At 51.2% G+C, this 143,455-nt stretch overlaps 1 protein-coding gene across 2 annotated transcripts; it reads right to left on the reverse strand.

Moving 5' to 3' along the window:
- Positions 1 to 5,018: 5,018 nt before the first annotated feature.
- Positions 5,019 to 106,018, reverse strand: IGF2BP2 (insulin like growth factor 2 mRNA binding protein 2). Of its 2 annotated transcripts, XM_074964120.1 has the most exons (16): positions 105,744 to 106,018; positions 104,530 to 104,590; positions 47,002 to 47,050; positions 45,892 to 45,943; positions 42,291 to 42,354; positions 38,525 to 38,797; positions 35,274 to 35,408; positions 34,277 to 34,399; positions 33,666 to 33,801; positions 33,249 to 33,374; positions 25,343 to 25,411; positions 20,340 to 20,456; positions 10,922 to 10,996; positions 9,349 to 9,480; positions 8,129 to 8,242; positions 5,019 to 5,732 (listed from the first exon to the last, which is right to left on the reverse strand). In XM_074964120.1, exons 1-16 carry the CDS (start codon positions 105,919 to 105,921, stop codon positions 5,637 to 5,639), a joined length of 1,800 nt encoding a protein of 599 aa, XP_074820221.1. In that variant the 5' UTR covers positions 105,922 to 106,018; the 3' UTR covers positions 5,019 to 5,636. The 2 variants fall into 2 exon arrangements, with proteins under 2 accessions (XP_074820221.1, XP_074820222.1); XM_074964121.1 differs by lacking the exon at positions 25,343 to 25,411 and having other exon boundaries at positions 105,744 to 106,017.
- Positions 106,019 to 143,455: the final 37,437 nt, after the last annotated feature.

The following is a 143,455-nucleotide window of genomic DNA, read 5'->3' on the forward strand; positions in this document are numbered from 1 at the left end:
GCAGCAGAGGTTGTGGGAACTGAGGGATAGCTACCCACAGTGCACCGCTTTGTAAGTCGATGCTAGCCATGGTAGTGAGGATGCACTCCACCGACTTAATGCGCTTAATGGGGACACACAGAATCGACTGTATAAAATTGATTTCTAAAAATCGACTTCTATAAAATTAACCTAATTTCATAGTGTAGACATGCCCTTAATTAAATTGGCTCACTAAGTACCTAAGAACTATATACAAATGGAATAATGATGGACTGTTAAGAGCTGCTAACACTTTTGGGATGCAAGACAAGGTGCTCTGACCAACTGTCATGGTGGTAAGAAGGAAGCGAGAGGGTGTAGGACCAGCAGCGCCTAATGGACCACTGCATGAGCGCATCACTTCAGAGGGCACCACAGCTGAGTCTGCTAGGCAAAAATCTCTGAGTGGACGGGGGCATGCACACACCTAGAATGGAAGTGACATGAGCAATCACTTGAAGAAAAATGAGGGGTTCAGGGTGCAGAGGGGGCTCTGGGCTGGGCAGGGAGTTGGGGTGGGGCCAGGGATGAGAGGTTTGAGGTGCAGGAGGGAGCTCAGGGCAGGAGCAGAGGGGTTTGGAGTACAGGAGGGGACTCAGAATGCAGGAGGGGATTAAGAACTGGAGCAGGGGGTTGAGGCTTGGGCTCTGGGGCCAGGGATGCAGGAGGCAGCTCAGGGCTGGAGCCAAGCAGTTTGGCATGTGGGAGGGGGCTCAGGGCTGGGGTGCGGGAGGGAGGGGATGGGGGTGCAGGCTCTGGTGTGGGGATGAGGGTTTTGGGGTGTATGAGGGGGGCTCAGGGCTGGGATGGGGGGGGTTCAGAGTGCAGGGTGTGGGAGGGAGTTTGGGTGCCAGAGGGGGCTGGGGCAGGGCGTTGGGTAGCAGGCGAGGGTGCGGGCTCCAGCTGGGCAGCACTTACTGTCGGCAGCTCCCGGAAGCGGCCAGCATGTCTGGCTCCTAGGTGGAGGGAGCAGGGGGCTCTGTGTGCTGCCCATGCTCGTAGGCACTGCCCCCTGCAGCTCCCATTGGCTGTGATTCCTGGCCAGTGGGAGCAGCACGTGGAACCCCTGCACCTAGGAGCCAGACGTGCGAGCTGCTTCTGGGAGCCACACAGCGCCAGGGCAGGCAGGCAGCCTGCCTTGCTGCCGCTGCACCAACGGGTGGGCTTTTAGTAGCCCGGGCAGCAGGGCTGACCGTAGCCACCAGTGTCCCTTTTTGACTGGGTGGTCTGGTCGAAAAACTGGATGCCTGGCAACCCTATCTGCACCCCAGTTGGCTTTGGTGTAATTGAACTGGGCAGGCCCCTGCATAGTCATGCTTAGCTCTTGTTAAGCGAGGCTTAATTAAACCTGTTCCTAAGCGACATTCACCAAGTCTCAATTGAAACCGTGCCTTACATTAGCACAGCACAGCTCAGTGTGTCATCCCTCCACCCCAGGGTCTGACCTGCCCGACTGCGGACTAGCCTGTGGGTTGGGCTGGCCTTAGGAGGTGGGCCACATGGATGACTGCCCGGGGGTGGGAGTGGTGCCATGTGGCAGTGCAGAGGTGCGTGCTGCTGGTGTAGTGTTAGAAACTGCTCCCGGCTGGCAGGGAAGCATCTTGGGGGCAGATTTCTCCCTGCTTCCTCCTGGCAGAGGAATGGAGGGGGCAAGCAGCACCGTACAGGTACTGCTGTTCCCCCCATGCCCTCATAGGAGCTGCAAGGAGCACCATCAAGTGCCCTGTGCCTCCAGAATACTTTCCCCACTTGGGATGTGCTGCAGCGCTCTGCCCTCCCCTTATGGGCCCAGGGAAAGTGACCTTGATGCAGGGAACCCTGACGTTGCTCCTCGTTCACCCCTCCCCACACCTTAGGGGGTGCGCAGAGCAGTGGTAGGGAGGGGGGGATTGAGCAGCAATGCCAGCTGCTCCCTGCATCCAGGTCAGTTTCCCCACATGGGTGGCGGGGAGAGGCTGAGGGGTTAGGGGATGTGGGGCGGGGGCAGGGCTTAGGACACAGGAGAGGTGTGCAGGGGTACAATGCAAGGGTTGGGGGAAAAGGGGGTAGGGACCCCACAGGGGCCAGGGGCAATGTGGAGAGTGCACCCACAGGGACCAGGGGGCATCAAAATACAAGTTCACCCGGGGTGCTATTTTCCCTAAGGCCAGCCCTCCCTGTCACGCCCACCCTATGGTCTGCCCAGCATGACCTGCCCCAGTGCTGACTAGCAGCACGGAAGCACCAGGGTAGGGGCACAAATGTGATGGCTAAAGAGTGATGCTAGCGCTTGGCCTTGGGCAGCCAATGCTCACAGCTGCACCATGACACAGGGCAACACCTCACCTGTTTGTCTTGCTCTTATACGCACACTGAACACGGCTTTGTCCCAGCAGCATTTCACTCGTCACTAGCGCTGGTAACTGTAAACCCAGCAAAACCGTGAGTGAAGTGTCTTAAAAAGCCATTGAACTAAGCTCATTGGCTTTAGAAATCAGTATTTGGTTACACCTACTTGATGTTTTTTGGTGCTAGCCTGTTCCTTGGGCAGCCATTGGGGAGGCGTAGTCGAGTAGGAAACCTGCTTTCTATTCCCACGTCAGTCACTCCATCTCTGCAACAGTGTCCCCAGCCACAAAATGGGGCTGCTTCTTACCAGCCAGTGTAAAGTACTTTGTACTCGCTGTGTCTATGCCACCTATTGCTCTGGCCGCATGCGTCTTTCCATAGACTGTGGCTGCACTGGAGCTGGGGATGTATGGAGCTAGCTCAGGTAGACATACCCACACCAGCAGTGTCGCAGCTGTGGCATAGGCAGGGCTAGCCACGCCCTACGCAGGGTTCTGCATGGCGAGGGGGCGTACTTGAGTTGTGGTGGCTAACCCGGCCTGCTGCTCATGCGGCTGTGGTTACACTGCTATTCTAGGTGCCCTCCCTCGAACAGAGTATGGGTGCCCAAGCTGGACTTTACACCCCAGCTCCACCATAGCCATCCCAAGGAGAGCCACAGCCGAGAGGTTTGGGGCCCTAGATCTTGGGCCCTGCATTGGTTGGGCCTGAAAGCAGCATGCTCAGCCCGTCAGGAGGAGAAACTGCCTCACATCACTAAACAGCATCTCACCTAGCCACCTCAGGGGCCCCAATAGCCTCCAAAGAGTCTGAGCCAGCTGTCAGCCCCAGTGTGGTGGCTGCAGCACAGGGCCTCCACAGTGTGGGGATGGAGAGGGTAGAGAGGATGCCCCTGGGATCCAGCTGCAGAGCGGAAAGTAGGGAGGTGGCTTAGGGTCCATGCTACCCCTGGGAAATGGACCATTATCTCCTGGTCCCATGGATAGCAGCAAAGGCACGGGAATGACCCTGAGACATCCGATCTGTAGCGAGGTATGTGCCGGGGCATTGCTCCATTGCCTATTCTGGCAGGATTTAAATAGAGCTGGGACTGGGACAGAAGGTGGAGCGAGAAATGGCACAGCACAGCCTTGGAGAGGTGCCCATAACCAGCCTGGCCGCAGCAGCGTAGCAAGGAAACGGCTGGTCTAGTGCAAGTGGCCTGGTGTTTGCACCTGCCTGCTGAAGGACACGTTCATGTCCATGCCGCTGGCCTGAATCACACATGCATGATCCCCCAAGGATTGGCCCGATGGCCTTTACTGCTTGTTGCTAGTTTTGCTCTTGATTTGAAGCCTCCCCGATGATCAAATTGCTTTGGGACAGCTGCCAATTTCTCCCACTCTTATATGTCCTCCGAGTAATGTTGCCATGTCCCCTCTTTTAGGGCTATTCACTGCTTTACACAGCTCCCAGTGGACCCAATGGTGGTCTGGCTGTGGCTCTAGGGCGCGACTAGGGCCTTTTATAGCCCACCCACTGCCCACCCTTCAGCCAGGCTGCAGCCAAGGCTTCTCAGCCCTTACAGCCCTAGTCAATTCTGTGACACTAAATGAAAATAAATACCAAGGTGAGGCTCTTGTTAGCTGGATATATTTCTTTTTTTCACAGAACACTGTTTGCAGTAGAGGAAACTGGCATTGCAGTCTGTTGGTACAATGGTATGTTCACGTAAACCAGTACATGGTCATCCTTTAGCGTAGAAAACTCTAATAGCGTGTGCCCTATCAAAACTCAGTTCTTCTTCTTCAATCCTTTCTCTCTCGGGTTGTCTTTTTGTCAAGTTTGTTTCTAAGAACATTTTCAAGGTTTCTCCAAAGGAAAGGCCATCGGCTCTCAGCTAGCAGAAAGATAATACAGAGCTGTCGTTGCACACGCGGGCCGGCACCTTCTCCAGCTGGGCAGCTGACTTGGTCTAGATTTTTTTCCAACTCATTTTTATTAAAAAAATAAAAAAATGCTCCAACTATCAGTTTTACAAGGCATACAAAATCTCTAAAAGGGAAACACGAGGGCAAGGTGCTGAGGTACGAAAACACCTGAGGTAGTTTTTTTTTTTTTTTCTCTTCTTTAAAAAGAAAAAAAAATTGCAATTTCCATGCCCTGGGCCAACAACATCTTGTAAGTTATTTTTGCTTCCCCTCCCCCCATTTAAAAAATAAGAAAGAAAGAAAGAAGCCCTTCCTCCAATCCTGATGCAGTATCCTCCCCCCACAGGGGCTGAAGCTTCTGCGAGGCTGGGGGCGCTGAAGTTTCTTGTTTTTCTTTCTTTCTTTTTTTGCAAAAATGCTCGTATAAGTACCATGGTGGTTGGGTTGGGTGATAACCAAAGTGGAAGTTGTGGCTGGGTGTTTCTTGTGTTTGTTTTCGGTGGTGTGTTACTTAGAGCACGGCTGATGTGGTGGTGGAGAGAGAGAGAGAGAGAGAGAAAGTGAGAGGGAGGGAATAGGACAGGATGCAAAAACCAGTGTGGAATCTGTGAAGCAAAAGAGAAACTGGTATGTGAGCTGGACAGAGATATATAGAGAGATTCCTCTTCTAAGAGACGGTATCCCTTGTGTTGGCACAGACAGAGAATCCAAACGCTGCTCTTCCTAAAGCCTTTACGGAAATTGCCACTTTTTACCCTCTTTTAATTTTGCTGCTGGCAGTATCTTCAGTCTATTGTATATTAGATATCCAAGTGGACTCGTTTCTTTCTTTAGATGTCTTAAAAAGCCTGCTTTTTCGTAAAACAAAAAGCCTCAAAAAACAAGTAAAAAATAAAAAAATTACCTTTTTAAAAAAAAAAAGAAAAGAAATCGGTTAGTTTAGTTACTGATATATTAATTCTAAAATATATTAATGCTGCGAGTACCACCTCATGCACTGCAGCCCATGCACTGTAAAAATCTTCTCATCTAGTGTGTGCACACATGCACAAAGAGTGGGTCCTAAAGAGCTGTCAGTGGGATGTTTGCCCCATCTCCGCCTATGTTAGTCCAACTAAAGGGATAGCGTCGCGCTAGTAAATAGAGGAACATGGAGGCTGTGGCCTGGAAGAGTCTGCAGAGCCCCTGCTGTGTGGCATCGTCAGTGTGAGTGGGTTGGAACCCTCCCCCTCCCCACTGTGAGTCCTCTGCACAGCCCAGCCGTGGGCAGACGTTTATGCCTCAGGAGGGTCTTTGGTTGGCTCCCCGATCTGGTGCTCTGGCAGGTGTTGGAAGGGCTACATTCAATCGGTTGTTGTTGGCTGGCGTGTCGGAGCCTCACTTGCTGCGCTGTAGGGAAGGGGCTCCCTGAACATGTTTCTGCTCCTGCTGCTTCACCTGCTGTACGATTTCCCTGATCTTGCGCTGTGCAGTCTGCGGGCAAAGCGAGAGAGAGAAAAACAGCTGCAGAGATGGGCCAGGCAGGGTGGGACCCAGTGGCCCAGTGCAGCGCCCCCACCTGGTGCAGAGAGGCCTGTGTCTCTTGGGGCAGGAGAGAGTCAGGCCTGGGGTTGTGTTGGGGTATGCACCGCGAGTTTGCAAACCACCTTGGCCTGCAATGCTGCCCAGGGCATGGGGTTTTCAAATGCGCTCAGTGCTGGGCTGGCTGGGGCTGAATTTCCCTCCCTCGGTGCCCTGGCTCAGCTGTACGAAGCAAACCCTTGTGTGCCGGCCGTGCCGTCACTTCCGCGCTGTGACTGTGCTGCCTGCCCCTCATGCGGCCTACCCATGCCCTGTATGTCACGGCTCTTGCAGTGATAAAGCCTGGCACGGCAGCGCCTACAGCCGAGCAGGGTTCTACTGGGCCTAGCATGTCTGCCACCAAATGGCTGCTAAATCCTGACTCCCTGTGACCCCATAATTTGAAATTCCAGTCTGTAACCCCAGAACTTGACAGTACTGCAGTCAGCCACCTTGTGTGTCCAGCCACCACTAGCTGAAAACCAAATGCCCCAGAGCTAGGAATAATCTTAGGGCCTGAAGGGCAAGGCTGTGCAGCTGCATGTTTGTGGCTTTCTAATCAGAATAGGAGGAAGGGGCAGAGAGTCAATGCACCATGAGAACGGGAGGCATGTTTAGAGAATCGACCTTGGTTCAGTGCCCCTGACACGTACGTTTTATTGTTATGACTGGAAATACTAGAAATGTTTTGATGATGAGAAATAATGAATAGTTTGCTGAAATTAGGGGTTACTATGGTGACCCACCAGGAGTCACTATGAGTAATGTGCTTTGTTTAAGTTAGCTATAAAAGATTAGGCAAAAGGATACACTTTGGAGCAGCCCGAGGAAGCTTTCCTTTGGGCAAGGAGATGGCACCTAAATTCCCCAGCAGCTGGGCGGAAGGAGGGCACCCGAAAGGCTGGTAGCCGATTCCTCAAAACCAGTCCACACTTTGGGTAAATACAGATGTTTGGGATGCGCTAACCCTGCTGCTACACTACAGCATGTGTGTGTGTGTGTGCGCGTGTGTGCGCTTAAGAGCTAATAAAAAGTAGTTTTAGGTAAAAGTTCTTTTGTTTGTACCAATCATTTTTCAGACAGAGGAGCTGTGTCCCCCCTGATGAATTCCTGACACCACCTAGAGAGAAGCAGTTAAGTCAGCACTGCACTGAGTTCTGAAACCCTGGGTAATAAATACCCCCACTCTTCTATCGCAGGGTGTGCTGTGATGTATGGCCAGGTGAGCAGGACTCAGGGGATGCTCTTTCTATTTAGCCTTTAGGGAAGACTCTAGTGGCTGCCATTAGCATAGAGACAGTCAGTAGAGGCTGGATGCTGCCCGTTGCGATGACCGGGTAGATTCTCTCCCCCTTTGCTCTTGCAGCATGAATAGTCCACAAACTGGGCATCGGCAGGCGCTTGTGGGTGCTCATGAGGCCCCTTATGTTTGAAAATCTCGGTTTTAGTCCCTAGTTTATAACCAACAAAATCATACACTAGCACGTTCCACCCTTATCAGCTCGGGCGCGCTCACTGTGGTGCTACGGGACAGTTCCTCGCCAGCCACGGGGCTGGAACATTCTAGAAGGATCAGGGAAATAGCCACCCGTAGCCCTGAGCTTTCCAGGGAGACAGATACAGACACAGGTCTGTATCAACCTAACACCGACAGAATGGCTCCAGTCAGCGGTTGGACCTGCAAGACCCCAGCTATCACCTGGGGATGGTGTGAGGGGTAGACTTTTGGGGGGGGCAGGGGGAGGGGAATTAAATGCAAAATCCTACCCCGATGCAATGTGACTGAGGCAAATTTAAACAAACTAATGGTCGGCAACGGAAAGGTTCAGGTGATTACAACTCTGACCTCTTTGCTCACGGGTTAGATTGTGAAATGTGTGTACCCTGATATCCACAGTGGGACTGATCCAGTTTGCCTTGACATCAATGCCCAAGTCCCTACTGACTCCAGTGTGAACAGGATGAGAGCCGATGTGTGCAATGTGGGAAAGTTAACAATATTAGAATGGTAACAATCATTTACAAATGAACTGCTTCCATATCACATTAATAGACCTGCTTACACGTACAGGAAATGAACTGTCTCTGATGTGTGGTATATACACTTTAAATCTAGGGACAACACACCCGAATGCACGTACTGAAATGGTTTTGTATTTATGGGACATCAGGCCTCACCCCCTTGCATCGGAACCAAGGCGGCAGGATTTGTATAGATAATACAGATTTTGTCCCTGATGTGAAGGGGCGGACGGATTTCCCTTCTGCCACAAAAGACTTTGGAAATGAAAAATATTCATGCCCTGTACCTGACTGGCAAAAAAATGCCCGATGATTTTAACGACAACTTCCTCATTCTCATCAGGAGTTTGGTCACGGGGGACAATGACTTCTGCACTGGTTAAGTTCTGCAGTTCGTTCACCTGCAGGGAGAGAAGTTTTAACAACAGTCTGTGTGCATTGTTAACTGCTCCAGCTACTGTACCTACCCCCAAGCTGTTACTGGGTCTTCTCAAAGCCCAGACAGCAGCAGGACAGCCAGCAGGGGTGTTCTGCTCCTCCTGTGTGTCTGCTCCAGCAGGCTGCTCGGGGTGTGGAAAAGATGGTCTAGGGCTGTGGTCAGTGGATCCAGGACTCTATGGATCCTGGACGGGCTGCACGAGGACAAACTGGGAGCTCTCTTAGTGTCTCCCTCCTTAGCACCTCCAGGCAAAGCATGTTTACTGGGGCTTTGCTCACTGGAGACGACTCTAGACTGTCACCCATAGGCAGAGTCCAACCAGCCGACTGGAGGGATTTCTCTCCTCTTCCCACATGCCTTTGTACCTTCCTGGGCTTCTCAGATCTGCAGTGGTATGAGCTGAGCTCTGCTTATCCAGCTGTGCCAGTGCCCAGCAATTCCAATAGCCTCCCCTTAAGGAGTCAGGCCATCCCCCAAAGTGGCTGAAGGATGGGTAACTAATGGTTCTGCAGTGCCTCCAGCTGGCCAATAAGTATAGGGAAGGACTCAGTGAGACACAGTTTTGGCTCAGGCATCAGCAGGACTGGTGCCAGAGTGGGTGATGCCAGTTGAACCCAGCAGAGACTTTCCTGCCAGGCTGTTGGTGCAGTTCACTGGGAAAGACTCAACAGCACAGGACCGTGGGCCGTGTCTGCTGCAGGATCAGAGCTGTTTGTATAGCTGAACTTCAATAGCTCAGATATAGGGTAGAGGTTTGTTACAGGAGTGGGTGGATGAGAGTCTGTGGCCTGCATTGTGCAGGAGGTCAGACTAGACGATCATAATGGTCCCTTCTGACCTTAAAGTCTATGATTCTATTACTGAAGGCCCTGAAGTGACCCCAGCTACTTTGCTAGGTGTGTGCGCAGGGGGGTCCTGTCCCATGTGGTTTTCTCTCCATGCTGGGTGGCTATAAGAGCTACAGAACCATCGGCAAACAAAGCCAAAGGAATTTCAGCTCCGCAGCTCCCCGCTCCCCACTCCCCTGGGTCTGGCTGCGGCAGACTGCCGTGCTGCTGGCTGACGTACCGTTTTGCCACCTTTGCCTATCACGCGTCCAGCTGCAGAGGAAGGCACCTTAATGTGGGCTTCAAGCTTCACTTCTTCTTTGGGGTTAAAGAAGTTTTCTTCCTTTAGTTTGCCAAATATCCGGCCCTGGGCCTGGGGAGGAAGAAGATCCCATGTTGAATTCCAGGCTCAAGCTCTGTATTTCTGTGCACATGGGGCAGGGAAGGGAGAACTGGACTGGGCCGCAGCAAGGGAGAAGAGTGGTCTATGGGCTAAACCACTGGACTGGGAGGCAAGGTGACTTCTCTGCTCCATCAGACCCCTTAGGGGCCAAGGCCAGGGTTCAGAGATGCCTTGCACGCAGCAGCTCCCAGTTAGGCACCTTGCTGAAGTGGCCAGATTTTCAAATGCTCTTAGCATACAGTGACTCTGGATCAGGCCCCTATCCTGGGTACTGAGCACGCTGGGATATCTGGCCTTTCACCTCTCAGCTCCTTGCCTGCACAGTGGGAATAACACCACTCCCTGGGGCTGCCTTGTCTGTGTGGCACCTTGTGCGCCGGGGCCCCGACCGTGAGTCCCGGCGGCACTTCGCGCACCAGGGCCCTACGCTCCTGAAATTCTACGTGGCCATTTCTGTACCATGGGCCCAGAGGGCATCGTGAGGGCCAGAGGAGGACTCTGGGATCCCGAGGCAGGACTGTGGGCAGTCTCCTTCCGGTAAGTGCAGAGTGGAAGCGGAGTGATCGAGGCTGTGCTGCCCCCGGCTCACAGCCCCACTGCCTTCTGCCAGAATGCAAATGTTACTAGCCACGTAGCTCCATAGCCCTTGTGAGTGCAGAGGACACGGCTCTGAGGTGTGCTCTGCCCCTGTTCCTTTCAAGGAGGTGTTGACACGGAAGCATAATGATGACACGACACCCATGAACACTGTTAACTATCTGAGGGCTGATTGCTTTTGCAGTGACGCCCAGCTGCTCTGGAATTGCAGGGGGAGCCCGAGACTGCAGGCTGAACGGGAGCTGAGCTCTGCCAATCTGTCCTTATCATGCTGAGCTTTGGCTGCCTGCTGGGCAGCAGCGCCCTTTCCTGGCTATAAAAGGGTCGTGCAGCCCCACCTTCTGGGTGGCCATCTGCAGGCAGGGGGCCTTCACCCCAGGCTGGGAGCACAGCTGGGCAGTTAGCTCTCTTCACGCATGGAGCCTGCATGGATGGGACAGAGCAGGCTACCTCATTAGCAAAGCCAGGCAAGGCATTGTGCCTGTGGCTCCCTGCCAGCCCTCCCCACACTCCTCTGGGGCACAGACATCCCCTCGGATAGGCCTGAGGGCGCGCAGCAGCAGGGCCCCCAAGCAGCACGGCCCTCCTGCTGGCAGGGGGGGAAAGAGATGCTTCTGCTGAGCCTCAGCTCCCTTCGCACAGGATCGGGCCCATCAGACCGCTCTCTCCCCTCCCCCCCAACCCAGAGTTCTCACAGCTACCCTTTAAAGCATGTGTTTGCTCTGGCTTCTCCAGGGCCGAGCACTGGGGTGTTCGAATCTGTACGGTGTCACAGAGCCCCTGCTTTGCTCCACCCTGCCCACTCCCCACTCACCTTAAACTGGGCTTCCGGGGGCCCGGTGATGATGACCATCCTTTCGCTGGCATCTGGACCCTCTGCTGGTGCGATCTACGAGCCACAGAGAGGCAAGTGATTAGCAGCAACATGAGCCTGGAGCTCTCTCCCCAGGCCCCCGCATCGGAGCACTCGAACTCAGTGTGTTGTGTGGGGCTCAGCCAGATCTCTTGCAGGTGTCAGCGTGTTTAGGGTATTTCATGTTCTTTAATGGATACAGAGTGGAATTTGCTCTGTCTACAAAGAGCCTGATTTCACACTAGAGTAGTTCAGAACTGGAGCTGGTTGGGATACAAGGATTTTCCCCAGGAAAAGTTTAGACAAAAATGAATTCCCTCTCCTTTTCATCGGCATTTCCCTTTGAATTTCTGAGGGTTTTCAGCAAAAGGGGATGTTGCTTGCAAACATTTCTATTGTGCTGAAAGGCCCAGGTGGCCTGACAAACTCTGCCGAGACCTGAGCATTTGGATGCCGTGCAGAAGGGCTTGCAGACTTGCACAGCTCGCTAGATCTCTGCCTGCATGTTGCTGAAAAAATAACGCAGCTCTGAACATGCAATTGGCTGCACTGGACTGGGCCCAGCCTGTGCCAAGTCCAGCACAAACAGGGAAGTGTGCGGTCACAGTGCCCATGGTGGCAGAGGCACCTGGAGGCTTGAGGGGGTCAGTTACAAGGTGTGATAGCAGATGCTAGCGGGCAGCATGCCTTTATTTAGCCCCCACCGACTTCAGGGGAGTGGCACTGGGGGGGTCTGCTCTGTGGAAATGGGATCAGACAGGCCCTCTGTCTCGAGACAAGCTCAACACAAGAGTCCAGCAGCATTTGCCATGACACTCACACTGCCTCCACATGGGAAGAGTTAACCACTGATTCATGCCTGGAGATGGGCGTTAAGTTCACCCTGACTCAGGAATGACACGCTGGATGACCCATGCTGCGGTGGCCTGGAACCCAGCCCTGAAGTGGTTGTGTGTCTGTCTGCATCACTGAGTCACTGCCCATGAGTATCAGCTGCTCCCTATGGCAAGCTGCCTTCCCGGGACCCAGCCACATTCCCCTGAGGGGTTGGGCTGTGTGGGGAGGGGGCACTGTTGTGGGGAGGTATTCGGTCTTTGCATGTCAAAAGCCATGTGAGCAGACATGGCTCAGCAGCTGGGGGCTCAGCCTGCCCCTCGCTATGGGCTCCCCCGGACTCAAGGGGAGGAGCTGTGTCCCTGGTTACAGTGGAATGGGAGCTGCTGACGGTGTCTGTATTCAGTATACTCTGGCTCAGCCCACAAGAGGGAGAGTTCATTTCTCCTAGGGCAATGAACGAAGAGTGGCAGGTCATGGCTGTCTTCACTGCACAGGTCAGCCTGGTGATTGGCACCTGGGTCTGAGCACCTGGGTAAGCCCAGCCCGGGTGTGGGCAGCCCCACGGCAAAGCCCTGCCCCCAGCACTCTGTCTCCCTCCTCCTGTATTCCCCGCAGCAGCCAGGAGTGATGCTGGAGGCAGGTAAGCTGAACAAATGGAACTGTATTAAATCCTATGCACTGCTCTGTCCACGTGGCTGCATTGCGTCCAGCCCAGCTCCCTGCACTGCCTGGCCTGCTAGTGTCCCCTCAGTGACAGTCCCTCCAGGGAGCATGGGCCCAATGACTCCAGTCCCACTGGCCATGGTCCATCTTCCCAGTTTTACAGACATTGTGATACAGCCTGACACTCAGTTCCCACCCCAGGACCCTCGGCCAGAGCAGAGCTGGGCTTGTCTTTACCCAGACTCAACTGGTCACAGGCTCTGGGACACACTTTGGTCTCCTCAGCAGGCGACTGCACCAGGAGTGACCTAGCTCCATCTTCCCATCACCTCCCTCCAAGCCCAGCAAACTGTCTCTGGAGTCTCCTCCGTCCCTGAAAGGTTGGCCTCTACATGGTTCTGTCCCTCCGGGCTCTCTCTAGATTCTGTGTCTGCTGGCTCCCAACTGTCTCCTCGTCCTTCTGGTCATTTGTCCCTCCTGTGCAGTCACCTTGTGTGATCTGTGCGCCACTGCACCCCACACCTATTCTTTCTAGTACCTCCTTTCTCTGCTTCTTGGCCATCTCCTTCACAGCATCTCCATTCTTCTGGCTGCAACAGATCTCCCCTTACTGGTAGAAGGTTTTGGTCCTTCACCCCACTATTTCCTTGGTATGGACTGTTTGGCTCCCCTGTGTGCCAAAAACACTAACAAAGAAGAAGAGGAGGAGGAGGAGGAAAAGGAAACAGCCTTGTGTAACAGTCTCTTAGCTGTTTTCATGGCTGATTCCATCTTTCTATTATCTGGGGGTATGCTGGGGAAGAAACGGGCTGGTCAAACTCCCGGTAGCATGCAAACTCCTGGAATTCTTCTGAGGCAAGCTGGGGTTTGTTGTTGCTGAACACAGTGCCTGCAAGGACATAACTTGCAGAGTGGGCCTTCAGCTTGCCCATAACTGACTTGCTTCTTGTATCAGGCAGGGAATCAATCTCCCAAAATATGAATAGCACTGCTTTTCCTTGAAGGTAAATATGTCTGCTCACACCTTTTCCCACGGGTGGGCGGGCAGCTCATGTGGTAAGAGTGTCTCCTTCTGCTGGCGGCTATCACATGACAGGCAAGTGTCATAGAATCACAGGGTTGGAAGGGACCTCAGGAAGTCATCTAGTCCAACCCCCTGCTCAAAGCAGGACCAATCCCCCATTTTTGCCCCAGATCCCTAAATGGCCCCCTCAAGGATTGAACTCACAACCCTGGGTTTAGCAGGCCAATGCTCAAACCACTGAGTTATCCCTCCCTTCTATCCATGGGCAGAGTTGTGTATCCATTCACAGCTAGTAAATACACTCTCAAGCTAGGCTCAGACAGCTGTCAATTGCCTGACATCCTTTCTTACTGTGGCAAGGACGACAGTTCTCTGTCCTCAAAATAGGTCTCCGACCTACACTCTCAGTTCATCTTTCATTTGAAAATATGGTTCTGCTCCTACCAGAAGTTGGTTTTTGTCTTCTGGCCTCCGTGGTTGGATGTCTTTTTCTGCAGCCTCTTTGGGAGACAGCTCTCCTGCCTGGTAGTACTTCAGGGTGGGGGCATCCATTATAATTTGTTTCAGTGCGTCCAATGCTTGCTGTTGGGAACTTGCCCAGCCTCACTCAATATCCAGCCTCAGGAGCTGTTGTATGGGTTCCGCTACTGCAGCCAGGTGTGGACAGACCTTGGACAGAACATTTTGCCATTCCTACAAACCGCTGTACCCCTTTCACACCCACTGGAGCTTGTCTTGAGCTTGTTGGGATCTGCTTTCAGTCCCCTTGCTGTGAGCTGGTGTCCAGTGTACAGCACCTCATGCTGTTTGAGTTGCTTTTTTCCCCCCCGAGTTGAGTTTTATGTTTTTGCCCCAGCATCATTGTAGAAAAGTCTGTTGTTTTCTGTCATTGTCTTGTTCAGCTTCTGTATCGTTGCTCTCTTCACCTACAATGAGGATATCTGCAATTATTTTCACCCCAGGCAGTCCTTCCAGCACTTGGGTGAATCTTCTTTGGAACACATCTGGTGCTGGGCTTATGTCCATCAGCATGCACAGCCTAGAGTGACCACACAGCGAGTGTGAAAAAATCGGGATAGAGGGTGGTGGTGGTGGTAATAGGAGCCTATATGAGAAAAAGCCCCAAATATTGGGACTGTCCCTATAAAATCAGGACATCTGGTCACCCTAGCACAGCCACCTGTAGTGACCAAATGATGTTGCAAAGGTTGTCAGCCAGCTTATTTGCCAAAACCGATTCCTTACATCAGACACCATAAAGATTCACCTTTGGAGAGTTCTTGCAAGATGGCATCAATGGTGGTCAGTGGATAGGGTCATCTTTTCAGCCTCTGGTTCAGTGCCTTTGGGTCTATGCAGATGTGTAACTGGCTTCTATACACCTCCACGCCACTTACTGAGGCTATACTGGCCTCTGAGTGTGCTATGATACCCCCACTCTGCAGACTATTGAGTTCCTTGTGCCCTGGATTACACAGTGCTACCAGAGCTGTCCTTTGTGGTAAGTGCACAGGTTTCATTGTGGGGTCTATTTCCAGGCACAGCTTTCCTGCTAGGACCCTGTTGCCTTGGAAAACATCCCCATATGCTTTTGCCATTGCCTCCATCGACCATGGGACGCCTCAGGGATCAGTTTTGGCACCAATCTTATTTAATCTTTTTATTACTGACCTCGGCACAAAAAGTGGGAGTGTGCTAACAAAGTTTGCGGATGATACAAAGCTGGGAGGTATTGCCAATTTAGAGAAGGACCAGGATATCATACAAGAGGATCTGGATGACCGTGTAAACTGGAGTAATAGTAATAGTGAAGTGTACGGTTATGCATTTACAGATTAATAACAAGAATTTTAGTTATAAGCTGGGGACGCATCAATTAGAAGTAACAGAGGAGGAGAAGGACCTTGGAGTATTGGTTGATCATAGGAGGACTATGAGCTGCCAATGCGATATGGCTGTGAAAAAAGCTAATGCGGCCTTGGGATGCATCAGGAGAGGTATTTCCAGTAGGGATAAGGAGGTTTTAGTACAAGGCACTGGTGAGACCTCACCTGGAATACTGTGTGCAGTTCTGGTCTCCCATGTTTAAGAAGGATGAATTCAAACTGGAACAGGTACAGAGAAAGACTACTAGGATGATCCGAGGAATGGAAAACTTGTCTTATGAAAGGAGACTCAAGGAGCTTGGCTTGTTTAGCCTAACTAAAAGAAGGTTGAGGGGAGATATGATTGCTCTCTATAAATATATCAGAGGAATAAATACCAGAGAGGGAGAGGAATTAATTAAGCTCAGTACCAATGTGGACACAAGAACAAATGGATATAAACTGGCCACGAGGAAGTTTAGACTTGAAATTAGATGAAGGTTTCTAACCATCAGAAGAGTGAAGTTTTGGAATAGCCTTCCAAGGGAAGCAGTGGGGGCAAAAGATCTATCTGGCTTTAAGATTAAACTCGATAAGTTTATGGAGGAGATGGTATGATGGGATAACATGATTTTGGTAATTAAATATTCATGGTAAATAGGCCTAATGGCCTGTGATGGGATGTTAGATGCGGTGGGATCTGAGTTACCCAGGAAAGAATTTTCTGTAGTATTTGGCAGGTGAATCTTGCCCATATGCTCAGGGTTTAGCTGATCGCCATATTTGGGGTCGGGAAGGAATTTTCCTCCAGGGCAGATTGGAAGAGGCCCTGGAGGTTTTTTGTCTTCCTCTGTAGTATAGGGCACGGGTCACTTGCTGGAGGATTCTCTGCTCCTTGAAGTCTTTAAACCACGATTTGAGGACTTCAGTAGCTCAGACATAGGTGAGAGGTTTTTCGCAGGAGTGGGTGGGTGAAATTCTGTGGCCTGCGTTGTGCAGGAGGTCAGACTAGATGATCATAATGGTCCCTTCTGACTTTAGTATCTATGAATCTTCTTGCTCTGCAGCTGTGAAATTCTGATGCTGCCCTCGGTCACATCCAGGGCTTGTACGGCTGTATGCCCCAAGATGGGTCTGTGGTGCTTACCATCGGCCAACACAAACTTCAGCTGGCACCGGCTGTTTTTTTCCAGGCTAGTTTCTATGAGGTGACATTTTTTTCTATGGGCTGCATTGTGCTCTCATTATTATTACGTTATTAGATTGCACCTGCTCTTTGTAACGGGTGTGAGAGTCCAATTCACCCCGAGGAATCACATTTGAGGAGACCCCGCTCTCCAGCTTAAATTGCACCGGGTGTTTCCTTGTTAACATTGCTGCATGAACGAAGGTTGGTACTGTCTCCTCCTGCTTTCCTGTCCCAACAGCCTGAGCCCGATATGCCCATCTTGCACAAGTCTGACAATCTCTGGGTATCTTTGTCTGCTTTGCCCACACTGGTTCAGCTGGTCTTGTTCCTTGCAATGCTATCCTACCTAGCACAGGGCCCATCTCTACCTACTCTTGCTGTCTCCCTAGGTAAATTCATCTCATGGAGCCCTGGCCACCTTCTCGCCGTTACTGTTTTCTCAGTGCACGTACTTCTGGGGCTGTTGCGCCTCCTAGGGCTGTCACCCTTTCTCTTGAAACTTTCGCTGCATGTCCCATATCTAAGCATCTGTCTAGTCTGAGATCACCTTCCCAGAGTAGCTGCTCCTGCAGGCAGGATCCCAAGTGCTGCAGAGTGTCCTGTCCTGAATCAGGGAGTCTGACAAGTCCCCAGAATCGCATGTGAAAGCCAGGGTGCGTAAGGCAGTAGCACAGGGGTCCATCCCCTTCCCTTAGGATGGGTCTCTAGTCACTCTGCACTTTTGTTCTGCTTTGGGAAGCAATAGGTCACTGCTGTGAGGCTTGAGGCCATGGTGAGCTTCAGAGTGGTGCCGACTGCTCTGCTCTGTTCCTTAGTATGGTAAAGTAGCAATTTCACTTTCCTGTTGTCGTCCTCCTACATGGCCAGGTCTCTACAAAGCTCAGCTCCTCCTCCTCCTCCTCCTCCCCCCGGGTCCATCGCTGGGCTAGGTTTGCGCCTGCACAATCCAGGGCTGGGGTGTGTCAGACCGAGTGCCACGGCTCACGCCGCCAGCTGCTGTCCTGCAGAGAACTCACCGCCTCGGTGCTGCCAACGCGTTTCATTTGCAAAGAGTGAGGCTGGAGGCAGGTAAGCTGAACAAGTGGAACTTTATTAAACCCTGCGCACGGCTCTGTCCATGCGGCCGCCTTGCGTCCAGCCCAGCTGCCCGCACTGCCTGTTCTGCTGGTGTCCCGTCACTAACAGTCCCTCCAGGGAGCAGGGGCGCTCTGACTCCAGTGTGTCTGGAGGCACACCCCATGGGTCTCTGTGCCGAGACCCTCGGATTCATTCTCAGGCAGTTGAGTTGAATGCAGACAAACTTTTCTGTTCCTTTTTTTTGGGGGGGGGGGGGGAGGGGGGAGAGGAGTAGAGAGGTGGGATTGTGGGAAGGGATTGGAGGCCTATCAGCACTTGAGTGATTTAGCCTGTCCTCACTTCAAAGGGAAGGTTCCAGCCTGAGCTCAAGTGGAGATTGGGCTCTACCTACCCCCTGGGTCAGATAGTCACGGCTTAAAGCACCTCCAGACCCAGGTCAGAGATTATTCTGTGTGGTAGGGAGGTTTGGGCTAAAACCTGAATCACACCTGGATTAACTGTGCAGTGAAGACAGACCCTCAGGTAGTAAACTGGTGCTCAGCACCTTCTAGATAGCTGCCATGTGTATTCCATGCCACCCCAAGCAGCACTGCATAGTGGGCAGAGAACACTGCTCTGAGAGCACGGATGGGGGCGCTCCACAGGTCACTCCCCCAACATCGGGTTCAGTGGGAGCATGGGAAGTGGATGAGAAGTAACTAAGAACATAAGAATGGCCATACTGGGTCAGACCAAAGGTCCATCTAGCCCAGTATCCTGTCTTCTGACAGTGGCCTATGCCCGGTGCCCCAGAGGGAATGAACAGAACAGGTAATCATGAAGTGATCCATCCCCTGTCGCCCATTCCCAGCTTCTGGCAAACAGAGGCTAGGGACACCATCCCTGCCCATCCTGGCTAATAGCCACTGATGGACCTATCCTCATGAACTTACCTAGTTCTTTTTTTAACTCTGTCATCCTCTTGGCCTTCACAACATCCTCTGGCAAGGAGTTCCACAGGCTGACTGTGCTTTGTGTGAAGAAATACTTCTTGTTTTAAACCTGCTGCCTATTAATTTTGTTTGGTGACCTCTAGTTTGTGTGTTATGAGAAGGAGTAAATAACGCTTCCTTATTTACTTTCTCCACATCAGTCATGATTTTTGACCTCTATCATATCCCCCCTTAGTTGTCTCTTTTCTAAGCTGGAAAAGTCCCATTCTTATTAATCGCTCCTCATACGGAAGCCATTCCATACCCCTAATAATTTTTGTTGCCCTTTTTTCTACCTTTTTCAATTCCAATATATCTTTTCTGAGATAAGAAAAACTAAGAAAAAAAAGAGATGGAGAGATGTCCTCCAAATGTAGGGAGTAAGGGTGCTGTGCTGCCCCCCATTTTATTTGTGGGAGTGTCCTGCCAGCTCTTCCACAGGTGCACTTTCACCATGAAAAATGTACTGGGTTGTACCCTATCCTTCTGCTGCTGCCTTGTGATGGGCAAAAATAAACTGTTCCTGGTGAGAGAGTGGAGTGAGTCCTTCATACCAGGAAAGGGGACTCCCTGTCTCTTGTTACAGTGATTCAACCACAGCAAACTATTTTATCTACCAAGTGACCATACTTTTTCTAAAGGATCTTAGGGGGACTTGACCTGTGAGAGGTCTTGGTCTGTGTCCAGCATTAAATATCCCCGTCCAATCAGCTTCCCTGATGGTTTGATAATTGTGCACTAGAAAGCACATGGGGGCTATTCCATTAAAGAAGTATTTGTGTTTGCAGCCTTCTTGTTCAACCAGAAACACACCCTGCACACAGGACGCAGCTCTGAGGGTTTCACACTGGCATGCTTTTCTCCAAAGCTCCTTAGCACCCCGACACTGGTCAGATTGAACTCGGATTTCTCCCCAAGTGGCTCCAGTAAAACAAGAACTGGGTCGATGGGGAAGGAAGCCGCACCGAAGAGACAGGCATCACTGGTAGCAGGTGTGTGTCACCTCTGGTGTGGGTTAGTAGTCTAGTGGTTAGAGTAGGACTGGGAGGTAGGAGATTCTAGCCCCGCCACCACCGCCTTACTCAAATCACTTCAAACTTATGGCCAACAATTTCAAACAGGGGGGAATCAAATTAGGCGGGTAGGTCCATATTGAGGCACCTGCCTGTCAGAGCGGCTCAGCACCTGCCGCTCCCGTCACTTTCAGTGCGGACCGGCTGAAAATGGAGCCATTCCGACAAATGTCTCATTTTGAAGCGGTCAGGTTTGAATACTGCATTTCTGCCCCTCCATTTCCCTAGCGGTGTGGTGGGGACCATCCCATTCACCCACCTGGAGGCCAGCAGCACTGGTACAATGCCTCCCTCTGAGGAGTCAGCTAATCACCATTGCTGCGGTATTCCCCATATCAGAAGAGCTGTACAGGTTTCAGCAGCACCCGCTTTAACTCACGGAAGCTGAGAGATTTGGGGATGGCAGACGCTCTGGAGTGACATCCCCTCGCTGGCTCACGAGAGGATGTCGCCATCAACAGACATGATGCGTGAGGGGAGAGATCAGAGCCCACAGGGGGACAGAGATGAAGAAAAGAAGCATTTGGCACCAGAGCCTGGTTAGGTGCAGCTGGGGTTCTGAGCCCTGGTGTCTCAAGGTACCGATTCTTTTCTCCAGGTCGGCTGGGCAGTTGGCTGACAGACACCCGAGAGGAGGACAACGGTGGGGATGAAGGCAGCCAGCAAGGCTCTTTGCTTACCTTGATAGAGGCGCCAGCGAATCTCGCCAGCTGTTTAATGTGTTGGCCTTTCTTCCCAATGATGGCACCCACTGCCTGCGTCGGGATGAATAAATTCACAACCTCCTGTGCCGGCAACTGAGAGGAGAGAGAGACAAATATAGAGATCTCAGATGGAACCCGGCCTGCCTGCTGCTTTCCCAGCTGCTCGGCAGGCAGGGCAGGGCATCATTTTGTGGCTCTCAGACACATGCAATCGGGGTACAGCTGATTTGCCCTCTGCGGGAGAAATGAAATCTGCAAAGCTGAGCATTTCTAAAATGCCCATGAAATCATGCTCTTCTCCTACGACGGGGGTGGGCAGGTTTCTCTTATTACTATGCATTTCACTGCTTATGAAGACCTAGATATTTGAAATGTCACACCCCAGGAAGGCATCTAAATATCTGAATGGGCATTTGAGTTTTCAGATGATGCGTAAACAAGCGGGCACACAGGGTAGCATGCAAGGGATGCGATCTGCATGTGGCACAGTGCAGCGAGAGACAGGGAAGGAGAGAGAAGCGCGGAGGCAACTGCGACGCAAACGAAATCTTCACGCACACGTATGTGGACAGCTTCTGTGTGCTCTGACCCCCACAGCCCAGGAAAATGAGATTCCTGGCCTGGAAGGGCCCAGCGTGAGGGCCTACACAGAACAGACCGGAGACTTCAACTGAAGATCCTTATCCGTCTTGCAGGTGAGTGAAGCTTGCTCAGTGATCGTTGGCAAAGGGCTCCGAGCCCTTTCCAAGGCGACAGGGGCTGTAACGCTAACACGACAGGTCCACCGCTTGCCACGTAGGCGCACACAGCACAGTCTCCAAAGAGCGGGTCTCCACACAGGCTCTCAGGCTGACACACAGTCAGCGAGGCGAGATCTGGGGGAGACAGAGGGCCCAGCCCACTCCTCTTCCAACTCCCCGAGAACTGCAACTGGAGCAGGCCCAGGTCATAACCACAGTGGCAGACAGAAGTCACCCAGATAATGTGGCTCAGACACAAAATGATACACAGGTCAAGAGCCTGCATAAAAAGAATCTTCCCTTACCACCGTCAGGCCTGCTCTTGCAGCTTGTACCCAGGCAATCGCACCAGTCACAATGGGTCTACTCAGCCCAGCTGCTGGCTCGGGCCCCATGGGAGAATGTGACAGGAAGTGCTGGTGGTAGGTCTAGGAGAGCAATTTCCCTAAGAAATCATCTGAAGTTCTGCTGAGCCTGACGGCAGAACTAGCTGATGGCAGCCAAGCATATTCTGAGCATCGCTTAAACGAACCCCCTTCCTTACTTTTCAGATAGGCTGACCGAAGCAGGGCCTGTTTGGGAGGCTGAGGCTGACTGCCCTGAGCACACCTCCGAGCAATGCGAATGGCTCCAGAACGCAGTGCGATGGCTAGAAACCTAGGCCGACTCCCGGACACGGTCGTGCAGGAAATGCTGCGGTGCTGCTACGACTGGTCATGGAAACGTGCGTCTCCGGACGCGCGGCCCTTCCCCCTTCTGAAAGCTCCGTGAGACACCTGCCTTCTCAGACTAGCTGACCCAAGCGACATGAATACAGAGACCGTGGGGACTTCCCCCGCCCCCAACTCCATGTCACACCACACTCATTCCCAAGGCAGCCGGGGGCCGCACTCACACACAGCAGGTGAGCACGGATGCACACTCCACAGACCTGCTCTCCTGCTGCTCGCCTGCCGGGTCTGGAGGGGGACACACCACCTTGCTCAGCAGGCTTTACCAGCGCCCCCTCTGCCATTCTGGCTTAGAAGACCCTCAAAGATGCAGGGTCCTCAAGTAGATGTGCACCCCGGCACTCAGAGAAGGACAGGCTGGAGGAAGGGCTGAGGAAAGGCAGTGTTACCGACTCCTGTGATTTTGGCATGGTGGTGAGGGAAATCTTAGCCTACCACAACCACAGCAACCCCTGCCCGGGTGATGAAGGGCGTTGATCTCCAGAGCTGGCAATTTCTATGTTTCAAAAAGCAAAAGTCACTTCTCTGAAGCAGAAGCCACACCCACAGCTTTGGCTGTGGTTCCTATGCACACATAGCAATGTGGCCTCCACCTCTGACTGCAGCTCCTACCAGCCAATGGTTTTATGACCTTATTCGGGTGCCACTCCACATCCACCAAGGCCAGGCAACTGGCCCCTTTTCGGAAGTCCCTAGTTAGTGCTGACACACCATGTTCAGCACAGAATCTGGAGCACACCTAACAGAGCTGCCAGTTCTTAATCCAAACTTCCCTAGGATCCTCGAGATCCATCTAGTACTACGTGGCCACCCCGGGCCTGTGAACATTCTCTCCTGGTGGCTTCTTGGCTTTTACCACCTGCATTTCTCATCTCGGCTGCTTCGTGCAATGTTTTGATTTGGTAAAACCAACAATCCAATTGTGCCACGTTTAAAAGGTTCAACAATCCAACCCACCGCTGAGCGTTTCTCAAAGCCTCCTCCCCTGAGCGCTAGAAAGAAGAGCATATGCCACTGTGTGTGCCTCTGACTGGCTAAAAGACCATAATTCTCACTAAACACTGCCAGTGTGGTGAAAGGGAGAGGGAAAAGAAGGCCCCCAGGTAGGGCTTACAGAAGATTTAAAGGCCATTTCTGGGAGCTCAGAGGCTCCTGGTAAAAGCAAGTACTATTTGAGGTTGCTCTACACCCAGTTTTGATTCTGATTTAGCTATTTTGGGTAGGGCTGCGAGTTTATACCAGTCTAGTGAAAGCGCCAGGACACCTAATACAGACGCAGTTGTACTGGCACAGAATCGGCATGCAGAGCAGCCATTGGTGGGTGCTACAGGAAGGCACTGAGTAGGTGCCAGTCCCGGTCTCCTCATCCAAGGGGCTGCACCCACCATTCATTCCAAGGCCCACTCCAAACCCAGCAGCAATGGACACTGGCCCTTTGTCAGAGGGCCGAGTGGGGCTGTAGGAGTGAAGCGTCAGGCTCCACTCTGGGGAAATGCTGGCTCTTGCTCTTTTACCGCCTCTGCCAGGGCTCAGCACAGGACCCCAGGTCACACTCCTTTCCTCCCAGGATCTGCACGTGGCTCTGCCCCCAATGGGCACAAACACCCACAACTTCTCCCTCAGGTGAACAGCCTAGCCCAGAGGGGTGTGTCCATTATCTAACACCTCACCTGGGGCAGCTCCCAGCCTGGGGTTCTGCCCCCCGAAAAGGGCACAGGCACAAAGATGGCAGCAGCAACAAGCTGCCCAGGAAAGCTGCCGTAGCAGCTCCCATGTGCAGCGGAGGAATGGAGAAACAATCTGTGGCCACAGCCATGTGCAAATGCCTGCTCGGAGCCATGTGCAAATGAGACAGCTTTACAACCTCCCCAGGCATCAGCTGGCTCAGGAGACGGAGGTACCTAGCCTGCTCTCTCAGGGCCATGCCTGATTCCAGCCCAGGCTGGTAGCATTAGGGGCCTACATAAACGGAGTGGGTGGGATTCTGTCCGCCTCTCACTGTGGGGCGTGTGGCTCAGTGTCCCAGCCTGGAGCCAAGCAGCGAAAGGGCCAGTGCTAGCAGGTGGAGTTGAGGTGTTCAGGGCGCTGTGTGGAGAGGCTGGCACTGTGCCAGGGCAGTAGATGAAGGGGCAGTGGCATCTCTAGGCTGACAGTCCAACCAGGGTAAATCGTGAGGCAATGGCAGGTGTGGTGGCAGCAGGGCATTTTCGGGGAGTCACTCATCTCTGGCTCTTGTCTGTAAAGGCTGCAAGGCCTTCATGGAGCATGGAGCCCTAGGCCAGTGGTTCCCATGAGAAGAACACACGCTGCCTTAGCCTATGGCTGAGGCTCTTCCCGGGGATCTCTCGGCTTGAGGCAGATGGTGCTTCCTCCTGAGGCTTTGTCCTGCAGCCTGATAAGCAGGCAGAGGTGGTTTCAGCCCCCAGTCTGAGTTAGAGCCCTGGCCAACCAGATCTCTAAACTGCTAGCTCCGTACTCATCCCGGGACCGGGCTAGCACTGGGGGAAGGGGCTCAGGGTCAGAGAGAGTCTGGCGATGAACCACTCTCAGGGACAAAGCCCAGGAGCGTAAGCACAAAGCCATGCTCCCCGCTGGGGCCGACTCTCGAGGAGGCCAGCACTACAGACCCTGCTCTGGAGGGGACCCCAGGGCTGCACAGTGGGGTGGTGGGGAGGGGCCGCCAGGCTCCCCACCCATGAGCCTCCTGTGGAGGAGCTGGGCTGGAATTGCCTTGCTGCCCACACATGCAGAGCAGCAACACAAGGGACCCACTGCTCTTCTTGTGGCTCTCTGCATGCTCATCAGGAGCACCTGGCGCCGCACTGCATCGGCCATCCCTCCCTCACAGCAGCCGTACCGGTGTGCCCCTTGCAGGGGAAAGGCCCCCACCACTCTGCACCCCGGTACAAGGAAGGTGCTGCCAAGTGTCCTAGACCTGCCCTTTAAAAGGCTCAGTTCATCACCCCCCTTCCTCACTGAGCACACATGGGGAGACAGGTAAATGCACCATGGGCCACCTGGTGGAAGTGGGACAGAGGGGAATTCTCGGGGGCTAAAGGAAAACCACAGTCCCTGCTGCTTCCTCCTGACGGTTGGGTTTAAATCCTGGGGGCTCGGCTTTGTCACGTCATGTGCAGTGAGAGTGCGCTGCCAAGCCTCTGGGTGCTGGGGACTGGAACAGCTCTGGCACCAAGGCCTGCGGAGACACAGGAGAGTTGCCCAGGCCATGCCGTGCTGTGGGGGGAGCCCTGCACGGGCGCCGATGTGCTGGCTTTTGCAGAGGAAAGTGGGAACGGACTCGGAAAAGGACTCAACGTTTCCCTGCAGGCGTCTGGATTCCACAGCCTCATTTCCAGCGACCGCATCACTGCCGCCGGCTGCCAGGAGGGCACTGACCTGGCACGCTCACTGCAATGGCAGAGCAGCACCGGACAGAATCACAGCCAAGAGAGGAACGCGGGGGCCAAGCAGGGCGAGCGGTGCCAGCACGGGCAGAGCGGGCACTTACAGAGTGCTGCTGTGGGAAGGCGCCAATGGGGGAGGCTCCATACAGACCCGAGAGGTATGCCGAGGGGCTCTATGGCAGGAAAGAAAACACAGTCAGTGCGGGTTCCCAGACAGCACGGTCCGTACACACCACGCCTGTGCTACGTCTGGGGGCTGGCTGCTGGGGATCTACCCCCAGCACCTCAGTGTGCACATACACCGGCTTCCCTGCGTCCCCTGCCATTGCGCCTGCCGTACTTTCTAATAAGGGGGTCCCAAGAAGACCGAGAACCAGGCCTGAGGAACAACCAAAAACCCTGCTGAGGCCCCAGGAGAAATGTTGGCCCCCTCCTGCAGGCAAATCACAACTCCAGCGCTGATGTAAATGAGCCCAGCTCCACTGAAACTGATGGAGGAGCATGCAGGCCATGCAAATCTGGAGCGTATCCTGACAACCTCCTGGACGACCCCCATTCAGAGCACGGCTGTGTCTGGTTTCTGCAGCTTTTTAGCCTCAGTGGCTCACCCAGTGGTACGCTGGGGAGGGTTTTCCCCAGTGACGCTCGAATCTCTGGACATTGCTCTACAGGGAGCTCTCTCGCTTTCCTGCTAGCACAATATTTCCACGGAAATACACTAGTCACCCACACCTGGCATATGACAGCGTCCCCCTGGGGAGAGCCAGGCACCACAGGAGGGGTCCCAAGGCTGGAGCCTTGTGGCGAAGTGGAGAACGAGACAAGAGACAAGGAGAGAGAACAGCCAGGGTTGTGCAGGGGCTGGCACCCAGAGTCTGCAAGGTGCTGCCCCATGAACACACCATGACAGCACTCTCTGAACGAGGGATGTACGTGGGGGTAACTGACAAGGGCCTGACCCTGCTCCCACTCAGCTCAGTGGCATGGGACAGCTCAAGCTCAGACCTTGCAGCTGACCTGGAGTGCACAGCTGAGCCATGAGGTGGAGTTATGGCCTGGCTGCTGATGGGATCAGGACTGTAATAAAACGTGTCACCAACTGGTCCAAAGGAGGCAGCAAAAGGCAGGAGGAACCTTAGACTTCGACAAATGGCCCTGAGGAGGGAGCAGGCTGCACTAGCCACCCGGTGCTGCAGAGAGGAGGAAGTTGGGCATGACTGCAACTAGGACAGGGTGAAAACAGCGTGATCTCCAGCACCTGCAGCAATCCCTCCCAGGAGGAAGAGAGTCATGCAGGTAGGTCTAACCCTAGGCACAGTTACACCTTGGGTGACATGAGGAAAGGCCGTGGAACCAGAGAAGGGACCAGGGTTACGGTGTGTGAGAAACTAAGGCCTGCGCTACACTACAGCTGCCTTACATCAACCCAGTCAGTGTCTACACCACAGCCTTGCTCCCGCCCAAGTAAGTGCCCTACCACACCGACATGATAACTCCACCTCCACGAGGGGCGCAGGGTTTATGTGGTGTAGTTAGGGCGGCACAGTGTCTCTGTAGATGTTGCCTTACTTACATCAGCTGTTGTTTGTCAATGTCACAGGTCCACAAGGAAGCTGTGAAACTGACAAGAAAGGCTGGTAGGTTCCCTGTTGCAAACCCCGTGCTGGGCTCACAGCTGGGGCTGTCGCCCCAGGGTGCGTGGGGGCTCCAGCTGTGAACCTGCTACCACCCGGGCTCTCAGCTCCCCGCAGAGCTAACCAGCTGGAACCTGGCCCGGGCTCCTAGTTACCCGCTAGCCACCCATGCTCTGGGCGCAGAGCTCCCCACTGGGAGCCCAGCTGACCCCTGGGGCTCCTGGCTCCCCACTCCCTGCTGGGAGCCAGGCAGACACCTGGGCTCCAGGCACGGAGCTCTGCGCTTGGATCCTGGGCAGCTGCTGGACTCCTGGCGGGGAGCTGAGAGCCGCGGGTGGGGGGAAGCTGGGTCTCGGCAAGGAGCTCCGTGTGGAGCTGTGAGCTCAGGCTCTGAGCCCCCATGCTACCCCTCTTAAGTTGGTGGAAGCCTGCCCGGTCAGGACACGCACCACTGACAGCAGGGTAGCATGGATATGAAAAACAGCAGTAATCACTGTGCGGGCTGTAAATTGAACTAACATAGGTCGACTTAATTTTGTAGTGTAGACAAGTTCTGAGTGTGAATCTCCAATTGATGCAGCAGAGCTGGGGCGTAGCAGGATGGCTGGGATTACAGAGCTTTGTGTGTGAAGGCAGCAAGGCAACCATGCTGTGCTCAGCACTGGCTCCTATCCTCTCTGTTCCTGTCACACTCAGCTCCCCTGGGCCTCAGGCCCAGCCCTCAGCTCCGCGTGGGCCTCCTGTGCGGGCTGGGTGTTGGGTGTGCACTCATGGGGGGTCAGTCTGGTCCCTCGGCTAGTACGTTTCACCCCTGCCCCTACCCGGTCTGGTCTGTGTAGACTGCAGCCTTTTCTGGAGAGGGACTGTCCATCCAGTGCCAGGTACAAAGGGCCTGGGACCATGAGGCACTACTGCAAGCCACAGAACATGCTCTACAGAGGGGAAACTGAGGTACAGAGGTGAAGCGACTTGCCTACGGTCACCAAGCAGGTGAGTGGCAGAGCCAGGACCAGAACCAGGTCTCCTGATTTCCAAGCCACTGTCCTACCCACCAGGCCACATGGCCGGCCGCCACACCATCCTCCGCACTCACACCTGTAAACACACACACAGAACAAAAATAGCAGAGGGGCCTGCTGTCCACCAAGGGTCTGTCTCCAAACATTCAACAGACAAACAGTATCCGAACAAAGCCCGTAGCCATTCTCAGTGCATTCACCTTCCCGGGGGAAGCCGTTAGAGCTTGAATAGTTTGGAGGCACAAGAAACTGACGACTTGATGTGTGCACGTATTGATGAATACAAGACGTGTATCCCCACCGAACAGTGCTTTTGTGGGAGACCCGCACAGCTCTGCTAAGACATCCTCGCGTTATGTATTTCATTAAGTCCATTTTTGCAATACCCTCAACAGAAACATTGCACAGCTCGGTGGGGCTTTTGCTGATCTGCAGCAGCCTCAGATAGCATCACCTGATATTACTGTGTGCGACTGACACAGGTGTCTGCGCTGCCTGCCGTACCAATGGCTAGTGCAAGAAGTCTCTGCTGGAACACCAGGAGTGCCTGGGCCTCCAGGAGCAAAGACTGCAAACAAAAATGGCTTCTCCATGTCCTGGCTTATTAGAAGGGATTTAAAGCCACCAAGTGAAACATCTAAACCTTGATTCCATGAGCATTAATTCCCTTCAACTTTTCAGTCACCCAAGCATCTCCAAGCAGGCATATTTGATATCAAAGTGCACATGGATGTATTATTTGGCCTTAATTTGCAATAGGATTTCCACAGAGGACCGTCTCCCTTTCGGTTGACTGAACTTTATACAACAGATGTTTGCAAATCACCTTACAAAGGTTTTGATAAAAAAAAAACCAAACAGAGCCCAGTTCGTTGGGCAGCAGGGTGAATTTTGCATGTTTTAGCCCTTTTTCTAAAACAGCGTGCATCAGATCTTCGGGGGGCTGATCACGAGCAGCTGTCACCTCGCTCATCGCAGGAGATCTGCGGGATACAGCCAGGCGTTTGTAGCTCTTTCACGTCTGCTATGACTGTACAGAGCGACACAAGTGACAGACTCAAAATGCACAGCGACTAACGACGCTAGCTGCTTGTAGGGCAATGGGCCCATTTCTCTGGGCGGATGGAGGCAGAACTGTACCCCTCAGATGGGAATGCACATGTATAGCACTAACATACAAGTCTGCATCTCCCCATCCCCCCCGCACACACCACCCATGCACACACATGCACCCTCTGCTTCCCAGGAGAGCTCTCCTGAGTGGTACATTCTTTCAATACTATGCCCTGTCTCTAATTTCACTCCATTCCCCACCTGTTGTGCATATACATCTATAGGTCGTGTAACCTATAGGTATCAGAATGGGAACAGGGCTATCTACCCTTCCTCCCCCCTTTGCCCAAGAAACAGAAGGGAAGGAAGTAGCTTAGTGTGAGACCTCTCCACTCGTGGTTAGGCTGACAAGGAGAGGGCAGGGAGCCAACACTTGGCCTGGAGCACTTTTTATATTTGGCATAATAAATTATTTAATTTTTCCTCTAAAAATAAACTGCCAAGTAGCCTTGCTGGGGCTTTGGGGGGTCACAGGAGTTTGCTGGGAATGTACGCTCCTCCCTTATATAATGTGCACGTTCCCGAAGTAATGCACCAGACCTAAGAACATGTGAACATCGACATGCAGTGTTCATGAGGAAAACACACACTCACAAATACACCACGCAGAAAAGCATGGACAGATATACACACGCTGTTTTTGCAGTTAACATTTTGTGTCTTTTCTGCACCATCACCTAAATATTTCAACTCTGAATGGTGTAAAACTCACCATCCCTCTCCGATCACTCGGCTACTACAGTTTTTAGAAAAACTAAAGAAGTAAATAGACTTGTTCTCAGCTCCAAATAGTTACAGCAGCTGAACTGAAATGGTGACATGGAGTGTTAGATATGCTGTCAATCAGGGGTTTATCTGCAGGAGTTAAAAGCCAGCTCTGTGATTTCCTGTGGTGCTATCCAAAAATCAAGAAGGTATGAAATAATCACTCCATATCAGCAAATCAAGCTGATCGTACAATCCTCTCAACATGTTCTATCTATGCATCTCTGTCCACCTACTGTGCAGGCAGACTAGGAAGAACACAGCTCAGAACACACAGTCACATAACATATACGGCTCTGAGCTCTCTATCCACTTTCACAAATGGACGCCAAGGTAGTTGTCCCAACTCTGGACACACAGGCGCAGAGAGTGAAGTGTCCACTCCAAGGCGTGGCTGGCACCTGTCTGCCTGGGCCCAGGCAGTCCCAGCAGTGGCACAGCCAGGGGCTGGTTTTGAAAACTGGTCCGATTGGGTTGGTTTTGCCTCGCGCCTCCAGAGAGTGCAGCGGTGGTGCGTGCCGTCACAATCCCACCTCTGAAAGGCACTGCTGCACCGTTAATGGGGCAACGCCAGCATGGCTGGTTAAAAAATGATCCCACTCGTTTTGAAACGATCAAGTAATAAATACGGTTCCCATGAACTGACATCAAAGTTGTCTGACACCCGACAAACGCACAGCCCTCCTCCAGGATGAAACTATTACTCAGCATTACTCACACTAGCTATGTCTGTTTTATGACATTTCATCCACTTCCAAGCCAAGGGCTGCTCTGCATGCCTGCAGGAGCCTTTCCCAGGTCTCTCTCGCTGCCCCCTCAAAGAGCCTCGCCCTGCTTTCTGAGAATCACCCTGCATGGGCTCTATTGGGGTACTCAGATCCCTGCTTAGCCAGAGCTAGGATGGGCACGGCCAGGCGGGCTGTGTCTGAGGTAACCCACCCCAAGTAATTCAGGCTTTTACAGAGGACAGCGCACTTGGAGTTGCACCAGAAATGGGTTGGGAGGCAGTGCAGAGTGAACAGCGCAGAAGTCCTGTGTCTGTCAGCCCAGCCCACTTGAGAGCTGGCCGCAGCACATGAAGCTTCTGACTGACCTTCAGCTGTAGAGTGTGTTACACCAGGAGAGCATGGAAGAGCCAAAGTCACAGCTGAAGCCTGCCCCTAACAGGCCATCCCAGATAAAGGACCCCACCCCCAACCCCTGGGGTAGCGTGCCCAGTGGGAGTTCCGGAGCAGCGATGGACACACACCGACAAAGACTGTGAACACCCCTCACAAAGAGGAGGAAAGATTCACAATCTTCTTCATAGAACCACCGAAATGCAGGGCTGGAAGGGACCTCGAGAGGTCATTAATTCCAGCCCCCTGCGCTGAGACGGGACCAAGTAAACCTAGATCATCCCTGACAGATGTTTGTGCAACCGGTTCTTAAACACCTCCAGTGATGGGGATTCCACAACCTCCCTTGGAAGCCTGTTCCGGAGCTCAACTACCCTTATAGGTAGAAAGTTTTTCTTCATATCTAACCTAAATCTCCATTGCTGCAGATGAACTTCTTGTCCTACCTTCAGTGGACACGGAGATCAACTGATCGCTTTATAACAGCCCTTAACGTATTTGAAGACTATCAGGTCCCCCCTCAGTCTTCTTTTCTCAAGACTAAATATGCCCAGTGTTTTTAACCTTTCCTCATAGGTCAGGTTTTCTAAATCTTTGATCATTTTTGTTGCTCCCCTCTGGACTTTCTCCAATTTGTCCATGTCTTTCCTGAAGCGTAGCGTCCAGAATTGGATACGCTACTGCAGCTGGGGCCTCACCAGTGCCAAGAAGAGCAGTACTATCTCGTCCTATGTCTTACACAGGAGATGCCTGTCAATACACCTCAGATTGATAGTAGCTTCTTTCGCAGCTGCATCACACTGTTGACTAGAACCCCAGATCCTTTTCAGCAGCACTGACATCTAGCCAGTTAGTCCCCATTTTGTACTTGTGCGTTTGATTTTTCCCTCCTAAGTGTCATACTCTGTACTTGTCTTTATTGAATTCCATCTGTTTGAATTCAGACCAATTCTCCAATTTGGCAAAGTCGTTTTGAATTCTAATCCTGTCCTCCAAAGTGCTGGCAGCCCCTGCCTCCGTGGTGTCACCCCCAAATTTTATAAGCACTCTCTCCACTTCATTATCCAAGTCATTAATGAAAATATTGAATAGCACTAGACCCAGGACTGAGCCGTACGTGTCTCACTAAATACGCCCTCCCAGTCTGACAGCACACCATTAATAACTACTCTTTGAGTAGGTCTTTCAACCAGCTGTGCACCCACCTTTATAGGAATTCCATCTAGACCCCATTTCCCTAGTTGGCTTATAGGAACGTTATGTGGGACTGTGTCAAAGCCTTACTAAAAATCAAGCTCTCTCATGGCTACTGCTCCTGCCTATGCACTCAGCCAGTAAACCTGCTCTGCTCCTACCCAGCTGCACCATCTCTGTCTGGGATGAGCTTTCACCCAGGAACCTTGCTCACTCAGGCACTAGGAAAGCAAGCTGGCCCCAGAACCTGGCTTCACACGGAGCTGAGAATCACCAGCTGGCCAGGTCTCAGTCTACAGTGAGATGGGTAGAGATGAGGGAATCCAGAGGGTGCTGGATTTGGCTCATCACTACCTCCTTTAACTGTTCCATAGCCCAAATCCTGGCCTTGTTACGGTTTTTAATTCCCACTGACTTCTGCCTAAGCAGCTGCTGAGTATGGACACCAGGTCTGGGCATTATGTAAAAGTGTCTGATGTGAACGCAAAGTGTGCTTATTCCAGGGTTTGCAGGGGTGTGTGCGGAGCCTGGGACCACCCACCAACAATACATGCTGTTCTACAAGCTTGTCACCCGCACACATGCAGGTGTGCAGACCCCAGCCCCGCCCCATTCCATGGGCCAGCTGGGCAGGGGAGCATGCTCTGCACCCCTGAAGTGGGGAAGCACAAGGTGCATTGCTCCTGCTGGCGCAGTGCAGAGATTTAAAACCACAGCAAGCCCTTAAAGGAAAAAAATACTTACAAAAGTACTGACCTAGGCCTAACTGGGAGTGATTATACACAAGTCTATACAGTGCTGGGGCGCTGCTTCTCCTTTCTGCATACCCAGCCCCAAAAATAGCACGTGAGGCCCCATCCTGATGGGAGCACCAAATCTCCACAGGCTGAGGAAAGGTGCAGGCGCCTGAAGAGCTCAAACTCCAGCAAGACGCAGGATCTCCCTGGTGCTGGGGTATAAACAAATCCCCCCAAAACCATCAAGAAAAAGCAGTGCTCTTATACAAGAGTGTATACGGGACACCTCCTGCCAAAGCCACGTCTGTCCTCAATAGAGGGTTAGCATGAGAGTGTTTCCTCCTAACCCCACTGAGCTGGGGGCCACACCCAGCACGTGCGCGCACACACATGCACACACACACAGAGGCTTGGCCTGCCAGGTACTCACCGCAAAGGGGTTGTAGGAGGCAGCTGCAGCTCCGCGGGCCCCTGCTGCAGAGGGCAGCATGGACAGCCCAGTGGAGAAGATCCCCAGTGCGCTGAGGTTCAGCCCTGGGATCAAGTTGGCTTGTTGCTAGAAATGCAAAACACAGAGAGGTGGGAAACATGGAACAAACGCGGGGGGGGGGGGGGGACGGACGGGGGGACGACCACATGTGCCCAAGTGCCCAATGACTCCTACACGTCCGCCCAGAGAGCTCGATCCAGTGGGTCCCATTCCACATCAGCCCCCATGACGGGCAGAACGACCTGCAAACACCCCAGAGCCAACTTCGCCTGCTCCCACTGGGCTAACTCTGGCTCTGGCCCTGACACTTTGAGGTCTCTACTGGGAGAGTGGGAGCAGCAGGAAGGGGGCGCTTACGTTGACAGCGACAATGTCATTCTCATAGGCCTCTCGCAACTTCTTCATGATCTCCACTTCGGCATTGGAGCAGGCCTCGATGTTGCCCTTCACCGTGATGGTCCGTTCAGGGTTATAAATGGTTAAATCCTGTAAACTAAGCAGTTACGGACAGGTGAACTTGCTGTCATCAAGGCAACAGAAAAGCAAGCCGCCATCACCCTCCAGCTGAGAGCAGGGAACCTTCTCCTTGGAGCAGCCAGGAAAACCCAGGGCTGCAGATTATCCCCCACCAGCCAGCCACTTCCACTGGCCATTGTGCAGGGGAGCATAGCCTGAATGTCCTGTTTCCATTCCAGACCTTCCGAACACGGCTCGCTTTACTGGCACCCATGCCTTCACCAGTGCCGGGCTGGGTGGAGCACCCCTGCCTGTGTCTGTGCACCTTTGGAGGAGTCCTACGCTGGCTCCACATGGTCACGTTCACAGCACGTACCCTGAGGGCTGGCCTCAGCAGCTCCCCTGACGCTCACCTCCCACAGCCAGAGAGCAAGGAGCCCGGGTTTGGGCCATGCAGTAGCTCTCCGGGCTGGAGGTGGGTCGTCCTCCTCTGCCAGGATATCACAACTTACGGAGAGATGGTGATCTTGGTCCCTGTGTCTTGCTCAATTTTCTTCAGGTTTCGTCCTTCTTTGCCAATCAGTCTCCCAACTAGACTGTTGTGTGCTAAGATTTTCAAGGGAACTTCTTCGGCGCTAAAAGAAACAAAAGGCGTTTTGGTGGTTTTTCTAAGTTCCTTTTTCCTGTTCTCCTATCACCAGTATGCTCCAAACCGTGGAGTTCTCCTGGCCAGGAACACACACAAAAAGAAAAGAAAAGTAGGACAAAAACATCACATAGACTTTTTTTCATTGCAAAACCCATAGGTTTGTAGAGTCCTTGTCATGTAAAGAATCTGAAATGAGTCCTCTCTGCACTTACAGAAAATCCAGACAAATAGCTCCTCCTGCAGCTAACCGTTTGGGGCAGGAGGGGAATCAAAATAACCCTGCTCAAGAAAAACTGATTGCAACTGGGGCTGGTCGAAAATGGGTTGGTATTTTCCCATGAAAAAATTCAAACTAAACAAAAACAATTTTTCATTTGGTTCAAACTTTAGGCGACTTTTAAATTTTTTCAATGAAACAAGCTGAATTGCTAATATTTGTTTCAAATTGCTGTTTGGAAAAAAGGAAATATCGACTCAAATCTCCAGAACACAGGAAATGGACTCCCATTCCAGCAGGGAGAAGGGGGGAGAAAAAGCAAAGCATTGAAAGCATGGGTCCTAAGGCATTACTTAAAGCCTGAGGCTTTACAGGTGGGCTGGTTTCCTTTACTGTCAGACCAGGCGTGTTCTACTAACCAAAACTGTACCTCAATTAGTTGTGCTGACTAAGCCTTTTAAACACACGAACATATTAAACCAAATCCCCATTCTTTTACATGGGCAACTACCACATTTTCTCTGGACCTCTGGGGATTTATTCTTCAAATCAGCTCGTTACTCTCCATCACTGTCTCCCCCTGCCTGGTGCGTATGGCTGCAGGAATCCTCCTCCTGCGGAGTGCTCTGCGCGGAACACTTACGATTTAGTCTCATCAGCTTCTTTCTGCATGATATCGAGGATCATGCGGCACGCTTCGGAGCACCCTTCGGGGCTGGCGTGGATGGTGATTGGCTTCTCAGCAGCACCGGCATTCTCCTTCCGATGGATGTCTACCCTGCACCAAGAGAATCAGCACAGAGAAACCCCTGAGATCAGACTGACGTCATAACAAGGCACTTCAGTGAAGCATCAAAGAAAGTGCATCTACACTGCTGTCTACAGACAGTACCTCTGAACCAGGAGTCACGCTCACGCTGCTGAAACCAGCTCTGAACCAACTGTCCTGAAGGGACCAAAATTCAGCAAGTGGCTGCAGAACCGTGGAAAACTCACTAGATACACTCACCATTCAGGACAGGTTTGTTTCAAGGTCTGTTAAACTTTTTGCAGGAATCCAGGCCTAAGTTTTGAATGACTGACGGCCCAGATTTGCGTGAACCCAGACTGACTTCTACTAAACATGGGGTTTCAAACAATGTTGGCACTAAACCAGGTTCAACTCAGATTTTGACTTTGTTTGGTTGTACGATTTGGGGTTCATTTGCAAGTGAAAATCAAGGAGAATGAGTGGGTGGGGGGAGCTGAGCCAACACAGATCAGAAAAAAGCCGGTCCCTCAGACGCAGGGCAGAGTTTCCCCGGTTCCAGGAGCTGCCAGTACTGCTACACATTCTTCTCCTCAGCTTCTTCGGGATCCACCAGAACATGGCAGGGCAATGGAGCTCTGCTGCGGCACTATGGGCCTGAGGGCAGGGAGAGACGTCACAGCCGCTGCACAGCACAAGTGGCATGTTAAAAACCAGAAGAGTAAAAGTGAGTGCGTTTCTCTGCACGTGTGCGCGTGTGTCCATCCCAGCTGGAGAGGATGACCCTGCTCTGTGTGCATGGTGGTCTCTTTGTTAGGAAAGGTCTTGTATATTACAGAGGAACAGTCACACTTCGGCAGCATCACACAAGAAAACAATTACATGAAGAGAGGGATTTGGCCTGCACTTTCCAATCAGTTTTGGTACTCTTGAAGATAGCTGTATCTTAATTAGGGCTTTCACCTTCCCACAGCTGATTGTGACATGACAGGAACAGACCGGGGTCCATTTAGCCCAGCTATCCTTCCCCAACAGCAGCTTGTACTGGATGCTTTCGAAGGAGACCAGATATCCCCCTAATGCACCTGGCCATATGTGCAACTCTTGTTCTCTTGGACCCTGGCTGGAGATCAGCTCACACCAGCAGACTGGACTGGGGCTTCACTCCACAGCCTGCATTTTGGGGCTCTAGGAGTGGACCAGGGAGGGCTGTGCTGCAGGGGGAGCCTGGGAAGCATCTGGGCTGCTAGCCAGGGTGCAGCATGCATTGCCCCCACTCCCCACCCCCATGTTGGCTCTGCTCTGCAGGCCAGTGCATGGCTATAGACTGGTCCTCATGCTGTCCTCTCTGGTGTGGATGCTGCTGTTGAGAACACTAGCCTGGAGCAGCTCTTGCGCTGCACTCGGGGGGGGGCAGGAGAGCTGCAGCTGAGTCCTGCTCAGGGGGCGGGATGGGGAAAGTGCCACGCACCCTCTCCACCCACACAGGGCTGATCACAATTTATGACAGACGCTACAAGACGTTCAGTTACTCTGTATAACCCAGGACATTAGTCTCCCTCAAAACACGTCTAATCCTGTTCTGGCTCTTGAGAAGACCAATAATGTAATGATACCCATCATCAGTGAGTCCCAAAGGTTAACCAGATAATTGTATTTCACATTTATGCTGAGTATCGTGATGGATCTGGTCGCAGCATCTTCTCTTATGACTGCCAGGATGAAGCTACAAAGGTTAGCAATCCTCAATGTGTTTCAGAGTGAGCTGAATACCAGCTGGGGTCAAGACATTGGTTTGCCCAAGTAGGTGTATTGTCAGGATTTGCACATTTTCCTCTGATGCTGCTGTCAGAAGTAGGACACCTAGAGGAACTAAATGGATTGTGGATCAGTTCTGGGATGATAATTCCTGTGTCCTGCTATGTCTTCGTGTACAGGGACAGGCGGCAGATGCTGACTGATGAACTTTGTGTTAAACACAAATAGCTTGGGGCAATAACAAACTGGAGAGGGAAAACTGTGAAGAAAATCAGAATGTTACATACATGTTCAGCGTTAGGGAGGCAGATCTGAAAACCCTCACCAGCAGCAGACTCCTTCTTTAAACAACACAAGATTAGAGCAGGGGGAAGGGTTAAAGTCGGATGCACAACATGGGTGCAGCAATCTACTAGCAATTCTCCTATTTCCAGGTAACGTACCCCTGACACAGAGCTCTCCTCTGAAGCCTCTACTTCTCACATCAGGGATTTTATAAAGCACCCTAAAGGCACTGCTCATGAGGGCCTTGCTCACGAGTCCTGGGATCAGCCTCATGCCACTCGGATTTTCTTCCTGATTTGTGTGTTCCTTGCTAGAGCACTGGGCTGAGATGACCTGACTCTTGGCCTGTCTATGCCTGTGGGCCCTGCTCTTGTGCTGTGATGTGTGCCAGCATCGCACTGCAGCAGCAGGGCGTGGTCTTTGAATGCGCACAGCCTGGGAAGAGCCGGCTTCTGGTTCCGGCTGCCGGCAGCGCTCAGGTGTCTGGCCGTTACTATCTTTTCAGATACAACACACGCTCTGATCAGAAGTAGGAGGCCCTGTTACTGACCTCATCCGACAAGAGACTCCCCCTCTCATGGCCCAGTGTGAATGGTTTGGGAACTGTGACCCCAGGCAGGAGACGATCTTGTGACCAGACGCCAATTTAGTTCAAACTAGGGTGTTTAGCCACTGGCTAGCACTGCCTGCGGTACCGAGCTGGCCTGCCCCAGAGGGAGCATGGGAATGGACAGCGTAGCAGAGAGGCACGGCCCCTCCCCTAGCAGCAGGGTGAATGCATGAGGCACCAGCTCCGAGAACTGGGCCACTTATTCCGGTGCCTAATTTCAGGCTCCTGGGTTGGACCGTTCTGGCCAACATACTATAATGGCGTGATGGCCAGTACTGCCGTGCTGTGAGCGCCCTGCTGCCCTGATTGCTACCATCTACTAACCCCTCCTAGACAAGAGACTGAGGCAAGACAGCATTGCATTAATGGCACGGGCAATGACACATTCCTGGCATACAGGCGAGAGCGCTCTAGTGCGCCTAATCTGATCTGGGCAGCTACAGGCCACCCACGGAGTCCTGGGGAAGGAAACACGACCGTTCGCGGTACTTACTTGGACTGGGTTTGCTTAGTGAGGTTCTTTATGGTCAAGCCCTCCTTTCCTATGATCGCACCAACAAACTGCGTGGGGACCAGGATCCGCAGTGGGAAATCGAGCTGTTTGGGCTGTGAGGAGCCCCCCGGGGAGGGGCCCCGCTCCCTGGAGGCACGGCCCCCCCGGCGGGACCGCTGAGGGGGCGGAGGGGAGCTCACCTCTTCATCCGGGATGTAGGAAATCTTGAAGGAATAGTTCTCAAACTGGTGGCCGCTGAGCTTCTCAATTGCTCTGAAAGGCAGAGAAAAGAAGCCGCTGGTTAGGCCTTGCACCAGCTGTGGGTGCCAGGCCTGAGGCACCTTTGCCAGGAGGCGAGCCACCGACCCGACCGGGTGCAGGAGACTGTCCCTGTCCCTGTCCCTATGGACTGGGTAAGTGTCCACGCTGTCTGGACATGGTCCAAGGTCCCTCCTAGAAGCATGGGCATCCCTAGAGCAGAGATCTCATGGCTCCCCAAGCCTGGGTCTTCGCCCCTGTCAGAGACATCCAAATGCCTAACACAATCACAATGTGTCCAAAGGGGTGTGTGTAACCCACTGCCACTTGGCAGGGCTCTGTGCCCCTCGAGGTCATGTCCTCTGCACAGCGCTCTATCCGCCCACCCCTGCTCTGTGCACCTTGAGGGCACGTCCCCCGCCCCTGCGGCGCTCTGAGCCCCCGGAACACTGCGGGGGGGATGAGCCTACTGCACCGTTGGCTAACTGATGGCTGGTGTGATCCCAGCACAGCTGATGGAGCTGCACCGCAGAGGCATTAGTGTGACATTGACTCAGTAGCTCTCTCCCAGTCCCTGCCAGGGCTGCCTGAGTCCCACCCCAGAGTAGAGACGCAGCCTCCCCTTCTCCACTCCTCAGCAAGGGCCCACTCCAGCTCCATCCCAGCCTGGCAGGAGACAGGCAGGCCAGATGGAACTCACACAAGTAGGAATCCTGGCCCAATTCTCCCTCTCCGCGGCTACAGGCGCGCCCTCCACTCCAGCTCTGTAACCCCCAAACACCTCTGGAGACTCCCTAGGCAACAGCCACCTGGCAACTGCGCTTTCCTAAGCCCACCATCTAGCTAGCTGTGCTCTGCCAGCATGCACCTTCCCTGTGGAGCCCTGCCGGACTGCGGAGACGGGACACTGGGAGCCTAGCAGCAAATCAAGTGTCGCCAGTGGCTGGAGCCACCCTGAGCACAACAGCCCTCAGCATACATGGAGGGCACTGGGTTTAATCTTCCTTTTACATACTAAAGCCAGCCCGGCCAGAGGAGCTGATCGGCTCTGCATTCCTGGCCCTCTGCACAGAGGGGGCATAGCCTGTGGGACAGCGTCCAGGACAGGGGCTGCTCTCCCTAACCAGCACAGGCAGGGCCCAGAGCCATGGGGCTGGAAAGGTGCCCAAGCTCCACTTCGCACGTACGCCATAAGGCACTGTATAGAACAGTCCACATCCCAAACCAGACCCCGGTTCAAGGGACAGGTGGGATTTTATGGGGTGCTCCACTCAGACCGCTCTCTGGGGCCAGCCCCCACCCCGCTGACTGCAGTGAGGCAGAGCGAGACCAATGCTGAGCCCCTCTGAAAATCCAGTCCCCACCCAGCTCTTTGTGGGCTGCCTGCAGTTCCTGCTCCTGGAGCTGCGGCAGGTTCTGTGACCAGCGGCACAGAAGTAGGAGAGTGCCGGGGGTGAGGGTGTCTCAGACTAGCTGATGGGGACATGGATCTCTGGGCCAAAGAACTCTCTATCCCACTCTGACCCACTGACAATAACGCTGGCAATTCCCCCAGGCCCAGGGCAAATGGATGGGGGGTTTCCCAGTCGGTTACTGAACTCTGACCCAGAAACAGCTCACTCTTTCGTGCCAGAGAAAACCCGGGGGGGGGGGGGGGAGGAGGGGTTTCCGGTCCTCTTACAATAGCAAGGCTGAAGCAACTGCTCAGGTGCAATGCCAATGCCGGGAAGCACTGGGGGATGCTTGTTGAAAGCAGACAAGCAAACAGAACCGCATTGCATTTGCAGAGCAATAGGAGGTGCTGGGGGCTTGTCCACAGCGATGCCAATAGGAATGGAGTTGGGAGCTATTTATTGCCCCCACTGTGCACCGAGAGCTTGCTACCAGGGAGGAGCTGAATGATTCGCTCCGGGAACGCTAGGTAACAGACCAGCGTGAGCTGCAACAGAGCAGCCTGCTCAGGGGGAGTGCAAGCCGGATGGGAGATGTCTGACCCTTCCAGAAAGTCCTTGTTCTTCAGGACACAATGAGTTTCTGGGATCTCCAGCATGTGATGGCTTCGGAGTCTCAGCTCATTAAGGGTCCGGCCCTGCTCCCTTTCCCACAATGAGCAGATCACAATGCCACAGATCATCCTGTGGGTTTCATGGAGTGGTGGGAAGGGGGCTGAATCAGGCCCTGGCCTGCAGTGACCACTTGTGTGTGACTGAACTTATAAGCCAATGTGATCTCACCAGCAGGGTGGCTCCCGGATGGGGCCAGCTGAACCATTCGCCCAGGGCAAGTGAAAAACAATGCCAGTGCCGAGGGACTGGCCACCAAGCAACCAGGCACGCAGCCACTGGGTGGGCACAGTGCCCCATGCAGCATAGCACAGGAGGGAACCAGTTAGGGCCAGATTCTGCATGCTGAGCAGTACTTTCCTGGGGGGGGAGGGAGCCCATTGATTTCAGTGACCCCCAGAGCTCCTAGATACGGAGGGACATTTCGAAACACTGCCAGCACCTCCTGCCGGGCTCCCTTCCAAACTGAGCCAATCAGGTGGCTTAGTTTGCTGTATATTTGGCCAAAGTTCTGGCCCTACAGAAGCCAAAGGGAGTTTTGTCATGTTTTGTCAGTTTTGGCGGGGCCAGGATTTCACCCCTGGATGACCCCAACCTTGCAACTGACAACCCCCTTGCTGAGCAAGGGGCAGTGCTAGCTGTTCTGCACCAGGAGCCCTGGGATGGACTCAGGGCTTGTCCACACAGAGACTTCGTGTGTGGCCAGCCAGGGCGTGAATGAACAGCATGCCAGCCTGCTGCACATTAACTGATCATGTGTATCCTGCTAGCGTGCGCGAAAAGATCTGCACACTGCCATACGGCTGATTTATAAAGCATCTGATACGGGGCCCAACAAAAATCACCCTCTCCGATTCATTCAAATCACCTTGGACTGTCAGCAGGAATGAAAACTAGTGAAAGCGTCCTAAAGAAAACTGGGTTTTAGCCGACAGCTTCATTAATGATCTAGAGGAAGGAGCAAACTCAGTTTATATGAAATTATGAGAATAGAAAAATAAAATCAGGAGGCCTAACGAGACAGGACGAATTGACAGAGCGGGAACAGCATGAACAGAATCTGGAAAAATGCAAATCTGAACATCTAGGAGAAATAATTTGGGAAAAATGAGGCTGAATTTCAAGGAAAATCTTCCTGAGAGCAAGATCAGTAACCACTACGGGATCAGCGACACCCTCCTCACGGGGCACATCCCAAACAGGACCTTCAAGACCTAAGTCTTGCCCCTCCCCCGAGGTGAGGGGCAGCTCACCGCTGGCATGTCAGAACACTAGGTCAGTCGCAGGCAAACCCACTATTCGTTACAGGGAAATAAATGAGCCCCGCCGCAGTGAGATGGAGCAACGAAAGGTGCATGCAAGGAAAGGCAGCTGACTCACTGCCTGGAGGGATGAAGAAAGAGAGAGGGTGAAAGGAAGGATGAAAGAGAGCAAGAGTCACTTACACTTTTGCTTCTTCTTTTGTTGCATACGTTACGTTGACAACGGCCGTTTCTGTGTCTGTGTTGACTAAGGGAAAAGCAACACACGCTGGCGTTAGCTTGTGGACGGAGAAGGTCCTCATCACCTTTTCCTGGGTGACAGTTGCTAAGCCTGTCACCTGTTCCTGGCCAGGGGTGGGCTTGATTGCTCTTTACAGTGAGAGGCTGGGAGGGATGCTATTCCCCTGGGCTGGATGCCTGTGATGGTGGGCTTGGCTAATCTTTGCTCATGGCTGACCTGTGGATACTAAGTTCAGGAGTAGCTGGGTGTGGGCCTGGCCTGCGTACCAGCCAGGTCACACTGGGGTGCGTGTCGCTCTGTCTGGCTGTGGGCAGAGGTGAATGAGTGCCCACTGTTAACTGTGATGAGAGCTCCAAACTCATTTTCTTTGTGACCTGGTCAGCAGTTTTTAACCATCATCTCTAGGTGCCACACCAATGATTTAATGTCCTCAGCCCGTTACGCTGGTAAATACTTCTGCTCTTTGATGGGGCTGAAGAACACCTGCGTCCAGGGGAGGATGAGCATCCATGCATGGTTAATGCAGGGCTCTGCCTACTGCTGCAGGCTAACAGAAGGGACTGCCTCTCTCCAGGAGTTCTTGGAGACATCTCTCTAGCCCAGCTTCGCCCCATGGCCAGGACGTTTTGTATAGACACTAAATTGCTAAAGGGACCTTTTTTATTTCCTACCATGGGTGAGCCAGGCAGTCCAGCCCTTTGATCACTGCTATCCAGGCCGGCAGGTGCTGGCTCTGTGCTGCGTGACACAGCTGAGAAGAGCTGAGCATAGCTAAGTGAAGTGGCCCAGAGAACAACAGAAAAACAAGATGCCCCTGGTTGGTGTCCGGTGGCATTACCAGGAGCCCAAGTGCCCCCCATGCTGGCTCTGAGCAACTAGCGAATGGCTGCTTAAGGCTCTCTCTCATGCGCCCAGGGGAAGATTCACATTCTTGGTAGTGCGGGGGCTCAGCCTGGGATTCCTAGTGGACTGCAGTAATGCTAGAGGGCCATCTCTACCCTTTGGGAGAGAAGCGAAGCTCTTATCTGAATCAACAGCAGTTGCTGGGAGCTAGGAAGGGCCTCTCCTGGGCGCTGCCTGGCATGGACCTGCTGGGGTGCTGGGGAGGGTGCTTGGCCAAGCTTCTCTGCTGTGTGGCTGCCTGTGCCCCTTCCCTTCATGTCCTGTGCTGTCTGGGGACCTGACCCTCTGCCCCCACACCTCAAGAAACATCCCAGGGCTTTCCCCAGCCCTCTCCCCTGTCCGGGCGGGATCAATCAGGAAGGTCAGTCTGTGCTAGCCTAGTCACTGCCATCACCCTTTACCCTATGCTTTACCCTACGGTTTCACAGCCTCGTGGGAGCAGCACCCTGCAACGGCTGGAGAGATGGGAGTCTTGGGTTCTAATCCAGCCTAGGCCACTGATTTGCTGTGGGATCTTAGGCAAGTCACTTAGATGATCCATGCCTGGGTTTCTCCGCCTGAGCATCAGACTTCCCTAATTCGCAGAACTATTGCAATGGCTAACAGAGGCTCAATGTATCTCAGAGAAAAGGCAGTAGACAAAGGCCAAGCACTGTTACTGTTACACAGTTACAGCACCCCCTGGTGGCAGGGGTGGGCAAACTTTTTGTCTCGAGGGCCACATCTGGGAATAGAAATTGTTTGGCTGGCCATGAATGCTCACAAAATTGGGGTTGCGGCGCGGGCTCGGGTTGGGGGCGCGGGCTCTGGGGTGTGGCCAGAAATGAGGACTTCGGGGTGCGGGAGGGGGTTCTGGGTTGCGGCAGGGGTGCAGGCTCTGGGGTGGGGCTGGAGATGAGAGGTTTGGGGGGCAGGAGGCTGGGATCGAGCGGTTTGAAGAGTGGGAGGGGGAATCAGGGCTGGGGCAGAGGGTTGGGTTGTGGGGAAAGGCTCAGGGGTGCAGGTTCCAAGCAGCGCTTACCTCAAGTGGCTGCTGGAAGCAGCGGCATGTCCCCGCTCTGGCTCCTATGCGGAGATGCGGCTCTGCATGCTGCCCCATCCGCAAGCACCGCCTGTGCAGCTCCCATTGGAGTGCCCAAGGGGGCCGTTGGGAATGTGTAGGGGCCGGAGCAGGGCCACGTTGCGGCTTCCGGCAGCCACGTGGTGCGGCCCCCGACCCTGTGCCCCGCCTGGAGCGGGGCCACGTTGCAGCTTCCGGGAGCTGTGTGGTGCGGCCCCTGACCTTACACCCTGGCTGGAGCATGGAAGCAGGGCAAGCACAAGACCCTGCTCCCCAGCGGGAGCTCGCGGGCCGGCTTAAAAAGGCTCGCGGGCCCTAATTTGCCCATCCCTGCTTTAAAGGGTGGTTTATACTCAGAGGCTGATTCCCAAAGCTGCCCAGGGGACCTAGATGCCCTTGAGTGGTTTGAGATACTCAGCCAGAGTGCCCAGTCCTGAAATCCTCTCTCAGGCAAAAATCCCACTGACTTAATTGGGCCATTTATCCTGTGGCATGAATCTGATCCTGTTCTAGGCTCATCTCAACAGGGAGCCTGGGGGATTTCTCCTGCACAGATCTCTCAGGCGCTGCCAAGAGCTCACACCCGATGCATCACTGATGACACAGAGAGGGGCTCCAGGAAAGCTCTGGTAAACACCTTGTACTCTGAGTACAGAGTACAGAAAAGTCTCATTAAAAATCAGCCATAAAAATACTGCTCCTGTCCACCGTGTGCAACTGCCCCAGGAACGGCCTAGGAGAAAGCTAAGGCACCCTTTTAGTATGCTAACGGGGCTTTTGGGACATGCTCTGGGTAGCTGCTAAGCCCTGCATCCCTGTGGTGCAGTCTTGCAAGATCATGTATGCTTGTGCGCACACGCGTGCGTACTGCCTTGGAGAACGCTTTGCAAATCTCCATCACTTGCTTGAGCACAATGGGGCGCAGCTCTGATGAGTGCAGGACTTTGTTGTGCCCCCAGGACCAGATTCTGGCAGCCTCATGCAGGGGGGAGTAGGACTTTATTCCGCAAACAGACCCAGCAGGACTGCCAGAGAAATGAGGCACTCCTACTCAACAGCAGCTAGTGCTGATGGCAGGATCAGGCCCCAAGCAACCAGTGGACATGGCTTTATCAGATGAGCCCAAGCGTTATCAGCAAAAGCCGAACCACTGCCTGGTCTCAGGCGGGCCTGGGGCCTGCCCTGTGTTGGCAGCCCCGTGCCTGGCAATGTGGATGCACGGAAAGAGGGGCTGGCCGGGTGAGGATAGGTTTGGGGGATCCCTTGGCACTCCAGGTGCTGTCTAGATGGCTTCTGGATTCCAATGGCCTCTTTACTGTGACCTGCACTGCTCCCGAGTCAAAGGGCTGCTGGCCAGTCAGCTCTGGTCTGCATGACAGCCAGAATCCCAGATAACGGGCCTGCAAGGCGGTGTGCCACCATCCCAGCCCCACCCTGCGTGTCCTCCTAAGCGTGTGTGTGTGTGTGTGTGTGTGTGTGTGTGTGTGTGTGTGTGTGTGTGTGTGTGTGTGTGTGTGTGTGTGTGTGTGTGTGTGTGTGTGTGTGTGTGTAACGGACGATGCCACCTACCCATTTCTTACCTTGTTCCACATTCTCTACAGTCCCATACTGAGCTAAAAGTCCATCTAGCACCTGAAAGAGAAAGCATCAAGCAATGCAGGGTGAGTCAGTCTGGAAGGGCTCCCAGGGTTAAAGACTTAGCGATAGGGACCTTCCCCTGTGCATCTGGCTGACCTGGGGAGCAGAGCAGAGCTCCAGCTCTACTGACACAAGACAAGTATCAGAGGGGTAGCCATGTTAGTCTGTATCCATGCATCTGAAGAAGTGGGTTTTTTACCCACAAAAGCTTATGCCCAAATAAATCTGTTAGTCTTTAAGTTGCCACTGGACTCCTCATTGTTTTTACACAAGACAAGTGACTGGCTGCGGACTGTGTCTCCTCAGCCCTTGTCGCCTGAGGTTCAGCACGCCCGGCTGCTGGGCTGGATGGATCAAACCACTTTCTTGGAGGAAGTGCTGACAATGGCTGGGCCTGGCCTTCTGAGTGGGAAAAGACGTCCTTTTCCTAGTGTCAATATACACTGAAGCCCAAATGAACCTGCAGTTGAGTCTCTCGAGCACACTGCCCCTATGGCAGCTATTGCTGGCATCAGAATTTGACTCGGCCACCTCCAGACCTTCTGGGTCACCCTAGCGACCATCGCCACGGCAGGAACAGAGGGGAAACACCACCTCCAAAGAAACCCCGGAAGATGCTGGAGGTGCTTCCCCAAAGCCCATCATGTCAGCTCCATGTGGGGTCTGGCTTTGGCAAGGTGATGGCAAGGAACCCAGGGTGCTCCCCAACATGAGGCACTCCCCAGCCTGGCACCTGGTACCAGGCAGAAGCAGCAGGTGGATTATTTCCACAGGGCAGCTCCTCTCCCGGGACTGCAATGCTGTCACCACCTTGAGGAGATGGGCCATCTTGAGCTATAGCCAAGCCACACCCACACCGTGCACCTCGGGCTAGGAAACACAGTGTCACCGGAATAGCCTTCTGCAAAGGCTGCTTTCTGCTTCCCTCCTCAAGACCCTGGGAAGATGCCACAGGACAAAGGTCAGACTATGCTTGCAGCTCCTGCCCAGCCTCCAACGTTTGTTCAGATGCAACGACAGGGGGACTTTGTAGGAAGAGGGAACCTACTTACCTCCCACTGTAGGTGAGGGGGGATGTTCCGGATCTGAATCTTCCTGCTCCTGTAAAGAAACCAGCACAGATTAGCCCAGACACCACTCCAGCTCCTGGGCTGCCCAGCCAAGTAGCTATGGGGTGCGCGGTACCTCGTGCCTGGGGGGAGACTTTTAGGAAACGCTGCTGAAGCGTTCGGGGGAAAAGAATCACTCCACACCCACTCTGGCCCTGCTCACTGCCCTCTGGCCACAGCGGCTGGGCCCCAACCTGCCTCTCAGAGGAGTCACTTCCTTTGCTGCTGCTGCACAGGGCTTCCCAGACAGCTCTACAGATGAGCCAGAATACCCAGTAGAGCAAACTGCCTCCAGCCAATGGGAGCGCAGAACCGGTGCTCGGGGCGGGGGCAGCGCGCTGAGTCCCAGAGACCCCCCTGCCTAGGAGCTGGATCTGCAGGCTGCTTCCGGGGTGCAGCGCGGAGCCAGGACAGGTAGGGAGCCTGCCTTAGCTTCACAGCACCGCCAAGGTCCCTTTTTGACCAGGAGTTCCGGTCGAAAACTGGACACCTGGTCACCCAGCACGGGTCCAGTGGCAGATACATCCACTCATTCTCACCAGAGGCCCCAGACACAGCTGGAAGAGGCACGGCCCTGGTGTGACCACAAGGGAATATTCCATGATGCTCTGATACAGTCCTAACCTCCATCCCCAGCAGGCCCAGGCAACTGCAGCCGTACCCCCCCAGCCCTGCAGCCGTTCCTCCCCACCACCCCAGCCCCTGCAGCCGGACTCCCTGCCCCGCCAGGCAGTCCCAGGCCCTGCAGTGATGAGAATCGTTTCACTCACACATCCTGTTTTCCCATCTTGCATGCGGCTAGGACAATTTGAAGGGACAGTCCAGTAATTTAGGCGTCTGATATGACCTGCTTTGAAATGGGGTATTTGCACCCATTCCTATTCTGAAGGCTCAGCTCCTGCTAGGTCGGGTCGGGTCGGGTCGGCGCATGATACTGCTTTTCACATCAATATGTATTTCTAGCAAGTTCCCATCCTGGAGAATCTTTGGCTGCAGCCACATGAACCACGGCTCTGGGGCCTACCCTTAACGTGGCTAAGAAAAACAACCCCAGACTTCCAACCACACCTTGAGCGAAGGGCTGAGCCTTGCCCTGCGGTATGAGGTCTAAGAGCCATGGGGACCAGCAAAGGGAGCCCCTGAGAACCCTGGGGTACGGAGGTACAAGGCCACACAGGGCGTGGCAGCTCAAAGCCAAGTGTCTCCACAGTATTCTTGCCAGCAAGTTAAAAAAGTATCGATTGGATGAATGGACTATAAGGTGGATAGAAAGCTGGCTAGATCTTCAGGCTCAACGGGTAGAGATCAATGGCTTGATGTCTAGTTGGCAGCCGGTAATAAGCAGAGCGCCCCAGGGGTCGGTCTTGGGGCTGGTTTTGTTCAACATCTTCATTAATAATCTGGATGATGGGATGGATTGCACCCTCAGCAAGTTCGCGGATGACACTAAGCTGGGGAGAGAGGTAGATAGGCTGGAGGGTAGGGATAGGGTCCAGAGTGATCTAGACAAATTGGAGGATTGGGCCAAAAGAAATCTGATGAGGTTCAACAAGGACAAGAGCAGAGTCCTGCACTTCGGACAGAAGAATCCCATGCAGGCTGGGGACCAACTGGCTAAGTGGAAGTTCTGCAGAAAAGGACCTGGGGATTACAGTGAATGAGAAACTGGATATGAGTCAGCAGTGTGCCCTTGTTGCCAAGAAGGCTAACGGCATATTGAACTGCATTAGTAGGAGCGTTGCCAGCAGATCGAGGGAAGTGATTATTCCCCTCTATTCGGTACTGGTGAGGCTACATCTGGAGTATTACATCCAGTTTTGGGCCCCCCCACTACAGAAAGGATGTGGACAAATTGGAAAGAGTCCAGCGGAGGGCAACGAAAATGATCAGGGGGCTGGGGCACATGTCTTATGAGGAGAGGCTGAGGGAACTGGGCTTATTTAGTCTACAGAAGAGAAGAGTGAGGGGGGATTTGATAGCAGCCTTCAACTACCTGAAGGGGGATTCCAAAGAGGATGGAGCTCGGCTGTTCTCAATGGTGGCAGATGACAGAACAAGAAGCAATGGTTTCAAGTTGCAGTGGGAGAGGTCTAGGTTGGATATTAGGAAACACCCTTTCACTAGGAGGGTGGTGAAGCACTGGAATGGGTTACCTAGGGAGGTGGTGGAATCTCCATCCTTAGAGGTTTTTAAGACCCAGCTTGACAAAGCCCTGGCTGGGATGATTTAGTTGGGATTGGTCCTGCTTTGAGCAGGGGGTTGGACTAGATGACCTCCTGAAGTCTCTTCCAACCCTAACCTTCTATGATTCTATGAAGCGTGGGAGGAGAGGGGGAGGCAGGACAGGCCGCGGAGCACAGGGTGCTGAGCTAGCCAAGCGAGCTGTTGCTTTCTGAACTGCTGGCTATGTGGTCCCAAGCATGGCAGCAGTGCAGCCTGGAGGTATCACAGTCACTGAGCGTGCCAGGGACTCTCTCGGGGGAAAGTGCACAACCTCCATCAACCTCCACACGCAGAATCCTCTGACCCGAGTTTAGTGGTGCTCGGCCATCGCTGCTTTCTGGGAATGCAGAGCCTGCAGTGGACCCAGCCCCCAAATTGGGAATCTCTTAGACACCTGCTCCTGGGTAGGCAGCCCAGGTCAACTCCTCCAGACGCTCCCAGCTCCGCCTTGTTTGGACAGAACTGCCTACAGCTACGGAACGGCCTACTCACCCACGCCCCCCACTGGTGAGGCACAGGCACAGCAGAGAGAGAAGCCAAGGTGACTGTCGCCTGCGCACTGCCAGCATGGCAACCTCATGGCATGGAGCCCTGGGGGATCCCCCAGAGAGACCCTGTGGGGTGCTGGACCACTGAGCCCAAGGCCAGGGAGAAATAGAGCCACCAAACAGCAGCCCTGTCAGCCCTGGCTGCTCCCTGCTGCTCAGTGCTACTGCAGGCAGCTGGGAGATCTCAGAGCGCAAAGCACTGATTGCTTCCTACTGCCAGACGGAAACCATCGACTGTCTCAGACCCAGACGGACAGGGGACAAGGAAATCAGTGGTGCTACCTGAGCCATTTCACCACACCCTCCCGGGTCTCATTCCCCGGCACGAGGGCTTGCAAGAGGGCAGTCTAAGGAGGAGGGTAGAGATCTCCATCGATAGCAGACACGGCTCCCGTTGCTGGCTTTCGCCAGCCAGGATGGGTAGGTCCACACTGCAGATTGTTGCCTGCAGCTCCCCCAAGGCTCCTTCCTGCAGTCTCCTTTCGTGTGCGGATGGGATCTGGGGTTCCCATGCTCTGGGAACCACCACCGAGGGTGGGCCTCTTTGTCCCATGAAGGGTGTGTCTAGATGAGACTTGGGGGCCCTGTGTCCAGACTAGCATCTAGAGTCATGCTGGTCATCAACTGGCTCAAGTTCAAACAGGACCAGCCCGGCCCTTCCTCTCTGCTCTCTGTAGCCCCAGCGGCCGAGTACAACAACCCTGGGCCTTTGCAGGCCAGGCTGAGCACCCTGCTAGCCTGGGAACTCCGGCATGTCTGTCCCTCAGCCCCTGTGTCGATGTCTCCCTGCAGAGTCAGCTGGCTTTTACCCAGATGTTGCTCCTAACCCCACTCCCATCCACACGCAGAACCCTCTGACCCGAGTTTAGTGGTGCTAGCTGCCCCGGCTGGGATATTGGCTAGAACCTGGGTGCTGGGTTCACTCAGGCTGGTAACCAACCCGCTTTGCTGTCAAACGCAGGCTAAATCACCAGCATGCTGCCAGTCCAACAGCACCTTCCCACAATCCCTGCTGCATGCCCAGAAGGGCAGACACGTTCTCCCACAATGCACTGGGAAAGACTCAGAGTGACTCAACTTAATGGAACACAAAGAACTGTGGGATATGCCCCCTGAAACTCTAGCAACACACCTGGGGGAAACGCAGCACAAGTGAGGACAGTAATGGGCTTACAACCAGGTGCTCAGAGCCGGAGGCCAATTCCCCTCACTAACTCTCCAGTCAGGATGTACCCTGTGAAATGCACCACCCCCATGATTCCCCTCACCTACTCACTTGTCTCACAATTAACACGGAGGAAAAAATCCCAACCCTGCCCCTCCCCCAGCTGCACAGCAGTAACCCCCGTGTGCTAAGGGGACAGGTATGATTCCATTTTACAGAGCACAAAGCAAACCCAGTGGCAGGGTAAAACGCTGCCTGGGTGTTGTGAAGGAGTAAAAAGAGAGCTCCAGTGCTCCCAGACAGTTGTCTGAGAGCAGGAGCCTTGTCTGTTTCAATCTCCTGCGTTCTCCCGAAACCCAGGAAAGCCGATGGAAGGCTGGCAAGGAAACACAGGCATGTATCTGCATTTACACACGCACCTGTGCTCTGGGGTTTGGTGAGGAGGTTGCTCCCTGGAGGAGTCAAAATTTTACCAACAATTTTCCCCTTCCTTTGGAGCCAGGTGAGAGTCTTTTGCATTGGAACCAACAATGTGGGGCACAGCAAAGGGGAGGACACCCAGGAGGCAGTAAGAACGCTGGGCCAGGAAAACCATGGCAGCATTTCCTTAGACACAACTGCAGTGAGAGCAAATCCGGCCGAGACAAAGCCCACGGTGCTGCGGCTGCACCCAGGCCAAGGAGGCAGAGGCCTCTACCTCCTGGAGCCACTGGCAGGCGTGATTTGGGAACAACACATTGTTAGAGGAGACAGGCTGCAGTTGAAGGAAAGGGGACTGGCTAATTTAATGCCAGCCAGCGCAGGGCAGTCATCAGGCACTTAGCAGAGGGTGTGTCTACACTGGACCTGGAGGTATAATTTGCAGCTCAGACAGACATACCCATGTTAGCGCTGATCCAGCAGTGTGGACGGCAGGAGGGGCTGGCTGCCCCACATACACAGGGATTCACACAGGATCATGCTCTCGGGGCGACCAAGCCATGCCGCTGTTTTTAGCACACTGTGGTGGGCACATCTGCCTGACCTGGGAATTACGTCGCCAGCTCCCGTGCAGCTGTACCCAGAGAGACCGGGGGGGGGGGGGCAGCAAACATTGTCCAGACTGCCATGGGCATTAGCAAGCCCACTGCGAGACCCCGGCAGAGACCAGACATGGGAGTGTTTACCGCGATGTGGCTAGGCGAGGTCATATCCTGGTGGGCAGGGGGTATAATGTTGACCTCTTGGTAAAACCTACCAGTGCCTTGCCACCACGGTGGGACTGCTCATGCACATTGGTTATCCTGCTGTAAACCCCACCTCCACCGACGATGTAGCTGGAGACAACGCCACGGCAGTGCCTCGGGTGCAGCTCTCACACGACAGAGATAAGGCATTCTCCACTGAGGGGACCCGACCTCTGCACGGCCCGTTGGAGGAACCGTGACTGGATCGGAGCTGAACCAGTTTCAAAAAACGCTGCAGGGTTCACCTCTGTGCAACAACCAAACCAGGGAAGGATGACCCCTCCAGACCTTCCCAGGCAGGACAAGCTGCTGCATTGCAACAGGCACAGAGCAGTGTTCACTGAAGTCCACTGTAGACAACACTGCAAATCTGACTTCCCAGACACACTATTCATATACCATGGCGATGGAAGAGGGCAGCTAGGAAACCCCAAGATGTCAGAGCCAGCCATGAATTCCAGGGTGTCTCCACCAGCACCTCTCCCTGGGCTTTCTGTCCTGGGCGAGAGCCCCACTGTCATCGAAGTTCAGATTCCAGCCATGAAAGGCCAGTGCTGATGGCAGACATGCAGTGACACCATCATTACTAATCAGCCCTCCGGAACAAGCTCATTGGGTGCATCATGACATTAGGACAACACACTGCCTGGAAACGTCGTCGTGGGAGAGAAGCCGGGATGACACAGGTGCCTGGGATCACTCAGGGGCATTGCAGGATGGAATGAAAAGCAGATGATCTCAGTCGGTGGCAGTAGGAAGCCTGGTGGTGTTTGCATTTTATAAAGTGTATCTGCCGTGCCCTGGATGCTTAGTAGGTGTTTGCTACGGCCTGACTGCGCCCAGCCCTGCACGGGTGTGCCGGGGTAAGCAGAGCCCTCCTCTCCGCTGCGCATCAGTGCAGAGGCCGAGCAAGATGGTAGCGCGCCAGGTGAGCGCCTCCAGCAATGCCAGCTGTCCCAGAGGGCACGCAGCCATGGCCCATCCCCACTACTCCATTGGCCAGCACAGCTACACCCAGACGGGGGCAGAGGACACTTCCCCCTCTCGGTTCCTGCAATCCTATGGAGTCTGGGGGGCCCTAAGCCACCTGTGCTAGGTGCAACGGGCCAGATTTAAGAAGGGATTTCGGTGCCTAATGGGATTTACATAAGCACCTAAGCAGGTTAGGTGCCTAACTCCCTCTGTCAATCTGGCGCAGTGCCCCAGAAGTGCCTGCTTTAGGCATAGGGCCACCACACCACTGGCCACCTGGAAGCCTTCTCCAGGTACTCATCTCCCCTGCTCTGAAAGGGGAACTAGCATCACCGCAGCTTCTGAAAGCACCTCCGGTCTCTGCAGCAAGGCTGCTGGTTCCTGCTGCTAGCTGAGAGAACCAGCATCGCCTACACCTCCTCCAGGAGCAGGGCACTTAGGGCAACTCCTCTGTCCTCCTCCAGCAGTGGGGGGCAGCAACTGTTCAGTCAGAGCATGGAGATCGCAGCACACTAAGGAAACATGGCCTGGCTTTGCCAGTGCCCCGCCATCCCAGGGCACACAACAGGGAGCTGGAAAACTGCCTTGGAAGTGATTCAAACGCCCCTGCCAGCCAAGCCAATGGAAATGCACACCTCCTGCCGGTTAGTGGGCTGTGGGGGAAGGGAGAAGCATTTTCTGTTCTCCCCTCAACTATTTTCCCAACCCCCAAAGCGTTGCTCAGAGGTGGGAAATCAGTTGTGCTGCAAGGAAAACTGGCTGCTTTGCACACCTCCCCTGGCTGGGGGACTCACGCCTGGGGCTTGGAGAGCGGCATTTATCCCTCACTCCCCTTCCCAAGGCACAAGGACGACCAAGAGATCCACCGCTAAGCAGAGGTGCCACATGTGATCAGACCCGCTCTACTGCAGAACAGATACCAGGCACGGAAAAGACTCGGCCTTGGGAGGTGCTATAATAGTTTTACCAGCAGCAGTTTGGGAGAGGCACGGTACTCCTGAGCAGCAGCACCACACAGACCTCACATCTGAGAGACACAATTGGCATTGACTGCCCCACATCTGCTCCTGGGGGGTATCCCAGTTCAGGGACCTGCACTTCCCCTCAGAGGTCCACTAAGGGCCCCCAATCTCAGGCTTCCAGCTCCTGAGCTATTGCCTTTCCTGGGTGGAGTCCAGTGCCTCTCTCCCTTCTGACTGGGGTATTCCCAGGCTGCAAAGTTGCCTACCTTCAAAGTGTTATCCCCAGCACAGACAGCCATGCTTGCTTTCTCCTCAGAGACTTGTAACCATGATTTCTCCAGGTATGTTACCACCCAGCTCTTTCTAAGCCAGCCCACTCTATTCTTCAGGTAAAACACCTTACAGAGAAGAGGTATCCAAAACAATACAAAAACCTGCACCCCTGCTAACAGCTCACCAGGCACCAGCTCCTCCCATCCCCCGGGGACATCTTTGTGGTCACTAGTTCATCAGAGCTTCAGCTCAGAACAAGGAGCCAGTTCATTACGAGTTCATTCACGAGTTCATTAGCATCCCCCTCCCTACTTCAGAAGGTATGTCAGATCCAGTCTGGCAAGTTGTATGTTCACATCCCCTGCCCTTAAAACCAAGGTCCCAGGGTCCCTTCCATCTGCTCCCAGGTGCTTTCAGGATTTCTTCTCCCATCTCGAGCCCTAGAACAGTTCCGCTCACTCCTGCAGCCAGCGCAGTCAGAGGGGAGCAGCTAGCGGTTCCAACCTGCCAAGGATTCCCCATAAGCACATTTCCCTGAGGCCAGAGGCTAGCGGTGCTTCTGGACTGGCCCTGGTACTGCTGGTCAACGTCTCCTGGACCACACTGGCAATGCAGAGAAGAGCAGAGAACAGGCTGATTTGTCTAGAAATCCTTGGTTCCGGGGAATCCGTTCGTTCACGCTGACAGAACTGTCCAGCAAAGTGGCTGGAGCACAGTGCTCCACAGACTGAACTTCATTTGCCCTTTTGCCTTCACAGGCACAATTCCTGGGCTCGTCGGGGCTCCACCCACTTTGACTTACTAGCGTCCTGACATGCTCTCACAATGTGAGATGAGCCGCATTAGCATCCAAAGGCTGCAGTGCCCCCAGGAGCCTGAGGTGGGTGAGATGCGCAGGCAGAGGAATAACTGCAGCTATTCTGCGCTGGAAGAGTTTAGTGTCAACTCTGGGGAGCCAGGTTTGACACCGTTGCAAAGGAGCTGAATGCCTACCCACTCAGACCTGCTCATACCACTACCCAGCCTGCACTGGTTAGCTCAGACCTCCACTAGAGTGTCAATGCTGCTTTGCATATACGCTCAACGTTCTAATTAATATCACTCCATTCACTGAGCATTAAGCTGTGTGATTATCCACCACACACCACTCTCCAAGTCAAGAAAAATTACCTTCGGACTCCTGAGGTGAGGCAGCAGTACCTGCCTAGCACCCTCTACCCATGGTGTGGCATTAAAGGGGGGCCAGACCTTTCCCACAGGTTATTGTCAGTAAGGAGCACAAGGAAAGGAGTGAGAGGGATAAGGGACCAACGGGTTACAAGATCAGGCTTACAAAAGGATGGGAAAGGCCAGTTTAGAACCATGGGCCCAAGAGTGCAAGAAGAAACCTAGCAGCTCCAGCACGCATAGTAATTATTCGTAAGCCCTGAAACATCCCATCTGGGCTGTTTAAATGAAACCCTAATTTCAGCTTTCCAGGCAGCATCCCGCCTTAGATGCCATCCAGTGGGGCTCTATTTGTAATGTACAACCCCGGACGGTCATTCCTCGCTCATCCATGAGCTGGAACTGTCGGGACCTCTCTATGCATTAAGCTACCAGGCAAATTAAGTACATGCTTAGCCTAAAATGAATCCACATGCAGTCAGTTGGATTGCACTCCACAGTGCAACATCAGCTGTCAGTTCTCTGCATGCTACAGGCACTGGCTGAAACCCGGCAGCTGGTACCAGTCTGCTTAGGAACGGTTCAGTCGTAGAAATGAGAGCAGTTGGGCTGGTATCTGAGGAGCTGGGAATCCCAAGGCTGCACTCTTCCTGCATTCCCACGGAGTTTCCTGGACAGCAGGATTTCCCCTCTCCATTGAGTTTGTACCTGCATTGAGTAAAACCAGCCTGGCACCAGAAGAATCCAAACACTGGTTATTAAAGAGGGCCAGATCCTGCAGTCCGTACTCCAAGGCATTCCACTGATGTAGGCTTTGAGGATCTGGGCCAGCGTCCCTTTCTCTGGATTCCAGCCAGAGAGCGCAGGGGTAGGAGAATGGGGGCAGCCATTCTGCACATCAGACCCCTGTCTCTGGGTGCTGTGCATGGGGCATAGTACAGGTCGTCTACCCAGGGAACTGACCAGGAGTGACTTGTGAAGTGACCCCACCCTGAGATGCGCACCAGCTTTGTGCCCCTCCTCTCCCACAGCACGGATGCCAATGTGCATGACGCACAGCGCAGCAAAGGGGGGCTGAGAGACAGGCAGGGCCAGGAGCAGGGAAGTTCCCTGATGTCTCCTAGCCAGAGGCAGATGGGAAGGCTCCCTGGTCAGTGCCCTGGCAGAAATCCCAGGGTCTCCTAGTGCCCAGCAGCTAGTGATATGGGGGTTGGGCTGAGCCTCTTACTGGGGCATTGTCTCTGGCCCTCGCTGGTGGGACTTTCCACCCCATCTCTCTCTGGCTAGCTAGTCATGGGTGAAGCCAATGAGTTACTGGGGGGCAGGTCGCTGTTCCCGGGGGCACAGGCAGCCCCTTTCCTGCATTCCAGACTGGCATGAGCCTTCTGCCTATTCCACTAACTCTGCCAGGCGAGTCTTTTCCTTGTTACTGATCCGACCCACACTGGACTCACAGGCTCCCTCCTCTTCATCTGCCCTTCTGGCAACCTTCATCTAGGTCCCTTCGTCCCACCCCTCCCTCCCTCAATGGCGGCATCACAAAAACCAGCGTGGGGAACGTTAGGAGACAGCTAGAGGAACAGAGAACGTGCCAGGCACTTGAGCGGCGAGACGGGAGCGTGTTCCCGAGAGCAGTGGAGTCTCTGGAATTGAGTTACCAAGGTGACAAGTTTCTACCTAACCTTGACCATGAGAATCCTGAGAGCGTTACAGATGGAGCAGCAGGTCTGGTCTCTGGTTCCCCCAGCCCCCTCCCAGCACCAGAGCCCTTGGCAGGCCACGTTGTTCAGAGCCAGTATTTTATTTTACTAAGAATTACCCCAAGCCAGCTAGGCCACTCCCCATGGGAGCAATAGCCGACTAGATCTGCCCAGATCACTCATGAGCGTCTCCATCTCTGCCTTCACACACACAGGGGCAAGGGGAGCAGGCCACCCCACATGAAGCCATCTCTCCTGCCCCACACTCTTCTCAGCGCTGCTGCCAAAAGAGGGCAGGGGCTGCAGTCCCAGCGTGTACACAGATGTGGCCTGGTGGGGTGCTGAGTTCTGGCGCTGGCCTGCCAGCATCACTCTACAGGCTCCAAAGGACATGGCCTGAGACGAGCCTGGAGATGCTGGTTATAACAAATCAGAACTGGGCTCTTAATCTGCTGAAATCCCTCAGAGGAACCAGCCACGTGGCCTCAGGCAGCAACACAAGGAGGGGAAGGGCAAGGAAAAGAAACCAGAGCGGAAAGAGCTTATAGTGGCAGCTTGAGCGATGCTTTGGCGTGGAGGGATGGCACAGCTCGAGGTCAGGCCTTCCCACCCCTTGGGAACAGGGTAAATTCTTCCCCCTACCTAATTCTTGGAAAAGCCCCTTGAACCTCTCAACTTTTGCACGTGAACTGCGAGCTGAGGAGAATGTCAGATGGCCTTTGGGGGGAATCAGAGGTGGCTCCGGAGAGATGAGGCTTAGAAAACAAAGCTGCTCACTCTGGAGAGGTGACCAAAAGAGTTGGGCAACTTTCATCGCTGGGAAGAACCCTGGCCTACAAACTTCCCATCAGTTTCCTTCAGGAGCCTTTTGCTAGATTGAACATACAGGGCTAGTTCTGAAAGCCAGGGCCCTTATTCTGAGAGCTGTTCACTTCCAAAACCAGCCCACATGAATTCTCTGTCAGCCTTTGGTGAACTTTAGACCATTTGCCCAAGGTCCGACAGGCTTTCCCCATGTAGATATGTCCCCCATAAAGATATGTCCCCCTTTGCATGCTCTGCAAAGCTGGAAGGCCCACAAGGACTCCTGCAGAGATTATAACGCCTGCAAAACTGTGGCCACAGAGATTACAGGCTGTGTCTGAACTCCTGCTCTTCATGAAGAGCTAAACTCTGCCACCTTTACTCACGGCCAGCCGAATCTTAATCTGCATGTGGCCCAGTCTACTCACAATGTAAGGTACTGCTCAGAGTGAGTGGCAAAGGGTAGCTCATAGCTACAGTTGTCTCCAAGTTTCCTCCCAAGCCCAACCTGAAAACGCACAGCTGGAAGATACAGGAATTCTCCATCAATTTCCAGCAAACCGGTGGCAGAGGTCCGAGTTCACACAGACTGCCCCTGTTACGCACACCCGGTAGTGTTTTACACTCTTCGGTAGGACCACTCACCGAGTAACGTGCTACTCATTATGCAGCTTCCGACTGACATATACAAGTTTGCCGTTGGGATGGCGAACCCATCGAAATGTCACAAAATGACAGACTTGAATAGGTCAGAAAAGTTGTCCCAGTGCAAGTTCAGGACTTGTCTATGCCTGCAAGCATGCATGTGCGGGAGAGAGAATGAACTTGCAAGCTCTGCCCAATTCACCAACCTAGCTCAATTTTTTTCCTCGTCATACTCAGGAAGGTTTATTTTTCTCAAGGAAATTCTATTAGACCTCTCCATACAGGCTAAGCAACGAATGCGTAGCACAGCAGATGCCGTTCGGATTCGGCAACAGAGGAGAGCTGTATTGAAGCCCTGTTGAAGTTTGCGTCCATTAAATTTCTATCAAAAATTCTCTCAGCACAACTGAGGATTCATTCCTATAACTCCTTTAAAGAACAACAGTCTCTGATCTAAAACCTCCTGCAAGTAAAACATGCTAAGTCTGAACAAAAACACTTCCGCCATAGAAAGTTGTGACTAGTATAAAAACAGACACCATAGAAAATGGTTAGTCAGAGCAGCCCTCTCCAGTTCGTATAGCACTATAGTCAAGCAACTGGAAATTAAACCTGTCTGCTTCTGCCACTCTGAGGCCTGGTCTACGCTTAAAAGTTAGGCTGATGTAGCTATCTCACTCAGGGCTGTGAAAAATTTCACGCCCTGAGAACCGTAGTTAGGTCAACCTAACCTCTAGCGTAGATGCAGTCAGGAGAGATGGATTAACTACAATGAACAGAAAAACCCCTTCCATCATCCTAGGAAGTGTCAACATAGTAGCTTGGCCACTGTGGCGGTGGCAGCGTAGCTGCGCTGAGCTAAAAGACAGGCAGAGTCTTGGCAAATTCAAACTGTGGTATCAGTCAGGAAAGAGGCTGGGGACTGTGCATAGGTGACGCGTAAGGGGGGCACGCAGGGCCAAGTGTGCCCCCTCCCCCTGGATTTCTGCTTGGCCTGCCGTGGGAGGAGGGAGAGGGGCTCTTTCCTTCTCCTGCTGCACCTGCCCCCCTGCACGCTTGGCCCCTGTCCCTGGCAGCTGGGCCCAGGCGGGAAGCAGAAGGGGCAGGACCAGCCACTTTTCATGCCAGGCGCCCCGGGTCACTGCTCTGTGCAGTGCGATGGCTGCCTGAGAGAGCCTAGTTGGGGTGGCGGCGGTGGCAGCAGGTTGCCCCCCACCCACCCAGTCTCAGGGACCAGGGTCGAGTGAGTCGGAGTCCCCTCACCCCCCTGGCACGTTTCCGGCTCACTTGGCCCCTGTCCCCAGCAACTGGCCCGTGTCGGGGGTGACCTGCTGCCGTTGCCTCCCCAGCCGGGCTCTCTCAGGCAGCTGCTGGCTGCACAGAGCAGCCACCCTGAGTGGCCAGTCCTGGGAGAAGTGGCTCCCTCCAGCTCCCTGTCCAGGCGCCAGGGAGAGCAGACGAACATGCTGGGGTGGAGGTGCAATGGGAGAAGGACAGAGCCCCCCCCTGCAGGTAACGTGGGGCAGGGAGAGCACGGCGGCCCCAGGCTGGATGCAGGCGTCACCGGGCAGAGGAGACACATGGGGTGGTCACGTGTCTTCCCCTTTGATGGTACCCCTCCAGTATCGGGAGACATGAGCCGCCTGCGTGACATGCACGCAACTGGGAAAGGACAGCAATGTGCTAGAGAAACGGAAAGCATTGGAGAGAAAAACGCAGGGGCTTCCCTGGAGCAGAAATCCACAATCACCTGATGGGGGACAAACCAAGAGTAACAAAAATAGAGAAACAGACTGAAGGACAAATGCCACAGCTAACTCCAGAGACAGAGGGGTACACCTGGGGCCAAGGTCTGCTCTTGCCCACTGATCTCAATGGGAGGCAGAGGCAGGTAAAGTGAGAGCAGAACCTGCCTCTGAAAGTCAACACAAAAGAGGAATGGAAGCCAGACAAGAACGAGGAAGGACTGCTGAAATAACAGGGGTGGCGGGGAAGAGAAGGCAACGGGGGGAACCAACATGGAACATACAGAAGAGAGGAACAAGTGAGGGGGGTGGAGAGCAAAAAGTTGGGGCTGGTTCTGTCCCGCTGGGGTCAATGGGAGCTGTACTGCCAACTGGATTGGGAGCAAGACAAGGGAAAGGAGACCGGAGAATGGGAGAAAGCCCAAAGCAACCCGGCCCAGGCAGTCAGTGCAGTGTGAGAAAGGCCTATTTACACACAGTGAATGATCTGTTATAAGTGCCAGCAATATTACCTCTTTCTAGGGAAGGTTTCTAGAGACAAGAGGAACCCAGGTGTGTGAGCTCCAGCAGTTTGCGTCTCCATCACCAGCATCCTGACATCTCTCCATTTGGCCACAAGAGGGCACATGCTCCACAACATCAGCGCAGGAGAGTGTGGACCTGTGGGCAAACCTCTATGGTGCATGTGTATTTTCCCTGGAGCAGTGTGTGTGTGAGTGCTGGATGCACACACTTCTTGGGTGGCTGCAGACACTTTGGTCCCAGGTGAACACACTGGGGACACTTGGGAATCTGGTACAAGCACCAACTTGTCATGTATCACCCCTGGCACATCAATACCACTTTCCAAGGAGGATCTCAGAGCTGCTTCTTTGATTCCAGCAGGAGATGCAGGCTGGGAAATCAGCGAGGCCAGCACTGGTCTCATTTTAAATCAACTGCAATTCGCACATTTTAGCAGCTGAGTATTGAACTCCCCATCCACAACCACAGGGTGTATTCACGGCCCCTCGCTACAGGGGGGCTGCCTTCCCACGCCCTCCTGAAACATTCTCCGGCATCATCCAGCACTCTATGCAACCAGCTGCGGTGCAAGCCAGAAGCGTGGTGTCTGCCCAGTGCAGCTGCCTCCAGAGGCTGGGCGGGACAGGTACGAGCTCTAACACTTAGGGCAAGTCTACACCTGAAATGCTGCACTGGCTGTAGTGCTTTAATGGAGATGCTTTAAGCTGACCAGAGAGAGCTCTCCCATCAGCGTGGTTAATCCACCTCTGCGAGAGGCAGTAGCTGTGTCAACAGGGGCAGCTCTCCTGTTGACATAGCGCTGTCTATGCGGGGGGTAAGGTCAGTGTAACTGTCTCTAACGGTGTGGATTTTTCACATCCTAGCGTGACACAGTTACACTGATCTAGGCCAGACCTCGTTCAGCTCCTGGCAGGAATCCACAGGCTAAACACCACCCTTCTCTTTACTAATCACAAGTGTATTTTACCTGCAAAAGATCGGCCAGAATCAGCACAAGAAAGCGTGTAACAGGCCCTGCCTTGTCCCAGCACCAGGATCGTGCAACATGCCAGAGCCATTTGGCCAGACATTCCTAAATTGCAAACCAGGCCTGATATAAAGAAATTCCACCAAAAACAGAAGTTGAAGATGTTAAGCAATGGCTTTTGGATTTATGCTCATGCCCACTGGGAACCACCACCTTGCTAATCTCAGCTCAAAAGTCATGGCCATGGCCGGCAGCACCCAGTACGGCAAGAGACGCTTCTGCATGGACATGCTGGTGAAAAAAGGCTGATGGAAAGCACAGGTGAGCTCCTGGCTGGAAACAACGCTCCTGAATGGACCCGCTTCTCCTAGTCCTAGTCCACCACTGGTCTGCACTGCCTGGGATGTCAACCTCAGCTGGGGCTGAAAGCGGAAACTGGGGGTTGGGCAATTTAAAAACAATCCAGCCGTTTTTATATTGAGAGGAAGCAAGAGAGAAAAACGAACAGCTACGGAGTTTGGACTTGGATTTTTTAAGACTAATTTTTCAGATGTTCACCTGAAATTTCTCAGCCCACGGTGTTTCAAAGACAAGAAATAAACAGCAGCTTAGATCTTCAGGGGTGTTTCATATTTCAGTTTATTTATAGAATTGTATCACTCAAATGCACTCTGCCGATTAACCCTTGCTCGCAGGGATTAGGATTCCCGCAGCTCAGCAGCTACGCCTGATAGGAAATGTGCCAAACCCACCACATGGTAACACGTTTTTAACAGGGAGGGTAATTAACCACTGGAAGATTTCACCCAGGGTCTTGGGGGCTCCTCCATCATCGACAATGTTTAAATCAGGATCGGATGTTTTGCTAAAAGCTCGGCTGAAGTTCTAACAGGCTTTAATTCAGGGCAGTCCTAGGGCCTGTGTTGTGCAAGGGGTCAGATTAGATGTTCATGGTCTGGGAATCTATGACTCTGTGAGAAGCCAGGAAGGTCCCATGACTTCAGGGAACACACGGGTGCCTATTCACTCAGAGCCCCTCAAAGTACCCAGGAAGCCAATTCAACCTTAGCCCCATTTGGAGGAGCTGATGTTCCCCAGAGCATCTGAGCCTAGCAACAGGATTGAGCTCACATCAGCCAGCCTGACACTGCTAATGGAAAAACTCCCTCCTGGTGAAGCCATGCAGACCGGCTCTGCGCCCCAGGTTGGGATGCAGTGGGAGCGCACAGAGCCAGGACAGTTCTGGAGGCAACCTCATCTCCAGGGTCCTGATCGAGTGGGAACAAAAGAGCCACTGGCCACTCACGGTTCAGTGAGGAAGAGACTTCAACGCTGGGTGGCTGGCAACACCAGGCCTGGCTCAGCACCCAGAGCAGCACCGGGCCTGGCTCAGCACCACAGCAGACAGGAGCCATCATTCCCAGGGAAACTGCTTCCCAACTCCTGCTGGTGGCAGGAAGGTAACCCTGGGGTCACCGCAAGGAGGTGTCAGCCTGGGGGTGCCAACGGGGCAGGTTCTCTCCACAAGTCCCAGTAGCCCAGCACCCAGCTGGCTGGGGAATCCCATCTCCGCAAGGACACTCACTGCCTGGGGCTGGCCGAGAAGACGGGGACACAGGCTAGGACCCGAGCGCACTGTGCCAGCCACGCTGGGTGGGAGCACAGCAACTCAGGGGAACTATGCCAGGACTAGGACCCTGTCCCCAGCCACTAACAGGTTTGGTTCTGGCCACCTGACTGAAGGCCCATTGTAAAGGAGCTGGGGGTTCCTCCTTCCCCAGCAGGATGGAGCAGAAGGGGAGCAGGGAAATGGGACTCACTGCAAACAAATAGAATGACTTTCCACAGCCTGGGGCTGGCCCCTCCAGGGCCGAGGGGTAGAGGGTCCACTTGGACTGGCTGGCGGCCGTTCCTGGGGCAGCACAGCAGGGCTTAAGCTGTGACTGCCCAGCTGACCTGGCCTGTGAAGAAAAGCCCCCTCATCTCCCTGTGGACTTGATGGAAAGGCTGCTGCAAAACAGAAGCTCTGCCTGGGAGCTCGACAGCATAGAGCAAGGGGTGACCTCCGCTCCAGGCCTAGCGGGTGGGAAGCACAGCCAAGCTGAGATGCAACCACCAGTCAGCAGCAATGTCGAGGACAGTGCAGGAAATGAGTCAACCAACCTTCATTCCCTCCCCTAGGGCAGGAAACCATCAGCCAGAAACGCTCACAAACAAAACCAGGTCACCAAGGGGAGAGGCCAGCAGAGCCTGAGCAAATCGGCCAGGGGTGGGGCACAGGGCCACACAAGCCAGTGTCCTTCACAGCCTGCCTCTGACTGCCCCCAGCCTGTGCTGTCTGCTGGTGGTTTGCTCCCGTGACATGGGTGTGTGCCCCACGCCAGCCAAGATGTGTCTTCTCCCAGCTTCCCCCCTCACTGGCAGTTAAGGACAGCCATCAGCAGGGCGTACACAGTCAGTCTGCCTTGCTCCAGATGTCCCAATCCCTGCCTGCTGGAACATGGGAGCAGGGCTCCGGGTGGGTCAGTGCTGAGGGGAGATGAGCTGCTTCTACATTTCATGTCCTGCTAGGATCGCTAGGGCAGCAGCCAGGTTGTGCGCAGAGGAGGGGAGGTGTCTGCGGGGGAGCAAGGCTCCGGTGGTCACTCTGTCCCTGTACTGAACATCCCAGCGTGGACTGGCTCTGCATGTCAGCTAGGAGCTTCTGATGTGGGACCCTTGGCCAGGCACAGCGTGAGAAAAGTGGCTGGGAGCTGGCAGCGCCTCACAGGTAGCAGCAGAAGCGGCCTCCCCCTGCCATGGAGCAGTAGCTAGGGTGACCAGATCGCAAGTGTGAAAAATCAGGACGGGGGGCAATAGGTGCCTATATAACACAAAGCCCCGAATATCGGGACTGTCTCCATAAAATCAGGACATATGGTCACCCTAGAAGTAGCATAGCCATGACAGTGCTTGTGTCCCATGCAGGGGGTGGCCGGTGCATCCAGAGTGGCGGGGATGTGCAGGGTAGGGTGACCACCCGTCCTAAACTGGGCAGGACAGTCCTGAAATGCAGAGTTCAAGTCCTGGTCTGGATGACTCCGGGACAGCATTTGTCCCAAATTCCCTGGGGTGTGATTTTCTACCAAACAGTTCAACCCCCCATGTGGCTGCACTTATCCCAGTATAGCTTATTCCCCTGTCCTGTCCAGGAGCAACTATCCTGATACAAAGCACCTTTACACTGGTAACTGGATCTCCACGGCTTGAACTAGGCCAGGGTAGCGAAAGGCGTGCACACAGATGATGAAACATTCTCCTAAACAATTAACCCTGCGCTACACTGGTCAAATACATAAGTCAAGTCAATTCTGGGCTGCGTGTGGCTGTGAGCTCCCCACTGCTCTGTTTGCAGACCAGCCTCTATCTAATACTTGCTGGCAAAGTCACGGCTACAACGGCTCACGCAGCGCTCCGAATGTCGGAACCGTACTGGCTTCGGAAGCGTTTTCGTCTCTTCCATTCCCTTTGAGCTCCGTTCTGAAAGCACCACGACAACTGGCTTCACACCCCATTAAAGGGACAGGGCGGGAAGCCGCTCGCAGTGAATGCAGATGCACTGAAACCTGGCGTGGCGAGATGAACCCGCAAGCCCCTGTTCAGCAAAATGGCTGCCGATGCCATCAGGGGCTTGCCTGCTTATACACCGAGCAGGGCCTTGGAGCCTGGTCATGGGAGTGGCTCCGGATTTGCACCCATGCAACAGAACAGAAGCTGACTGCAGGACTGTAGGAAGAAGTTTTGTGCCAACGTCCACTGAGGGGCTTCTTCACCCCCACCCCAGCTTACGGCAGGAAACCAAAAGAGGAGGCTGATATTGCTCCCCAATCCCGGGGGAAATGCCGAGAGGTGGCTGGTGCAGCTCCCTCATCCCTGGGCAGTGACGAGAGGCAGCACTTACTATGGAGTGTGAACATGCTGGAGCACCAGCATCGGCCTGGGCACCCTAGAGCAAGCTGTGTTATACATACCTTGCCCCACTCAGCTGGCCAGGACACTGCTGCTGATCAAATGCAGCTCAAGGGACAGCGATAACTGATAATGGACACAAAAACCAGCTTGTGATAAACAGACAGCTTGGTAGAGAGACTGCCACCACGTTTTGGCTTAACTCCAGTGAAAGCAATCACTCTAAACCAACAAACCGTCCCACCCCTGTGTCTAAAACCCCAATCACTGCAGCACTGAGCACCTGAGAGCGAAACCAACTCCAAGAGAAAGTGACTTCCTGCTGGGAGAAAGGCAAGCACCTTTGCAGGGAAAACACGCAAGCTGGATGTTAAAAGCTCTTCCACTTCTCACGCTCTACAGCGTTATTAGTAAGATAGGTATCAAAACGTGCCATGTTTAGGATGTGCCTTGATCAGCAGTGAAATAGTTAACAGTGTTGACATTTAAGTCATCATCATTAGGCTTCTGAGTTAACACATCAACAAGATAAATGGGACATTTTGTAACTCTCTGGGCTTTTCTTTCTAGCTGTCTGCAGACTCGGGCGTCAGTGACACTCTGGTTCACATTTTGAAGATTTATTCATAACCATGAAGGTGAGAGGCTAATTTAAAAAAAAAAAAAAAAAAACAACAACAACAAAAAAACCCCAAAACCCCAAACACAGATTCTGGAGCCATAGAGAGCTGCCTCCAGGAGAAAGCATGGGCTCACCAAGCCACTGTGACATGGGCCTGATAAAACCAGGGGGCAAACTCAGACCTAAGAAGGTGGAGATTTTTATGCCCCTTTCTAAATACTGATAGAATGTCGTCGCTGGAAACTAATCATGCAGTGTCATTTCTCGCATCTCCCCATGGTCAGGAGAGGTTTTTAACGTGCAAGCACAACATTGCAAGCCCCTATGTACCCACAAAATTACCTCTCTAGACAGAAAACTGCCTGATTTGTGACTGCAGTCCAGAAGCGAGGCTCAGTTATAGCTGCAACTGCAGAGGCAGATAGCCACCCACATTTCACACCTGCATTTCATTTCAGGCAGAAAACAGTCTGCAATATCAGAGGCTATACATTACCCTAAATACCCATGCTTGCTGTTTTAAAACCCATCACCTTGTCACCAGAAAAATCAAATCAATGTTGTGTACGTAGGACCTACAACGTGTCTCATGGAGGACTTAAAATACTGCTGCAAAGCCCCCAAAGGGCATCCCTCCAGAGCTGTACTGCTGCCATCCTTGATGATGCTCAGACAAGAAGGGAGCAGCGTTTACTCCACCTGGATGACTCTGGTTCTGACCCCTAGACCTGCGCATGAATGAGTTCAGCAATACTGATCACTGAGTAGAAACAAGACTCTCAACAGAGTCTGATTACTCTGAAGATGATCAAATGGTATCTAAGATTCATTAAAAAAAACTCCACACCCCCAAATAAAAACACCCATCTGTACACACTCTTTCACTGGAGTTTTGCTACTCCCTGCTTTGCAAGTGTGGTTACATTTAGGGTGACCCCCTCAATTAGGCCATATTAAGTGCAATTCTGCTGCCCTTTATACATACAATAAAGATAACAATGTTTTATTACCTGTGCATTCCAAGACTAAAGTGAATTTTAACCCAAACAGCCAAAATTGAATGCTTTGGCAAGGCAGATCTGTCAGCTGATCAACTAGGCACAGTAGGTGTGTCTATGCAAATACAGTCTGCTCCTGAAGCCTTTCCCCCCAGTTTCTCACTAGAGGGCAGGGGAGAACTTATTCAGACACTGGCCTAAAGGGACAAACACCTGCCAGGACCTAGGCTGACACCACCTAATGCATCTCCCTTTGTGACCTTTGTTTCCCCTAAGAGATGTCCCTAGAGGTAGCCCCTGTTTCACTTCCAGGAAGGTTAGCAATTACAACGACAGAGGGAAGCTTCTTCTCCGCTGCTGTACAGGTTTTTTGTGCCCCATTGTGATCATCTCCACCATGTCGATATGTTGTTGTTATTGCTCTGATCCGATTGCATCTTACAATCCGGTTCTCAGCCCAGCTACCACAGCAATGGGGGGAATGCTACCAATAGTTTTAGCTCAGCACCTCACGCAACAACCATGCCAGAGCAGAGGCAAATCATCACCCACAGCCACGTTTGGGGCACAGAGAGCCTGTTTGCCACTCTCGCAGAGCGTTGGATGGAGGGTGTTCCTGGAGCTGGGACGCTTCAGTACCCTGGCTCCAAATACCGACAGAAATGAGGACGAGGGATATAAACCTGTGTGCATTAGGGCACCCTCTATCACGCTGTCAGGGAGCCACCCCCCAGCAGGTCATTCCATCCTCAGCCACTGGGGGGCTCCTTGGGCCTTCCTCTGCAGCAGTGGGGCAGCAGGCTGGGCGAGATGGAGCAGAGCTGGATTTGGTCTGGCAATGTCCTGGCTTGGGGGCTGTCTTCTCCTCTCCCTGTTGGCATAGAAAGCTCACGGGCTCACCTGTGGCACCTGAATACTCAGCAGGGCTGAAATTCATCCTGACAGCATGGCACCTGGCACAGGGCCCTCCCCACCAATCAGGCCAACCTGGGGGGGGGGGGGGGCTGGTCCATGGTGTGCCGGGCCTGGAGACTCCCCTCTGCACTAAGAGCAATTTCCAACTGGTGGATTTTTAAATTCCACCTGGGCACTGTGGGCGGGATGCAACGGCAGGCAGCACAGAGCTGCCTAGGGCATCTCCTCTGGCAGAATCTAAGAACATACACCCCTACCTTCGCCTGACCTCTGTAATGGGCAGTTTTGTCATCCCATTTCCTGGAAATGCAGACGATGGCACTTGAGTGAGTGGCACTGGTAGAGGGCAGAGTGAGGCCAGGTTAGGCAGGGAGATCTCTATTCTTGGATGCTCTCCAAGTTGGCTTAATTACCTTAAATACACATTCCCTACTCAAGGCAAGAGGGCATGAGCAACTTTTTAGCACAAGCCACCAGGGGTTTGTTTGGGGAGCTCAAGGTTATGAGTTTTTTCCCCAAGCGGGTGGTTTCATTGACAACAGAGGTGGCTATCTGGATTATATTTAGAGAGAGTAAAATGCTTTCCAAAAGCAACATGACACGGTAAAACTCTACAAGCCAACTTCCCAGAAGGAGCATACTGACATTGTGTATCTACACACTTCACTCACTATTATTGTGCCTTCAGTAGCACCCAGGCAGATGTCTAACTGCCTTCCTTGCAGTTGCTTTTCACCAGGGTTAAAAATTGGGGAAAAAACACCTATCTATGAAAAGCACGGAGCTAGGCTGAGGTTATGGAGTGAGGATCACGCTTCACCCCCACTCTGGGGACCAGGCATTCTTTATCCACCCCGCCCCTCTCCTGCTCTCCCACCACATCAAACATCACGAGTCAGATCCCCAAAAATCACAAGATTAAAAACAAACAAAACATCATGATTTTGGGGCCAAAGATTTAATGTTTTTTTGGGGACTTTGACAAACGCGTGCGCGCGTGTGTGTGCGCCCCCACCCATGGCGCGCAGCAGCCAGCTTCTCCCCAAACCCTGACATTCTAACTCATTAATTCTGTGTCCCGCCCCCCAGACCACATCTGCCCCCCAGCCCAATAACTAACTATACACCCCCTGCCCTCACATCAGTGCTGACCCTGCCCATCTGCCCTTTCGCCCAGCTCCGCAGCTGTTCTTCTCCCAGCCCCACAATTCACTCTGAGCTCCACATCTGTCCCTTGCCCCATCAGCACAAGGTTGAAATTGGCAAGAGGGCTGGAGCTTCTCAATCACTGTGAGACTGGCTCCAGCCTGGCTGAGTCACACTCCTAGAGAGGACATCGTGAGAGCTGGCCACACTGCAACCCCGGTACCTCAGGCAAAGGGCCCCTGCTCTGTGGGGCCACTGACACATGAGCATCTTATACAGTATGCAGGTCAGAGCCTACAAACCTTATTACTGGGGTAATTTATCAGCATGCACAGTGCAGGGGCTCTAGAAAACTATAGGGATAGTTACAATCTAGGACACAGAAACCGCATGATCGCAGGCTCTGTGGGAGAGGGACTGTCACCTTGTCCTGGGTCTGCACAGCACCTAGCGCGATAGGGGCCTGGTCTTTACACTAACACCAGTAATAAATACAACAACAATTGCACACACACATACACACACACTGCAGTAGTGCCTAGACCCGTCAGGATCTGGATCCATCATGCTGGGTGCGGCATATACATGTAAGAAGCCAGTCCCTGTGGTCATCAGACATGCTTGTTTCAAGGCTTCACATTCGTGTACTCACCAGGTCAAATGCTGTTGAGCTTAGAGGGGCTGACAAAAATCCCAGCTGCACATTGTGAGCTATAGATCGCAGACAGATACAAACCCTAGAACGGCAGAACTTCGAGACTGTCCTCCAGCGAAGAAGTGACATGGGGTAAACATGCTTCAGCTCTGAAAATCTGAGCAGATCAAAGGGTCCGATCCTCACCTGGTGTGAGCAGTTACAGGGCCAGTAATGCCAGCAACAATCCACATCAGCTGAGGGTCTGCCCTACGCCTTTGATCTGGTTTGATGTATGCAGCTGCTGTTGGAAATATATGTTATGATTAGGGCCCCAACAAATTAATGGCCATGAAAAACACGTCAGAGACCATGAAATCAGACCTCTGCCGGGAAATCTAGCTATTGGAGAGGAGAGTCAGGACTGGGGGCACCCCAGCCCGGGACTCCTACCGTGCCCACGGCTTCAGCTGCTAGTCCCCTCCAGGCTGGGGCGGGACAGGGCTTGCTCTTCCCCTGCACAGCCGCTCTCAGAGGGAGATCAGACCCACCTCCGGGTACCCCTCCTGGCTGCAGGAAGATTCTGGGATGGGCAGCCGCAAGAGGCTGCCAGAGGTGGAGGTGGGTTTGATCTCCCCCTGAAAGTGGCTGGGCGGGGGAAGAGCAAGTCCTGTCCCTCCCCAGGCCTGTCAGGACTAGCAACTAAGAGCCCCAGGCTGGGGCGCTCCCAGCAGCATGGGGGAGATCAGACCCACCACTACCTGGGAGATGGGACCCACAGCAGCCCCGAAGTAAGGGTGGAAATCCCGTGACCCCCCCTACAACAGGGTTGCTATCCCCCCCACAACCCCGTTTTGGGTCGGGATCTCCACCATTACAACACCCTGAAATTTCAGATGTAAACATCTGAAAACGTGAAACTGACTAATTTTCAAATCCGATGGCTAAAAAAAATTTGACCAGAATGGACCATGCATCTGGTAGGGCCCTAGTTATGACGACACCTTCCATTTCCTTGCCCCAAGACGCACTCACTTATCTGCGCTCTAGGAGGTGCTGCTGAACAGCGCTCACCCTAGGTAAGTCTAATATTGATACAATATTGCTGCATGATACCTTCATAATTCTGCAGGCTGGCTAGTTAAAATTATCCTCTTCCTTCGGAGGTGAAAACCCACTAACAGAGCGTGCCTGGATTACAACAGAGCTGATACTTTCAAATGTGCGCACTGAAAGTTTGCCCTCTAAATCCCTACTACTTGGGCACTGAAATAGGTGTCCTGGTTTTCAGAGCTCGCACTGAAATCAAAGCGGAGTCAGTGTTTTAAACTGACCTGTCCCTGGCGAGCAGCTGCAAACGCAGCACAAGAGGTCACTCAAAGATCCTGCCGTTTGTGTTCAAATTAAGAGACTGGCAAAGCTCCAAATGTTCTGCCTGGAACAGCATCTCAGAGCTGGATCCTTATTCGCATAGATATGCTCTGGAATCTCCCAAGCATTGGCTGCTAGCATCTAATACTTCCTGCTGTCCCCCGGACAGACACACCAATGAGCAGTGTCTCGTTACATCTCTTTCAGAGCCCAGACGAAACACGCATTTGTTCAGGGTTCTGAGCTGCAGAATCCAGATTTGGGCTGTAGCGCACCTCATCTGTGTGAACAGGGCTCACCAGCGTCCTCCCTCCTGGGCTGGGAGCACAGGCCCCAAGTGGCTCTACCGACTCTTGCTCCTTCTACATAGGCCCACTTGCATTCCGGCTGGAGGCCAATGGGAGGCAAGATGTAATAAGGCACTCGTGGGATGAATTCTTCCTTTTTGAGTTGCGCCGTCAGGATGTGTCCTGGGGTAACAGCTGAGCCAAAGGGCCCTGCTTTGAGCTGGCGAACCCCCACACAGAAAGCACAGCAGCAGGGAGGGCTGATGGCAGAGTACACCTGACGGCACAGAAGTGAAGCCCCAGCTGGCTACAATCAGAGCCTCCCAACCAACCAAATCCAATAGCTCAGCTGAGCCCTGCCTCAGGCACTGTAAAATATCCCATTGTTTTCTACAGGCAGAGACAACCAAGAGAGGCCCCTGGTCCTGCTGCTGGAGGAGATGCCGAAAGAGGGAACACGAAAGAACATTCCAATCAGATGACAGAAACAGCGCCAGGGCTGGAAGTCTGATCATTACTGGTACAAAACCAGATTTTGCTTGGGGGCAAAGAGGCTCACAAGTCAGTGGACCCAGCTAGCCTGGTTCCCATCAGCCCGGAAGGACAGGTGAATGGGATCCCAGCAGGCACATAATCATGTGGGCCCATTTCCCATCAGACACCACGTCCCTTGCTTTCCCGGTCCTCCAGATGAGTCTCCCGTCTCCCAGGGATGGGTGGGTCTGTGCCATGGAACAGTGGGACAGACTGCTGCAGGAAAATGGCATATTTCACAGGGTAACATGAACATCTCCCAAACCCATTTGAAGGGCCAGAAGCAACCACGGTAATGCTTTGGGACGTGCTCAAACACCTGCAGAGACAGACACAGAACTCCTATTCATTTGTTAGCTTGTTGGGGCTTTTCTCTGAAAAACAACCAGAACCAGCCAGTCAGTAACGGGTGGGTGATTAGTTCAAAAACGTAATGAAGGTCAACAAGATCAACATGCTGGACCTTCTACTGCAAGAAGGCTTGTATGTGAGTGGTGAGCACGCTAAACCACAAGCAAAATCCAAGACAGTGTGTGCCTAGATTTATCAGTTAGCAGTGCAATACAAAGGGGAAATGCTCTTTCATCACTTGCACTATGGACAACTCACTGCAGCATCTGTCCCAGCTCAGGGATCTTGTTCTGCTTGTTCCCTCCATCTAGGCTGGTTTCTTGGATTTCCCCCAAATTGGCAGCTTCAGACATCTCAGCTTAAGAGATTTGGATACCTGGTTCCCAGGACACTTAAGGGAATTGTGTCTCCAAACCCCTTAGGCAGCATTGGAAACCTCAGCCACAGATCCTGACTAGTTCTTTGCTAGGTGTACGGTCCTCCTCAGAAGCTGGTGTGCTGGAACACAGCTGATTGATCACCTGTGCCAGCCAGGGCAGCAGCCTTGAAGGGTGAAAACTCAACCTGCCTTAAAGAACCGTTCAGCTAGCTGACCACCGCCCCCACCCCCATCCTGATCCCATTCTGTACCTCTCTCTCACATACCCTGCAGTTGTGCTCTGGGGAGTTGTCACACCGGGTCTGGGTTCAAGCAGCCCTGATGTGCTTTGCAGCTCTGCATTCGGCCATTCCCTGGTGACTGTAGGAAAACGTCAGAACTAGGAAAGCAGCAGGCAAAGGACAGAAGCTAGAAAGCAGCAAATAGCCACCCTCTCCTAAGAGGGCACAGCGCTCCCTCCTGCTGCTCACAGGCCTGGCTGGCAGCTTGGCCCCAGACCCCAAGAGCAAGGCAGCTGGCTCCAGGCAAGGCCCCAGCTGCCAGTTCTCTCATGCCTACGTCAGTGGATTGCAGGATCACTCACACCGCTCCCACGATGAACAGGGCATAGTCTGGAGCTCAGCCTTTGCTAAGGACGGCTAAAGTTTTCATGGGAAAGATTCAGTTTCACACGTTTTGGACTATCTGATCCCCCTAACTCGCGACACTGGATGGCTGGTGTCTGGGTGCTAGCCCAGCTCCGGCAGGGGGGTGCCCTGCCCAAGGCAGTTCCTCCAGGCATCAGCTCAGGTGGATGATACGGAGCTTGAAGTAGGCACTAAGAGTGCCTGGAGTGGAAATGTGCTTGGGGGCAGGTGAGCAGAGAGATATCTGAAAACTGCCCTCCACAGAGCTTCAGCAGCTGGTGTGGACAGTGCTCAGACCATGGCATCAGACCCTCCTCAGCACAATAGACTTGACTCAACCCCAGCTGTCCTACCATGGAGAGTGGACTTGTAGATCAGGTGCTGGGCTCAATCCCTGCTCTCCCAGCCTCCCTCGGTGACCTGTGGGGCTTTCAAAGCTGCTTTGGCCACTTGGGAATTCATGGAAATTGGGCACTTGGTACAATGGGGTTACAGCCCCCCCCCAACCTTGCAGGGGGAGTGAGGCTGAATTTACCCAGCCCATCCAATGCTCTGGCCTTGCTGAAGAAAGCTGCATTAGACAGAGAATTGCAAAGGCTTATGTGGTCCCTGAACTAGCAGCCACGTGGCTATTTTCAGGCCGCCAGGAGCTGATTGCTCTGCAGTTACCGTCATGACAACTTCATTGCAAGGAAATCATTGTCCTTCCTGACCTTTAGGGAGTATAAATACAACCCATCTCACTCCATCTTCAGAAAAGGGTCCCCTGCTTTCTTTGTGCCAAGCGTCATCTCTGACAGTGCCGCTCAACAGTGGGTCAGCTTCTGACACAGAGCCCAGTTCCTCCCGCGGCTCTCCACAAAGCTCAAGAGGGAAAACCCAAAAGACAAGCAAGGTCATGGGCACAAGACAGCTAAATAGCTTGAGTCAGTGAGATCGAAACACCAGTAACTTGTTTTTTCAACAGAGTTGATCACCTCCAGCTCCTATGGACGTTAGCGGGAGATGGAAGTGCTCAGCCAGTTTGAAAATCTGGCCATCAAAGCATATGTCAGCAGTGGAAACAATTCATCCAGTACCTACAGAGCCTGCAAAAACAAACTACCCACGCCCCCAACACACACGCACATGCACACAGGCATGTAGAGAGGCACAGGTTGTACCATCCTTGTTAATTTCATGCAGCAGATGTCACTGGTAAATATCTCTTTGCAATGGACACTTTCTTTTTCTCTGCAGCTGCTGCACTGAACCTAAAGAAAGAACAAGGAGAGGATGAAAAGAGTAGAAAGATTAACACAGAAAGAGGAGATAAAAGGGAGCAGAGATATTAACCTGGCACGTGGTGAACTGCAGTGATGCTCAGGGGAACAGCTGACACCCACAAACCTGTAATAGCTCTGCACAGGGCATTTTACCGGGGGCGGGGGTTCATTGTAGCTCTTCGGCAGTGTGCAGGTGGAAGACGAAACTTGGACCTGCTCTCCCTTCACTGGCGTATAACAGGAGTAACGCCACGGAAGGAAACAGTTTCTATTCCAACCCGGGCTTGTCCAGGGTGTCGCATCGTTGCCATACAATCGTTATCATCTTAACTTATCCTGGGGTTGGTTGCGTACTAGGCTCACTTGGCCCACCAATCCCCGGCTCAGTCCAGACTAGTGACCTCTGTCTATTATTAAATTCACAAGCGATTGGTAACTGAAATCCCCAGTGTAATTTACAATATTTGGACAGAAAGGGTGTGGAAGCTGGAGGAAGACAACAGATTTGAGTTTACCAGGTCTGATCCTGACTCCTCTGACTTGAAGTCACCAGGAATTTTGCCATTGCCAAGGAGAGCTGGATCGGACCCAAAGAGGAAGTACTTAAAGTGCTAAGACGGCAGGTCGAAGCAGTCAGCGTGGGTGGGAAGGGGTTGAATCCACTGTCTTTCCCCTTTGCAACCCCTCACTCACAATGAAAGATCAAAGAACGGGTTTTAGTGAATTTTGCCCTGTCCTTGTTGTCAGTCTGCAGACTATGTGAAACAGCAGCTTGGGGCTGTGGTGCTGGAAAGATTAATGGCTGCCATCAAGCATGCGTTCGATAGGTAGTCACAGATCCTGTTAAAGCTGATGAGCATATGCTGGCCACCCTTCCTTCCAGCCAAACAGAAGCAGCAATTGAGCTCCTTGATGTAGTCAGATCACTGGGGACAGTGGAAGTCAACGCCCAAGGCACTAGGCTGCAAGTGGCCCGAGCTGCTCTTCCCGACCCTGGGGTACATAGGATAGGGATGCAGCTGCCCATCACCTTTCTTGGTATAACGCCACCACTTCCAGTTCTTCCTGCTCTCTCAGCAGGCCTTGAGATGGGGTATTCAGGGTCTGAATGCCGATGTCAGAAGGCACTACACGGAAGGGAAATGATGAACCCATGGCCATCTGCAGTGGGTCAGCACCAGAGCTGGCTGGGTTCTGTTGCAAAATGCAATTTCAGCGAAGTAACATTTTTGTGTGATGGGCTGTGGATATTGACGAAACTTCCTATGGAACTAAACATTGGAAGAAACATTTTTTTCATTTTGGAAAAAATTTAAACGTTTCATCTCCATATGATATTTTATTCAAAAGTGATTTTATGTTTTCATTTTAAAAAAACTGTATTTGGTTTAATTAATTTGAATAATCATTTAATTGCCTATTATTTTATTTAATTTTAGTAGAGTGAAGTATCTTATTTTCTAGAATATCCTTGGAAAATGCTTCCAGACTAACACAAAGATATTGAAAACAGCTGCTTCTCTAATTAGTACATGGTCTTCTTTTTTGTGTGTGTTCAAAACATCAAAGTGCCAAACTGTTTCATTACCATGCAAACAGGAGACAGTTTGATCTAGAAAATAAGATGTCTTCATTGGTATTAAGTAGCACTGCCCTTAATGATTTAAAAAAAACAAAACAAAACAGAATACTTTTACTGTATGATGTTGTAGGAGAACATGTCACGTCATATTATGCACTATTAGTACTGACAGCATAAAATAATGCAAACATGATAAAATCATATAAAAGTGGGGAAAATAATTTTCTAAATAAACATTTTGCAATTTTTTCAGAATGCAATTTGCTAAACAAAATTGTGGGGGGTGGGGGGGGGGAGGGGAGTTCTGCTTTGAGGCACATGGCAGCAACAGGGATTTCATTCCAGTTCCAAATGAAAAGAAATTTTTAAATGTAAAAATTTCCGGCCAAATAGAAATGGTGAGTTTTGACCATCCCTGATCAGCACCCCAGGCTCTCCCTGGTGACTCTTGGGGCGGTCACAACAGCCTCCCCTTGCCTGGGAAGCGGGGCTTGGCTGTCTGCTGAGACCCTGTGACCAGGGTGGCCTGTGGCCCTCCTGCATTGCAAGGTAACTTATTATACTAAACTTCCTGCCCTAAGAGACACAAGAGGAGGCTCCCAGTGTGCAGCCTTGCTCTCAGTTCTGCAGCTGCCAAGAAAAAGGGCCAGAGCTACCCACAGCCACAGCCAAATCCATTCATTACAGCTGCTTCTCAGCACAGGGGTGTGATTGGGGAGTAGGAATGGCGGAGTATTTCCAGGGTGTACTGCGCTCTCGATAGCCCTCAATAAGAACATGGTGATTTTCTTCCATTCCCAGCAATGACTTTCCAAGTCTCCAGCTGTGGGCACAGAGTAATCAAACCGCCAGGGTTACTGCAGTAAATGATCAGTCAATAATCAATAAAGGAATGAGGAGTGATGGGCCAGGATTAGTTTGCAAGCGGATGTCACAGAGTCTCAGAGGGGAGAGAGAGAGAGAGAGAGAGCGCGCGCCCAAAGCTGATGAAGAAGGGAAAACGTCAGTCAATGGCTGAACAGAAACAAGTGACGCTGCCTCTTTCCAATTCGCTCCAACCTTTCCCTGCCCCCACACCTTGGTTGGAGCAGAGTTTCGGGTGAAGCCCTGATCCCGTGCCTGGCATGCAGCTGGCACACACACTGCCTCTACTGGCACAGCGGCAACAGCTGGCAGCTCCCACCGCTGCCTGGGCCTCGGGATTCCTGCGTCACTCAGAAGGGAAGGAACGAGGTGGGAATGAGCATTACCGGTCTGCTACTGTCACTGGAACAGGCTGCGTGCCAGGGGAGCGGTCAGTGTGAGTGACAACCTGGCAGCAATAACGGAAAGGGCAGCATCCACCTACCCAATGAAATAACCTGGCTAAGACCCACCCAGGCCCCAGAGCTGTGTACCCGGAGCTGCACATCATCGGGCCACGCACTCGCTCTGACGACATGAACGGCGCGGAGGCCCGTGCTTGTGCTGGAAGCTGTGCACAGGGGCTGGGACACAGAAGCCCATTGCGGGTGGCAGGAAGAGGGAAAAGACAATCTCGTCGGCCTGGATCCTGCACTCAGCACTTCGGGCTCGCTCTCTCTCTCTCTCAGTGCAAGCTCCCTCCTCGAGCCCAGGGGCGTGGGGGTGCGAGGAACTGGGGCAGCACGCGAGCCACCGCAGCACAGTCCTCAGGTTTATTTAAGGTGCCACCAGACTCTCGTTGTTTTTGATGGAGAAACCCAATAGTTGAACATTTATGGTGCCTCCTGCCTGGTCATGGGCAGCAGCATCCTGGCTCGCGTTCCGTCAACATTGGTACCCACAAGCAGATCAGATCTTGTGGTCCCTTCTGGCCTCAAAGTGTATGACTAACTTAGGGGTGGGCAAACTACGGCCTACGGGCCAGATCCAACCCATCAGGGATTTGGATCCAGCCCCGGGATTGCCACCCCCGTGGTGTCGCAGACCCCACACCGCTCCGGGAAGCGGCCAGCACCAGGTCCCTGCGGCCCCTGGAGGAGGGGGGGAGAGGGCTCTGCGCACTGCCCTCGCCTGCAGGCACCACCCGCTGCAGCTCCCGTTGGCCACGGTTCTCCATTCCTGGCCAATGGGAGCTTCGGGGGAGGCACCCGCAGGCGAGGGCAGCGCATGGAGCCCTCTGTCCCTCCCTCCCCCAGAGGCCGCAGAGACATGGTGCCAGCTGCTTCCAGGAGCAGCGCAGGACGAGGGCAGGCAGGGAGCCCGCCTTAGCCCCGCTGCGTGCTGCTGCCACCCCGGAGCCGCTCCAGGTAAGCGGTGCCAGGGTGGAGCTCACAACCCGAACCCCTCCAGCACTCCAAACCCCTGTCACACCCCAAATCCCTCCTGCACCTCAAACCCCAACCCCCTGCTCCACCCCTCCTGCACCCCAACCCTCTGCCCTGAGCCCCTTCTTGCACACTGCACACCCTCACACATCCCACACTCCCTCCCACACCCCAACCCCCTGCCCCAGCCCTACATTCATGGCCCTGCATGCAATTTCCCCACCCAGATGTGGCCCTTGGGCCAAAAAGTTTGCCCACCCCTCCTCTAACTCCAGGTTAGGTAGTGTCGCACACACTCAGTCCCAACTGTCTGCACCTGGCCGCTTCCCCATCCCAGCCCCCAATGCTGCCCTACCCATGCATCTACCTGCACTCCAGGGGTCACAGCAGGGCTGGCCCAGTGCACCTGTGTGTGAAAGAGGAAGGCCACAGCCCGCCCTACACGGGGAGCCCTAACCTGGGGGGAACCCACAGTGGAGACTGAGTCCCTGTGAACAGAGCTGCGCTGACGGGAGCGTTGTGTGCACCCTTCCGAGAGCACAGCACGTCCCCTGGCCCAGTGCGCCCCCCAGTGCAGGGGGCAGCACTCCATGCAGAGGCATGAATGCTAGCAGGGGGCTTAGACTGGAAGATCTCTGGGGCAGGGACCATCTCTTTGTTCTGCCTTTGTCCATGGTCCTGATCTGTGACTAGGACTTGTTGGCGCTCCAGTAACACAAATCACAAATACCGGTGCCCATCCTCCCCACCCCCAAGCACAAAGGGCTCTTCCTCTGCTCTGAGCAGAGGAGGCAAGTCCAAAAGCTGTTGGTACCCAGTGCCAGCCGTCAGGGCCGAGGGGTACACGCAGCAAGGGGAAACACAGCTAGTGCTGCAGTGTCACTCCACAGGCAGGTTGGATCACACCCTGGCCCAGGGTGCTTGTGGAGGGCTACCGTGACTGAAAAAACAAGCCAGCTCCAGAAGGATCAGTTCCTAGGAAGAGACTAAGAAAACCCAGCAGAATGCAAGTCCCCTCACCCCCCGATCCCAGCGGTTCGTTGGTGTCTGAAGGATGGCGCTAGGCCACTGAAACCAGAACCTGTCTGGGAAGGAGCATTGGGATGCATGTTATGATTTCCACTCCCCCAAATCCCCATGATGTTGTTTGCAGGCATGTGCCACAGGCTAGCCGAGAACAACAGGCTGCTCGTCGACAAACACTGCATTTCAGCTAGACATGGTTCCACTTTCCTCCACTAAAATATGCTGGGTTTCATCCCAGCCTTTAAAAGTCCTTCCTCGAAATCTACACAATGCCTGCAAGCTTCCATGCTTGTTCCATGAAGCCATGGATTCCCCAGGCCAGAAGGGACCATTGGATCATCTTGCCTGACACCTCCTGCATAGCCCAGGCCAGAAAACCTCACCCAGGAACTTCTGTATCACGCCCAGGACTTGCGAGTGAACCAGCGCAGTTCTTCTAGAAAGACCCGAAGCCTTTACATCAAGACCGGGTGTGACAGTGAATCCACCACATCCCTCGGTCAGTTGTTCCAATGGTTAATTCCCCTCAGTGTTAAAAATTTGCACCGTATTTCTGGTCTGAATGTGTCTAGCTTCAGCTTCCAGCCATGGGATCTTTCTCTGCTAGAGTGAGGAGCTCTCTGCTAACAGAAATCACTCCCCCATGTAGGTCCTGAGAGCAAGTAAGTGAACTTGGGTAAAATGTTCAAAAATGCTTCAGTGTACGTCTACCTGGTGTGCAGAGCACATATACGTCACACCCTCTTGTACTGGTACAGACAGCAGTGTGGACAGCGAGGCCTGAATCCTGTGGGTAGGTACCCAGGTGCACCCTACAGGGCCCAAGCAGTGCTATTCTTGGCAACGGAACGTCACAGGGAAAGGCTTCAGCAGTACAGAAAGCTCTGGCAGAGGCCAGACAGCAGGGAAAGGCCCAGCTCCCCCCTGCCAGAGCCTTGCACTGACTCGTGTAGCTACACACCGCAGTGTGGACTCAGCCTGCTTTTCACTGTGGCATGTAGGGACACACTTTAAACATGCTGCCGCAAGAGGTGTGCACTGTAGATGTTGGCTATGTCCACGCTTCAGATGCTGCAACTTCAGCGGAGACACCTACGCCAGCGATAGGCATTCTCCTGGTGCTGTAGTCAGCCCATCCATCTCCCCGAGAGGCAGTAGCTAAGTTGATGGAAAGACTCTTCCGTCGCCCCGTGCTGTCTACCACGCAGATGTATATTTCCAGTGCAGACCAGCCTGTAGCTTAAGTCCCATTTTCAGAAGGGAGACAGCCCTGAGCAGCCCATGTCCCACTGAAAGGCAACTGGACTCGGGCTTTAACAGGCCAGAGTTACAAGGACATCGCATAGGATTGACAACAGCACCGAAGCAGGTCAGGTGCCCAACGCCCAGTGGGGAGATCCACCCCACTCTGTTCCCGATGGGAGTTTGACAAAAGCACCGAAGCAGGTTAGGTGCCTAACTCCCATCGGGAACAGAGTGGGGTGGATCTCCCCACTGGGAGTTGGGCACCTGACCTGCTTCGGTGCTGTTGTCAATCCTCCAAGGCACCCATCTGCATCCTTAAGAGCCTAAATCCCTACATCACTTCTGAAAATGGGGTTTGGGCTCCTGGGTCCCTTAAGGCTGTTGACAGAGTTACCCCCCTTAACCTTTGCTTGGACAAACTCGGTGTGCAGGGGTCAAGCAAGTCTATCCTAATGCCCTTCCTGGCCCCCAAACTATGACTGTCTAATGTCCAGGGCCCTGGCTATGCAGATCTCATCTCTCTGAGCAGCATGAAGGCCCTGCAGTGATACAACGGGCTCTGCAGAAACCCTCAGAGGGATCATTTGCCTTTAAGTGTTGGACATAAGATGTCCATTGTGGGCCAGATGCCTCTCTTGCTGGGGACCCCGTCAGCAGCTGGACGCAGGCGATACGTGCTCCTGGCGATCAGCCGAATGCTGGTGGGGTTAAAAGTTAAGGGCAAAGTCTGAGGCCAGCTCCTCAAAATGTAGAATTCCTGTGATTTCCAGAGTGCGACAGTGAGGACTGTGGAGCAGAAAAGGAACTTATATTCCTCGTCTCTTCTTCTCCTCTTTCCCTCTCCGCCCAGTCTTTCTCCAAGCCATGCCAACAGCGAACGTTACATAGAGCCCCCAGCTAGGAGTGCATCAGCTGTCTAATTTTAGTATTCAGAGAAAGCCAAACGCAAAATCAAAGAATAACCATAATGATAAACCAACAGTCGCATTACATCTGACCTGTTTTGTAGCAGAATAAAACCAGTAACTACAGGCATACAGCAGGAGGCTACAGTTTACGGAAAAATACTTAAATATACGTTGCAATTAGCACGGCAATAGTTAGCCAACCTCAGTGTAGGAACACAAACAGTGTAGGAACAGAAATTGTGGGGTTCAACATTTTTCCATTTATTCTATCCATTCACTTTCTCTCCTTCCATCCCCAAGTTTCTTCCTTACTTTTATTTCCAACCTCTTTTTATTTCGCTGCCTTCCCTTATCCCTCTTTGCTTCTGCCCCATCGCACCCTGCCTCCATTCCAGAATCACAGGATATTGTGGTTCTCCCCTGCTGCCCCAGCCCCAGGGTGATCTCACAGAGCATCTTTGGCTCCATGTCCTGCAGACTGCCAGTTGTGAGTTTCTGAAATAGCCCCCAGGAGCCCCTGCAGTGCACAGCTACTGTGGAGTCACCTGAATTTCTTGGACCCTCCATCTGTACACCCTACATTGGATCTCTGGGAAAGGGCAATTGGCAATTGTGAAAGGGCAAATTGTTTTCCCCCTTTCTACGCACCTTTTAACCCCTTCTGAGCCGGGGCAGAGTGACTGACCCGCTATAGTGCCTTGGAGTTTCCTGTCCGCTAATCAGGTAGGGCCCCTGCCATTTTTCTGGATCTGCCTTTAGCTCCTGATACACTTTTAACAGATTATTGGCTTTTTCAGCTCCCAGCCTATTATGAAACTTTGAGCCAACTAATGCAAATTTCCTAACAACATTCTAGGAAATTAGGTTTACCTCCCGTCAAGTATGTATCAGCCTCTTTTTACTGTTCTAGGCTTAGTCTGTGGCCTCTGTATTAGAGTTCCACCATGCTGGCTTCAGCATGGAAAGATTTCATACCTTCTCTGAATTCTTTTCTGATTTGGTCTTTGTGTGGTTCGGTTCTTTGTTGTTAATTAGATCAAACGAGACATCTGCTGAAACCGTGACACTGTACACCTGCAGCCATTCAGAGGATGGTCCAGATACACGACCTGTACACCCACCCCTACTCAGGGCACCGCCCAGACTCCCACCCCCATTCACAGAATGACAGCAACATATTTCCTAGGCAGTGCCCAGGGAGATCACTTGGACTACAAATAACACATTGCACAGTCACCTGCTAATCCAAACAGGTGACACCATGGAACAGAGAGCAAGATCTTCATCTCCACAAATGTAGGCCAGGACTACGAGCAAAGGAGATCACTGGGCAGCTCATGGAGGCTGAGGGCCTATGCCAAGAGGCAGGTGGCAGGTCTGTCCAGCAGAGGACAGTGCAGAGAAGCACATGGCAGCTGATCTTATTCCAAGCAGCCAAACACGGCAGTTTACCAACATGAGGCCGGCATGGTAGCTTCGAGTTAGGTGATCCCCGCTCAGGGCCCCAGGGGACACTCTGGGGGACATGCGAAGCTACAGGACCAGGCCGAAGCTCTGGGGTTCTATCAGGAACAGACTAAAGCCAATGCCAGTGGCCCCATTGGGGAAGAGGAGATGCAGACTCTTCCCTAATGGAAACACAGGAGGAATGCTGCCTCACCGACAGGCCCTTGGCAGGGGTTAATCCTCAGCCCTACCCCGTGGGGGCTCCAGAGAGGATCTGAGCAGGGTGGGGCTCTTGCGGGCAGTATGAGCCTCTGCCCCTTGTGTATGCAGGGCCCACAGCTGACCGCAGCCCCAGGAGTACCCACAGCAGATCAGATGCTGTACCCAGGCACTCAGGGGCTTAGGCAGGAGCCCCCGTTTGCTCTCCATGCATCTGGCAGCCCTGCTCTTGGGCGAGGTCCTGCTGACACAGAGGCCGGGCAGAAGAGGGGTTAAGCTCAGACCAGTGAATCTACAACTCCTCTGAGGCTCTGCTTACACTGGCAATGCTACCCTGCAAGGTGGGAGGGTCCCAGAGCAGGGGCTCTGGCCTGAGCCTGAACTTCCACACTGCAATTAAGCAGCTCCTTAGCCCAAGCCCGAGTCAGCTGACATGGGCCAGCCACAGGTGTCTAATTGCAGGGCAGACATACTCACTCAGTGCTTTTACTTCCGTCCCCTGGAACAGGGTGTGGGGCAGGCCTAGGGGATGACACTTGCCCTTACTTATTCTGCAATGCAATATCTTGCCCTGTTGCAACCTAGTGCATGTCATGTACTGACAGCTCAAGGTTATTACTTGGGATTGAAAGATCCTAGGGTGTTTTGTGTTAAACTGCACTCTGGGGCATTTTCCTTCCCCAGACCTGCTCAGCGACCCTCCTGGCCTCTTCTCTCCATTAGCCTCCCTTGCTCAATCCCTGCTGCTCCCTCACTTTTCTGTGCGATCAACAGGACAATTCTGCTTCAGGGGGGAGAGAGAGGCTGTGCCAGACTGTCTCAGGCCCAGTCTACATATCAAAGGTTTGCTGGCAACATTTTGTGACTGTTTGCTGACCTGGCTGTGCCGGCACAAGCCCTAGTGTAGACACAGCTATGCCAGCAACACACTCCTGTGCTGGTATAGCTGATATGCTCAGGGAATTGGAATAACTCACACCAGACAAAGCATTTATTGCTAGTAGATCATCATCTGTGCTGGGAGGGTTTGCTGGTAGAAGTACACCTTTGAAGTAAAGACAAGGCCTAACGTTTTGAGCAATCAAATCAACAATGGAGCTGAAATAGTTGAAGCAATGAAAGCCGCATTCTCTTACTGCTGTGCTCCCAGGGCTAATTTAGCTGAGATCAGATAAATTTTCTGTCATCTTAAAACTGTGCGTGCGCACACACACACACTCTCTCTCTCTCTCTCTCTCTCTCAGAGAATTGCTGCAAAGTCAAGGCTTGGTCTTCTTTTTCAGTGGTAGAATGCTGAACCCAATGGACCCTTTCACATTGTATTTGACCGTAAAAGGAATCTGGCCACCAGTACAGAACAGTAGGTGGCACCTTTCATGGAAAATCTGTGATTTAAAAAAAAAAAAAAAAAAAAGATAGATACATACATTTTCCACAACAGAGCAGAACTGGATGGCAAAACAACTCTGGCAGCAGGTAGAGGAATTTTGTGTGTAAAGTCTTAATCTTCATTAGAGGGAAGGGAGCGATCTTTGGTTATTGGGCAAACAAAAATATAAAACAAGCAGAGATAATCTCCATGCACCTGACATATGATAACTGGCTAGACCTGCAGACAATAAAAACAAATGAAGTAACCACAAGCTGGCCAGTGCAAAGGCAGTTCGATGTACTCTGGAACAGAAACAAGCCACTTCTCTGTGGAAAAACCACAAATGCTATCAGAACATCCAGGGACCGCAAACAGGTACAAACAATAGAGTCACCTAAATGTCTGTACTCACCAACCATCTTATTGATTTCATCTAACATGTGAGGTTGGTTTTTTTTTTAAAGATTTGTATGGATTTTTAAAACAGTATGAAAATAAGGTTATTTACATACAGAATTTATTAAAATTAGGACTAGATGCTATCATGGCATCTCTCCTGCTACACCTTCCTTTCATTCAAGTGCAACTATCAGGAAGAATTTTGTAACATTTCTTTCATAAACCTTTATTTAGAGGTATTAATTTGACTGTAAAAATTAGGCTGAAATATAGCAGTGGAAGTGTCAAACTGAGCTACGGATAAATACAATGCACATACACAGATGTGCTCGGTACTGATTCCCTTCACACTCTAGACGCCCACTGATGTTTGCAATCAAGGAATTTGAAGAGCAGCCAGGAAGGGCAGATTGGACCCAGATAGACCCCGATACACATTTATCAGAAAAGCTGTTTTTCTATCAGATAAATTTAACAAAGAAACATCACAGTAAGAACGGTGGTTATGTGCCTCACAGAAAGCGTCTGTCAATTCTACTAGTCTTATTCCTACGGCTCCATAATCCAGAAAGGAAGGAGTACATTGCACAGCACTCTTCAGGTACAGCCCTGATGTAAGAAATAGATTCATAGATATTTAGGTCAGAAGGGACCATTATGATCATCTAGTCTGACCTCCTGCACAATGCAGGCCACAGAATTTCACCCACCATTCCTACAAAAAAAACCCTCACACCTATATCTGTGCTATTGAAGTCCTCAAATCGTAGTTTAAAGACTTCAAGGAGCAGAGAATCCTCCGGCAAGTGACCCGTGCCCCATGCTACAGAGGAAGGTGAAAAACCTCCAGGGCCTCTTCCAATCTGCCCTGGAGGAAAATTCCTTCCTGACCCCAAATATGGCGATCAGCTAAACCCTGAGCATATGGGCAAGATTCATCAGCCAGATACTACAGAAAATTCTTTCCTGGGTAACTCGGATCTCACCCCATCTAATAGCCCATCACGGGCCATTGGGCCTATTTACCATGAATATTTAATTACCAAAACCATGTTATCCCATCATACCATCTCCTCCATAAACTTATCGAGTTTAATCTTAAAGCCAGATAGATCTTTTGCCCCCACTGCTTCCCTTGGAAGGCTATTCCAAAACTTCACTCCTCTGAGGGTTAAAAACCTTTGTCTAATTTCTAGTCTAAATATCCTAGTGGCCAGTTTATATCCATTTGTTCTTGTGTCCACATTGGTACTGAGCTTAAATAATTCTTCTCCCTCTCTGGTATTTATCCCTCTGATATATTTATAGAGAGCAATCATATCTCCCCTCAACCTTCTTTTAGTTAGGCTAAACAAGCCAAGCTCCCTGAGTCTCCTTTCATAAGACAAGTTTTCCATTCCTCGGATCATCTTAGTAGCCCTTCTCTGTACCTGTTCCAGTTTGAATTCATCCTTCTTAAACATGGGAGACCAGAACTGCACACAGTATTCCAGGTGAGGTCTCACCAGTGCCTTGTATAACGGTACTAAAACCTCCTTATCCCTACTGGAAATACCTCTCCTGATGCATCCCAAGGCCGCCTTAGCTTTTTTCACAGCCATATCACATTGGCGGCTCATAGTCATCCTATGATCAACCAATACTCCAAGGTCCTTTTCCTCCTCCATTACTTCTAATTGATGCGTCCCTAGCTTATAACTAAAATTCTTGTTATTAATCCCTAAATGCATGACCTTACACTTCTCACTATTAAATTTCATCCTATTACTAATACTCCAGTTTACAAGGTTATCCAGATCCTCCTGTAGGGTATCCCTGTCCTTCTCTAAATTGCCAATACCGCCCAGCTTTGTATCATCCACAAACTTTATTAGCGCACACCCACTTTTTGTGCCAAGGTCAGTAATAAAAAGATTAAATAAGATTGGTCCCACAACCGATCCTTGAGGAATTCCACTGGTAACCTCCCTCCAGCCTGACAGTTCACCTTTCAGTAGGACCCGTTGTAGTCTCCCCTTTAACCAATTCCTTATCCACCTTTCAATTTTCCTATTGATCCCCATCTTATCCAATTTAACTAATAATTCCCCATGTGGCACGGTATCAAATGCCTTACTAAAATCTAGGTAAATTAGATCCACTGCGTTTCCTTTGTCTAAAAAATCTGTTACTTTCTCAAAGAAGGAGATCAGATTGGTTTGGCACGATCAACCTTTTGTAAAACCATGTTGTATTTTGTCCCATTTACCACTGACTTCAATGTCCTTAACTACCTTCTCCTTCAAAATTTTTTCCAAGACCTTGCATACTACAGATGTCAAACTAACAGGCCTATAACTACCCGGATCACTTTTTTCCCCTTTCTTAAAAATAGGAACTATGTTAGCAATTCTCCAATCATACGGTACAACCCCTGAGTTTACAGATTCATTAAAAATTCTTGCTAATGGGCTTGCAATTTCTTGTGCCAATTCCTTTAATATTCTTGGATGAAGATTATCTGGGCCCCCTGATTTAGTCCCATTAAGCTGTTTGAGTTTCGCTTCTACCTCAGATGTGGTAATATCTACCTCCATATCCTCATTCCCATTTGTCATGCTACCATTATCCCTAAGATCCTCTTTAGTCTTATTAAAGACTGAGGCAAAGTATTTGTTTAGATATTGGGCCATGCCTAGATTATCCTTGACCTCCACTCCATCCTCAGTGTTTAGCGGTCCCACTTCTTTCTTTGTTTTCTTCTTATTTATATGACTATAGAACCTTTTATTATTGGTTTTAATTCCCTTTGCAAGGTCCAACTCTACTTGACTTTTAGCCTGTCTCACTTTATCTCTATATGTTCTGACCTCAATAAGGTAGCTTTCCTTGCTGATCCCTCCCATCTTCCACTCCCTGTATGCTTTCTGCTTTTTCTTAATCACCTCTCTGAGATGCTTGCTCATCCAGCTTGGTCTACAACTCCTGCCTATGAATTTTTTCCCCTTACTTGGGATGCAGGCTTCCGATAGCTTCTGCAGCTTTGATTTAAAATAATCCCAGGCCTCCTCTACCTTTACATCCATAAATTCTTCAGTCCAATCCACTTCCCTAACTAATTTCCTTAATTTTTGAAAGTCAGCCCTTTTGAAATCAAAAACGCTAGCTGCAGATTTATTTTTATTAATCCTTCCGTTCAGTTTGAACTGAATTAGCTCATGATCACTTGAGCCAAGATTATCCCCTAAAACCATTTCTTCTATGAGGTCCTCACTACTCACCAAAACCAAATCTAAAATGGCATCCCCTCTAGTCGGTTCAGCAACTACTTGATGAAAGAATCCATCAGCTATCGCATCTAGGAAAATCTGAGCCCTATTATTATTACTAGCACTCGTCCTCCAGTCTATATCTGGGAAGTTAAAGTCTCCCATGATCACGCAGTTTCCATTAGTATTTACTTTATTAAAAACATTAAAAAGGGCTCTATCCATATCCAAATTAGATCCCGGCAGTCTATAGCACACCCCAAGCACTATCCCAGGAGAGGCTCTAATAGTTTTCTTCCCCAATTTAATTTTTGCCCAGACGGACTCAGTCATATCCATTTCATTGCTTCTTATTTCTTTACGTTCTATCTCATCATTGATATACAGTGCTACTCCACCACCTTTACCTTTATTTCGGTCTTTCCTAAACAGCACATATGCTTCAATACCTGTAGTCCAGTCATGACTACTATTCCACCATGTTTCTGTTATCCCTATAATATCTGGTTTCACTTCCTGCACCAGTAGCTCTAGTTCCTCCATTTTGTTACCTAGGCTCCTCGCATTAGTGTACAAACATCTTAATTTTTGCTGTTTGGCCCCACTCACATTCTGTACCCGATTAGGCACGGTCATTTTACTACCAGTATAACCTATTAGACTTGTATCTACACTGCCCTTCCTCCTACTCACGGCTGTATCCACTCTTACTCCATTTTCTTTCCTCTCAATGCTAAATTCTGGCATGGAGATTACCTGGACATCTCCCAACCATCTCCCCCTAATTCCTAGTTTAAAGCTCTCTTAATCAGTTGTGCCAGCCTCCATCCTAGAAGTCTATTTCCTTCCCTACTCAGATGAAGTCCATCCCGAGAGAACTGTTGTCTATCAATGAATGCCTCCCAGTGGCCATACATCCCAAAGCCCTCCTTATAGCACCACTGCCTAAGCCATCTGTTGATAGTCATAATCTTGTCACACCTTTGTTGCCCTTCTTTAGGAACAGGCAGAATCCCACTAAAGATCACTTGAGCCTCAATTTCCTTAAGCGTCCTCCCCAGCCTAGCATAGTCTCCCTTAATACTTTCCAGCGAGAATCTAGCCGTATCATTTGTTCCCACATGAAGGATAATTAGGGGATTCTTTCCCGCTCCCTTTAGAATCCTTTTCAACCTCAGGTCTACATCCCTTATCTTAGCACCTGGAAGACAGCACACCCTTCTATTCTCTGGATCAGCTCTGGTTACAGGCCTATCTGTTCTTCTCAGTAAAGAGTCCCCAATCACATAGACCTATCTTTTCCTAGTGACGGTGCTATTCTCCAGTCTATCCCCTGTTCCCTCTGGCTGCACGTTCTTTCCATTCCTATTCTCCCTTGTAATCCTCTTTAACCCATCCTGTATCCTCCTGGGGCTCATATTTGGTGTAATCTCCATTAACTCTTCCCCTTTTCCTATAGGACTAGCCGCTCTTCTCTTCTTCCTTGCCCTTCCACCTTCAGTGACTACCTGCTGAGCCCCTTCTTCTTTTTCCAACTCTGCATACCTATTCTTAAGCTCTATTTCTCCTTCACTAGCCCGTCTTTTCCTCTGCCTGGTTCTTTTAGTCACAGGCTTCCACTGACCACTTTCCTCACCCAGTCTCCCCTCAGAATTCCCCAGTCCTGCTTCCATCTGCAAGTCTGAGCTTTTCCCTTCAGATACCTCATATCTTTGCTCCATAATCTGCTCAAACCCCTTCCTAAACTCTACCAGATTTTCCACCTGCATCTCCAAACCTCGGATCTTTTCCTCCATCAGCTCTATCAAACGGCACTTCATACAGACAAAACTCTTACCAGGTGCCTCCTCCAGGATCATGTACATACCACAGCTTCCACATCCAGTCATCTTCATTGTGCCTTCCGCTACATGGGTCACTCCCACTGCTATCTCTGTATCTGTCATTGCCTTCCCACCTAAATCCTGTTAATCTGGGAAACACAAACCACACCAAAACACCACCACCCACAGCAAAAAACAAACACCACAAGACAAACTCCCCTAGACTCCAAGGCCAGAAGGGACCACTGTGATCATCTAGTCTGCTCTCCTGTGTAACACAGGCTAGAGAACTTCCCCAGAATCATTCCTAGACCAGAGCTTTTAGAAAAAACAGCCAGCCACTCTTCATTTCAAAGTTGTCAGTGATGGAGAATCCACCACGACCTTTGGTAAATTGTTCCAATGGTTAATTACTCGCACTCTTAAAAATTTGCATCTTATTTCCAGTCTGAATTTGTCTCGCTTCAACTTCCAGCCACTGGATTGTGTTAGACCTTTCTCTGCTAGACTGAAGAGCCCATTAGTAAATATTTGTTCCACAGATAGGTACTTGTTGACTGTGATCAAGTCAACCCTTAACATTCTCTTTGTTAAACTAAATAGACTAAGCTCCTTGAGTCTATCACTATACGATATCTTCTAATCCTTTAATCATCTTCTAATCCTTTAATCGTGCTCGTGGCTCTTCTCTGACCCTCTCCAATTTATCAAAATCCTTCTTGAATTGTAGACACCAGAACTGGACATAGGATTCCTGCAGTGGTCGCACCAGTGCCAAATACAGAGATAAAATAACCTCTCTACTCCTACTTGAGATTCCCCTGTTTATGCATCCCAGGATCGCATTAGCCCTTTTGGCCACAGCATCGCACTGGGAGCTCATGTTCAGCTGAATATCTACCACAACCCCAAATCTTTTTCAGAGTCACTGCTTCCCAGGATAGAGTCCCCCATCCTGTAAGTATGGCCTACATGCTTTGTTCCTAGATGTATACATTTACATTTAGCCCTATTAAAATGCACATTGTTTGCCTGTGCCCAGTTTGCCAAGCAATTCAGATTGCTCTGTACCAGTGACCTGCCCTCTTCATTATTTACCACTCCCCCAATTGGTGTGTTGTCCGCAAACTTTATCAGTGATGATTTTATGTTTTCTTACCGGTTTTTAATAAAAATGCAAAAAGAGCATAGGACCAAGAACTGATCCTTGCAGGACCCCACTGGAAACATACCTGTTCAATCCAATTCCCCGTTTACAGTTACATTTTTGAGAGTCATCAGCCTGCTTTTAATCCATTTAATGTGGGCCATGCGAATTTGATATCTTTCTAGTTTTTTTAATCAAATGTAATGCAATACTAGTCAAACACATTACAGAAGTCTATTCATCAACACGATTACCTTTATCAACAAACTTGTAATTTCATCAAAAAAGATATCAAGTTAGTTTGACTGGATCTATTGCCATAAACTCACACTGACAGTTATATTATCCTCCTTTAATGCTTTATTAATCACATCCTTTATCTTGCCCGGGATTAATGCCAAACTAATAGGCCTATAATTTCATGGGTGATCATATTAACCCTTTTAAAATAGTGACACAACATAAGCTTTCTTCCAGTCTTCTGGAAGTTCCAAGACTTATTGAAAATCAACATTAATGATCCAGCAAGCTCCTCAGGCAGCTCTTTTAAAACTCTTGGATGCAAGTGTTTTTGGACCTGCTTATTTAAAAATGTCTAATTTTAGTAGCTGATGTTTAACATCCTCCAAAGAGACTAGTGGAATAGAAAGTGTTATCACTATCATATGATGAGATTCCATCATCTGTTTTTTCTCCAGATACAGAACAGATATTTATCGAACACTTCTGCCTTTTCTGCATTATTATTGATAATTCTATCATTTCCATCTAATAACAGACCAGTACCATCGTCAGGATTCTTTTTGTTCTGAATATACTTTAAAATCTCCTTATTGTTCTTAACACTGTTGGCCATGGCTTTCTCCTTGTCTCCCTTTGGTTCCCTTATCAAATTTCTACAATTCCTAGCTTCTGATTTATACTTATTACTGTCAACTTCCCCTTTCTTCCATTTGTATATGTGCACACATACACATACACACAGAGTTTTGTACAGCTGCCTTCACTTCCCCTCTAAACCAGGTCATTTTTAAACCAATATGACCTTCTTCCTTGCTTGTGGCTTTTGGGGCATCTAATAAGTGTTCTTAAACAATTCCCACCTATCATACACATTTTTCTGATTAAATTCTTCCTCCCAGCTGATTTGGATCATAATTGTATTCAGCTTTGTGAAACTGGTACTTTTAAAGCACCACGTGTGTGCGCATATAGATATATAAAAACTGATTTGGACTTTGTAACTGACTTGTGACAACTCCCATTGTTACAAAATTTTGAGATTGCTGCACATGTGAATAATGGTGTTTCTGATTTACTCTTTAACAGTTCATTAATGGTGAATATATACTAAAGTATATACTCTGTTTTCACTTAGGCATCTTCCCTGTATCTTACACCAGATTTAAGATTTTCAGTGGTATCAGAAAACACTACATGCTGCAACACCAATTATGTGCTGTACTTTGAGCTGCTTGGATGTAAAAGCACTGTAGTGGTCAGTCCCACGGACACTGAAGAGTCCAGAGACAGAAGCAGGACTCCTTCAGTAATCTGCTACATGTCAATACACAGAGAAGTCTGCACTTTCAGGAAGCACGTGGTTAGAGTCCCTCTTTGTACATTCCACTTGGAAAACAGGGAATGTATCTTCTAGTGTCATCAGGAATTCAATATTCTCTGCTCACGTGAGATTCCTGCCAAAATTTTGTGTCAAGTATTTCAGTGTAAGAATAGCTCTGGAGTAACCCGGACGTCCTTGTCATTCACTTGGGATTCAGGATGCCAATTTCCCTTCTCAAACTGTTTTCTCTTTTCTTTCTTTTTTTGGGGGGTGGGGCAAGAGGTTAATTTGGTAATATGTATTTTCTTGATCATATCCACATCAAACCATCCAGCTGAGTTTGTTCTTTGCCTGACTTTCACAGGCCTTGCTAATGTCAAGCCTTTGAGGAAACAGAATTTTTGAACTCCGCTGTTTGCATAACAATGCCAGCTCCTCTCTGCCCCCCCAACACACATTCATTCAGTAGCTTACAATGGCACAAAGGCCACATGGCACTATTTCATTCTCAAGATAAGTCCATTCATAAAATTACACTCATAGAATGTACAGCTGGGAATTCAGGATTCCATAATTAAGGGCTGACGAATAGATATTAATCGACAAGTACCTTGCAGGATTCCTCATGTTACACAATAAAGGGCCACTGCTCTGGAGACTATAGACACAGGCTCACAAACAAGATTTAGTTCCTGCCCCAGGGAGCTTGCAATCTAGGAGCCGGCTTGTGCCATTAAGGCATAGCCCTGAGTAGGCAGTGATACAGGAGGCCGTGTTTCGCCTGGAATTCCTAGGGGGCAGTGATTTATGGCATCATGCACTGCATGATCTCCCCCACTCCCAGCTGTGCTAACGGGTGCAAAGCCACCTCAACCCTCCCTGACCCTTTCAGGTGGCTGAGCTACAGCGGTGCCCACAGTCTGGGGTGGCCTCTCTGCTTGCTGACCCCTGGCACCAACATCTTGGGGGGAAACGTGCTTCCTCCACTCCCTGTCCTCCCTCACCCCCACACACCCATCTGGGGGCCAGCCAAAGAGAACCAGGAAAAACCACGTGGAGACACCATGCCCAGGAAGGCCGGCAGGCGAGGGCTCTATCCCTCAAAGGAGCCAGTCTCAGACGACGAGGGGCATGGCAGTGCCTTACCGTGGTAGGCAATTACTGGCGTCAGAGGAGTGAGTTAAGGGGGATTCTGAATGCAGGGGGCTCACCTGGTGCCACGGAGATGGGAGGGAGCTGCAGGCACAAGGGGCCCCAGTCTCTGCTCCACTATAGCCCGTTAGAGTGGCTCTGCCGGCACACAGGGGACAGGAACCCTGCGCTTCTGGCCAGCTGGGAACTGCTCCTGTATAGGGGGAAACCCCAGGTGGCACAGAGCTAGCATGATGGCTCCCCCAAGCAGGGCACGTGGCCAGAACCTGACTCACCCACTGGCAAGTCATTTGGGAAGGGTAACAGGGCAGAGAGGCCCAAAAGGAAATGAGAGGGGAGAAGGTCAAGGCTGGGGCTGTAGATGGCCCATTTGGGGACAACAGGGGAGGAGGGAAATGGGATGATGTTTGGAGAGGGAGGTGGAAACAAGCGTCAGTGTTTTTTAAGGCACAGGAGCACATCCAGGAATGTGGAAGGAAGGTAGTTGGAAGAGAAGGGGGAAGCAGTGAACGGGGGAGCAAGAAGAGCCTGCAGGTGGAGGAGATAGGGTCCGGGGGTCAGAGAGAAACCTCAATGTCAGGAAGCAGAATGAAGGAGGAGAGGGTGGAGAAGGGCGGCAGGAAGTGACTGGATCTGGTGCGAGCTACTTCTCTCCACAGATGCTGGTGAGGTTATGAACAAAGCAGAGGGGCAGGGAGAACAAAAGGGGTTGGGGCTGGGCATGCAGGACTTGCTGGGGGTGACAGAGCTGGCTCAAGGGGGGTGGTTGTTCTAAAAAAGGGGAACAAGCTGACAGAAGAGGACGTGAGCGAGGACCCTATGTTTTCTCCAGCATGCTCGAGTGGGGGTACAGGAGGCAGCCATGCCAGGACTGGAGGGCAGTGGGAGCAGGGCAGTTAGGGAGGAGTTCCCAGTGGCGACTGGAGGAAGGAGGAGAGGGCTGGTGCTCACAGGGGCTGAGCACACAGACTATCCCTGCCATGGCAGTCCCGGGAGAAGGGGGAAAGAGCAGAGCAAAGAGAAGAAAGATGAGGCCAGGAAGAGGGAACTCAGAGCAGCAGCTGGTAAAGCCAGGTCTAAAGAGCAAGCAGGGCAATGAGTGGCTGAAGCCAGGCCTCGGAGGCCAATAAGAAAGCCAGGGAGAGGCAGGAAGAACCAGCTAAATCTGGAGGGTGGGAGCTGACCTTGCCCAGGTTAAGGGCAGATTACTGGGATGGAGGCAGAGAGATTTGAGGCTGGGGGTGGGAGGGGGAAGAAGACAGACAGGAGCGAAAGGCTTGTGCAGACAGAGAGGCTGGAAGGCGTGTGAGCAGCCTGGCCATAGAAGGCACAGGAGAGGCCCCCAGGGGCCAGTGTGGGAGCGAGGAGGCAGCAGGAGAATGGGATCCTGACACTGTGAGTGGGGGTTAATTTGCTGGAGCCAGAGCAGGCATCCCGAGGCAGGAGAGGCGAAGGAAGGAGGAGAGGAGGACAGGTGCCAAGTGTGCTGTGGATCTGGAGAAGAGGCATTGCAAGGGCACAAGTCATTCCAGGCTAAACAGCTTCTACTCTAATCAGAGCAGGAGCTCATCAAGCAAGGATTCCCATAACAGTACTCCTCTGACCAGGGCAGTGAGCAGCCTCCGCAACCCACCCTACAGGCACAGCCGGCAGCAGAGAGCCCGGCTGCGTGCCACCTTGTAAAAACCATAGCAGAGGTTCCTCTAGCAGCCTGCTAGCTACCTGCTGGTCACCCTGCCACCGTCTCCACACCGTAACCCGGACCTAGAGAATCGGACAGCAGTGACAAGCATCTCTGTGGGAGACCAGCTGTGTCCTCAATCCTGGCCATCCACTTCAGCATTAAACTGCTGCTGTCATTGCCTCGCTGGCCCCTGAGAATTTGGGTGGGGAAACGGGTATGCCAGCTGCATGCAACAGTTCCCTCAATGTGGAATTAAAATATTTGCGTCGTACTTGGGCATTTCTCATCTGAGCAAACCTTGCATGTCTGCAGACTTCACTGCAGCAAGCGGCACGTCTCCCCAAAAGGATGTCGCTGGCTGTACCCCTCTCCAGCAATACACCCCCCAAACATCAGGCTTACAGCCACTGGGACTAGGTATTCCGATTGTCTGACAGTAGTGCCAAGCACTGTGCTTGGTGCTGTACACATACAAAATAAGAGAGAGTCCCTCCCTAAACAGCTCTCAGGCTGAACAAACAGGACAGATTGGGGAGGGGGAGAGAGAGAGAAAATAATATTGTTATCCCTATTGTACAGCTGCGGAAGTATATGAAATAGAGATCAATCTATATCAAATGAATTGCATCAGTGACATAGCTATAACATATCAGAGAGATTCCTTCAAGGAAGGAATCAAGTTCCTCCAAATTACAGATGCCACCTTTTGCTGGCTTGGGCAAAGGTTCTCTGTAATGTTAGTTTTTAACCATTACTAAATATAGGTGCTTTACCCCTCCTCCCCCCCACCTATGGAAAAGCTTGCCATGTCAGAGCGATAGTACCACAGAATCACTGCATGCGACCAACCAAAGCAGGTCACTTTGTACACTGACAGCTGGTTTGGGATCATTTAAACTAGATATCGGAGATAGGAACTAAGGTGGCCTGGGTGGATGTTTCCTTGTAGCTCTCTAATCTGTATTTTGCATCCAGAGTAGATCAATATGATGTATGAAATTTCTAGCAACCCTGTGCTTAAGTGACTTAATGAACTTCATCCAGCTGCTCTTCTTAATTTAGGATTGGCATTAACCACAGCTTCTTGAACAAACTATTCACTACTGACTTTATAAAAATAAGTGATCTTCTTCTTATGCTATCTGAAGGCAAAGGGATGAGGAGATGGATGTGAGTACAATATAAATGGCTTGTTCTCTCAATTTTACTTCCAATTCTCACACCTCAACAGCAACACAAAGAGGAAAATGGGGGAAAAAAAACAGGCTAATGGAGAAGTGACATGTGAAAACATGTCACCACTATCAGTATCTTTCACTGACCTGAAGAAGAGCTCTGGGTAAGCTGGTCTCTTTCCCCAACAGAAGCTGGTCCAATAAAATACATGTTCTCACCCACCTTGTCTTTCTGTTGCCACCACAGACAATTTACTTTGCTGAAATCTCCCCCGTCACACTTCACAGACCCTTCAGCCCCAGACACCCCCAAGCAAGGCATTTGGAAAAAAACATGTGTTGCGCTTTAGGAATTGTACTACTCTACTCCTATTCCCAGTAGACACCTTTCCTGATCATGACAGGATAATACAGCCATTCGCACAAATCAGAGCCCTATCAAGACATAACCTTCCACATGCTAGTGACAGGAAGACAGGAGGAACACATATACACAACAGATGAGCTACAATATTTGTAAAGATTTATTTCTGAGAGATTCTTCAAGAGTTTACTTTTTGCTTTAAACAAGCAGCGAGAGAACTCTAAACTACAGATTCAGGTGGTGTATTTACAATATTCTGTCTGTGCAAATAGGTGTTCATGGGTTTTCCAGCAAGCTGATAAATATAAAGATTGGTATGGTTTACACAGAGGTCTAATCTCCTCTCCATAAACGTGTACCTGACACTCAGAGAAGTTACACACACACACAGAGTAGAAGGAGAATAGCTGCCTATACACAGTGACATGGAGGCTTGTAACTTAATTCCATTCTAGACATTTAGCCTTCTTCAGCAGCATGTGGAATGCTTATAAAAAAAGAGAACATCTTGTCATCAAGAAACAAACCCCAGCACATTAGAGTATGACACTGATAAGCATCATGTAAAGCACAATTTGAAATGAAGAAAATCTCTTGAAAAAGTACATTTCACTAGTTTAAAATGGACTATTCTGCCTGATGAAATGGCATTTACTACAAGCCAGGTCTGAAGCAAGATAATGGAGCAAACACTCAAGCTTTTTTCCTCCAGTTGGGAATCCCATGTAATAGGCTCTGCAGTTCTCTCCCACAGCATTGTACACAAAAATTGCAACTATTCCCTCTCACTGGTACAATATGTGGAAAACCAGAATGAAGTTCACGATCAGAAGAGGAAAAACAAAACCTTAAAAATAATGCTGAAAGAACATTGCAATTTGGCTGCCCAAAATAGAACACATACATGCCACCAAATGCAAATTATAAGTTTGCAAAAGCAACCAGTGGAATTATAAAGTAAAAGAGCTTTTAAAAAGTGTTTTAATGACAGTGAGCTTGGGGGGGCAATGAATATTTTCAGTGCTGGGTTCCGCTAAGTGTCATTCTGTTTTGCTAAACTAAGAATACTCGGCACATGTAGCAATTCACATATTCAAAACACAGTTCAAATGCCAACTAATTACAATTCCCTACACTGCTATAGGGGAGGTAAGTATTATTTTTAAAATGCATTCAATGTCATCATTCTTCAATAAACCAGTTAACTCAGGTCTACCTGTGACTAAATCATGGCTGTTTAAGAAGATATAAATGATACTCCATACACAGTTAGCTGTGCTCTGGAGACAGACCGCACATTGGTTTGAGACTCAGTTCACACAGCAGCCAGAAGATCCTCTCAGCGTCTATGAGAATCCTTTGATTCCATTTTGTAAAATTCGCGGGTACATTTTTTAAACACTAAATGACTCAGAACCATCTTGCCCCTTTCTAGAAATCCAGAAGGGCAGCTGACATTTAAATCTTTTAGTAATATTTGAAAAATGTGACATGAATAGGCTTTGGAAAAAGTCAAACATTCCCGGATCAGCAAAGTCATGTTTCTTTCATTGCATCCCACATAGAATTACTTGTGTGTGTATACGTGCAAGGAGGCGGCAAGCAGGAGAAACTAAAGATGTAAAAGTGTCAGACTTCTCTTGATCAAGGGTGAGGTTCCTTAGCTAAAGCACTAAACAGGATCATTTTACATGTAAATAATTTCTGTCACAATTACGCAGGTCAGGGACAAACAAAACAACCACCGGATGGTCATGATATTAGCCCTCTGGCAGTCCACACTTTGTGCCATGTGAACCTCCCCCTTGATATGGAAGTACAGCGGACCGTCACTAGAGCGTGCATCGCTAGAGCGCAGATTCGCATATAGTGCGGTTGCGGCGATGGATCCCAAATTTAAATATTTAAATTGGGATCCATGGTAACGTGGCCCGTGATACTGTGAATGGATCCTGAACCCCGCGTTCTAGCGAGGGTCCGGTGTACTAAAACATTTAGCAACCACTGCCATCCCAACACTCTGCCCTTCTCTGTTGGTTTTTTTTTTTTTTGGTAAAAAAAATATATATTGCTTTATTTCAAACAACTACCACCAAAATGAATCATGAAAATTACATATAAAGCTCAGACCAGAGTCTCTAACCACTTGGGACAGTTGTGAACATTCAGTTTCAGACTGGAATGGTGATTCACACTTAAACATCAAATAGTTTGGTTTCAAAAATAAAATCTACCCCTAAAATGAACATTTTTCTTTGTAAAAACCTCTGTGTTTTGATAAATTATTTCAACAACTAAAGCAAATACCTAGATATATTTAAACCATTTGCACAGTTTTCCATTTCAGAATTCATCTGTACACCCTATTAATGCTGCTCCTCTTTTTAAGAGGAAAAGGAAACCGTTTAATGGGGGATTCCAGCACTACAGAGACACACTAGCTTTCAGCCTTGAATTTTCTAATTTGATATTTTAAAAGTAGCTAAGATCTAGGATTTCCTTTTGAAAACTGAGAAAGATCACTGTTCCCCTAGTCATTCTAAGATTAGATCCACAAGTGTAATTCTGGCAGATGTTCCTTGCCCCTATCTCTTGAACAACTGCTCCATATTCACAGAAAACACTAAAAGAGGATCAGGACATGCCATGGGCAAAGAAGGATTTTAAATGAAGAAAAGTTTCATAAAAGTGCAGCAGGTTTCCAGATTATTAGAAACAGGGTCTTTTTTTTTTTTTTTTTTTAAATTGCATTGCTTTGATTCAATTACAAACATCTAGGTCTGCATATATTAGACATTTGTATTTGTTAAAGTAAATCAGAAAAGTAATATACTACTGAAGTTTTGCCATTAAGTAGAATAGTAAAATATTCTTTAAATGTTCTACTAAATTAGATTTGAAGACTTCTCTAATTAGCTCACCCAGTGCATTGTTCTAGATTATATTAATGTTATACATTTAGATTTTTAAAAATAGCATTGAAAACACAAAAGACGATTTTTCAAATAAAGGAATTGGAAATTTAAAACATTGCAAACATTCAATTGACTTATTAAAACTAATCTGTTTTATTTCTGCCAAATACACATTACATGAAAGTTAACATGAACAGATTTTTGTTTTGTCCGTATTTCACAATTTACAGTTTTCTAATGTTTATTATTATTAACTATGTATTCAGGATCTGCAGTTAAGAATCAAAGTTTTCAATGTATTGCATGTTTGCATAAAAAGCATAATTACAGGACTTTTTTTTTTTTAAACACTAAGCTTCTCATTCAGCAAATTCTTGAAACAATATGATTTTAAGCAAATGAAGCATTCTCTGTTACCAGAGAATTTAAAGTTTACAGGACAAAAAGCGGGTTTTTTTTAAATTAGTTTGTCTATACACAATGTAGTACATACAAACAAAAAACAATTGGGATACTGTTTTCTTTAACATTCTTATAGGAGACAAAAATCATTTGCATTAGAGAGAACACAATTATGGATTTTTAACTCATGAAAGACAAATTCACTACTTCATGCTATTTTTCACTACCTCCAGCCCTTCTACATTACCATGAGGAGGTGTATAGAAAGTGGAGTTTGCAGTGCTACTTCTGACTATTTTACACTATTTCTTAGCTACATAAAGACATACAGATGAGAATGGGGGTTATTTTTGTTTGTGTTTTTGAAATCTAATTCCTGAAAAGGTTCAAGGAAATTTTAACTAAACTCAGCAGCAAGAACAGAACTTACTATTTACACATCAAGAGAGATTTCAGATACATTTCAATAACAGGCATAACAGAGGTTTTCCCTCTTCATTAAATACAAACACTACAATGCTACACTTTCAGTCCAAACATATCACAACACAAAAAGTACCAAACAAAACCATAAAACACAAAACAAACTTGGATCAAAAGATTTAAAAATAATATATATAATTAACCTGGGACAAAGCTAGCGTTTAGGGGAAGTTCTCTGCAGTTTTATTCCATAGTTTTTACATTCACACAGCATCAGAACTGTAGGACAGTAACAGCTTGTGTGTAACATGGAAAGTTTTCAGATCCTACACAGCTAACTCAGACAAAACTCCCTACAAAGTCATTGGCAATTTTGCCAGAGCAAGGGGTGTTGGGCAGTGTCCTGTGTGTGCAGGTTAAGGGTCCCCAAATATTGGTGCCATTGACTTCAATGGAAGTTTTGCCTCACTGCACAAATTCTAATTCTTACAAGCATTAGAATAGTTTGTGGGTTTTCTACAAAGAAAAACTAAATGTAAGCCCGTGTAAGCCTTTATTCCATGATAAAACCATGTTATAAAAAAACAGGATTAAATGTCCAAGCTAACTAATATTAGGCCAAAGACACCTTTATATTAACTGTATGTCTAAAACAAAGCCACAGCTTTTTCAGAGATCAAAAAATGACATGATCAAATCCAAACATTGGAGCTCAGCAATCTGAGGAAACCAAGTAATCAAACTGAAATAGAACCCTCAGGGACAGCTGTACAGATAGCAGAAAAGGGCAAAAGAAATATTAGATACTCTCGACGGCTCAATTTTTTTTCCCCAGAGATCCCCAAGCTTTTACTGCAGGTAAAGAGGAATTCACTGTTCACATCTTTTTGCTTTATGTAACAGACCTGGAAGCTAATACGTCCCCAGAGAACTGCCCTTCTAACTAACTGGGTTCTAGCTCGATCATTCTTAAAGAAGTCCTAAGAGTGCAAGAACACTAAGAAAAAGTTACTGCAAAGATTTAACTGCTTTGAAATATTAGAGAGTTATTCTTTTTTATTTCCAGGTAAAACTCTGCATGCTCATTGCATAGGAAACCAGAACACTGTCACATCTTTCACATACGTGCATTAGCAACAACCAACAATATCATACCCCGTGCCAGACATTAGCCATTTCTCACCAAACTTCACCAAGCTGCCTCAGTTAATTTTCCATGTACTGTGTTTTAAAAATAATACTTGACAATCCATCACACCCAGCATGAAGCTAAAGAAGCAGCATCAGCAAATTAACACATTCAAGAAGAGCCTTTGCATACAATTTGTATAGTGAGCCTGCGGTTCCACTGAGTTCCACTTCAGACATTTCACAGGAGTACATGTTCAAAGAACACTCTGACTGCTGAGCTATAGAATAAATTCTAAACTTTTTTTTTTTTTTAAATTACACATTTTACACACCTGGTTAAAAGATTTCAAAGACACTTCAAATCAACAACACAAATAGATTTCGTGTTTATTATTCTAAAAGAGAACAAGGAAGGAGAAACTTCAGCTTGCAGAAACAAAAGCCTGAATTATTTTTCTTTTGCTAAGACCTCTTTACAAAGCTGGCATTTAATGCAAGCCGCATTTTGCAGCCTACTGTGTTCTCCGTTAGGCAACCAAACCATTTTCAACGTGAAATTTGCTTTAAAGCTTTCCCTTTACCCACAGCTGGGGGAGGGGACTCAGAGCAGGAACAGAACCAACAAGCTGCACATTAAAAGATGCCCTGCCCCACGCTCTCTGAGCATTGTGAAGTTCATATCTTGTGGAACTTTTAAAAATAAAATACACCAGATAATATTGCAAATCCTCCACTGCTCAAAAGGTTTTGCATTTTGAATATCAACACGAGAAGCAGCACTGTATATAACGAACTCTCTAAAACACCTTTTCCCCTTATAATAACAGTTCAACTGTACCATCCCTGCAACAGCTAAAGGAAGAAGGCAGGCCTCTCAGAAAAATCACTACTGCCTTTCTATACCACTGCAGATTTGTGTCAGTGCTTGCAATTATATTTCTCAAGGTAAAAAAAAAAATGCCCGCCACTATGTTAGAAATTTAGAAAGAGACTGCAGCAGACTTGTACATTTATGAAAGTTTGTGTTAAACAGCTGCCCTAGTAAAATACTACAAGTTGTTTACCTGGCATTATAACAAATTAGACAGTACATCGGATTTATCTGGATCAAGGGCTTCACACTTATAACCGAAATGACCACAAAGATTTTTTTGAATATGCTGCGTCCTGGGGGAACAACAGTGACCAAGCGAAGAAGTGTCATGCGGCGCAATCAGAATAAAAACTAATTCAAGGAAAATGCAAATAGTAAGTCAGTAACAGAAGAGACCCCATCTGCCCACGCACAAACAGACCACTCTGCAGCATCTAAATGACATGCATCAGATTCTATGCCATCCCCAGAAAGTTCTGTTTACACACGTCCCACACTAGTGCGTTTTGGTTACAAACATTTCAGAACTTTGGCTCATAAGCAGCTGCCACGCCAAAAAGGGTTTTTAACTTCTTTAACTCTCAAAACAAATCAAGATGTTGCTCCAAAGCCTTGCGAGATATTGACTAACTTATCCAAAGGACATTTTGTTACCCTCAGCAGAAAGCACTTTAGAGGCAAGAAACGCAAAAACTAACGAATTGTAATTTTAGCTAGGGAATTTCAGCTGACACAGTAAATATTTACTACTTACTTGCCACAGGAAGTCTTCCACAAAGCCTTTGTTACCATTGTGATCTTTTAAAGGGGGGGGGGGGGACTTTTTGCATTTGGTAAACAAGTTACTGCACTGGGAAGAAATGCTTTCCATCCCAACCCGCATGGAGAGAGGAAAGCCCATCAGACTTCAAAAAGTAAATCAATGACTAGGGCACGCAGCTAGCCATAATGAAAGTAAAAATGCAACTATCGCAACTACTTTCAGCACCCTTGCAAACAACCCCGCTGCCAAGGAGCCAGAGCCGTCCTGGGACTCGCCACCCCTCACACGGACTCGAGACAGAGAACACACGGACAGGGATTTACCTTAGCTTTTTAGGGACCGAGTAATCGACCTCCATGACTTTGCCATGCAGCTCCACTTTACCTTTAAAACACAACAACAACAGAGACTCAGCATCGTCCGAAGCACGGTCTGGGAGCTAGGGCAGGAAATCTACCCAAAAGTCGGCGACTGCCCTGCAGCCCGAACTGCGTGGAGAACCCTGGGGCAGGGGGCCAGCCTGCTGGGGGGGGGGGCAGGGGGTGCTGCCCGGGGGCGGGAGGGCGCCCGGGGTCCCCGCCCGGGACAACAGCACAGTCATTTTCCCAAGCAGCACCAAATGGAGAGGCTGGAGTCCGTAGCCCTCAAAATGAAGGACTGGGGCAGCCATGCTTCCACTCCCAGGGCTCCTGCCGCCCACTCCGCTAACCAGAGCTAGCAGGACTTCGCGGGGCTGCGCTCGCTTGCTCGCCGAACACCATGGCAATCTCCCGGCAGCCCAGCCCCACGGGCCTCCTCTCCTGCTCTCCTCCTGCCTCTCCTTTTCCCCTACCCGGCACTGGGCGCCAGCTCGGCCGGAGGGGCCCGCCGGGGCTGCCAGAGGGTCCCCTGTGTTTGGGGCTGCGTTGGCCTGGCGCTGCCGTGTGGCTCCTACTCCCTGGCTGGGCTGCAGTTCGCTCGGGGCCCCCCAGCTGCCTCTCGGCCGCTCTTTGCTCCGCGCCCCCGGCGAGTTGGGGCAGGGCACCTCGTAAAAAGGTGCCCGAGGCCGGGAGGGTGGTGAGGGGGCGGCCGGGCGGTGGACCCCGGGCCCCGGCTCCTCTCAATAAAATCGGAGAAAAAAATCAGGGAAAAATAGCCCGGCTGGAGGGAAGCGAGGGAGCGGGGCGGGAGCGGCTCGTCCCGCAGGGCCGGGGCGAGGGGGGGAACCCGGGTGCCGCGGGCGGGGCGAGGGAGAGGACCCCCGAGGGGCTGGGGGCCAGCAGGGCGGGGGGCACCGAGTGGATTCCTGCGGCGGACCCCCGGGGGTCGCGGAGGGGGGCCAGAGAGGGATCCCGGGAGGGGCGGGGAGGGTCCCTGGGGAGGGGGCGCTGGAGCCGGGGGGCGAGCGGGAGAGGGGCGCGCCGGGGCTCCCCGGGGAGAGGGGGTGCCCCGGGGCAGGGCTGGGAGGGTCCGGGCAGGGCTCGGGGGCGCTCCCCAGCGAGGCGCGGGGGAGCGGGGCGCCGCGGGTCCCCTGGCCTCGGTGCGCCCGGGCGCTTACCCGAGAGGGTCTCGATGGCCCGGATGGCCCAGTTCTGGTCCGGGTAATCCACGAAAGCGTAGCCGGACTTGAGCAGGACCTGGCCGGCCAGGGGCAGCTTCCTGTCCCCGAAGAGCTGCCGGAGCTCGTCGGCGGTGGCGGCGGGGCTCAGGTTCCCGATGTAGAGCTTGTTCATCATCCGCCTCTTCGCGGGGAGCCCGCGGCCCCTCCTGCCCGCCGCCGGCACAGACCCGGGCACCGCGCTGCGCCACCCGCCCGCCCGCCGGAGCCTGCAACAGCGCCCCGCAGCCGGGCAGCGGGCGGAGCCGAGCCGAGCCCAGCCCGCGTGTGCCGCCTCCCCCCGCCCTCCCCGGGGACTCCGCGCAGAGGGCAGCCGCGCCGGCTCCTCCCGCAGCCGCGAGCCCGCCGGGGGCGCAGCGGGGCTCTCCCCGACCGGCGCCGGGATCCAGCGCCCTCCCCGCCGCCTGGGCGGGCACCATGTGCGGGTCGGGCTGGGCTCGCGTGGTGCCCGGGAGCGCAGCGCCCGCTGGCCGAGCCCAGCTTCCGCAGGGTAGCAGCTGCTCCGCGCCCAGGAGCTGGGGAGAGGGGGAGCCCCGGGGCACCGTGCGGGACTAGCTCCGGGCCCCGCGGGCTGGGCCGTGGGGAGTCCCCTCGGGGCTAGCCACGGGCGGGGCGGGTTTCAGGAAAGCCCCTTCCCGCCCAGCTCTGGGCGCGGTGAGCGCTGGAGGCGCCGGGGGCCCAGGGCTGTGAGAGCGCAACGGCCGCCCTGCGCCCCTCGGAGGTGCTGGCGACTCCGGTGTGGGGCCGGGCCCCTGCGGAGCTGGGAGAGCACCTGGCTCACTGGCGGAGGGACCGGGGCAGGCAGCCGAGCTATTCGAGGTAGGGTTGGATCTCCTTCGTTGGACACAACAAGCTTCGTTTTCCGGATCTCTCCCCACAGCTGGCATTTAGATGCCATTTAAAACACCTGGGATGATCGCAGCAATTTCCCATCGCTTTCACAGTGCCCTTGCTTTGGTTGTAGTGTTCGGCAGTGGGTGCATAGATCTTCGCTCTCCCTCCTTGGAGAAGGTCTGGTCTGATGACTTGGCACAAATTATTCGTGCATCACTTGGTGCTCTTGATTTCTTCTTCTTCTACTGCCACTATTATAACATCGAGAGGCCCCTGTTGACATCAAGGCCCCATTGTGCTAGGCCTGTATAGACAACAGTAAGACAGTACCCATCCCAAAGAGTTTAAATCTAAATGTATAAAAGTTTGTAATGGGCAAAGGCTCTTTATTTTATCACTCCCTCCTCAATCTATTGAGGTTTACCAGTCCCCGCCTTTCTCACAGGGGGCTCTCAGCATGCTCTCTTCCAGCCACCAAAGTTCGCTGAGCCCAACTCTCATTTTAAATAGATGTAAAACCCTGTCCGGTCTAAGGTGTAAATTATTATTTTCCACTAAGGAGCCATTGGCATTGAGCAAGGAAGGAAAGTGGAGAAATTTTTGATTAATTTCTGAACAGTTCCAGTCATAATTTTAGCTAAACATTTGATAATAACCTGTCTGAAGAAATGTGATTTTTCTGTCTATTTCGATTTCAGTCTTTTTTTAGTTGCTGGCCTCCAGAGAAGAGACCCAGGCTGTCAGAGTAGACTAAGGAGAATGGGCAGCCACCGTACATACTTGTCAAATCCACAGCAGATGACCAAATAGGTTTCTTTGAAGAACCTGGAAAGGATTTTATTTCATGCCAATGATTTATTTTGCTAAGCATCTGTTGTGACACAGAGGCTCCTTGGCAAAGGGTCTTCTGTTTTTTGCAAATAGCTCTCACCTTGGACCTGATAAGCTCACGACACCACAAATGTCTTTCATAAGATTTATCCGTAAAGAGGAATGTGTTGGTGTCTACAGAAAGCTTGTAACTTGTCAAGACCCATAATCATTGTGAGATGTGTGTACGGGTAATGTTTATGGAATACTGTATTTATAATGTAAGTCTGCTGTATGGACTTGGAGTAGAAATTTGTCACAGGAGTAGTGTGTCTAGGTGATGACCCTTTCAAGCAAGAGGGAGTCATCACCACTCTGTAGTCAGCCAGTGAGGTGATGCACGGTTCTATTGTCTACCCTTGCCCCATCCCAGAACAGTCAATGGAAAAACCAAGTGCAAACAGTCTTAATCATTGGGAGGTGAACCAGACCATTACAGCAGAGTGCCCTGGCCAAGACTAAAGACAAAAGGCTTTTTCAATATAACAGAATGTAGGAAGAGGCACTCTGGATCCATTCACTGAGAAACCCCTTGAGGAGCAGGGGGTTTCATGAATGTTTTGATCCTGGTTCTTCTGAAACCAGGCAGCTCTGCAACAGACTGAACTTTGGGGGGTGGGAAGAAGCCTACGTTATTAGCTAGGAAAGGGAACTATTGAGACATGTAGATCCAGGGTCACATTTTTTCATTTTGTTTTATGTTGTAACCTTTTGTTTCCATCACTTTCTCTCACTTCTAGTTACATCTTTATTCCCACTTAAATAAACCTACCTTTGTTGTATTATAAGTGCTCACGAATGCTGTGTCTTGTACAGGAGTGGTGATTTAAGGTGAAACAGGTATATTGGGGTACGCTGCACCTTTGGGGGCAGAGGATGTGCTATTTCTGTGAGTAGCCACTGTTAGGGGCTGGATATCCCAGGGGAACAATTCAAAGGGACTCAGGTGATGCAACTATTGTTAATCTGCAATGTGAAGACAGGGCTGGTATAGCCCAAAGGAGAGTGCTTGAGTGGCTGGACCGCCAAGGAGCCTACATCTAGCCACCACCAGAGAGAGTCCCTCTTGCTGGAGGCAAGGGGTAACGAGGTGACTGACCCAGATCACCCCAAGAACCATCACCCCTTCCCATTTCAGTGTCTGCAAAACAGTAACACACGTTTGCTCGTTTTGACATTTCTGTAGGATTTGAACTATCAGATACATGGTGGTGAAGGCCAGAAGGTCCCATGATGATCATTTGAGTCTAACCTTCTGTATAACACAGGGCCGAGAACATACCCACATAGTTCCTGCATCAAGGCCAGGCCTTCTTGTTGAGCTACAAGATCTCTCGCAGAAGGAAGTTCCGTCCTGATTTAAATAAGTCAAGTGATGGGGAATCCACCCCCTTTCTAGGTAACTTGTTTCAATAGTTCAATACTGCACCTCATTTCCAGCCTGAATTTGACTTGCTTCAGCTTCCAAACACTGGATCTTGCTATGCATTTATCTGCCAGATTAATGAGCCCCCACCTAAAAGTTGGCAGTGATCTGACCTGGAACCCAGGGTAAAAAAATTAACTAATATGGAATCTGCGTCTTCTTAAAGGACAAAGGTTTGAGCAGGTCTGGATTTGTATTCATTTGGTGTATTTGCTCCTACTTTTGGGGCCTGATCCAGACTCCATTGGAGTCAATAGAAAGATTCCCATTGACTTCAGTGAGCTATGGGTCTGGTGCTATATTCTGAAAGAGATGTTGCTTTGAGCTGGACAGATGAAAGCACAGTCCCTCCCAGCGTTGCTGTACATGGTGTATTCAGTGACTGGCTCTCTCATGCAGACTATGGTCCATCGGGCAGGAGAGAGAAACCCATTCGGTTTGAATAGCTTGAATGAGGTTTTGAATTGAAGGATTTTTCCTTAGCTGGATTCAGGAAAGAGTCTCATGAGCTTTCATGGATTTACTACAATGGGTGCTGCTGGCCTTGTGGACTGTCCCCACTCTCATTGCCAGCCATTCACTGTTCGGGAAAATGGGCACAATCAAATTAAGCAACAGATGTGAGTGAGTTCATAATCCCCGGGCTTTGTTAGACTGCTGAAATTGTCTGCCACAAAGAAGTCACATGCAAGGCTTTGATCCAAACACAAGCCAGTCATGCCAGTTTCTACCTTGAAATGTTTTCGGCTGTGTGTGTTTGTGGGCAGTGTGCTGTGGGGAGGATAGCTATGTTCTGTGGAGCGTGCTGCTGCTAAAGTCTCTGCCTAAAAGTGAACTGAAAGAAAGCAAACAAAACAGCAAGTTTGGGCTGTTTATTCAGGAATTTAAGGATATCATCAAATCCTTCCCCTAACAACTCCAAGAGAAAGTCTACAACCGCATCCCCCACAAACCCACCCCAGGGACCTTCTACATGCTTCCCAAGATCTACAAACAAGGGAACTCAGGCAGACCCATCATATCTGGCCACGGCAGGTTTACTGAAGGAATGTCGGGACTCATAGAAACCATCTTCAAACCACTCACAACACAGAGAGCCAGCTTCCCCCAGGACACAACTGACTTCCTCCAGAAACTCTACAACTGAACAACCTGCCCTAGAATACCATCCTTGCCACCATGGAAGTCACCTCCCTGTACACCAACATCCCTCACCATGATGGCATCACTGCCTACCTCAATTATCTACAAGGCAGTACACAACACTTGGTTATCCACCCCAAGCATCTCCAGACTCATCCATTTCATCCTCACCTGTCACAACTTTATATTCAGTGACAGTTTGTCCAAACCATGGGAACTAGGATGGCTCCCCAAATACCAGCCTGTTCCTGAACCACCTTGAGGGAGAATTTCTGGACAAGTACACCATGGAACCAATGGTGAGATACATTGATGATATTTTCATCCTCTGGACAGATGACAAACTCCTCATAGATTTCCATTACATCTTCAACAACCAACACCTATCCATTAAACTCTCTCTAGAACACTTCCATACCAGTGTCATCTTCCTGGACAATATGATCAGCTTCAACAATGGAACCCTACCGACAACTATACACAAGGAACCCATGGATCACCACACTTAGCTTCACAGATCCAGCAACCACTCCAAACACACCAAGAAATCTGTTATCTACAGCCAGGTACTCAGAAACCACGGAATATGATCTGAGGAGAAAGTCTGGGATATACAACTTAACACACTTAAAACCACCTGCACCAAACAAGGACACTCCACCACAGAAGTAGATCACATTATGGAATGGGCCACCCAAATACCCCAAGAGAACCTGCTTCAATACAGGGGGAAAAAAACCCACCCTCTGGCGGTGCAGCTCTTAACTGTGACCTGCCACCACACACTGGAACCCATACGGGGTATCATCAAACAATTACAACCCATACTCGATGTGGATCCCATCCTGAAATAAATCTTTCCTGAATCTCCTCTCAGGCCTTCAAACAACCCCCAACCTCGTCATCAGATACAAGCTCCCCACAGACCAGGACACACCAACTCAAAGGTCCCAGATGCAAAATGTGCAGACATATCTCCACTGCTGCAATGATTAATACCCCACACAACACCCCTTTCAAGATCCATGGGTCCTATGCATGCCTATCACAACAAGTGGTGTACCCCATCCAGTGCACTAAATGCCCCAATAACAACTCTGTGTGTAACCAGACAATCACTTCGCTCTCAAATAAACTTGCACAGGAAAATGATAAAAGACAAAAACACCACATCATCTGTGGGCGATCATGTCTCACAAAGTGATCACTTCATATCTGACCTGCCAGTCCTCATCCTCAAAGGAAACCTGCACAACACTTCCAAAAGAGGAGCCTGAAAGCTTAAATGCATAACTTTGCTAGATATTAAAGATCAGGGACTCAATGAAGACACTGGATTTACAGCTCATTACAAGAATCTGTAACCCACTAACCCCCCTATTTTGTCCTATGACTGGAGAGGTGTTAACAGGCTACTTCTCCATGAATAGTCTCTTACAACTTGTGAACTCCTTATGCTAAACAATCTCTTCCAGCTTGTATTTAGCTATGACACTCTGAGTACCTTTCCCAGACCTGAAGAAGAGCTCTGTGTAACTTCAAGAGCTTGTCTCTCTCCCCACCAGAAGTTGGTCCAATAAAAGTTATTACCTCACCACCTTATCTTTCTATATCCTGGGACCAACACGGCTACAACACCACTGCAATGATCTCCTCCATGACATTTGTATGAGGCCCTGTACCTATGTGCTAAGGAAGAGATAGGTATTAGCAATGGCCAATTCGTTCATTAGAAACATAGGTAGCTGGGTTTGCGATGATCGGGAGAACCGCATGGTGACTTGCCTGCCTGGCGCGAAGGTTGCGGATCTCTCGAGACATCTAGATAGGCTTATGTGTAGTGCTGGGGAGGAGACGGTTGTTGTGGTACATGTAGGTACCAATGACATGGGGAAGGATAGGAGGGAGGACCTGGAGGCCAAATTTAGGCTGCTAGGTAAGAGATTGAAGTCTTGGACCTCCATGGTAGCATTCTCTGAAATGCTTCCAGTTCCACGTGCAGGGCCAGTTAGACAGGCAGAACTGCAGGGTCTCAATGCGTGATTGAGATGATGGGGTAGGGAGGAGGGGTTTAGATTTATTAGGAATTGGGGAAGCTTTTGGGAGAGGGGGAGCCTATACAGGAAGGATGAGCTCCACCTAAACCAAAACGGAACCAGATTGCTGGTGCTTAAAATTAAAAAGGTCGTAGAACAGTTTTTAAACTAAGGGCTGGGGGAAAGCCGACAGGTGCGGAGGAGCATGTAGTTCGGACATCCCTTAGGGGAGGATCTATAAATGGAGATTCCCTATGTCCTAATAAGGAGGAGAGGATGGAAAATGATATAATCCAGGGAGGATTTGATGAGAAAGAGTCAAATGAAAAAAGTCCCATTCAATTACGTCATGCAATAGGGGACAGCCAAAAAATGACAAGTTTTTAAAATGCTTATATACCAATGCTAGAAGCCTAAATAATAAGATGGGTGAACTAGAGTGCCTCGTATTAAATGAGGCTATTGATATAATAGGCATCACAGAAACCTGGTGGAATGAGCAATGGGACACAGTAATACCAGGGTACAAAATATATCAGAAGGACAGAACGGGTCATGCTAGTGGGGGAGTGGCACTATATGTGAAAGAAAGTGTTGAATCAAATGAAGTAAAAATCTTAAATGAACTAAATTGTACTATAGAATCTCTATGGATAGTAATTCCATGCTTGAAAAATAAGGCTATAGCAGTAGGGCTATATTACAGACCACCTGACCAGGATATTGTTAGTGACTCTGAACTGCTCAGGGAGATTAGAGAGGCTATTAAAATAAAAAACTTAATAATAATAATGGGGGATTTCAACTATCCCCATATTGACTGGGTACATTTCGCCTCAGGAAGGGATGCTGAGTTAAAGTTTCTTGACACCTTAAATGACTGCTTCTTGGAGCAGCTGGTCCTGGAACCCACAAGAGGAGAGGCAATTCTTGATTTAGTCCTAACTGGAGCACAGGATCAGATTCTAGTGGTGAATATAGCTGGACCACTTGGTAATAGTGACCATAATATAATTAAATTTAACATCCCTGTGGCGGGGAAAACTCCACAGCGGCCCAGCACTGTAGCATTTAATTTCAGAAAGAGGAATTACACAAAAATGAGGAGGTTAGTGAAACAGAAATTAAAAGGTACAGTACCAAAAGTAAAATCCCTGCAAGCTGCGTGGAAGCTTTTTAAAGACACCATAATAGAGGCTCAACTTAAATGTATACCCCAATTTAAAAAACATAGTAAGAGAACCAAAAAAGAGCCACCGTGGTTAAACAACAAAGTAAAACAAGCAATGAGAGGCAAAAAGGCATCCTTTAAAAAGCGGAAGATAAATCCTAATGAGGAAAATAGAAAAGAGCATAAACTCTGGCAAATGAAGTGTAAAAATATAATTAGAAAGGCCAAAAAAGAATTGGAAGAACGGCTAGTGTGACAGGGTCGGGCCAGATGGCTATAAGAGAGTAATTTTTTTTTTTTGAAGCAAAAAAGGTGGTTTTTTTTATTTGCATAACACACTTACAAAACAAAACAACAGCATATGCAATGTGTAACACAGCAACCAATCACAATTGTTTTCTCATTAGCTTCAGGGGAGGGAAGTGTTCAAGCTTGCCTGGGCCCAGAGCGGGGGGCTTCCTCGACTCTCGTCTGCCACCCCCTCGAGTTACCTGGCGCCACGCCCGAGTGTCACCGACAATTCCCTCCTCTGAAAGCACCCAACAAAAGGGGCAAGCTGTGGGGAGGACAACCTGGGGGGGGACACGTGCACCCACATGTGAAAGGACCCCTCTAAGGTGGTGGTGTCCGCAGCAGCAATGGCTGGGGCTGGGGTCCCTTACTCTTTCCCCCACTCAAAGGGTCAAAACAAAGGGAGCCGGCCGGGGACACCGAGCAGAGAGCCTCGGACAGCACCCACCGCTCCTCAAAAGCATCAAGGGAGTCGGTGGACGCCGCCCAGAGGAACTCCGCCCGGATACGTGAACGGACCAAGGATCGGAAAACGGCCCCACAGTCACAGGAAACTCCATTGGCCAACCTCCTCTCTGGTTTTATAGATGGCCGTTTTAGTCAGGGCCAGGATGAGGTTAACTAGGAGATCCTGCGACTTTGTGAAGCCACGGATGGGGAGTGCATAAATAAAAAGGTGAGGGGAAAAATGCAACCAAAAATGTAATAAAAGATTTGTGAGGAGCCGGAACAGGGGCTGCAGCCTGGCACACTCCAAATATACGTGCGCCAGGGTTTTCCTCACACCACAAAAGGGACAGGTATCTGGGATGGGGTTGAACCGTGCCAAGTACGTGCCCGTGCTCACAGCTCCATGAAGGAGCCACCAACTGATGTCCCCGACGGGGCTCAAAACCAAGGTGGAATATAGGCTGGCCCACCGGTGCTGCTCACCCTCCAAAGCTGGCAGAAGGTCTCACCACTTTGTGTCGGGGCGGGACACTAGGATGAGGGCGTGAAGGGTGTGGAGCACGAGCATGTATAGATGTTTCCTTGGCGCGGTTTGGAAGCATACCGGCTGCAGTTCATGCAGCCGGCTCACCGTAAAGGGGTGAGGGGGTCGATTGAGTCTACAGGGCAGGAGTCCAATTAAAAGGCCGGAGGGCCTGGGGTAGAGGATGGGCGGGGTGCATCCTCGCACAAGGCTCGGTTGACATAAGCCCGAGCAGCGGGGGTCAAGGCGGCCTTCACCTCCTGAAGTACGCGTCGGGGAGTACGAGGGCTGGAGAGCCCCATGTGCCGAGCGAGCGTCAGGGGATCCAGCCAGTCTCTCCGGTCATAGTCCAGGAGGTCTCCGACCCTCGTGACTTCCGCCAGGACCAACCTCTGGCGCACCGAGCGGGACTCCGCCACCTGCACACGGAGTTGGGGGTTGTGTAGCAGGGGCTCCGTGAGGAGATCTGCTCCCACGGTGGCTGCCATGGACCTGGTCGTTAGAAACAGTTTCCAGGTCCGGAGGAGGTCCTGGTAGAAGACCGGCAGCCCGGAGAGGTCTCGCGGAAAACCTCTCGGACAAAGATAAAAGAGCTGCCGGTCATATCGGAGCCCTTGGAAGCGGCGCAGGAAGGCGTGCGCCAATATGCTCCACGTCGAACTACCTGCACTGTAAAGGAGCCTCTGCAGGGCCTGGAGGCGGAAAACGCGGACCTGAGTGTACAGACACTTCAGGCCCTGCCCTCCTTCCTTCAGGGGTAAATGAAGAACTCCGACAGGGGCCCAGTGCATCCCTGACCAAAAGAACTCTAGAATCAATCTCCGGAAGTGGGTCAGGAAACCCAGGGCCGGGGCCAGGGTGTTGAGCCGGTACCAGAGCGTGGACAGGACTAGTTGGTTAAGCACCAGTGCTCTCCCTCAGAGGGAGAGACATCGGAGTAGTCCCGTCCATTTCCGGAGCTGCTCTATCACCCCACCCTCTAAATTTTCCCAGTTCTCCGGAGTAGAGGGATGCGTGGCAGAAAGATAAACGCTGAGGTAGAGCAGCGGACCTGTGCTCCACCGGATGGTCTGAAGCGTGGGTGGGAGGGAGCTCGCCTGCCGCCAGTCTCTCTTGACCCAGTTGATCCGGGCAGAGGAGGCTGCCGAATAGATGGCCTGGCAAGCCTCCACCCGCGCCAAGTCCCCCAAGTTCTGGACCACGAGGAGCACGTCATCAGCGTACGCCAACAGGACCAGCCACAGCTCCGGCTCCCGCAGCACCAACCCTGTCAACCTCCTGCAGAGGAGGCAGAGGAAGGGCTCGATTGCCAGAGCGTATAGCTGGCCCGAGAGGGGGCACCCCTGCCGTACTCCTCGCCCGAAGCTGACTGGTTCGGTCAGGGTCCAAATGAGCTTAAACAGACACTCTGCGGAGGTGTACAGCACCCGGAGAAACCCCACAAACTGGGGTCTGAAGCCAAACGCTTGCATAGTGTTCAGGAGGTACCCATGGTCCACCCTATCGAACGCCTTCTCCTAATCTAGGGACAGGAGGGTGAACGACAGACCGTCTCTACGCCCGCGTTCCAAAAGGTCCTGAACTAGAAATAGGTTATCAAAGATACTGCGGTCCGGGACGGTGTAGGTCTGGTCTGGGTGGATCACATCCGCCAGCACAGACCCTAGCCGCAGCGAGATTGCTTTCGCTACGATTTTGTAGTCCGTGCTGAGGAGCGAGACGGGACGCGAATTTCGTAAATCACAAAGGTCCCCCTTCTTTGGCAGTAAGGCAAGCATAGCTCGCCTGCACAAAAGAGGGAGGACCCCGCTCTGCAGAGACTCGGCCCAGACGGTGACTAGGTCTGGGCCGAGGACGTCCCAAAACACGCGGTAGAACTCCACGGTCAGCCGTCCATGCCTGGAGACTTATTAGTGGGCATATGACGGAGGGCTTCCGAGAACTCGGCCAGAGTGAAAGGCAACTCTAGCCGGTCTCGGTCACTCGCGCTGACCGTAGGGAGCTCCTCCCAGAGCACTCTGCAAGCGCCAGGGTCGGTCAGATCCGGGGAGAAAAGACTTGCGTAGAAGGCTCAGGCCCTCCCGCACATCTCCACCGGTTCCGTGGGGAGGGTGCCGTCTTCTGCCAGGAGGCAGGTGATGTGTTTCTTGGCCCCCCTTGTTTTCTCCCGGGCATAGAAGAAGTGGGAGCCGCGATCCATCTCCCGAAGGAGGTGGATGTGGGATCGAACAAAGGTACCCCGGGCCTGATGGTCCTTGAGGGCCCGGAGCTCCTCCTGCTTCTCCCGGCACGCTCCGCAGAGGAGCGGGTCCTCAGGGCTGGCGGCCAGATGCCTCTCCAACTCTAAGATCTCCCGTTCCAACTGCTCTATCGCCGCATTTCTCCGTCTGCGGGTGCCCTGGGTGTAGTCGCGGCAGAAAAGCCTGGCGCGCACCTTCCCCAGGTCCCACCATCGCCGCGCCGAGGGAAAGGCATGCCGCTGCCCTCGCCAGGCCAGCCAGAATTCCCGGAAGGATGTCACAAAGCCCTCATCCTCCAACAGGCTGTTGTTAAAATGCCAGTACGCCGGCCCCAGCCTCTCCGTACAGAGGGAGGCTGTCACGGTGGCTAGATGATGGTCAGAAAATGGGGCCAGCCGAATGAGGAGTGGGCTCATGAGAGATGGAAGCGTGATAAATAAATGCGATCCAACCGGGAATGGCGCGACCGATGGGCTTCCACCCGGACAAAGGTGAACGTGGAAGTGTCATCCGTGTGGTGGTCGCGCCAGATGTCCACTAGGGAGTGATGTTCGACTATCTCCTGGAGGGTGTCCGCGGCGGCCGGGTTCAGCTCGGCCCCCGAGCGGTCCTGTTCCTCGCGGGTGGTATTAAAGTCCCCTCCCAGGACCAGGCACTCGTGAGAATCTAAGGTGCCGAGGAAGGCGGATGCCCGCTGTTAGAATTGCAGCAGCTCTGGGCCTGATGTCGGGGCATAGACGTTAACGAGGTTAACCATGAGCCCCTCCATACGGACCCGGAGATGCAGCAGGTGACCTGGCATGGCCTTGGCGACCCTAGCACCTCGGGCAACAGGTCGGGGGAGAACAAGGTCACCACTCCAGCCTGCCGAACCATGGCATGGCTAAAGTAGACTCTGTCCCCCCACTCCAGCCGTCAACTGTCTTCGGCGGTCGAGTCCATATGAATCTCCTGCAGGAAAACCACAGAGTACCCTCCCTCCCGAAGGAAGGAGAGCACCTGGGACCTGCGGAGAGCCATCCTACAACCCCGGGTGTTCAACATTGCGATGGTGAGAGGTGTCATGGGGAGGGCCGGGGGGATCCTCACTGGCAGGGATGCTCGTATCTCCCAGCGGGCCACGCAGCAGTCATTGACCCATCCCGTAGGTGAGTAATTGTTCATGGAAGACGTGGATCCGCCAGTAGGCCGCGGCATCCCACTTCCCTTTCCTGGTCTTCCGGGGGGCCTCCGCCTTGGGTAGATGAGGCGGAGCTCGAGCCTTCTGCTTGCCTCGCTTCCCCTGGACTAGGGCCCAGCCCTCCGTGGCATCATCTGGGGGCTGGTTAGCAGGGGTCGTGTCAGGTGGTAGAGGCGATGGCTCAGGGACTTGCGGGGGGAACGGTGGGGCAACAAAAGGGAGGGAGGATTCTCCCTGGGGCAGGCTCTCTCCCATGCCTGGTGGTATCTCTGCCACACCCTCCTCCATAGGCCCTGCTAGATTATCAGCAGCGAGGGTGGGGCTCTCCCACTCATCTGTGGGTTATAGGGGAGGTGCCCCTTGGGCCTGAGCGGGAGTAGCGGTGGTCCGAAGGGGGGGGGGTGAGTTCGGGTACCGGGCAGCCAGGGGCGTCGGCAATGACGGGGCCGAAGTCCTGCTGGGTCTCGGGGATTCCAGGTGCCTCTCCTTGCTGGGCTAAGGGGCAGTCCCTCCGGACATGCCCCGACGCCCAGCAGAGGTAGCACCAGGCTTCCCCCATGGAAAAGTACACACGGTAACGGGCCCCCTGGTGGGGGACTAGGAAGGACCCTTCGAGCGCCACACCGTCACGTGCCACCGATGGCAGTAAAAGTTGCACTTGCCGGCGGAAGGAAAAATGTGACAGAGGGTGGGGTCCTTGCAGCCCAACGGGAGAGGGCTGATAACAGAAACAGGTTTCCCCAGGGTGGAAACGGCGGGTAGCAGGGCAGCATTGGGGAGAAAAGGAGGGACAGGACCAGGCGGACACCAAGGACCAGGACCAGGCAGTCGCCCAGGTCCTCTAGCGGCTCTAGGGGGACAAACACCCCCCCCCCACCGCGAGGCCCCTCTCCACCGCTTCCTGGGCGGCAGCCTCCGATGCTAAGAAGAAAATGACCTTCCCGTACATTTTGGAGGCCACCACAATGGCCGAGGGCCCCACCACCCTCGCCAACACCCACACGTAGGTCTCCACGTGGGGTGAGGCGGGCACGAGGAGGCATCGGACACCGTGCTTCCTTGTCATGGTGGGAAAGGGGCCCAGGCCGCTATTGATGGTGGCGGAGGTGGTGGGCGGGAGAGATGATGAGGCGGCAGGAGGGGGGGCTGCCGCCACTCGGGCATACGTCCTGGGGGCTGAGGGAGGGACATCCGCAGAGCTGGTGGAGGGGGCAGCGGGGGAGGATGCCGTGGTTGGTGGTGGGGCTGCAGCAGTGGGGGTGGCCCCTGCCATGGAGGGCCCGGTGGTCTTAGCGGGGCCCTTCCCCTTCTTCTTGCCCTGGCCTTTCCTGCTGGCTGGGGCGGCTTCCCTAGAGTCTGGGGAGGCGATGGGCATGGCAGCGGAGGAGGTCACCCCGGTGCCCTCCATTGCCGATGCCCCAGTGGGGGCAGTGGCAGGTGATTAACAGGAGTTGGGGTCAGGTAGAAAGGGACAAGATGTACGGTGGACAATTCGGGGGGGGGCACATGAACCACTGTACGCTTGTCCAAAGAGTCCTGTTTGGTTGGCTGGTGCTTCTGGCCCATGCGGTGGAATCAGGGCGAGCAGCTGAGTCCAGAGGCAGATGTTGGACAGCCAGGAAAGATAGTGGAGTCGGGGGGGTGAAGATCATAGTGTGGCGGTTGGGAGGACACAGATGGATCAGAGGGCAGCTCCGTGCCACACCCCCTGTGTCCCTACAAACACAGTTAAGACACAGTCAAGGCCTCCCCCCACACGAGAACACAGTTCGAAAGTTACTCAGTCTTAGGCCCCCTCCACGGCGATTTGTAGATTCCACGGGCGGTGTTCCTCCGGTGGACGGCTTTTTCTCTGTCTGTTCCGGGTTTTCTTTTTTGCATTCCAGAAATGCCGGAGCAAGTGATAAGAGTCCTCTCGACCGGAGATGGGTCCGCAGACAAACAGCAAGCGGCTGGGTCTGGGGGCTGGGTCCTTCCACTCCTCCCCTCTGGGGAAGCGGGCCGGCAGGCCCCCCCTCTTTCGGGGTGTGTGTGTTTTAGCTGGAGCGGCAGCAGCATCCGAGGGCAGGTGGGGGGAGGGCTAACAGCTGGCCGGCAGCCGGCCAGCACTCTAGCAACAGCAGAGAAAGAAAAAAAAAGCAACAAAAAGAAAAGAAAGGGGGGAAAGCGTCTGGCCTGGTTGGGGGGGAAGCCGAAAGCAGGGGCAAAAAGCAAGGAAAGCCCAGGCCAGAGGGCAGCAGCAGGAGATCAGGCTAAGTAGGTCCCTTTTCCCTGGGTAAGGTAACAGGGAAGGTTTTTTTTTTTCTTGTTCATAAGAATATTTAATCTTTTTTTGTGCCTTATGTGACAGGGTTGGGCCAGATGGCTACAGGAGAGTGATAGAAGGCAGATATATTAGCCCCAGGTTAAGTAGGTCCCTTTTCCCTGGGTAAGGTAACAGGGAAGGTTCCAGAACAATCAGGAACCTTCTGGAGACAATTAAGACAGGCTGATTAGAACACCTGCAGCCAATCAAGAAGCTGCTAAAATCAATTAAGGCAGGCTAATCAGGGCACCTGTGTTTTAAAAAGGAGCTCACTTCAGTTTGTGGTGTGCGTGTGAGGAGCTGAGAGCAAGAAGCACTAGGAGCTGAGAGTGAGACTGCGGACTGAGGAGTACAAGCATTATCAGACACCAGGAGGAAGGTCCTGTGGTGAGGATAAAGAAGGTGTTGGGAGGAGGCCATGGGGAAGTAGCCCAGGGAGTTGTAGCTGTCGCACAGCTGTTCCAGGAGGCACTCTAGACAGCTGCATTCCACCGGGCCCTGGACTGGAACCCGGAATAGAGGGCGGGCCTGGGTTCCCCCCAGATCCTCCCAACTCCTGGTCAGACACAGGAGGAGACGACCTGGACTGTGGGTTCAGAGAAACGGCCAAGCTGAGGGCTGCCGTGAAGCTCCGAGGCGAGCAAATCCGCCAATAAGCTCAAGATCCACCAAGATAGAGCAGGAACTTTGTCACACTAGCCAAAGACTCCAAAAGTAATAGCAACATTTTTTTTAAATACATCAGAAGCAGGAAGCCGCTAAACAGACAGTGGGGTCCCTGGACAATGGAGATGCTAAAGGAGCAGTGAAAGATGATAAGGCCATTGCGGAGAAACTAAATGAATTCTTTGCATCGGTTTTCACTGTTGAGGATGTGAGGGAGATTCCCAGACCTGAGCCATTCTTTCTGGGTGGCAGGTCTGAAGAACTGTCCCAAATTGAGGTGTCATTAGAGGAGGTTTTGGAACAAATTGATAAACTAAACAGCAATAAGTCTCCAGGACCTGATAGGATTCACCCAAGAGTTCTGAAGAAACTCAAATGTGAAACTGCAGGACTACTAACTGTCATCTGTAACCTATCGTTTAAATCAGCTTCTGTACCAAATGACTGGAGGATAGCTAATGTGACGCCAATTTTTAAAAAGGGCTCCAGAGGAGACCCTGGCAATTACAGGCCAGTAAGCCTCACTTTAGTACCGGGCAAATTGGTTGAAACTATTGTAAAGGACAAAATTGTCAGACACATAGATGAACATAATTTGTTGGGAAATAGTCAACATGGTTTTTGTAAAGGAAAATCATGCCTCACCAATCTCCTAGAATTCTTTGAGGGGGTCAACAAGCATGTGAACAAAGGAGATCCAGTGGATATAGTGTATTTAGATTTTCAGAAAGCCTTTGACAAAGTCCCTCACCAAAGGCTCTTAAGCAAAATAAGCAGTCATGGGCTAAGAGGGAAGGTTCTCTCATGGATTGGCAACTGGTTAAAAAATAGGAAACAAAGGGTAGGAATAAATGGTCAGTTTTCAGAATGGATAGAGGTAAATAGTGGTGTCCCCCAGGGATCTGTACTGGGCCCAGTCCTATTTAACATATTCATAAACAATCTGGAAAAAGGGGTAAACACTGAGGTGGCAAAATTTGCAGATGATACAAAACTACTCAAGATAGTTAAATCCCAGGCAGACTGCGAAGAACTACAAAAGGATCTCACAAAACTGGGTGACTGGGTAACGAAATGGCAGATGAAATTTAATGTTGATAAATGCAAAGTAATGCACATTGGAAAACATAATCCTAACTATACATATACAATTATGGGGTCTAAATTAGCTGTTACCACTCAAGAGAGAGATCTTGGAGTCATTGTGGATAGTGCTCTGAAATCATCCACTCTATGTGCAGCGGCAGTCAAAAAAGCAAACAGAATGTTGGGAATCATCAAGAAAGGGATAGATAATAAGACAGAAAATATCATATTGCCTCTATATAAATCCATGGTACACCCACACCTTGAATACTGTGTGCAGATGTGGTTGCTCCATCTCAAAAAAGATATATTGGAATTGGAAAAGGTTCAGAAAAGGGCAACAAAAATGATTAGGGGGTATAGAACAGCTTCTGTATGAGGAGAGATTAATAAGACTGGGACTTTTCAGGTTGGAAAAGAGATGACTAAGGGGGGATATGATAGAGGTCTATAAAATCATGAGTGGTATAGGGAAAGTAAATAAGGAAGTGTTATTTACTCCTTCTCATAATACAAGAACAAGGGGCCACCAAATGAAATTAATAGGTAGCAGGTTTAAAACAAACACAAGAAAGTATTTTTTCACGCAACACACTGTCAATCTCTGGAACTCTTTGCCAGAGGGTGTTGTGAAGGTCAATACTATAACGGGGTTCAAAAGGGAGCTAGATAGATTCATGGAAGATATTGGCCACGGTGGGCAGGGATGGTGTCCCTAGCCTCTGTTTGCCAGAAGCTGGGATTGGGTGACAGGGCATGGATCACTTGATGATGACCTGTCTGTTCATTCCCTTTGGGGGACCTGGCATTGGCCACTGTCAGAGGACAGGATACTGGGCTTGATGGACCTTTAGTCTGACTCAATATGGCCATTCTTATGTTCTTAATAGCAAGTCTCTGAACTTGCTGTTCACCACTTCTAGGTTCAGTCCTTTTCATTTGGAATTGCTGGTTGTTCAGCTTCTGTTATCCCCTCTTTTCTGTTACCTATCAGCTCTGTGTTCTTGGGAAACCAGGGTGCAGTACCCAACCTCTCTGACTCACGAAAGACCCCCACCCCCAGCCTCTCCTTGAACCAAAGCCAATCAGAAGAAAGACTTACAAAAAGCAATGAAAAGGCAGTGGAAGACACACCAAAACCCCTCTGGACAAGGGTGACAGTATTAAGGAAACTCCCCTAGCCTCATTTGTATCAAAGATGGGAAAGGGAGGCAATTAGTATACAGAATGGAGAGCAGAGATTCCAAGGCAAGAACCACACTGAACTCTGGGACCAGAAAAGCAGGGAAGAACTGCATGATGGGGAATCTCTGCTCCAGATGTTAATGAACCCATGCCTGCACACACTCAGCTCAGTAGTTATCAGACCAATTCTAGCAATAAATCCTTTATTGGTATTCAAAATACGGAAGCTGCCTAGTTACATTGTGAGCTCCCTGGAAGGAACACCGCCCATAGCCAGGAATGATCAGCTCCCATTGTCTAGCCTGAACAAAACAATTTTGGTATACTCCCTTGAGCCATCAGTTTACCCACAAACAAATCTAGTGTTCTCCCTTGGACCATTGTTCTTTCCCTACAAAAACCCCAACCTCAAGTAAGTGTTCTGATGTCTGGATCCAAAATCTGCAACAGTTCCTTTGGGACTTCAACTTCTCCTGACTGATCATGCTGATGGCTCTGCCTGTCTCCAGCGCTCGGACCCTCAACTACCACCACCACCTTGGAACCTCGATCAATTCAAGCTTCAAGGAGTGGTGAGAACCCAGCTCTCTCTTTTTCTCTCTCTATAGCCTTCTGACCCTGACTTGTGTGATCAGTTATAGTTTTCTAAACCAGACTTTTATAATCAAATTTAAGTTAGATTTAATTTTATCACTGTTTTGTTTGTTTGGCTCCTCTTGTATGGTTATTACCTAGCAATAAATAACTTTTATGGTTAAGCTGGTTGCCTCTCTCTCTCTCTCTCTCTCTCTCTCTCTCTCTCTCTCTCTCTCTCTCTCTCCTTCGTGGGTGATTTTTAGCTTCCCCATTCGCTCTGCAGCACCACTTCTCATACCTAAGCTAAAGATCCCTGCAGTGCCCAAAAATCCTGAGGGGTTTGCTCATCAAATGGGTTACTACCAGGACAATTGTAAAAAAGTGGGGATAGAGACATGCTGAACTTGGGACATATGAGGGTGACATATGTGCTGCTCGATCATGCCTACTGAGTGCAGGGACATATAAGGGGTCAGCTTGGCAGTGCCAATTAACACGGTCCTCTCAGACGGGCTCTGTTAATGTGTGTGTGGGTTCGCCTGATTCTGGGGCTGGAAGAACCAAGAACTGGGGAACCTAAGTCCTGCAGGATAGCTCCATTGGGATGGAACTTGCAGCAGGGAGAAGAAGAGCTCCGTATAAGAACACAAGTGACACAAGCAGTACATTGATAGAATTACAGAACCCCTCCCCCCCCCGAAGAGTAACCCTAATAAATGAAAGTACCCCAAAATAACGGACAAATCTGGTAACATTTCTTTCTTCTCCTATGCGCTATATAAAAATGGAGCATGAGATTGACTGATTTATTTTAATGGCTGGGCCTGCCTTTCCTCTTATGACAGGCTCTCTGGGAGGAGTGCTGGGCTGACATCACAGGAGGCTGAACTAACAGGCACAGCAATGCTGGAGAAGACATTTCTTCTTGGAATGGAATATCACATTCTAATGTGCTCGATGAGCCAAGATCTGCTACACGGGAGTCAGCTGATGATTCAGAGCCATCTCCCACTTCCCAGCTTGTAAACTGTGCTGCTGAGCGATTAAAAAAAAAATCTAATATTTCCCTGGTAATGTGGTGACTTCCCCCGTCTCAGGGTGAGTGCTTGGTGAAGGTGGTTATGCACTGAATGGTGTAGGAATAGCAGTGACTGTTGTGTGCTACCACGCACATAGCAGAAATAGATGGGGTTGAACCACGATGACGCAAAGCAGGAAGAATTCGTCTATCTTCAGTCTCTTGTTCTTTGCATTCAGTGCACTTTGGGCCATGCTACCATTCAGCAGTGGTGGTAGTAAGCTCGATCTTCCACAGTCCAAGCCAACTATTCTGCTTGGATGCTGCAGCAGCTGAAAGTGGCCCCCTGGATCCATGGCACTCATTAATAATGTTTCCCCTTTCACTGAGCACCTTTGGCACTGAATGAAGCATGACAGGTCTTGTCAGGGCTGTGGGGAACTGAGCTTCCAAACAGCTGATGGAAACTGTCTCCTCCAGGAATTCAAGCTCAGCCAGTGAACTTCCCACTTTTCCTTTAGAGATACCTCCCACAATAGCAGAATCACCTAGGTTTTCAGTGTGTAAGGTAACCAAAGTTACAACATGATCCTTCCTATATAACCCAGGACATGTTGTTTCTTGGCATGGCCTTAAACTGAGAGGCAATACTGCCTTGACTCACTAGTACACCCCACAGCAAGTTAGTTATACTTATTAGAATCCAAAGATATTTGCCAAATGTAGCCTTTTTTGCACACAAGAATATTCTGTCTGAATATAGCAGTGGCCCCAAACTGTGGGGTGCCCCCGCCCTTCGGGGACATGGAGGAACATTGCGGGAGGGGTGTGCAGCAGGACACCATAGGGGCAGGGAGGGAATGAGCGCCATCCAGCCCTGCTCTACCCCCAGCTCCACTTTAGCTCCCAGCCTTGGTCCCTGGCTCCTGGCCCTGCTCCCAGCCCCCAGGGGTGTGTGCAGACAGATTACATTATGGGTAAGGGGGGGGCATGGCATAAAAAGTTTGGGGACCACTAGAATATAGACTAAATCAGGGGTAGGCACCTATGGCATGCATGCCAAAGGCGGCATGCAAGCTGATTTTCAGTGCCACTCATGCTGCCCGGGTCCTGGCCACCTGTCCTGGGGGCTCTGTAGCTGGCCTGGGGTACTGGCTGCCAGCCCCTTGCCAGTCAGAGTTCCGTCCGCCGGTCCCGCTCAGCCTGCTGACGGCCCTGGGTCCTGGCCACCGGTCTGGGGGGCTCTGCTGCCGGCCTGCAGTCCCAGCCACCGGCCCGGGGCTCTGCAGCCGCCCCCAGCTGTGGCCCACTGGCCCCAGCCTGGGGCAGTGAGGGGTGCAAACAGGGGCAAGAGGGGCGCAACTCAGCACCCCCACCTTAAAAATTGTTCCAGCGCCACTGTACTGGGATATTTTTAAGTCCTGATTTGCTGCTTACATCACTATCATGCCATATGGAACAGCGCACTGTGTTTGATGTTGAGATTAGAATGTGCATGCAAGAACTGGAATCAGAATTTTCTGACAGATTTCAAGATTTCCAGTGATTTGGCCCAATGCTTTCTTTTCTAATTAAACCTGAAAAGTTCAATGAAAGTGACTTGGATTTGTCTGTATTCCAGTGGATGGGTGTTGGAGATTTCGAAATGCAGCTCATTCAGTTAAAAAGCTCAGAATTGTGGGCATCAAAGTTTGGAGATCTGTGGAGAGCACTTGAATCTACCAAGAGAGATCATGGGGCCTCTATTCTGACCTACTGACGTCTCTGCCAGTGAAATTTAACTGTTTGAAGAAAATTGTGTTTTCAATGCTTTCAGCATTTGGATCCACATACCTGTGTGAATAGGTATTTTCACACTTGAAATCTGTCCTCTGTCCCTCTCAGAGCCGGTTAACAACTGATCACTCAGAAGCCTGTGTGCAACTTAAAGTATCCAAATATGTGCCAGACATTGGAAAACTCAGCAAGGAAAAGCAAGGGCAAGGATCACACTAAACTGATAAGATCTGCATTTTAATTTAATTTTAAATGAAGCTTCTTAAACATTTTAAAAACCTTATTTACTTTACATACAGCAATAGTTTAGTTATATATTATAGACTTATAGAATTCAGTGACTCACCTGCATAAGGCCACACCAGGGGAATTGCTCAACCTTGCCTGGGGAACTCAGCAACGCCACCAGACATGCCTGGACCTGTGTTCTCCAAGCACATGGACTAAGAGTATAAAAGAGAACACAGTGGCCCCATGCTTCGCCTTTTCTCCTTCCCTGACCTACGCTGCAAGTAACAAGGACACTCAGAAGACTGAAGACTCCAACATAGGAGACTGGCCCAGGTTTCAAGGGTGAAACCTGTGTACTATGAACTGCAATATCCAGTGGGATGAGAAAAACTGTTTAATCTAGATGTTGCCCGGTCTAATAGGGTTGAGAGTTTAGACTGCTTGCTTATATTTTATTTTATTTTGGTAACTAACTCTGACTTTTTGCCTGTCACTTAATATCTATCTTTTGTAGTCAATACATTTGTTTAACTGTCTATATTTAACAGTGAGTTTGTCCGAAGTGTTTGGTAAATCTGCTCAGGTTTACAAAGGCTGGTGTATATCCACTTTCCATCGATGTGTGGTGAACCAATTAATAAATTTGCACTGCTTGAGCAGTGCAAGACAGTATGTTCCTGAGGTGCAAGGCTGGGAGCTGGGTGGATTTGGCTGGTGCCTTTCTCTGTGTGATTCATGAATGGCTCTGGGAGCATTCATGCAATCTAGCTAGATGTGGGGCTCCACATGCTGTTGTGCTCAGTGATCACAGAGCCTGGAGGGGCTTGCTGCTTGTCACTAGCAAAGCATTGTGAGAGACAGCCCAGGCTGGAGGCTTAAGGGGGCACAGCAGTCCCACAGTCCCAGGCTGCATCCAGGGATCCTGTCACACTGGGTATTTTTGAACAACGTCAGACCATGAAGTAGCTGAAATATAGAGTTTATTACAATAAGCAGCAAATAAATACACACTCAGGACCATCGCTCCACTCCAGGTAAGGTTGTGACAAGTTAACCTTTTATCCGTAAATACTCTAAAATCCACCACAAATTCAGCTTCCCTTTCCAATCGTTATGCCTCTTGGGCTCCAGGGTGGGGTTAGTGGGCCAAATCTGGGGTCACCTGAGCAAGAGATTCCTGTAATACAGTCTGAGCGACACTCCAAAGAGTGATTTGGGCCTGCATGGAAGGACGCTGCTCCAGGGTGGATACAAGCGCATAGAGGCACACCTGCCCTCAGAGTTACTAAGTAGCAACATGCTTCACCCATCAAATCTGAGCCATAGGAAGGTTTCTGAGACTATCTCCTGTGTGCAAGATGGTGATGGCTTTCTGCAGAGGGACTTGGTGGGCGTTCCCTGGAGAGGACCCCTTTCTCTTTGAGACCCACTATTTCAAAATGCTCTAAAATCCATGCACATCTGTAGATTGGTTGGCAAGTTGCTGTACCTCACCAGGGCCAGGGGGAGAGATAGTGGGGCAAGTCTGGGTCATCTGGTGAAGGGATTTCTCAGATACAGCCCTTCCCCCAGACCTAATTTTAATATTCAAATGGTTGTAAAATACACATGGCTAGGGAAATTGTAATGAAAATTGGTATCCACAAAATGGGCTGGGGGAGATGTTTAAAAAGCTTTTCTGGTATAAATCCATATGTTAGTAGTGTGATTACTGGAGAGTGTCTTTATGTCGATAAAGGCCTTGGGGTAGATGATGTTATCAGGTATGTGGAACATCCTCAGCAAAAAGGGGCTGCGAGTCGGGATGGTGGGTCACCCTCACAAGTAGGAGTGGGGTGCATTGTCAGGAGTGGAGGCAAAACAGAGCGCCGGGCCACTCCTGGGTGGAATGCAGAGATAGATGCCAGATGCACCTTGATGGAAGAAGCTGCCAGACCCTGCTGCTTAAGGTGTAACAGATACTCCAGGATGAGAGGAATGGGGGCCTGCAGTGGTGGAGTATGGCCCTGGGAGCACCAGATTGCAAACCGCTTCCACTTTGCCAGATAGGTGGCCCTAGTGGAGTGCTTCCTGCTACCAAGCAGGACTTCCCTAACCAACTCCAAGCACATGAGCTCTGTGAGGTTTAACCATGAAGCTTCCAGGCCGTGAGGTGGAGAGACTGCAGGTCTGGGTGACGAAGGCAACTGTGGTCCTGGATGATCAGGTCCGGAAGTAGCAGCAATGTGATCGGGGCATCCACCGAAAGTTCCAGGAGCGTGGTGTACCAATGCTGGGGGGGCCACACCAGTGCCACATTATGACCATCACCTTGTCCCTGCAGATTCTGAGCAGGACCTTGTGCACAAGCGGAAATGGCGGAAACGCGTACAGCAGATGATCCAAGCAGGGGAGGAGAAGTGCATCTGTGAGGGAGCCCCGGCTGTGGTTCCAAAAGGAGCAAAATCATGGGCACTTCCTGTTGTCCTGAGTGGCGAAGAGGTTGACGTGGGGAGTTCCCCACCTCTGGAAGATGGTGAGAATGATGTCTGGCTGGATGGTTGCAGAAGGAACTGTTGAGGTGTTCTGCCACCTAGTTCTGTGATTCTGGGAGGTACGTTGCCTCCAGGTGAATGGAGTGGGCTATACAGCTCCTTGATGTTGATGTGGAACGAGAGCTCGTCCTGGGACCAAATGCTGTGCGTCTGAACGTCCCCCAGGTGTGCACCCACCCCAGCGCTGATGCGTCTGTTACCAGGGACAGGGAGGGCTGGGGTCTGTGGAAGGGGACTCCCTTTCACACATCTTGCAGGTTGAGCCACCAGCCAATGGACTGGAGGATCTGCAACAGAAGGGTGACCACTAGGTTCAGGCTGTTGCGCCATGGGTGATAGGCTGATGTGAGCCAAGCCTGGAGAAGTCTGAAGCGCATCCTGGAGTGCTGAACCACATATGTGCAAGACGCCATATGACCGAGAAGCCTCAGGCAGTCCATGCTGTGGTGGTGGGGTCCTGTCTGAGGCCATATATGATGTCTGACATTACCTGGAAGTGGGCCTCCGGTAAGAATGCACTGGCTCAACCCGAGTCCAGCACTGACCCTGTCAAGGCTGATTCCCCACTCTGGCACTTTGAGTGCAGAAGGTGGGGGCCCACAAGGATTTTAAAAATTAATACTGACCACTCCAGGCTTGTATTAAACTCCCAAAGTTACAGCTTCTCTCTGACCTTGGATGGGTAGATGCTGCTACCACCCAAGTGCAAAAAAACCCGTTTGAGAACCCAGGAAGGCGCACTTTGGAATTCCTTCTTGTGGGGTACCCTCAAGCTCTTTCATCCCACCTCTGGGGAAGAGTTGAGAAAGAAAACAAAGGAAATCAGCTGTTGCCACCAGCTAATTAAACAACATGTGCACAAACCTCTTAGAACACAAAAATCCAATCCTGTTCTTAAAAATGGTAAATTTTATTAATAACAAAAGAAAGAAAATACACGTGGAACTTAGGCTTTTTTCTAGATTTGGAAAAAAACAATTACAGTAACTCCTCACTTAACGTAGTTATGTTCCAGAAAAATGCGACTTTAAGCAAAACGATGTTAAGCGAATCCAATTTCCCCATAAGAATTAATGTAAATAGAGGGGTTAGGTTCCAGGGAAATTTTTTTTTTGCCAGACAAAAGACTATATATATATATATATATATACACACACACACACACACAATAAGTTTGAAACAAACAATTTAATACTGTACACAGCGATGATGATTGTGAAGCTTGGTTGAGGTGGTGAAGTCAGAAGGTGGAGGAGGGTGGGATATTTCCCAGGGAATGCCTTACTGCTAAATGATGAACTAACAATTGGCTGAGCCCTCAAGGGTTAACTCATTGTTGTTAATGTAGCCTCACACTCTACAAGGCAGCAGGAGTGGAGGGAGGGGAGACAGCATGGCAGACAGAGACACACACTGTGTGTGTGTGTGTGTGTGAGAGAGAGAGAGGGAGAGAGAGAGAGAGAGATGCGCATTTCCCCTTTAAGTACGCTGACCCCACTCTTAAGTACACTGCCTTATTAAGGTAATCAGCAAGTTGAGACAGCAACTGCTGCCAGGAAGCTCCCTCCATCCTGAGCCCTGTCGTGTGTCCCCCTGCTCTGTGGAGATGAGGTAAACGGGGTGCAGGAGCAGGGGGGAGGGGGACACCCTGACATTAGTCCCCCTCTTCCTCCCCACCCCCAGCAAGCAGGAGGCTCGGGGAGCAGCTCCAAGGCAGAGGGCAGGAGCAGCACATGGCAGTGTGGGGAGGGACAGCTGAACTGCTGGCAATTGGTAGCCTCCTGGGCGGCTGCTGCACAGCAAACTTAGGGAAGCGGGGAGCGGATGGTGGGCTGCCAGTCCACCCTGGTTCCAAGCTCCCACCAGCTAGCGCCAATGGGCTGCTCTTCCTGCAAGCAGTGGACAAAGCAGGCGGCTGCCAAATGATGTTATAAGGGAGCATTGCACAACTTTAAATGCACATGTTCTCTAATTGATCAGCAACGTAACAACAAAACAACGTTAACCGGGACAATTTTAAATGAGGATTTACTGTAAAGAATTAATCATCATAGTAGCTCTCTTGAGGTCCAGCTTAAAGGTGACAAGCAAAACAAAAGCACCTGGGGTTAGCACAGAGGAGTCCACAAGCCATAAAGAAATAAAAGAGATAAACCTAATCGCGTCTTCCTAGACATTTCCTGATCTACTTACATAACTGGGGTTTCAAATGAGTAGTTTCTAGGTATGATTTGATGATTTTCTATACTGGAGGCAAGTTTTTACAGCATAGTTCCAGCCCTGTCTCTGCTCTCTGGGAGAACAACACAGACAGACAAAAGGGGAGTCTTGTTTCAATTTTAAAAAGTTCTAGCCGTCCCATTGGCTCTTTTGGCCAGGTGCCCACTCACTTCCTTTTATCTATGCATCGCAGTGATACTTTTTAACCCTATACAGGTAAAGCAAGTAGAGAACAGCTTCTGACAGGGATTTTATAGCTAACTGGCTGCCTGGGTCCATAAAAGGGAGCTACCCCTCCCCTTGATTTATCACATGCCCCCCAAATCACAGCTGGTACTGGCCAGCCTGGTTCAGGTCAGGTCCACACCAGCTAGGATTTCTTTCTGGAGGTTTAGGGAACAGAGTTAATAAGATACATGCACCTTTCATTTTACTACTAATTACATGAAGAACTAAACAGTATTTTTGACTTCAGTGCAGCATGGTCAGTCTGAGGGTGGAAGCCACTTGAGTGCAGCATGGTCAGTCTGCAGGTGGAAACACTGTCCCCAAATGTATGGGTGTAGCTTCTCCAGAGCATACACAATAGCGTAACATTCTTTTTTTGAGACTGACCAGTGGCTTTTCCACTCAGAAAGTTTTTTTCTGAGAAACACAACAGGATGGAATTGTTGATCTGGTCCTTCCTGCATTAAAACTGCTCCTACACCACGCTCAGATGCATTTGTGGTTATGACGAAAGGTTGGTCGAAGTCCAGGGCTCTTAGTATAGGGTCAGACGTAGGGGCTGCCTTAAACTGATTAAAGGCTTTTTGACACTTCTTAGTCCACTGAACTGTATTTGGCTGTTTTTTCCTGGTCAGGTCTGTCAGTGGGCTGGCAATTTGGCTGTAGTGCGGTACAAATCGTCGGTAATACCCGACCAAGCCCAAGAAGGATTGGACCTGCTTCTTTGACTTAGGGACAGGCCAATTTTGGATAGCATTTACTTTAGCCTGTAGGGGATTGATAGTTCCTTGACCCACCTGGTGTCCAAGGTATGTTATGCTGTTCAGGCCTATTTGACATTTTTTGGCATTAATGGTTAAACCTGCCTCCCTTATGCGCGGGAAGACAGCTTGGAGGTGTTCCAGGTGTTCTGCCCATGAATCTGAGAATATGACCACATTATCAAGGTAGGTGACTGTAAATTCCCCAAATCCAGCCAGAAGGTTATCTACCAGTCTCTGGAAGGTGGTGGGTGCATTTTGCAGGCTGAAAGGGAGCACATTGAATTCATACAGACCTACATGGGTGATGAAGACTGACCTTTCCTTGGCTGGGTCATCTAGTGGCACTTGCCAGTACCCCTTAGTTAAGTCTAAGGTGGAGATGAACTGGGCACGTCCCAGTTTTTCCAGTAGCTCATCTGTGCGTGGCATTGGATAGTTTTCTGGGAGAGTTAAAGCATTTAGCTTATGGTAGTCATGCAAAAGCGGATTTTCCCATTGGCTTTGGGAACCAGAACCACTGGAGAGACCCATGAACTTTCAGAGGGGCGGATTACACCCATCTGTAACATGTCCTTGATCTCCCTTTCTCTTGCGGTTTTGGCTTGAGGAGCCATTTGGTAGGTCTGGGCTCTAACTGGGCAAGCATCACCTGTGTTAATGGAGCGGTAGGCCCGTTCTGTCCATCGTGGGGTGGCTGAAAACATTGGCAGGAAGGTGGTGCAGAGCTCCTGGATTTGCTGTCGCTGCTTACCCCCAAGGGTTATGGAAAGGCTCACCTCTTCTATGCCACCATTGCTTCCTTTTTCCTTCATAGTATTTTCTTTAGGCCACTCAGCATTGTCTCTCTCCTGGGATGTAAACAGGAGAAACTTGATTTCTCAGAAATAAAAGGGCTTTAGAGAATTAACATGGCACACTTTAGGTTTTACAGTAGGCTCTGGGAACGCTATGAGGGAACGCTAACATCTCCCAGGCGCTCTCGGACCATAAATGGCCCCTCCCACAATGCTTCCATCTTATTTTCCTGGAGCCCCTTCAGGACCATGACTTGGTCACCTACTCTGAAGGAATGCTCTCTGGCATGTTTACCGTATCAGGCCTTTTGCTCTTGCTGAGCAACCTGTAGGTTTTCTCGAGCAAGGACTAGAGAGTCTTTGAGGGTGTTTTACAGGTTGGTTACAAAGTCCAAAATGTTAGTTCCTGGAGACGATGTAACCCCCCTACCATTGCTGCTTCACCAACTGTAATGGCCCCTTAACTTTGTGGCTATAAATGAGTTCAAAGGGTGAAAACCCCAAACTGGGATGTGGTACAGCCCTGTAGGCAAAGAGCAACTAGGTCCCAATCATTGGAGTGTTCATTCACAAAATTACGTATCATGGCCCCCAAAGTCTCATTAAACTTCTCCACTAGGCCATTCGTTTGATGGTGGTAAGGGGTGGCAAACCAAGTGATTCATCCCTTGAGCTTCCCAAAGACGTTCCATGGTCCCTGCCAGGAAGTTAATTCCATAATCTGTAAGGATGTGGGAGGGCCAACCTACCCTTGCAAAAATGTCTGCCAAGCCTGGCTCACGCTTTTAGCCCTGGTGTTGCTTAGAGCTACTGCTTTCAACCATTGTGTGGCAAAATCCATGAAGGTCAGTATGTACAGTTTTTCTCTGGGTTTCTTAGGGAAAGGACCCAGAATATCCACAGCCACATGCTGAAATGGAACCTCAATTACGGGGACTGGGGCCTTGATCTGGTCTTGGGGCTTTCCCACCCTCTGGCACACCTTACAAGACCGGACATAGATAGAAACATCCTTGCCCATTCCCTCTCAGTGGAATGACTTTCCCAAATGGTCTGTGGTCCAATTCACCCCAGGATGGCCACTAGAGTGATCACGGGCTAAGCTCAAGAGCTTTTTCCTATACTTAGTTGGAACTACCAACTGTCTCTGAGGATTGCCAGTCTTCCTTGTGCCCTTGTGATACTTTTTAACCCTTTACAGGTAAAGCAAGTAGAGAACAGGTACTGAGAGGGATTTTATAGCTAACTGGCTGGCTGGGTCCAAAAAAGGAAGCTACTCCCCGCTTTCATTTATCACAGCCCTGATGAACTGTATCCTTTGAGTTGGTACCAGGGTCAACTTGCTCTCATTGAGAAGAAGGCCCAGCCAGTCAAAGGTGGATCTCATGAAGTGGATCTGTGCATCCACCTGATCCTTGGAGTGCCCCTGAAGAAGCCAGTCGTCGAGATAGGGGTATACCTGCACTTGCCTTCGACAGAGGAAGGCCACGACAACCGATATAAACTTGGTGAATACCCAGAGGGCTGTCGACAGGCCGAAGGGGAGGACCGTGAATTGGTAATGGTTGTGGTTGACCACAAACCTGAGGAACTGCCTGTGAGCAGGACATATGGATATGTGGAAGTATGCATCCTTGAGGTTGAAGGCACTTAGCAGTCTCCCGGATCCAGAGAAGGGATAATAGAGCACAGGGAGATCATGTGGAACTTCAACTTTTTAATGAATCTGTTGAGGCCTTGCAGGTCTAGAATGGGTCTGAGACTCGCCCCCCGTCCCCTGGTTTTGGGGATTAGGAAATAACGGGAATAGAATCCCTTGCCCCTTAGCTCCCGAGGAACCTCCTCCACTGCCCTGTGGCGAGGTGTGTCCGCACCTCCTGGATAAGGAGTTGCTTCTGAGAAGGGTCCCTGAAGAGGAATGGGGAAAGGGGGTGGGAGGGAGGGGTAGAGCAGAATTGGAGGGAATATTCCACTTCTACTGTGTGGAGAACCCAGCAGTCCAATGTTATTTGGGATGAAGCATGGTAAAAGTGGGACAGATGGTTGAGAAAACAAGGGGAAGGATCCGGTGCTGTGGCTGGTGCACCGTCCTCGGGCGCACCTTTAAAAGGCCTGCTTTGAGCCAATGATGGCTTGGTTGGGCCCTGGCCCTGCCCAGGTGGTGGATGGGGTGGCTTGTGCCTGCCATTCCTGCCCTGTTTTATGTAAAAATCCTGCCTTGGCCGAGGAGGATAGGAGTGCTGTTGCGGCTGGGGCCTAAAATATTTCCATTGGGTTGCTGGAGTGTGCATGCCCAGTGACTTCATAGTAGCCTGGCAGTCTTTGAGCATGTGCAGCCTGGAGTCCATTTTCTCCACGAAAAGGCCTGCACTGTCAAAGGGCAGGTCCTGTAGTGTTTGCTGCACCTCCAGGGGAAGCACGGATGCCAGAAGCCATGAGCTTCTTCTCATAGCGATGCCTGAGGACAAGGTTTGCACTGCTGAGTCTGCAGCATACAGTGAGGCCTGTAAGGGGGTCCGTGCCACTGCCTTGCCCTCCTCAACTATAGCCCCAAACTCCTCCCTGGACTCTGAGGGTACCATCTCCCTGAATTTTAACATGGAGTTCCAGGAGTTGAAGCTGTACCTGCTCAGGATTGCTTGCTGGTTGGCAATCCTGAGTTGCAACCCCCGGTCAAGTAGACCTTGTGCCCAAAAAGGTCCAACCACTTGGACTCCTTTGACTTGGGGGTAGGACCCTGCTTCCTCTGCCATTCATTCACCGCAGCCACCACCAATAAGCAGGGCCGTGGGTGGGTGTAGAGGTATTCGTACCCCTTAGATAGGATGAAATACTTCCTCTCCACACTCTTCTCTGTGGGAGGTATGGAGACCGGGGTCTGCCATAGGGTCTTTGTGTTGGCCTGGATGGTTTTAATGAGGGTAGAGCCACCCTTGATGGGCCTTCTGGTGTCAAGATGTCAACCATAGGGTCCTCCAGCTCTACCACCTCCTCGGCCTGCAGACCTATGTTTCACACCACCCCGTGCAGCAGGTCCTGATGAATGTGGTTGTCTATGGGAGGTGGCCCTGAGTTGACAGTCCCTATGACCGCCTCATCCGTGGAGAATGATGAGGATGCCGATGGGGGTACAGGGTCCTGATGTCCCTCCTGGTCCCCTGGGATCTCCTGCCCCGCCTCCAGTTCTGGACCAACTACCCCTGTGTCCATTGCAGGGATGGGGGTTGGCTCTGGGGGAGGTATGGTGGCTGGTGTCACCTCAGCACCGCTAGGGACGGGGCAACTGGCCGATGTTGCCAGTGCCTGTGGCTCGGACACCACTGATTGGGAGCCCTTGGATGGGGGCCCTGGGCCTGTTTGTAAGCCCAAAGGGTCCAGAATGGCCACTGCACTGGTCCCTGCCACTGCACAGGTGAATGCCCTGCACTCACGTCTGGCCACCTGTGGCCTGACCTGTGCCAGCTTTGTCTGGAATATCGGGACTCTGCATCCAGGCCCTAAGATGAAGGCCAGGGCAGTGCCGAGCAGAGCTGGGCAGAGGAGCGGTGCTGCAAGGCTGGGGAGCGATGCCATGATCTGGAGTGGTGCCATGGAGTGGACTGGCATTGAGACATTGAGTGGTGCCGTGACAAGTGGTGCCAGGATCAGGTCCTCCGCTGTGTCGGGGACCGGTGCCTCAGCGGAGAGTGGTGCCCCAACGGGGAACGGTGCCGAGACCGGGACTGCTGCTGCGAATCAGTCCAGTGTCGTGATTCTGAGTGGTACCGGGACTCTGAGTGGGTCTTCTTGTCAGTGCCAGGGACCAGTGCTCTGGCGATGCAGATGGGCGCATCAACATTGCGGGCTTGCCTTAAGTCCGAAGTCCGTGCTGTGGCGCTGGAGGCTCCTCTCGAGCGTCTGGGGACTGTGGCGCTGTCATGGCTATTAGGTCCCTCTCGGCCTCAAAGGTGTCTGGGGTGAACGGCAACTCCACATCCTCCACCACCTGGCTCGGAGAGTCTAAGAGCACCGGGCTTGGTTCCCCCGCGGCCTGAAGTTGACAGTGCCAGCTCCCGAGTCTTCAGCACCAGGAGCTCCCCTGTGGCATTTCCCCCAGTGGGGGCTTCCAGGGCGATAGACCTTGGTGTAGGGGATTGGCCCTGTCCTGCTTCCAGTGCTGCTTCTGTGGCACAGGGGACTGGGACGGGTGCCATGCTGTCTCCGCCGGCTTTGGTGCCGGGGAGCACCAGTGCCGAGGGTCTCTGAGCTCAGAGTCCTTCCTCGGCACCACTTCTCTTATGGAGGCCAGAGTGCTCTGCACAGAGGAACTCAGCGCTGGATGCTGCCGTGATGAGGCTGGCTGGGGTATCAGAGCCACGTCCATAAGGAGCTGTTTTAAACAAAAGTCCTGCCCCCTTTTAGTTCTGGGGCAAAACCCTCTGCAAATCTTGCACTGGTTGGTCTGGTGCGCCTCCCCCCAACACTTGAGGCAAGAGTCTTGGGGGGTCACCTGTTGGCATGGGCTTGTGGCAGGATAGGCATGGTTTGAATCCTTGGGATCAAGGCAAAACCTGAGTCCCAAGGGGAAGTAGGAAAGTAGGCGTGGGGAACCCCCCCTCCCCCACGCCGCTCCTAATAACTAAGTAACTATAGCTAAACGATTCAGACTACGAGACTCTAAACTATATAGAATGAGTATGGAAGAACTAGGGGACCACTTGTGAAAGCCCTGGAAGCCACCGCAGTTCCAATGGGTGGTAAGAAGGAACTGAGGAGGTGCCGGGTCAGCAGTCATATATTGAGAGTCATGGAGGTGCCACTCCAGGGGGCTCCACAGCCAGCCCAACAGGTGCCACCATGGGAAAAACTCCGACACGGCACACACACACCTAATGGGAATCGATATGAGCAAACACTCGAAGAAGTAGAGGCTCTGTGAGTCACAATTCTGGTGCATCATCAGGCAGAGGGGGCAGAGGGTCAGAGTTGTGGGACATTAGTAGGAATAGGCAGGGCTGTGGGGTCAGGTCTGTAGTGTGTAGTCAGGGGTAGGGGGCCTCGAGTTGGGAGTGTGGTGCATCGTTCAGAGACGAGGGGGCTGAGGGGTGGGAGTGTGGTGCTTTGTGAGAAGTAGGGGCTCTGCAGGTCAGCATTGTGGTGCTTCATCAAGAGAAGGGGGCTGTGGGTTTGGATGCTGCTGCATCGTCAGGAGCAGGGAGGATGCAGGGCAAGACTGCGGTGCATCGTTAAGAATGGGGGCTGTGGGTTGGGAGTGTGGTGCATCATTCAGAGCTGAGGGGGCTGTGGGTTGGGATTGGGGGTGTATCATCAGGAGTAGGAGGCTGCGGTTCAGGATTGTGGTGCGTTGTCAGGTGTAGAGGACTGCGGGTCAGGGTTGTGTGTGGTAGTTAAGAATAGGCCAGGCTGTGGGTCAGGAATGTAATGTATAATCAGGAGTGTGGTGCTTTGTCAGAAGTAGGGGGCTACAGGCTGGGATTGTGCCTTAGAAGTTGCGGAGGCTGAAGGTTAGAACTGTGGGGGTGCAACCTCAGAGGTGGGGGGCTGAGGGTCGCAACTGGGAAGCATCCTCAGGAGCGGGGGTGTAACAGAACGCTACACTGTATTATACTCTTCAGCCACTAGATGGCAGTGTGTATCACTTCTAATTTAAGCGAACTTCAGCTGTCCCTGGCAGAGCATTACAGGTTCTTATACTGAACCCACGTCGGTGATGGAACTAGGTGTGCTGGGGGTGCACCAGCACCCCCTGGTTTGAAGAGGTTTCCATGATATACAGGGTTTACAGTTTGGCTCAATAGCTTTCAGCATCCCCACAACAAAAATTGTTCCAGCGAACCCATCTGGGCATAGGTGGAGTTTGACTTCTATATCTGGGGTAGGAGGACAGCTCCAGTCAGGCCAATGGGGCCGCGTGTGGGAGGGGCAAATTCCATGCCTGCCCGAGGCTTGCAGTGTGTGTGGGGGGGCACGTCCCCCCCATCTCCATCCCCTCCCACAACGCCCGTGTGTCTGAGACAGTTACTCTGTGGCCAGGCTGTGTCTGGTAACAAAGCCTGTCCTGCTGGTAGCAACCCAGCAACCCCCATGTACAAGGTGTGCATGGCAGAGGCTGGCAGGTTGGGTGCATCGCCAGGAGTATGGGCTAAGGGTGGCGATTGTGATACACCGCGAGGAGTAGGGGCTGAGGGTGACAGTTGTGGTTTGTCGCCAGGAGTAGGGGCTGAGTGTGGTGATTGTGGTGTGTCGTGAGAAGTAGGGGCTGAGGTTGGTGATTGTGTTGTATCACCAGGAGCAGAGGCTGAGGGTGGCAACTGTGGTGCGTCGCGAGGTGTAGGGGCTGAGGGTTTCAACTGTGGTGTATTGTGAGGAGTAGGGGCTGAGAATGGTGGCTGTGGTGTATTGTGAGGATTATGGGCTGAGGTTGGCAATTGTGGTGTGTCAGCAGGAATAAGGGCTGAGGGTGGTGATTGTTGTGTACTGCAAGGAGTATGGGGTGTGGGTGGCAATTGTAGTGCATTGTGAGGAGTAGGGGCTGAGGGTAGTGACTGTGGTGCATCACCAGGAGTAGGGGCTGAGGGTGGCGATTATGTTGCATCATGAGAAGCAGGGGCTCAGGGTGGCAATTTTTGTGACTCGCCAGGAGTAGGGGTTGAGGGTAGCGATTGTTGGGTACTGCAAGGAGTATGAGGTGCAGATGGCAATTGTAGTGCATTGTGAAGAGTAGGGGCTGAGGGTGGCGATTGTGGTGAATCGCCAGGAGCAGGGGCTGGCGGTGGCAATTGTGGTAAATCGCCAGGAGCAGGGACTGAGGGTGGCAATTGTGGTGTGTCATGAGAAGTAGGGGCTGAGGGTAGCAATTGTGGTGTGTCATTAGGGATAGTGGCTGAGGGTGGAGACTGTGGTGCATCGTGAGTAGTAGAGGCTGAGGGTGGTGATTGTGCTGTACCGCGAGGAGTAGGGGTGATGGTGGCGATTGTGCTGTTCCATGAGGAGTAAGGGCTCAGGGTTGTGATTGTGGTGTATCATGAGGAGTAGGGGCTCCGACATTGGGATTTTGGTGCATTGTCGAGATTAGGGCTGCAGGTGAGAATGTGATGATCAGTAGGAATTGCAGGCTGCTGGTCAGGATTTTGGGGCACGGTGAGGAGTAGCAGGCTGTGGGTCAGGACAGTTGTGCATTCTCAGGAGCAGGGGTCTGAACCTCAGGATTGCAGGTGCTGGGGGCTGCAGGTCAGGATTGTGCTTTATCATAGGGGGCAGCTTGTCTACACTATAAAATTAAGTTGACTTTATCTAATTCGTCCTTGAGCCTCCAAATTTATTACCTCGATTGTGCATGGCCTCACCATGCTCATTGTCTCAATGGAGTGCCTCCTAGAGCCTGCATCAATGCACAAAGCAGTGCACCATGGGTAGCTATACCAAAGTGCAACTTGCCGCAGTGTGTTTTGGGAAGTTTGTGCAATGCCTCATGAGACTAAAACATTGTCGCAGAGGAGAATGGGAACATTGTGTTGGCATCCCATGATGCACTGTGCTCAATGGCAAACAACCCAGTGGTTTTCGCACCTTAAAACTGCCACACGTATGCCATAACCCGAGAAGCATGGAGCCTGCTCAGTTGTGCACTCTTGCTGTGAGCATCTCAGACACCTCGCACCTTCCCCTGTAGTATTTCCAGATCCGAAGTAGGGTCCGCCACGTAGCGCATAGTGATGTCCTGCAAGCAGCCCTGCTGCAAGCCATTGAAAAAAACAATTCACAGTTGGTGCTGGCAGTCACAGAGCAGCTGCACTGAGTTGAGTGCCGTTTCTGGTCCCATGAAACAAGCCCTGACTGGTGGGACCGCAGCGTTTTGCAGGTGTGGGATGATGAGCAGTGGCTGCAGAGCTTTTGAATGTGGAAGGCCACCTTCCAGGGACTTTGCGCAGAGCTTTCCCCTGCCCTGCAGTTCAGCAACACAAAATAAGAGCTGCTCTGACAGTGGGGAAGCAAGTGGCGATCGTTATTTGGAAGCTTGCAACACCAGTCAGTTACCGGTCAGTAGGGAATCAATTTACAGTAGGTAAATCAACTGTGGGAGCTGCTGTGCTCCAAGTGCATAGGGCCATTAATTGACTTCTGCTATGAAGGGTAGTGAGTCTGGGAAATGTGCAGGACATAATGGATGGTTTTGCCATGAGGGGGTTTCCTAACTGCGGTGGAGTGATAGATGGCATGCATATCCCCATCTTGGCACCAGATCATCTTGTCAAAGAGTACATAAACCAAAAGGGGTACTTCTCAATGGTGTTGGAAGTGCTGGTGGATCACAGGGGGCATTTCACTTACACCAGCGTAGGATGGTTGGGAAAGGTTCATGATGCGCACATTTTTCAGGAACTCGGGTCTGTTCAAAAAGATGCAATCTGGCACTTTCTTTCCAGACCACAAAATGAACATTGATGACATTGAGATGCCTATGGTTATCCTGAGAAACCCAGCCTACCCCTTGCTCCCATGGCTCATGAAGCCATACACCGGCCGTCTGGACAGTAGTTAGGAACAGTTCAATTATAGGCTCAGCAAGTGCAGAACTGTGGTTGAATGTGCCTTTGGTCATTTAAAAGGGCGCTGGAGAAGTTTACTAACAAGTTAGTGAAGAGAACATCCCCATGGTTATAGCTGCCTGTTGTGTGCTCCAGAATATCTGTGAAAAAAGGGGGGAAATTTTTCTGCAGAGGTGGGCAGATGAGACAGATCAAAAATGGCTGCCATTTTTGAGCAGCCAGACACCAGGGCAATAAGAAGAGCACAGCAAGGGGCAGCTGCGTATCCGCGAGGCTTTGAAAAGCCGTTTCAGTAATGAGTCTCAGTAATGTGAGCTACTTGTCTGCAGTGTGCTTTCCTAAACCTTCACCAGCCTTGTATCACTGTCCCTGTAAAACCAGCCCCCACACCCAAGCCCACTGCTTCTACTCAATAAAGAACATTTATTTCTCTAATCCATTTACTTTATTTAACAAACATAAGTAAAGAGGGAGAACAGAAAAAAAAGGGAACCTGGGGGAAAAGGGGTTGTAAAGTTGGAACAGGAGAAACATTTTCAGCTGTGTAACATAGCACCGCATTCTAGTCAACATCAACGGTCTGTAAATGGGCACCTTCTGTTCCTTGTACCCGCCCGCTGAGTTAAGTGAAAGGGATAATGGACTTTTTGCTCATGCCTCATGGAACACTTTGGGGAGGGTGATTCTGCACCAGGAGATGCTGGCTGGCTGTCCACCAGGGTCTGCAGAGGGACTCTACCCTCCTGCTTCTGTTCCTACCGTTCAACCAGACACCTCAGCGTGTCTGCTTGGTCCCTCATAATCCGAAGCATCTCATCCTGTGCCACATGCTCTTGCTCACTGGAAGCTTTCCTACTCTCCATATCCATGTCTAACTTCTCAGACAGTGAAATCCACCACGCTCTCAGCTCTGTGTCAGCTGTCCCAGAGGCGTTCATTATCTCAGTGAACATGTCCTCTCGTGTTCTCTTTCTCCTCCTTCTAAGCAGCGAAAGTCTGCTTTCAGGTGGTGATGACATGCCAAAAGAGACATTTCCAGCTGTCAGTCATGGGAAAAAATAAAGGAGCCATTGTACATGAATAAAATGTTTCCATAGCAAGGCTGTTTTCATAAAAAAAAACCCTTATTACACTAGGTGCAAGCCATAACATAATCAGAATCCATAACTGTTCACTGTGCCATTTTGCTGCTCCAGCCATGGTGAGTAGGCCCCCCGGGTCATGGGTGACTGGACTTTTAATGAAGTTTATGGCAGGCTCATGTCGGGAGCAGAGGTAGCTAGTTGAACAATGGCCCTTCCCCATAATACCACGGGAAGCTGTTTATGAACAGGGCTGGGGGTGGGGGTGGGAACGTTTTCACTCCCAAATTGCGGAATCTCTCATGTGGGTCCCCAGTCCCCTATCAGCCACTTCAAACTACTTGCTGACCTATGCCGAGCACAGTAAAGGCACATTAACGGCTGTGTGATTTGTCGATCCGGAATGTGAGGGGTGGGTGGGTCTACCATGAGGTGAACTGAGGCAGCCGCCTCAGCAGCAAGACTGTGGGGGGG

This window comes from Natator depressus, chromosome 9 (genome assembly GCF_965152275.1).
Source record: "Natator depressus isolate rNatDep1 chromosome 9, rNatDep2.hap1, whole genome shotgun sequence".
Classification (NCBI taxonomy): domain Eukaryota; kingdom Metazoa; phylum Chordata; order Testudines; family Cheloniidae; genus Natator; species Natator depressus.

Bases quoted from the DNA above. Each gene is read 5' to 3' on its own strand.
- IGF2BP2 (XM_074964120.1), bottom strand. From the start codon at position 105,921: ATGATGAACAAGCTCTACATCGGGAACCTGAGCCCCGCCGCCACCGCC. The intron at 47,051-104,529 runs GTAAATCCCTGT...GTTTCTTTACAG, and splicing joins TCGGTCCCTAAAAAGCTAAG to GAGCAGGAAGATTCAGATCC. The intron at 38,798-42,290 runs GTAAGTGACTCT...TCTGCCTTTCAG, and splicing joins ACAAAAGAAGAAGCAAAAGT to AGCAATTGAGAAGCTCAGCG.